The sequence below is a fragment of the Amblyomma mixtum genome, chromosome 6 (assembly GCF_055824585.1).
Source record: "Amblyomma mixtum isolate Tamu chromosome 6, ASM5582458v1, whole genome shotgun sequence".
NCBI lineage: Eukaryota > Metazoa > Arthropoda > Arachnida > Ixodida > Ixodidae > Amblyomma > Amblyomma mixtum.
The window spans coordinates 97,787,771-97,931,039 of record NC_143017.1 but is presented as its reverse complement, the minus strand read 5'-3'; the positions used below and the strand labels follow the sequence as shown (position 1 = coordinate 97,931,039).

Sequence of the window (143,269 nt, the reverse complement as noted above, 5' to 3'; positions counted from 1 at the left end):
GAGGCGCCAACTGCGGTGGCAAATAAAAGGCGTCGTCGTCCGTATGCATTAACTTTAGAAGCGCTGAAACGTATTGCTTGTTTTAGCTTTTAATTTGCCTCTTATATCATTGTGTCCGTGCATTTCTATTACTGCATCCCTGATTCCTTGATTTTGTTGCCAAACATTGGCGCTATTATCAACTATCAAGGAACTTACAATTTGTACGCAGTTAACTTCACTGTCAGGATACATCAACGACAGTCACCTAACCATCCATTTATGGCCCATTCAGAGCGCTACATTTCAATTCACGGTCCTTCTGGTACTAGCTTCCATGGTGCCGTCGTGCTGGCTTTCTGCTGGTACGTTCACCTGTCTGGATCCCTGTCCGTCCTGCAGACTGCTCTGCCCGGGCTCAACTGCTTAGACGCCAGAAGGGCCATTTGTTGCACGGACTGGACCCCACCGACCGAAATTGGTGCTCAGTAGCACCTTCGCCGGAAAACCACTGTTTTTATGTACGTCAACAATCACATGGCCATATCGAGCAGTATTTAACCTGCATAACAGTATCACGCATCGGGGCATCACACCGATTCCGGCTCGATGTTTTCCCCAGTATTGGCTTTCCATTACCAATACCGTACTTAGTCGGCTCTAATAAGCAATCGTCTATTCGCAGTGTCGTGCCCTTGTTACCTGAAATGCTGCGGTGCATTCCTTGAGTTACGTGAAGCACTACCCTTTGATAATACTATTGCCCTTGGAAGGTGCTCAGCTTAAACCCTATCCAGAATAAACCAAACTCTCTTCTATTCTAGACGCTCTCGAGCAGTTATTAAAAAAAAAGCGTATGTTAGACCCATGTTTAAAGCGGACGACCAGGCAAGCCCTACTGACTATCGTCTCATTTCTCTCTCTAGTATAGCGACTAAATTATCTAAGCGTAACATTTTTTGCGGTCTAAGGACTCACCTAGAATATATTACTTTCCTCTACCTAAATCAAAACGGCTTTCGGAAGCCGATACCATGTCAGAAACAGCTCGCTGATTTCGCTCACTACATTTCACAGTAATTGGATGACCCTGCGCAGATAGTCGCCATCATTCTTCACTTTCCAAAAGCATTCGACCGTATTTTCCATAATCTTCTGAACTCCAATCTCTAGGAATTCTTTCCTCTTGATCGCCGTGCTACGACGCCGCCTAGAAAATTTGCTCTCCTGGCTGGAACACTTCCTGAAAGGTCGCTAGAAGGTTACCTATGTCAATAACTGCCACTCTCCTCCTACCAACGTAACATCTGATGTTCCGCAAGGCGGATGCTTACATCCCTGCTATTTATCATCTACATATATAACGTAGCTGCTGACATCAAAATCTACGATACGATTATTTGCAGATGAGTGCATCATTTACAGCCCTATCCTGAGCTCCTCTGACTTCTCTACCCTCCAAGTGGACATAACCTATGTCGTATCGTGGTGAGCTAAATGGCACATGCCTATTAACCTGAACAAATGCAAACTCATTTCACTTTCTCGCAAACGCACAGTAATCGACAGCGCTTACCACATTACGTCAGTTGCCATTAAGTCAGTTGCCATGATATGCCTAAGATATGTACGAGTGCGAATTACGTCACCGTTATCATCGACTGCGCACATCCAAACCATCTGCTCCAAGGCATCACGCCCACTTGGTGACCTCCGGTGCGGTCTGAAATCTGCGTCACCTGAGGTAAAAAAGTTTGCACGTCCGTCCAAAACTGAAACATACGCGCCATCTTTCGGGTATCCTTCACAAGTATATCTCACCTTAGACCCTAGAGAGAGAGAATAAACATGTGTTCGTAAAAAGGAGACCTAGAAGCAGTTCGAAATTGAGGCGCCCGATTTGTGACATCGCAATACCCAAAGTATACTAGCACAACGATACTAAAACGGTCCCTCAACTTTGTACCACTACCAACCCGGCGCGTAATTTTACGCCCATATCTTTCTCGCTTTCATTCATCGCTCACCAAGAAGCTCATTGCTTAAACTACTCCGAAGAACGTAATCCCGCGTAAGCCAGTCCGACCATCACGCTCATTAATGCCCGCACCTCCACAATGAGAAGCTCTTTTTTTTCCCCGACGTCATAACAACTTGGAATAGCCTGCCCGATTGCGTAAAAACATGTTCGGACCGTCAAATGTTCCTCTCATCAGACTGGCTAATCGCTTTTTATAACCACAGAGACCTGTTCTTCGGCGCTGAGCTTCACTTGATGCCTGTGAAAACCGTCTATGACGTTGAAGGGTTAGTAGTGACTTGTTTTGGATTTTGAATGCCTGCTTTTGCATTGTTTTTACCATTTCTTTTAGGGTACGTGTTAATGTGTTGCATTTCTTCTCTATCTCTCTTCTTTTTGCTTTGCCACCACGCCATTCTATACGCCCCCATTCATTTATGTAATGTCTCCGGACCTTGAAGGGTAAGTAAATGAAATGTAATGGTGACAGGATTGTGACGCAAATGCGGAAGCATGTGTTTTCAACAGTGTTGTGCGCTTCGTGAATACCGTTGCCTACCGGGCTATCGCTGTTGTAATGAATTACAATTCGCTTTTCACGCCATGTTGTTCATTTTTGGGGAAGCTGCTTTCGGCATTGGTGAGAGCGGGATGACGCTTCTAATGGCAGCGGCACTCTCCCTCACTCGCTGTCTCTCTGGACAGCGCTTCCTTCTCTCTTTAGAACATTTTTTTTTTTCAACTTGGTGATGGGGGTTTCTTGATGGTGTATTGTTTTGCTAATCGAAAAACTTTCCATATTAAATGTATCCAACAATTTTGAACACAAAGCTATAGGTCGCTGCTTGATTACAAAAAAGCGGATGTAACTACTACCTGTCTACCTTTAAAAGAGGCCGCGAGAGCTGAGAGTCGGTAGTTTAAAATACTATTAACATCAGGGTTATACCTATACACCCAGGATTTAGGAACAACATGGTGTACTTATTCAGACATGATGGAACTTCCATCCGTGAAAGTGTTGGCATGCAGTCACCTTTCATCGCCAACAGCTTCCTGACCTTTCTCGCGTATATATCCTGTGCTTACAGTGGGCAGAATATATGTAGACCAAAATCGGAAGGATATTCGCCAGCAAAGCCTGAATCTATGCTTCGTAACAAGCATTCGATGACACAACTACACAAATGTGCACCCATGTAACAATGCCAAGCAAGTTGGATAGGACGCAAATTTATTTTGTACTAGCTGTATCTAGCCACGTGGAGAGTACGGCAGAACTTGTACAGCTTGTCTTGTCTTTTTTTTTAGCCGTCAGTGCTAGGCTGTAGAACAATATAAGCCCACAACGGACTTCATTATACGCTGTATATGCTGTGTGTACTGCATGTGTTTTTATGACACGCTTGCGATCGACCACTACGACCTTGTTGATGAAATTTCCACCTGTTTGCATAGTGATAAATTAAATGGGAAGCATATCTTTTAAAATCTCCCCAGTTTATAATATCGTGATGCTAATGATTTGGTTTCACAGAAACTGCCGCGAGAACCGGGGCATTTTACAGGATGCCGGCGCCGCTGACAAACACAAGAGTGTTTAAGAAGTGCGGAATGCTCTTTTTTGTAATATCAGTGAGAAACAAACCATTACTATTATCATTATTATTACTACTATTTCGCTCCCTGTTTATCGGAACAACAACTTCGCTCTTGAGTATCAAACTATACAAAACCGATAGGTTATTCCTTTGGAGCACTGCCGACATTTATTCTGCGTGGAAAGGTGGCTGCGTAGCGGAGAAAATTCCAAATTCAAGTCCCGAAAGCCTTCCAGATCCAAGCCACTTGTGAAAAATGAGAGCAGTTACCTCATTTCTACGACACATTTTCAATGAAGCTCTTCGACCAATCAGAGGCACCACTTTCAAAGACCGGAAATGCGGTCTGAAACCTGAGGAGTGCAGGCTACCCGAGACCCTGCATTATCGCTCAACCAATAATAGCTTCTTTTAGAAATAAATAATACGCTACGAAAGTGTGAATATGGTGTTGATTGGCTTGTTACACGAAGGTGAGTCACTCAACATGGTCAAGGATCACTTGCTAATGTTTAACGTATGTGTGTACCAAGAATTTTATGCGTGCGCCAGGGAAGCAGAAAAACAAAGCAGTAGTTGTTAAAGAAACACCGATTTCTTCTTTCTGACCTTGACAAGAAAGGCGAGGACAAGCATCAGCTCATACTTGCCTAGTTGTCACTATATACGATTGTGTTCCATGCGGGCTTCACAAGTCGAGAGGTACAGTGACGCCAACAAGAACTTGTTTTGTGCAGGCGCTGCGTTACATGATCCTGGTTGGTTTCTGCCTTCTGTGGTTTAACGTCCCAAAGTGACTCAGGCTATGAGGGACGCCGTAGTGAAGGGCTCCGCAAATTTCCACTAGCCGGAGTTCTTTAACGTGTGTTGACATCGCACAGTATACAGGCCTCTGGAATTATGCCTCCATAGAAATGCGACCGCCGTGGCCGGGCTAGAACCCATCTCTCTCGGGTCAGCAGAAGAGCGCACCACAGCAGCCTTACATGATGCCTTACATGATCACGGTATTTTCTTTGTCACAGTTCACGTTAAACTTGCTCGGTATTCAAGACGACTTGTTTCGAAGATTCGGAGTTCGCGCAACCTGGCTGCCAAATGGTTGCGCAAGTATTTCCTGACTGTAGGACCCGGATGATCAGAGGTTCACGAAAGTGTAGCGCAAACAACGGAGCAATACTTAATCAGTGGTTGCTGCAGATAATGCAAGGCGTTACAGCATACTAATACAATCCACTTAAAATCAACTCAGTCCTAAAAAGTGCTATTCTCACAGACAGTTTTAAGCGCCGCCGAGCGCGCTTTTTTATTTGTTCAGTACAGAAACACTTCCACAAGTGGCCGCGCGGTATCCGAGGCACACGTTTTGGCTTTAGTGTGGTATGCTCTGAAAGAGAACTAGAATTGTACTCCAGTCAATATTGCGATGTATAGGACGGCAAAAAAAAAATTGATGGACGATTTAGCGTGGTTGGGCCAAATGCGAATTAGGTGAGTTCACACTTCGGTTTTCGCTTGGGTTTCGGTTCGAGGCTCGGTTCACGAGGGTAATGCGATAGCGGTGCATCCTGGACCCAATGCGCACGGATTGAATTTGATGAAGACGGCGACATCCGAAGAGCGGTGCGAGACTTTTGGTCGGTGCCACTCCACCAGAGGCCAAAAACAACAACGACTGGCGGTCAAACACGCGAGATATTCGGCTGTGGCAGTGACGTAGTGGTCTAATGCAGTAGCCAGTGAGGCTGATCCGTTCACGCCACTGCGGGTTCGAAGCCCACTCGAGGAAGTAGTGTGTTTTGCATACTTCGCCATTTAGCCTGCTGTCCGGTTTCCCACAACCTGGTCGGAAAGTGGCATGTGGCATGGCATGCCTGCCAGAGTCTTCGGGCAAACAAATATCGGTGAAATCTGAGAGTGGTGGTTTTCGTAGTAGCGCACTAACATCTGCTGCAGTCGGTGACTATAAAAACTAGCCTTACGAGTGCTTCTTCATACGAGGCGTCAATTTTTGCCGCTATCACTGAGCAACGCAGGTTCGAAGGTTACATTGAATTATGAAGAATAAGCCAAGCTATGAGTAAAAATGACCGTATGCAAAACTTTTCAGGCATTCAGAATCAACAAAACTTCTGAGGCATTGGCGAATATGGCAAGAGATTAAAGTACTGGTGGGCTATAGCCGATATTTATTCTTTTGCATCATACGTGCAGTGTGCTAGCCTTTTCAAATCAAATCAAATCGTAAATAAATGTTTTCGCGCTATTCACAATATGCGGAGACGTTTTGCTCTTCATCATTCGCGCCAATGGTTTTCAACAAGTGAAGTTTTCGCCCATGTCTGCTGTAGATCAGGCCATCTCATCTACAAGCTCTAATGCATCAAGACTGCCAAAAGCAATAAATGTGTCATTGGCGCCGCCTGTTTTGATGTAAACCCGATCGCCGCATACTTCTCCACTGATAAAGACGCCTTGGCAAGCAAAGCCGCAAGAAAACGAAGGGGATGTCGACGGCAACGACCTCAGAGCCTCGTGAAATGGTCGGGAGGTGTTCAGGTCCGATAAGTGTTTTATGGCCGCAAAGCCTCCCTGGTCATTCGCTCGGATCCAGCCGTAGGCGGGCTGGCCTGAGCACCGCCATGCATTTGCGGAGAGGTCACAACTGCGCACAAATTCCTGCGAACAGAAGTGGCCTCGCGTTTCATGACAAGCCAACGGCAAGACCATGAAACTTAGCAAACATTTGCTTACTGACGGAGTAATCTTTTTTAAGGCAGAAGCATTACGTGGCTCATCGAGAACGAAACCCGGCAACGTTGTTGACCAGCTGCAGTGGTCCCAAAATTCTCAAACGACGTCACCGTAATACCAAATAAAAATAAAATTTCGTCCCAAGGTACGGGCGGGGTATCGAACTAGGGCTACCAGAATGCGAAGCAAACACGCAACCCAACGGTCCCAAAATCGTTTTTTTCGAACATGGTACTTATTATACGAGGTTATGCATGTACAGAAGGGGTTGTATACAGATTATTTACAAATAACTCAGCTAGTGACTGCACTGCACCAGCTTGAAAGAAGACAACACAACTAGCAGGGTGGGACTTCATAGCCTGCGGAAAACGCGTATGTTTTCTGCGACGCGGAGTTTGCGTGTGTCTGTGGCAAGTACACAGCAGCCTCCAAAATAGAAAGTCTGAGTGCCCATAAAGGTTGTACCACTGCGGATGTGGTACCAAATAATAACTATGTGTTCGCGTCTGCTTTAACATTCGGTAATTATCCGCCTGGAGGAGACCTGTCCGGTTATGCGCAAAACGACTTTCTGAAGCTGTAGTCTTGGGCCCATGTGTTCGCGCTTCATCAGTACCATAAATTAAACGGCAGCATTTCTGCGATATTCGGTGTCAACATACCTAAATAGCTGCTTTATACGCGCTTTGTACGCATCTTTCACACACTGGCATCTTCTTCCTTAAGATCTTTCTCCACGTGTCTCGAGTGTTGGCTAACCACCCTGCCTTTAGGTTCTTTTCTCTCCCAACCTCTCTTCCAGCCGACTTTCCAGGAACGAGCGTCGAGTGCACATCCGCACAATGACATCCCCCTTCAAGTAAACCATACTCAGAATTGCAATTCCGCCGGGTCGGCAGTCTACCGCGAGCGCACAAAGAACGCCAAGAAGAACCTGGGAAACGCCATACCTGCGGCGCACCGAAAACCCCGGGTTAAAAGCAAGCCACAGCGCCAGCTGGCACCCACGCTCGCGGCGAGGGGGGGCTCAGCAGAGAAGCGAATCGGCTTTTTCCGGGTGATTCGGCAGGACCGGCACGTCGTGTTTTCGTGCTGAGCACCGAGCGTACGCAAGCGATTCACGGTCGCTTCTCATCGATCACGCGCCGTTCTCGAGGGGCGTCGCGCTTTTCGAACGCCGCGGCTGCGTAGTGCGGCCAGTCACGTACGACACCGCGTTCAGGTTTCAATGTACCGTCGCGGCCGTCTCGATTTTCGTTCTCGACTGCCGCGCGCTTCCATTTTTCTGACCTTTATTGTGAGTGCCACCGGAATCGGAAGGCCCTACTGTTCTCTAAGAAAGTGTGAGTGCAGCCCAAGAGCTGACTGTTCGGAACGCGAGGCATTGCTTCTTGGATGCTTCACTTTTTCTCCCTTACGCCGAAGCATCTGCATTCCAATAAGTGCAGCGAGAAATATGATCCGCGGTTGTTTTGGCGGCATATCTCGCGCCGCATGAGTGTCACGGCTGCTGCTGCGTTGTTGCTCGCTTTTGAAGTTCGTCAGGCTGCCTTCACGCCACCAGTAATCGCATTTGAAAGTTTGCCTTTTGACACCTGTATATCCCTGAATTTCATTAGTGCAGCCATCATGAGACAACGAAGAATGTGGGATGCTGGCGCCAATATGCCAAGGAATGGTAAGAATTCACGGTCTTTTTGGCGCGTATTGACGAATGAGCGTTGTGGAAGGAAAAACAAAGAAAGTCGGGAGGTGGTGTCAATAGGGGTTCCGGATATATTTACGCGGCACTAACCACGTAGTTTTGAAGTAGAATTGTTATAGCGCAAACAAAGACACGGACAAGTGTTTCGTGTGTTTCGTCTCTCTTGTCCGTGTCTTTGTTTGCGCTATAAACCTTTCTACTTCAAGATGAACTACGAACTCGCCCAACAGAAAGTTTTAATAACCACGCAGTGAATGTTCTTTTTTGCTCGTACGCAAGATTTGCCCAGTTTCTGGACTGTAAAATTCCCATACATTCAGTCGACTTATGAACGGTCATCGTATTCAATAGGTTCATCGGTAGTAAAATTTTATTTCTTTAGTGCCTGATGTCCTCCGTTCTATTGGCAAAGTAATGGCGGACTGAAAGTGATGCGCCGGAAGAGCCTCTCTGCTTTCCCCTTTGCTATACATTTCTTCTTCCGAATCTTCCAATTCCGCCCACGTCTTCAGTGTCCGAATTGTTCAAAAGCTCTTCCCCGCCACGACAATTCATCATTGAGAGAGTTGTGTCGCGCAAAGGCACTCACCTATTGGAGCATGGAAAGCTGGGCGAGTTGGTTTTGAATTGCAATAATAAAAAACAGCGTCGTCTTTCGCGCTGTTTTTAAATATAGCATTCACCTACGATATACACTTGCGAACCGCAGCCGACTGTCAGCCGTCGTAAGCCTCTCGCTATAGTTCGATAGAGATGATAAACAAAGCGACAAATGCCCTTCAAAGGACGCCCTCCGGCCAATACCGTCAACCGATTTTTATGACGTCGTGGTCAATCCTCTTCGAACTGCTAGCGTGAAATCGCACGAGGTGGCAGATGAAAGGGGACTAACCAGGGACTAACCAGGGACTAACCAGATACTAACCAGGGAAACTGGGAGGAACTGCATTAAACGCTCCTTCATTAAAATCGGTCGACGCCATTGGCTGGAGGGCCTCCTTTGAGGAGGCAACTGCCGATTCATTTTTGAGTTGTGTCCAACTGTAGAAAGAATTATTATCCGACGGAAAGCAGCTGTACAGTACAATAGCTGGTAGCTCGAGTATACATATGATCCTAGCCATTTTTCCCTCCATTCGTTAAAACTCGAAAAATATTCTGTCAAAGGACAGGCATACATAAAGCCACCCAGAAAATTCAGAGAACTCAAGCTTCCCAAAGCTACAAGCGAGCATCTCCAGTCTACGCTCGTCCTGTTTGCTTCTCTTCTGTGTCTTGTCCCTTTCGCAGTTTTTGTTTCTCATATCTTGCATTCAGTTAATCCTCCGCCCAAGAGTCCTTTCATCGGCAAGTTCATCAGCTCAATTCTGAAGATAACAGCTTTGCAAGCAAAGGAACAAAAACTGTAAAAGAAGTGTCCGGCAGGGATGGACGCGAAGCGACGACTTTGTTGCGGTGAGATAAAGCAAAAGCGCGGCTGCTCACCAGCGACGTCAAGCTCTGCATGACGAAGCCGCTCGACGTTGGGCTCGAGGTGCACCTTGGGCGACGCATGCTAAAGCCTCCCACCACTCGCCTGGGGGGGAACCCGTTTCGGAGCGGCGACCCCTGGCGCCCTTGCCGGTTGCTCACCTGCGGCAGTGGCGGCGACAGAGAGCAGCTCCATCGGGGGGCGGTCGCGCGGCAGCAGTCAGTAGTGTGTCCGAGCGGCCCGGCGCCACCGAACAGGAGCCATGCTGGCCACCGCTGCGACTCTGCTGCTTGTCGCTGCCGGCCCCCTCGCCGCTGCCACGCATGGTAAGGAACCCCTGCCGCCGCCGCCGCAGCAGCAGCACCTCTGCGGCTATCTTTTTTATACTGCCGGGACGTGGTTGCATGCCGTCTTTATCGGCCACTGCAGCGGGAAACACACCGGTTACGGGGCATCCGCCGGCCTGTAGCTCCGTTGCGCGCAGTGGAGGACCTGGGGCGCTCAAGAGGGAACAATGCTGCCACGCAGAGTCACAAGGGGGCGAAGCCGGTTTCTATCAAAGATCATGAAGTCGGCGAAAAGATCAGCGCTGTGCACTGAGGAGTTGTGCAGAAATGTACAGCATGTCTATGTACAGTATGCGAGCAATGGATGCGGAGCAAACACCACCGAATTTTGCGTCATCTGCGGCATTTGAATCACGGTGCACATGAATATGCCACTTATGCGCCTACGTGGATGAGCTTTGGCCGCAAGCATTTTAGCCCAGTCAGAGCACCACCATATTTAAAGTAATTACATCAGGCTGTATTACTGGTCCAGTTCATCCACGCATAGATGACAGGGACACTGCATAGCTTTGCCCTGTTCGCTTATATAGCAGAAGGACAGCATCGGTATTAGTGTCGCGACATCGCTCGTGGTTATGACAGAAGCTACGTGATGTCACCTAAGGTGCAGCGAGTTTCCTGGTTCAAAAAAAAAAAAGTTGCGATTTAAGGCAGCATTACGCGGGTATCTGGGCGACTGCAGCAAGTCGATTGAAACTGCGTTTGCTAGGCAGCACGGCAGGGTCTTAAAATAGCGGTGCCTCATATGGCGAGGCGAAATTCTCCGGGGTCCTTTTTCGGCACCGAACCTTTTTCGTCATTGCTTAGAGTAAACGGAGAGAGCTAAGGACTCTTAGGAAACCGACACACAACTTAGGGGCCAGGCACGTGGCCTCAACGGCCGTTTGAGTAAAGGTGCAGGACAGAAGTGTGTGTGTACTTAACTATACGAGGTCTGTTAGAAAAGTATCCGACCTTTGGCCGTAGAAAAAAAACTTGCACAACTGGAGCGTTCCAAACCTAGTCACCTTCAAAGTAGTCTACTTGGGACTCCACACACTTCTTCCAGCGGTGCTGCCATTTTGGGAAGTATTCCGAAAAGGCCCCTTTCGGAATGGAGTTTAGCTCAGCTGTCGTTGCAGTCCTAATGTTCTTCCTTGTCTGAAATCACGCTCCTTTCAATGGCCTTTTGATTTTGGGAACCAGCCAGAAATCGCAGGGGCCATATCAGGAGAGTAAGGAGTCTGTTGAACTACAGGAGTCTGGTTTTTCGCCAAAAAAGACTGAATCAAGTGCGAGGCATGTGCAGGAGCATTGTCGTGATGGATGCGCCACTTTCCCGTTGACCTCAACTCCGTGTTCTTGCGCCGCACAGCATCACGTAGGCAACAAAGGACATCCCTGTAGCACTCTTTGGTCATTGTTTGACCCTGTGGAGTGCGCACTCGTGGTCTGCCACACAGAGTGTGTCAAAGAAAGCAGTCAGCATCACATTCACATTGCTGCGCACTTGGCGGGCCTTCTGAAGTCTTGGTGACGTGGAATGCTTCCACTGTGACGACTGGGATCTGGTTTCCGGGTCGTACCTGTACACCCAAGACTCGTCACCAGTGATTATGATGTTTATGAAGTCGGGGTCACTGTTTGCGGAATCCAGCATGTCCTGTGAGACTTCAACACGAAGCTGTTTTTGCTCCACCGTGAGCAGCTTCGGCACGAATTTCGCCGCAACCCTCTCCATGGCCAAATCTTCGGTGATAATGGAATGTGCGGAAACATTGCTCATGTCCACCTCTTCCTCAATTTCTCGGATAGTCACGCGATAGTCCCGCATCACCACAGCGTTCAGTTCGGCAATGACCTGGTCATTTCGGCATGTTTATGGCCGATTGGAGCGTGGCTCGCTCCCACCAATGTGCGGCCATCTTTAAATCAATTGTACCACTGCTTAATCTGTGTGCTGCTCATAGCATCGTCACCGAAAGCCGTCTGATTATTCCGAATGGTTTCCACTTGGCTGTCGCCCAGTTTATGGCAAAATTTGATGCAGTAGCGCTGCTCCTGTCACTCCGCCATTTTCCTTGCAATAAAAAACCGACGAGAGCACTGCGCACCGACTCACTCAAATGCTGCGTCCCAGCGACTGACGCTATCGGCAGGCGGGAAAAAATTCGTGCATGCGCACGAAGGTTCAAGGTCACGTGACGCAAGCGCGCTTGTTTCATATCCGTCAGGTGTTCGCAAAAAAAAATAAAGTCGGATACTTTTCTAACAGACCTCGTACGTAGGCGCGTCTGTCGGGAGACCTCACTATTGTTTCACATTGTTCGCTGTAAGAACCCCGCAAAGGTATGTTAGATCTCGAACCTTCGAGCTGCCTAATGCAAGTAAAACATTATATAAGTATGGCGGTACTTAATTCCTGTGCAGGCAAGTCGTAAAGAGTAGTGAACTTCCTTCAGCCGCCACTCTTCTATGCAGCGGTCCCGAAAACTCTTATGCTTAATATTAATTCATTGTTGTAAGTGAGAACTGGGCCACTCAGTTTCGTCAGAGCCTGCGTGTTGTCTAATTACTATGCCCTTATCAGGGTCTAGGTAAATGTTCCAGCAGGAGTCAGTAAGTGTCCTTTCAGTGACTTACAAAGCATCCCCAGAGACCAGTCATACATAAGAACGTTCTTGCTTCTTAGTCTGAGATGGTCGGGTTAATGCTGCACAAACACGCACGGCAACCAGAAAGAAACGGGCACCACACGGCTGTCGCACTGGGTGCTGAGGCTGCTAGCAACCTAGCCACAGCGATCCTGCGGGAGCATCTGTCAGGGCGTTGGCCTTGATACGGTGACAATATCGCTGTGCAGACTGCGGCATCAGAGAGAGGGAGTACGCCGCCTTCAACATCATCGGAGGAGCTCGAGCGCTTCCAGGCGAGTTCCCGTGGCAGGTGAGTTTGGTGTGCATGACGCTATAGCGTAGTGGGTTAATTCCCGTACATTGGTCATTCGCTACTTAACATAAAGATCCCCGGGAGTCCTCATATCACTGCTGGCGCAGTGGTGCAGCAGTTAAGCGATGCCGCATTGCCCTACGATAGCAGGTGCTGATACCGGTGTGGCTTGTGCGACCCAGGTTGTTCTTCCCGAGGAACCCACCTATGTTGCTTCTCTGGGAATTTTTCGTGGATTTTCCGCTCGAGATCATCGACGCCGACGCCGGCGCTGACGTCGTCTTTTCTACCACACGGGCTCCTTAACGCTATAGCATGAAAAAGAGCAGGTGCAGTGCCTTATACGGAACAGTAACGTAAGAAATAACGCTTGCTCAGCGGCACTATGTTTGCTGCTGTAGAGGACGGTATAAATACCTTCGTCCGGTAGCGGTGAAGCAAAACGACCACAGCCGACGGTCGGTAAGACCGTGACCGGGCCAAGGTTACTTGGCCAGACTATGAGACGATCGATACGGGTGAAATCGCTCCGGGCCAACTCTCGACGTTTGACTCGAGTGTTTACTGCCGGCCGTGTGATCGAAGTGACTGTTTTAATTCGTTTCGACGCACTTCCTACAAAGAAATAGAATTGCTGGCTAAATATGGAACAGTAATTTATCACTCGTTTTTCATCAGTCGCTCGTAAATGAAGCTTTCTGGCTTGGAACTAGTCTTGTACAGTTCCAATATAGTAAAACCGTGCTTCGCGCAAAGGAGATACGACAGTGCGCATAGTATGGGTAGACCCGTATATATATAGCAAGTCTTAAACCCTCTCGGTAATGACCCAGCATGTCTCAGCGCATAATTGAGACCGCACTGAAGATAACTGTCGCTTTTTGTTCGTTTCTTTAATAGCGATATCGGCAAAGAGATGATAATTAAGCCTGCCACTCTCTAGCTCACCCTGAAGCAATTTAGAACAGTATGGAAAGAATAAGCTGTCGTACGCAGCACTAACATGACATCACTCCGCTCTAGAAGTTCTAGAAGAGAGCACGGTGGGACCTCGAGCTTCCGCCTATTCGGCAAAGTATCCCTAAAGTTCAGCTCATCGAATGGCGAGGCTTTTGGCTGATCGGAACACACGGTCCCCCATACCATTTTTTGTTTTAGGGGGTAACAAATCCATGATGCATCTGCGTAGAACACGCGTGTGGGATGCATGCGTGGGCATGGGTATATTCCGCCTCTAAAATCGCGTGTGCAACTCAGAGTATTATTTCATCATCACCGCCCATTTTAACTTTGCATCTTTTACACTGAGTCCCTTATCCTTTCTTTCCCCAGGGAAGAGTAAGTATGCCAGAGTCAAGTTACCCTTCTATGAATGCTACATTATCAGTGAAACAAACCTTAGCTTTCCTTTCTCCTTTCTGCGCAAAAGAAACTGTCCGCGAAGCGTCTTAATATGCGCAACCTTTGGATGTGAAAGCCGAAGCATAAAGCCCATAACAGTCAAATGTTTCAGGGGAGACCCCCAAGGTGGAGTAGAATTTGTAATAAGGGAGTAGTTACTTATTGGCATACACCGAAGCTCAGCCATACGGCTCAAAGGAAAGTTACACAGCTGCCGCAGAAACATCGCAGTTTCCTGGTCCGGGTTCGAACGCCGGACCAAGGGCCAGGGCTGCGTTTGGGTGGATGAGAATGAGTAATTACTCCGCATTGTAAACCACATGTTTTTGAAAATTGCAAACAACGTACAGTAGGGCCATAATAATCCGAAGCATGCTTCGGCAATCATACTCCTCTCAGGCTTTAAGTAAAGAAAACGAAGAGTAACTTCTTAAGTATCATCATCGTTCACTGCTCGATTTCATTAGATCAGCGAACATTTTCTCAGTTATTTAGGCATCCCCATCTATCATTACATATCGTTTTATGCCCTGAGGCAATCAACATCACTTAAAAAAAAATCTTCTTCGGTATCTTACGTGTCGTTTTGAAGTGGATGGCGGTAAGCCTAGCCTCTGGGATCTGTACCTAAAAAAACTCCGTCGACGCACCACAGTTCACTTCCGAAATCGATCGGTGGTGGCGACACCTGGATTTCATTTTGACCTTCTCTATCTGATGAAAGTTCCATTTTCAGTAAAAGTAGCGACCTTTTTTTTTGTTACAATGCGGTAATCTATCAATACAGACCAACTCCAGAATGTCCTCAGCATGTCCTTTAATTAGTCGAATCAATGTTCTCTGTTTTAACATTTATAATTCTGTCCCAGGTTTCACTACGCAAGAAATCCCCCAAAGGGACCCGGCATCACTGTGGGGGCGCGCTGCTCACGGACCGATGGGTGCTGACGGCGGCTCACTGCGTCGTCGAGTAAGCTACCTCCGAGGGTGTGGGCAAAGGCCACGCCATCAGCGTATTTGGGGTGCGCAGCACTCCACGAACGAGAGGGCGGAGTTTTTTTTGTTTTTTTTTACGTTGAACGTTGATCGAAAGGCAGCCCTGGTCGTACAGCCAGTTCAGCACAAGGTTTGGCATTGCTTTAATGTGTACGCACTGTTTACGACGGTGAAGCCAAGACTTAGATTAACTAAGCAACGGCTCGAGGGAAGTTTCTCACTGAGTAAGGCAGTCTTTATGCTATGCTCAGCAGCTAAAAAAAAACAGAAGAAGAAAGACTGAATAGCGCATGAAAAGGCGCGAGCAAATGATGGCTCCACTGCGGGGTGTTGATTTAATTCGGTAGATAAACGGAGTGAATGAGCGCTGTATCCGCGACAACGACCTTCTCTGCTCCGCCCGTGCTGCGGTGCGCGCTGCTGCTACCCAGGCGGGACCGAGGTCACGTGACACGTGCACCACTGACTGACGTTTACTGGTGGGCTTGGCTTTGCGCCCTCCGAAGTTGGGCGGTTTCGAGGGGCGCACAAGTACACCAAACGTTGTTGAGCCGCACCATCGAAGGTAATCGTGTTTGAAATTCTAGAAACTGGTATGACTCTTACGAATGGCCAGTTAGAAATTCCGAATTTCAGCCAAGTGCTTACCGTAGGAGTTAAAAATTAACTATTAGAATTCAATTAGCCTTCTTATTAGTTAACCTCATTCACTTGCTTTCTGACGCTCGCCCCGCCAGCACTACTCTTATTATGCCCAAAAACCAGCTCTATACCTTTAAATGCTTATTTTCAAAAATTAGCTCTGGCCTTCTCTGAAAGGACGGGTATGTGGTGCGGCCGCTAGCGTGTATATCTTAACACCACACAGAAAGACGGTTATTGTCTTGCGATGAACAAGTATTGAGCGGAAGGTCTTTTTCTGTTGATATACTGCGAGGAAGAGGATAATAGAATCTTTCAAATTATTTCAGCGCAGACTTCCGCGCAGTGGACGCTAACGTATGAGCGGCCAAGTAGCAATGGGGTCTTTCCTGTCCTTGCAAGCAAGACGTGGTGAAAGTGGAAACAAATTAGGGAAGTGGCCCGTCACTGTGCAACGAACCTCCTTGGCCTCTGATATAAAGACCCTAAAACTTTCCCTCGGAGTATGTCGAGACAAGCTTGATCTTCAGAAGGTTAAGCTGCTGGTCTCAGATATCATCGTGCATAACAAGAATCGTCTCGGGTGCTTTTATCTTTCTGCTCATGATATATTTCCGAACAATATTACGAGGGCAGGACCACGCCGTAATCCCTGACAACTTATGTTTATTGTCATGGCACACATCTCACATATAGCAGGACACAATTTGCCGCTCAAAACAGCAGCTCGAAAATGGCATTTTTCATTATAATAATGGACATTGCTAACTCTTTTTTTTATTGTTTTAGGATGCGTGAGCCGACCTTGAGTAAACCTCGTAAGCAAACAAGCCTAGCTGGCACTCGTCAGCGCCAGGGCGGAACTGAGAAAATTAGCGTGCCTTCAAGCACGAAGTGACGCACCGCAGCCAAAGATGAACATCAAAGAGCGCTTGCACGCACGGGTTGCACAGGGCGAGAAGCTTAAGTGGCAGCTTACAAACTATCGAAGTTTATGTTTGTTGTTTGTATCCGCTTTCAAAACAAAAAAAGCTGGACGCTGTGCCACTTGGCCTTCGGTTAGAGCCCGGAGGCTCTGTTAATGAATGGAAGGGAGAGTCCTTTTCTTTTTTCTTTTTTAAAACCATGAACAACTCGCTTGGAGGCAGCCGTAGAAGGCTTTGGGAACGAAAGCTTTTCGTCGCTTACAGCGTCATGAAAGCACCAGAAGTCAGACAGCAGACGTGTTTCTGCTGACGCCTACACAGATGCTACACAGCAGACACCTACGCTCTTGATGGTGTCCCATCAATAAGCCCCATCATGTTACAGGGTCATACCGCAGAACGCCATTGAAAAGAAACTAACAACTTGGACCGATGTCCGCATTTAATCGCCGGCTTGAATATCCTTGCGCAAGTCCTGCCGCGCTCCAGAGTAAGCAACAGTGACCTGGTCCTCTGGATAAATATATGATCCTTTAACAGCGAATGGCGAGAATGTACTTTTCTCCGACACGTCTAAATATCAGACACTCAGGCGTGGCCATGTTAACTTTCTGTTCACGTTGGAGCTGCGCTAAGTTTACAGCTGTAGCTACATGAGTACGGTTGCTTGAGCATTTGTGCAGCTGAAAGCCAATTTTTCTGCATTTTACACCGAAGCCTCTAGTTGTGTTCCCTACCATAATTTCCCTCTCTCTGCCGGCACATAGAACGAACTTCCCAGACAAGGTAACAGGTAAAATACAAAGGTTTAATACATGATTGAAGGTGAGACAAGAAGGAAAGTAGGTAGACAAGGTTACAAGGTTGAAGAAAAAGCCTTGTTCCCATGCCGAACAGCGGCTTAAATAGGGTGTCCTGTCCCCAGGTCCCTAGTTGGGGAATTCGGTTAATCAAGAATGTGTCCAATCACTGTGAACTGGGTCACGTGTCCATTCGTAGTGGTCCGCCCACAAGGACGTCCCCCAGTTCACCCTCGCCACTTCTTCGAAGATGCTGTCCGGCCGATCCCTCGCAGCAACGATGACAAGCCATTGAGTTCGAGCCATTCGTCAGCCGAAACACGAGTCTGACACCTGCACTTCACAGCGAGCCGCGGGGACGGAGGGCCGGCGTCGCACTTGCGCCGAAAGGTTCCAGGAAGACCGGAAGCCGTTACCGAAGCGCGAGCTCGCCAGCACCCGCGCTGGCCACAAACAACACAGAGCAGCCGCCGACACACCATGCCGTTGCGTTTCGTTTGGGTTTGGCACCGCTAATGGGAGCTGTGCCGAAGACCGTTCCCGTGCAGCGGATGTCCCCCCATAAACCACCAGGGGGTCCCCTTGTTGACGCCGCTCCCTGCTTTCGGGGTGCCGGGGCCGCCACGCCGACGCCTCTCCGAAGTCCTGTCTATTGACAGTTTCCAGATGTCTGGAGATTCTTTGTAGACCGGCGTTACGCGTCTTTAACACATACGGCACCCAGGAGCCGTCCCGATGCTTCGGCGCTTTAGCGGAAGGAGTCGAGCGTAACACCTCCGCACCAACTGTGTTGCATGGTTTTCCTAGCGTGCAACACAACACACCAGAATAGCTCGACAAGCCCGAGCCCCGGCGGCTGGGAGTTCCCGATGGCCTCCCGCGCCGCGTGCAAAGTCAAAGCCTTCTCCCGCTTATCTCCCCATACCGCAGAAGAAAAGAGAGAGAGAAAGAAAAAAAAAGAACTACTTGACCCCTCCCCCGTACACACAGAGATCCCGCTGGAGATTAGCCGGCACCCACCAGCCTTGACATGGCGTCGGCGTTGGCATTTTGGACCCCTTTTTTGTGTTCTATTGTGAGGTTGTACTTTTGCAGAGCCAACGACCGTCGAGTGAGCTTAGCACTATGTGGACTGCAAAGGGTGAGGTAGTGAAGGGGGTTATGGTCGGTGATGCTCGCACCTTAGTGCCGAACACCCACTCCTCGAGTTTATCTAGTGCCCAAATGACGGCATAAGCCTCCTTTTCAATGGTGGCCCAACGGGCCTGGGCCGGACTCAGTTTCCTGCTCAGGAAGGCCACGGGGCACTCCCTACCCTCCTCGTCGAGTTGCGCTAGACACGCGCCGACGGCGAAGTCGGACGCGTCTGTGGCGAGAACATATTCTCGCGTGGGATCTGGCGCGCGTAGCGCTGTCGCGGACTTTAGCCTAGCCTTGACCTCGTCGAATGCCCTTTGGGCCTAGCTTTGCAAGGAGCTCCTGAGTCAACTTAGCTGTGAAATTTGTGCCCTGATCGCAGCAGATCGTCTCTGGGACACCTAGTCGCGCAAATACCTCAAGTAACCCGTCGCAAGTAGCCCTCGCAGTCAAGGCCCTCAAACATATTACCTCTGGCCACCTTAAATGGACGTCCACTACACACAAAGCATAACGGTGTCCTCTAGCGGAAGGCGGCTTTAACGGGCCTACGCAGTCCATGTTTACCACTTGGAATGCGACGCCCGGTCTAGCTAAAGGTGAGATCGGCACGCGGTCCTGTGTTAGCATAGGGGCTCTCATCTGACAATTATGGGCCATTTCTAGGACTTCCTTGCGGCGTTCTGATGGTAGAACGAGCTGGCAGCCCTCGTGCCCGGCGACGTGCTCTCGGTGATAAAGCAACTCGTCGCGCACGAGCATGCCGTGCGTGCCTTCCTTCGCCTGTGTCCATGCTTCTCTCAGCGCTTCGTCCATCCGTTGCGCCTCGCGGAATGTCTGCCGCGTCGTTTGCGCTGCCTCTTGCGAGGTGCTCTCGACGGTCACCTCGCCTGCGCGCACTACTTCCTCGCTCTTGTTCTCGCACGATTCCCGCCCTGGGTCTAAGTTCTCATCTTCGCCCTCAGGCTCGCCGATAGGTGGTGCTGCCACTCTGTCCTCCAAGAGCTGCTCGTAATCATTAGGGGTTATCAGCGCGTCTATGCCCTTTGCCAACTTGTCGGTGATTGCACATAGTATGCCCTTCTCCGAGGGGTAAAATGAGACACCTGGAGCGCCCTCCGTAGTCGACATCGGCACGTATGCCAGCTCGGCAACTACTTGCTCCCCAAACACGCCTGTCAGTTTGATAGTCGACCCTGCGCTGTCGTACCTTGGGCATAGTGATTTGCGAACGACGGTCACGTCCGCCCCAGAGTCTATTCGCGCGTCGAATGTTTGACCTGCACTCTTTATCGTAACTGTGCTGGCCCCACCGACTTCTGTTACTCGCACTGGCGCGTCCCCCGCTTCAAGTGGTGCGGCTACCCGAGCAACGACCTCTCTGTTCTCGCTACAATTTTTCTTTGTCGCCTCCCTCGCTGATAATGCACCCTGCGGGCATTCCCTTGCTACGTGCCCGTATCTGTGGCAATTAAAACATTGTTTCCTGCGCCGCGAATGGGGGCTAGTGTTTTCTGAAGGCCGCGATGTCGGTGTCCCTTCAGCTTTCTGCTTTTCGCTCGCACTTGATGTCCTTCCCGCTGTTACTCTGCACCTGACACTCTCCTCGAATGCCTGTGCTATCGTAGCAACATCTTCGGGCTTAAGGAATCCTCGCTTTTGGCTTTGATTTAGCACAATGTGTGCTCTCGCGTCTGCGCTGAGCCAATCCTTCAGACGGTCTGAGACTACCAGCTGTTTAATTTTCTCCAACGAGTTTGCTTCACTGCTTTCGACATAGTACTCCCAATAAGTCTCTAATCTGACCGCGAATTGCTCCCACGACTCTTCCGGTCTCCTGCTGGATGATTGGAAAAGGCGTTTGTACTCCGCAGCTGATAATCTGAGTCCTTGCAAAATTTTGCTTTTTAGAATGGCGTACTCTCGCCTTTCATCTGAAGACAGACGCGTAAGGAGTCCTCGTGCCCTCTCACTGAGTCGCGGCAACACAAGTCCGGCCCACCACTCCGTTGGTACATCGTAGGACTCCAAGGTTGCCTCGATGTCTTCGAACCAACCCGGCACTAGTGCTTCTTGAGTAGGCATTGTCGCGAGTACCCCCTTCAACAGGCTAGCAAATTTTAGTTTCCGGTCCTCCTCCGACCGCGTATCCGCACCTGAGCAGCTGCTCCCCTCGACGGACGCGACTCCACTTTGCGATTGCAAACGTACTGTTTCTAGGACCCTTTCAGCAATTTTTAATTGTAACTCCAGCAGCCTTTCTTGCTGCTCCGACGCCGTCTGTGGCGAGGCGTTACTACGGCCTTCTACCATTTCGCTTGTTAGTGCTGGCACCTCTCCCCCTTCCCCATCTACACCCGGGTTCTCCATTACCGTTTCTTTGGCGATGTCACTCCTCAAAACCCAAGGCTTTGACATTACACGCAAACACAAGAAACCAAACGGGTACTCGCCTAGCTACCGAAGCGTCGCTGTCGGTGCCCCGGCTGGGTCAGATGAGCCTGGAGGTCTGGTGGGTCTCCTTGGTAGCTCGGTCGCTCCCTCCGCCACTCTCGTCGTCGTTGTCGCTTGTCCCCGGTGAAGTTCTTCCGCTCAGCCTAAGCAGGTACTGTCGACTGCGCCAGTTGTGTTCCCTACCATAATTTCCCTCTCTCTGCCGGCACATAGAACGAACTTCCCAGGCAAGGTAACAGGTAAAATACAAAGGTTTAATACATGATTGAAGGTGAGACAAGAAGGAAAGTAGGTAGACAAGGTTACAAGGTTGAAGAAAAAGCCTTGTTCCCATGCCGAACAGCGGCTTAAATGGGGTGTCCTGTCCCCAGGTCCCTAGTTGGGGAATTCGGTTAATCAAGAATGTGTCCAATCACTGTGAACTGGGTCACGTGTCCATTCGTAGTGGTCCGCCCACAAGGACGTCCCCCAGTTCACCCTCGCCACTTCTTCGAAGATGCTGTCCGGCCGATCCCTCGCAGCAACGATGACAAGCCATTGAGTTCGAGCCATTCGTCAGCCGAAACACGGGTCTGACACCTGCACTTCACAGCGAGCCGCGGGGACGGAGGGCCGGCGTCGCACTTGCGCCGAAAGGTTCCAGGAAGACCGGAAGCCGTTACCGAAGCGCGAGCTCGCCAGCACCCGCGCTGGCCACAAACAACACAGAGCAGCCGCCGACACACCATGCCGTTGCGTTTCGTTTGGGTTTGGCGCCGCTAATGGGAGCTGTGCCGAAGACCGTTCCCGTGCAGCGGATGTCCCCCCCATAAACCACCAGGGGGTCCCCTTGTTGACGCCGCTCCCTGCTTTCGGGGTGCCGGGGCCGCCACGCCGACGCCTCTCCGAAGTCCTGTCTATTGACAGTTTCCAGATGTCTGGAGATTCTTTGTAGACCGGCGTTACGCGTCTTTAACACATACGGCACCCAGGAGCCGTCCCGATGCTTCGGCGCTTTAGCGGAAGGAGTCGAGCGTAACACCTCTTTTCCCGCTTTTTTTTTTTTTTTTTTCTAAAGAGAGGAGCATTCTAACACCCGATGCAGTACGGACGACAATGGTGTCGACATTACGAGCATTCTGGCTTTCGGGACTAAAAATGCAGGAAAGCCGTGTAGTTCGGCTCCTGGAACGAAAATCTCGGGCAGAAAGAGCACTGTCATCACATATTTCGGACTGCTGCTTGATATGCGCTTTCTATGACTGCACGCTGGATATGCGCCGCAGCATAGATGATTTCATCGGTCGATCATGAAACCTCATACAGCGAAGTAGGAGGAGAAGGGAACCATATGACGTGGCGAGTAGGTAGGCTTGTAGGCGAGCCCCCCGGGCGCTTTTATACTCCTCAGTTAAAGCAAGAGCGAAATTATGCTCTGTGCTGCGCAGGTATCCAAGAATAAATGAGTCACACACCTAGGTCGGTCCTCTCAACGTACGGATGCTGACGCTGACTTTGATATAGAGTTATAGATGCAAGAAGGGTGTTATAAAAACTAAACGACGTTACTGTTGGTGTGGTATGCCGTTAGCGGAAACTGTGCGTTCATATTCAGGCTAATGGCAACAATTGCCTATGTGGGTCTACGCCCTAAGGAACACCTCCACTTGAGTGAGCACATGCAACGTTAAAGTCTGGGTTGGTTAGTTGATTGTTCATGGTGTCCTGAGTGACTCTGCAAAGTACCAATGTAACGTATCAAGGTCACGGGACCCACGTACCCTTCTAATCGGAGCGCTTATGAAAGGGCTCTTTATATTGTTTCTGACTCCTGTGGGAAAGAAACAATGCTATTTTTTTTCCTTTGCATAATATTTATTTTAAAACATGTTTGACTGTTCACCTCTTCATTTGACTTAAGTTTTGCAGCCCTGCGATTTCTTGATCTAGTGGGTAAGAGAGAGATTAACTTACTTTACATAATTTTGAAGACCCATTCTAGATTTAAGTGTATGACGCTTTGAAGAGACCACATGTTCGTTGATTGGGAGTACCCGCGTCATCCGATAAAGTGACACCTACCATGGATGATATTGATTACTGTTGTCCCATTAGTAACGTTGTGCGACAGATAATCAAACTGTGCTTGCGTAGCTCGTCCTTTCGTTTCCCCTCAGCTTGCGTAGATGTCCTTGTCGGCAAACTTTTCAGCCGCAACAAGTAAAAAAAAAAGCCGATGCCTTTTCTGGACACATCACTCAGAACTTCATGGCGTTGTATGCTCTCATGAATTCCCGTTGTAGGTATCAACAACACCGCAGAAAACATGAAATTTAACTATATTTAAAAGCTCTAGTTTTCAAAATTTTGCCTAAGAATGTAACAGAAGCTCCAAAGTTAATGTTATCAACATTCTACTTTGAGGGGCTTTCATGAGCATCACATATTTAAAATTGTTTATTTCGGTTTGCGAAATATTACGCGAAAGCATCTCGCCGCTTGCACACCAATACATTGTACAAGGACGTTCCGCATAGCTTGCACTCTTATGCAGTAAGCCAACAACTTCCTGCACAAGACAAAGAAATGACTGCGACTAGCAATAGTTCTCAGACGCTTGCTAATTGTGCAGACCGCACTATACTGCACTGCGGGTAGCTCTCGAACATTGTGACTGCAGTATTGAAAGAAGTGCGCGTTTTCTTCTTCTCACTTGAAACGCAACGGACAGCTGGAGCTTTGTCTTATCAAGAAGGTACTCTACACACATCTAGAAGGAAAGTTCAGGTCCCACATTCAGAGTTCAGTCCCAAGCAGACGAGTTAATGTCCTTGTTCGAAGTATGAAATCAGAACATTTGCGTCGCACTAATGCCGCATGCAAATCGACCTGCGCACCGTCTCGATTCATTCATCGATTCACAGACGTGAGTGGAAACCGGCGCGAAGGATTAACGAACGCGGTGCACAAGGGTGCGAGAATGGAGCGGCACTGACGGAAAAGCCAAGTTTCAAAAGGACAAGAGTGAGTGAGCGACTGCGTGAGTGAGTGAGTGAGTGAGTGAGTGAGTGAGTGAGTGAGTGAGTGAGTGAGTGAGTGAGTGAGTGAGTGAGTGAGTGAGTGAGTGAGCGAGCGACTGCGTGAGTGAGTGAGTGAGTGAGTGAGAGAGTGTGAGAATGAGTGAGTGAGCGACTGCGTGAGTGAGTGAGTGAGTGAGTGAGTGAGCGACTGCGTGAGTGAGTGAGTGAGTGAGTGAGTGAGTGAGTGAGTGAGTGAGTGTGAGAATGAGTGAGTGAGAGTGAGTGAGTGAGCGACTGCGTGAATGAGTGAGTGAGAGTGAGTGAGTGAGTGAGCGACAGCGCGAGTGAGTGAATGAGTGACTGATGGTGAATTCCAATGGCAGATAGGGATCAAGTTTTTCTGCTCGGTTTGGATCAGTCGTATTCCAATGGTAAAATGGGAGCGCGAGTTGTATGTTCCAATGGCAGATCGGGATCAGGCGTAAATCCCGGATCGCTCCGTGGAGCAGCGATTCTTGATCTGCCGAAATCGGCGGATTTGACCGGAACCTCGCGTGACGTTTTCTTTTCCGCCGCGTCTGCTTCCGGTCGCGACCGGCAGCAGCCGCTTCGTTCCTGTCGTCGCTACGTGGTGAGCCGGGCGAGCCGGGACAGACGGGCACTTTCCAGTCAACAGTGGACGGCAATGATCTTGCTTCGAGCCGTGCGGCACTAATTTTGCTTCATGGAAGTGACAGTTCCGACTCGGGCACTGAAAGCTCAGAGTCCAGCAGTGAAGATTCGTCTGAAACGGACAGCGAGTGTGAAGCTGCCGGCCTGTATATGCCTGCCGCCGGCGTCAGAAAAATGCGCTAATATTCTTTGCTCGCGTTCATAACAAGCCCTGGAGTAGAGGAATGTAACAAATGAATCATTTTTGAGGATCGTTGGCCAATACCGAGTTGCTGGTAGAAGTGATAACTGCGATACAAGCAAATTTCTTCCTGATGCCCAGTGCGGCTGGCCTGCCGTCTGCTAGCTCCGCTGTTGGAGGCGTCGCAGAAATCGATCATGTCTTTATTTTATTATGAGACGAGGAGCACAGTAAAACGGTGACGCGAGTAGCACCTTTACTACAGCGCTGGCCAATTCCGAAGCGCCCTCAGCTGCGGCATCGATGAAAAACAGTTAGGCTTAGCGACGACTACGGCAGCCAGGGAGAAACGTTGGACGGGGGGCAGCGCAGTTAGTCGCTCGGCGTGTCCGCGGGCGGCGTCGTTGCCGAAAGCTCGACTGTCTCGCTGATTGGTTCAGCGGCTTGCGTCTCGCAGTCGCAAGGCTGGAAAATCGAGCAGCGAGCAAATTGCCTGCGCGTCGTCCGCCACTTCTTTCGTGAACGGTAGGGACAGGCTCACCGGCTCTCCGAAGACCGCGGCCGCATACTCGCGTGTTCACGGAGAGTGGACCATCCTGTATACATACGCTTTGGTTTTGGTTTTAAGCCTGGAAAGCATGTAAGCGAAAAAGAGAGCGACGCGACGAGCGGCGCGACGAAGGCGAACGTGGTTCGCTCTGTCGCGTACAGGGGCAGGACGCATGCACGCGACAGCGCGAAACCGACGGCAACGCGAAACGGCGACAGCGCTCAGTGTTCCTGGCATAGCACACCGCAAAGGTATTCGCAAATGCAACAACAGTAAAAAAAAATTGCAAGAATTTAATCCGGCCGAGGTTAAACCCGCCACAAGATAAAGCCTGTACCGTATTTCTGTGAAATGGTATAATTCTAGTTCTGCATGCAATGCTTTCCTTGTCAGGCAAATCTGCTACGCGGCAGCGCGCATTTTCTAGCGAATGATAACGATCGCTCGACGGCAGCCAAGACCACATGCATGAAATATAAATGAGCGCATTCACTTCGTAAATGTCCAGTCTGCCTACTGAAGCAGTTAGCAGTCAATGAAATTGTTTACGAAACTGGTGCGCCTGGTGCACCGACGGCTTCTGCAAATCGGCACCAAGCCGCATCAGAACGGCCGCGATGTTCATAGTACCTGTGCTGCAGGTCCCAAAAGACCTGCTCGCACTCGACGGCGTCAATAAGGGCGCTCACTGAAGTTTTGGTTGGCCGTCGTTTTGTAGGAAGCGCGAATACGCGGCGATCGCAATGCAACGCTTCAAAAAAAAAAAAAAAAAGCACGCGAAATGACCGGCAGTGACGTACGCTGAGCGTTTGCTATTGGCTGATCGCGCATGCACTTCCGGGCGAACAGGCGAAATTTTCTATTTCGGCAGATCCGAGCGACGAGCCAAGCGACACATACATTTCGTTCGCGCGAAGCTTCGCGCGGAGCTTCGCGCGACGCGTGCCGCCGTCGCGTTCGCGTGAGTTTTCGCGTGCATGCAGCTCAGCCTTTACCATAGAGTTTCTTACTACTACCTAGAGGGAAAGCTGGCGGCGCTGCACTTCAGCCAACATGGACGCTCAAAGCATCATGGGGCGGTGAGCTACTTGTTGCGGCACAGTCGTAGTTTTTCGGGAACACAGAGTGGCAGTACTAAGGCGTTTCATTCCGAAAACGTAGTTCGTGTGTGGGCAGACGACTTTCGCGCGAACGCAGTGTGCCAAAGCCATAGTAGTGAAGACGCGACGACACACGACGCCAATAAAAGGTTTTACTCTTCCGAAATGCCATTAAAAACCTTTTAAAGTATCTAAACAACAACATTTTTTCTGAAAACATATTTACTTTTAAAAGTGCGCCTGTTAATTACGAAATATTAGTTTTTTTAGTGTTCATCACTTGGCCAATAGGAAAGCTAGTCGTCTCTTATTTTGGGCAAACTTTTCACTTAAATGCTTTTCTGCTCGTTTGTTGCAATCATTAGACAAGATATTGAATGTTAGGACGTTTGTAGCTATCAAACAGCTTTATTTTTTTATTATTTTTTGGCCAAAAGTTGCAGTTCCGCAACAAGTAGCTCACCGCCCCATGATGCTTTGAGCGCCCATGGTGGCTGAGGTGGTCACGTGGGGTCTCCATGCAAACTCCCGTAGACGGCTTGCCAGCTTTCCCTCTAGGTAATAGTAAGAAACTCTATGGCCTTTACATTACGGCCTTCGTACTACCTCCTTTTTGTTTCGCCGAGACGGCGTCTGTCGACGCGGAGATCGCGCCTCGCGCAACTCCTGTCGCACTCGAACACGAAGCTAGCAGGGCGTCCGCTCCGGCGGCGCGCCTAGTTTCCGCGGTCGCCGCTGCGGCGCTGGCGTCGCGCTCCCGAGGGATCACTGGCATTCCAATCGCAAACTGGGAGGTGGCAAATCTACGCGCTCCGTACGCGATCCGACGGAGCGGTCTCGATCTGCCATTGGAATTCAGCATGAGTGACGGAGTGAGTGAGTGAGCGACTGCGTGAGTGAGTGAGTCAGTGAGTGAGTGAGTCGGTGAGTGAGTGAGTGAGTCAGTGACTGAGTGAGTGAGTGAGTGAGTGAGTGAGCGACTGCGTGAGTGAGTGAGTGAGAGAGTGTGAGAATGAGTGAGTGAGAGTGAGTGAGTGAGCGACTGCGTGAATGAGTGAGTGAGAGTGAGCGACTGCGTGAGTGAGTGAGTGAGTGAGTGAGTGAGTGACTGAGTGAGTGAGTGAGCGACTGCGTGAGTGAGTGAGTGAGAGAGTGTGAGAATGAGTGAGTGAGAGTGAGTGAGTGAGCGACTGCGTGAATGAGTGAGTGAGAGTGAGCGACTGCGTGAGTGAGTGAGTGAGTGAGTGAGTGAGTGAGTGAGTGAGTGAATGAGTGAGTGAGCGAGCGAGAGAGAGGCAGTGCACCAGTTAGTAGGTGGGTGATTATGCAAACGTATGCGCTATGAGCGGACAAAAAGACACACACACGACACAAGCGCATGCGCTTATAGCGCATACGTTTGCATAATGATCAACCAACTGCCCCCGGTGTTAGCTTTGCAAGATGGGTGAATTAGTGAGTGGGTGCGTGGATGGAAGAGTGAGAGAGAAGTTGGTGAAAGATGAGTGAGAGAGTGCGCGAGAGAATGAATGAGAGAGTGAGCGAGTGCGTGAGGTAGTAGGCGGTGAATCAGTAAGTGGCTGCGTAGATGGGAGAGAAGGTGGGAGGGTGAGCAATGAGTGAAGGAGCGAGTGAGTGTGGGAGAAATCTAAACCCACTGGAAGTTTCATGCTGCCGCATTTTCAGGTTCTGGTTGGATATAGGGACAACGTGCTTATCTGAGACATACATTTTCTGCAACTGACAATGACAGTTCCCCTAATAGTGCCCAAGGTCAGTTTTTCTAAACCTCTACAAAATTTATGAATTAGCCAAAATTTAGGTCTGTACGAAAATCAAGTCGTTTACAGCTCAAGTTCAGAGGCAAGCAGAAAGTTTTTGGGTTGAGCTGAGTAGGTTGATTTAAGTTTGTTGAAAGCTACTATTGAGATTAGCCTTGCGAATAATAATTCTGCCAGCAATTCCTCCACAGAAGTGAGACTTGGATGATAATTAAAATCGGGAATTCACGGCACAAACCTATGACCAGAGAGATCTACTTCTCCATGCACACTATCCTCCACGATAATCAGGGACTGCTGCTGTCACCATCTGGAGTCGAGAACACAATCTGGATTGAATTTTGCAAGACTTGAAGGCTACTTCCTATTTAAGTTGTTTTTGGCGCGGGTAAACAATCTTTTGAGGCAGAAGCCGGCTGCTTCCCTTCGCCCTCGGCGAAGATCGAGGTCCGCGCCTGGTAACTGGCTATGCGTTGAGGCTCCCACACGTAATAAGTCTCCTTCTGTCAGCGCATAACACATAGCAACACTGGGCTTCTAGATTGTCGAACGCTGTAAGTGCCTTTAGCCTTGATCGTAGTCGCTGCGACATTCGTGCTTGGTCGCAATGCGAGCGAGGTAGTCCGCGACACTGAACAGCATCCAAAGCGACTGCCTGAAAAACGCAGAATCAGAAGCCAATCTTACGGCGAATCCCGACAAGAGAGTCCCGGCCAAACAAGTCGCCTGCAAGTGCTGCGGATAGCGCCCGCAAGTGAAGGACTGCTCCATCCATTCACGCCATCCATCCGTCCTGTTCCATTCAGTTAACTTGTAGCGCCATGTTATTTCGCAATACTCTCAGTTGTATTCGATCAACTGTTCCTGATTTTGTAATAGGATGCAACAAATAAACCTTACCGCCTTCACTAGCTTAGCTCATTCCCAAAGGAACCGCCGAGGAGCCATTCCCGCAGTCCAAGGGTCCTTGCTGCGGACTCCAGCTGTCTGCCTGGTTAGGCACCCTATCTTTCGATTTACCAATTAGTTTTAGTTACGTACAAACACCCACAGAAACTTCTGAACGTGAAAATCACTAAAATGCTTAACTGCTTGGCAGTATAAGCATGCAGCTCTGGTCTGAAGGGCGTGCTGTGCACATCTCTGCGCGATGATAAAATGTTCAGGGGAATCTTCCAAGGTGGAGTAGATTTGTGGTTTTCCCTAGTCGGAACCTCGGGCCATAAATCTATTAGAAAGTTTTATGGAAGCTGTGTAGCTTTCCTTTGTAGCCGTATGGCTGCGGTTGGGTAGATGTCAAGAAGTAATTACTCCTTTATTACACCTCAGCGGGACATGCACAGCGTGCTCGTCAGTATAAGGCCACGCCGGAACGTAAACAGAAAGTTCAGCGTTTTGATGACTTGCTCGTTCCGAAAACTTCTGTAGGTACCATATCTGCAACCTTGGTCAAAAGACTTCAATCCGCCAGATTTAACTTAAGCCATAAAGAGCAGAACCTAACGCACCCTTGAAGACCAAATCTTTTGAGACGTGAGGGCAAGAATTCGAACGCTACCTACAATCACGGCTTTCAGGATGTGATAAACGCTGTAATATAATGCACAAAAATTTTGTAGCCCGAAGATTTCGCAGCAAAGTTGTCCATGGGACATGTTTTTGCTTTAATCAGGCAAACAACGTACCTTGTCGAAATTCCACACCTTCCATGCCTCAGTGTACTAACTCGCAGCCATTGTTGTATCATATTCGTCCAGAGCCGGAGACTGCCGCTTGCGGGCCCCTATGATGTTCAAACATAACGTGCCAACAGGTATATGTGACATCACGGCGCAAGCGTGTGACCGGTGACCTCTGATGTACCCCATGGTGTAGAGATAACGCGGGCCATCGACGCCATCAAAGCCGAAAAACCTCTCAGAGACAGGTGCTGCTTACAAATGAAGGATTTCAAACTGAGCTGGCGATGCCTTGCTTCCCGTACCCTCGTGGTACAGTACTGGTGTCTACCCAAAGTAGGCATTTGCCGCGCCTTTCATCATAACCTCCTCCTCCATTCTCTTTTTAATGTGAACACTTGGGTCGATATCCGCCGCGGTAGCTCAGTGGTTAGGTCCGTCGACTACCGAGCCGGAGAACCAGGGTTTAATCTCGGCGGCAGCGGCCACGTTTCCATGAAGGCGAATCGCAAACAAAGCCCTTCTGCTCTGCGATATCAGTGGACGTTAAGGATACCCAAGTGGTCTAATTTATACCGGAGACCGCCAAAACGCCACCTCTTCCATCTTTCATTCCCTGCTCCATCGTCGCTCACGGCGCGGTCGAGGTGTCCACTGAGAAGTGAGACGGCTTCTGTGCCCTTTCAGGTTCCTCTAACCTCCCCCTTTTTTTTTCATGTTCATCGCCGGTGGCGGCGGCAGCTCGCAGGGCCGCACTCTGTCCCCGACGGATCTGCTGGTGCGGGTGGGAGAGTACAACCAGCTGCTCTCCGAGGGCAACGAGGTGCAGGTGCGAGTGACGCACGTGCTGCCCCACCCGGGATACAACCGCCTGCAGCGGGACGTGGCGCTACTGCGGCTCGCCAAGCGGGTGCGGCGCTCGGGCCACGTGCGGCCCGCCTGCCTGGCTCCTTCGACGCTGCGGCCCCTGTCCAACCTGAGCTGCGCTGTGTCAGGGTGGGGCAACGAGCGCACGCAGGGCAACGTGGCCACCAGCCTCAACAAGCTGCGCGTACCCCTGAGGCCACTCAAGGAGTGCCGCTCCATCTACGACGTGCCCATCGGCAGCTGGCACCTGTGCGGCGGAAAACCCGGGCAGGGAGTGTGCTACGTGAGGGCGCTCTGCTTTCGCACATTTGTTTTCGCCCAGTGTGTTACATGAATGTATTTAGTAGCAGTATGGGAACACTGAACTGACACGTAGTGTCACATCAATGTGTGTAGTAGCAGTATGGGGACACTCAATTTACCCGTGATTTTTAGTGCGCTGAAAACTAGTGGGATGCGGTTTGCAGGCGTATCACGTAATAGGGCCCCCAGCTCTGAAGAGGGATGGGTTTTAACGTGGGGAAGGCTAATATGTGGGCCGGAAGAGCATGCGTCTGGTAAGCACAGGGAAAACGAAGGAAGGAATAACGATGAAAGGAGCATACTGGGGAATCCGCCAGTGAACGCACGCTTACCATTGCGAAATAGATTCACATTCAAATAAAGACGCCACTCCGAGACATTGATCGTTTCGTCAGGTATGCGGTTCGCCTTGTGATCAGCTGGTTAGCTAATCTGATAAAGCCACTGCTCCAGTGGTACAGTGCGAGGTTTGAGCCACAGTCGCTAAGTGCTGATTTTAGAAACGTCATAGGCTCCAGAAAGCTGAGTAGCCGTTAGCAACCGTACAAGTACGCTATGGCAGGTGAAGACGGCTAAAGGTCATAACATCGCTAGCGCAGTGAGAAATTCACGTGGAGTTAGGTATTTTACTACAGCTAACCAGACTATGTTCCTGTAGCAGTCTTTTTCACGCCCTGGAATGCATCGTAGCCGCACAAACTTAAAGGCAGTGTACCCGCCTTTTCTTAATGTGCAGTCATGAATGCGGGATGCGGATACACTGAAAGAAATTTATTTTGGGGAGGTCAAGCATAGCAGATCACGGAAATGCATAGGAACGTGAGGAGACATGCATGCTCCATTTGCTACAAAAATACAATCTGCCTGTCTGCTGAGGCAGCGAAGAAATAATGTTTTCCCGCAAATTCGCATCACGCTTACTTTTGTTCATGACTCTAAAATATATCAGCTCAGTGCCAGTTTCCAATATACTCTATGCTAAAGATGAAGTCCTGAGAATAAAACAAAAATCTGCTCATTTTTTTTATCATGTTCACACCGTAACTTTCTTGAGTATGGCCGAGTCGATAAAAATTCAATCTAAAATGACCCAGTATCTCGCGAGCGTACACATGGCGACAGAGTTGCGGTATATGGTCTAACGGCGATGTATCTTAGCACCATTTTTCCTTTCTCCTAATGCTTCCGAGAGCCCTCGTTCCTCCATGCCTTTGCTTCTGCTTCCTTCCGATTCCTGACCCACACCGGAAGCCACTACGAAGCCAATACCCAAGGTTGTCGGAAGCTATGAGCTTAACGAGTCTGCTTGTCGGCAAACAGCCTTTGTATACAGACTTCGCTTCCCTACTTGATGGGTTTAATAAAAACTGGTATGGCGCAAGAAACGGGGACACAAGTGTCCCCGTTTCTTGCGCCATACCAGTTTTTATTTCATCATGAACCAACTCGCCCAAACTAGAGTTTTACTTGATGGGTTTGCACGTCGCAACGGAACCGGAAGAATGCCGGCAAGCAGAGAAGGCACCCACAGCAGAACATCAGACTTCGCAGACGCCTCATTCACATGTTTTCAATCCACTTATCGCGCGGAAGGGTGGCTGAGCTCCTTCTTACAATGACACAAACGCCGTCCTAAAGAAAAAAGCCGGTAACTCTAACGGTAACTCACAGATCCTTTCAACGTCTGCCGCTCTAGAACTAGAAGAGCTCACCGAATAGCGGTGTCAGCAGCAGTGTGCCTCCTCATCAAAGCAGCACAGTGCGAAAAACTTACATTAGTATCATCCCGACATCAGTTATTCAGGCCTCTTTCTACGAAGCAGCCTGCATGGCAGAAATGAATTATACAGCGACTAAGTCCCGAGAACAAAGTTCCCTTCGCTTTGGTTGTTGGAGCATCATGGCTAAGTCTCTTTGGGACGTTAAAACTTATAAAACCAAACAATTATTTCATGGCGCCATTCCCCAGAGAGTGCCTTCTCAACAGCCTCCTGAAATTATGTATGAATATTTATATTATACTTTTATAACAGATGATTCTAAGAAGCTTTTAAAGAGTTTCTGACTAGCAGAAACAACTCACCGGCATTTTTCAAGAAACTCGTTCGCCGACTCTTAAGGATTAATTCTGGATGTATTCTTGTAAGATAACGCTCGACAGATACTGCTGTCTGAAAGCGCGTGAAGCACGAACATGCGCCGCCCACTCAACGTAGCTTTATGGGCAGAACCTCCGAGGCAACACACGAGCATGATTTGGCTGATGAAATTACTAATTCAAAATTGCCGTTGAAGTGAGAGTGTATCGTACGTCGATTTTTGCTGCACTTCGGCTACCACAGTTTCCGCAACTAGCACACAGTCCGACTGCTGGAAAAAACACACACACAGCTTAGAAAACTTCAACGTGGACGTGACTGGCTTATGACGCAGTATGTCATGCCGACGTATTCCGAGGATGAGCTTCGCTATTGTGGGTACGGCGTTATGTTATCTACGAGCTGTTTTCTCATCAAAGACGTTCTGCCACAAGGTGTTCAAAACTGTGCGGGTTGTCTTTCGTAACATGGTATGGCGCTCCGTTTTGGCACTGAACTGCCCGTCCAGGGCTCACACATCATGGTCGCCACGTGTCGGCCACGTGTCGGCCGCATGGTGGCGACACGTCGCATTACCCACCCACATACTCGCAGGGCGACTCCGGCGGGCCGCTGTCCTGCCAGCTCTCCGACGGCCGCTGGTACGTGATTGGGGTGGCATCTTTCGGCTCCGGCTGCGCTCGAGCCAGCTACCCGGACGTGTACACGCGCGTCCACCACTTCACCGGTTGGATACGGGACACCATCGCCGCCTATGCTCGGCCACGCAGGGGATGAATAAAGACAGTTCACAAGCTGCCCGGGGCCTTTCTGCTCCTTTCACGCCAGTCTTGGAAAACAATACAAGGATATGTAAAGCCACAGTGAGCAGAATTAACAAGGAATGTCTTCGCGGCACGAACGCACAGTGGCGGCTTTTATTAAGGGCTAAGCAAGAATTTTTCATTAAGGAGGACGCTTTCGAAGTTCGTGCAACTCATCACATATTCAGAAAGCCGGCAATCCCCCGCTTTCGCGTGTGGTTGTTTTGGCTGTGACATGTTTTCCTGCCTCCGCTACTCCACAGTACTCCGCTGATGCATTTGCCACAACTCTTAGCGTGATTAGCTGGTACTAGGCTACGGTTGTGCTAAAGGAACACAAGCGTCGTCGAGGCGGCTGAAACAAACGGGCATGCTATAGTACAGAATAAATTTAAGAGCACCGTGCACTAGCGTCAACATGTCTTGCAGTTAAAATGCCCATTTTTTTTTATTTTCGTCATAAAAATGTTCCTACGTAAGCTTCCTTGAACCGGGTACATTGCCTTCTATCACGACTCCCAAAACCTGCCCGGTGTCACATGCCTCCCACCCTGTCTCATGGGAATTGGTTCCGTCGCCTCGACAGCCGCTGTAAGAGTCTGTGCTGCTCTGGAGTAGTGACCGCTGTTGTGGCAATGCACTCCTGAAATCAGTACAGTTCAATCAAATCGTTTCGTGCTACTGCAGGCAACAACAAAGCCTGTGGGAAAACCTTTTCTTTGGCTGCTCAGGTCTTGTTACCTTAGAAAGATGCTCACAACCCCGAGCTCAGCAGTTACTGTGCGACGGGCTCCTTTCCTATCAGCATTGTTCTATTCTGGTAATAATAAACAATGCCACCAGTGCTAACTGGAAACGAGGCTAGTGGAAAATTAACTTGTCTGCGAAAACATGAGGTCTGCCTTTATTTGCGTCTTTCCGCACACTGTTCGGAAGGAACAGTTTGAGATTTAACGAGATAGGTTTAAGACTCTCTGCAGAAAATCCGGTGTCGTCAGCGGTGCCGGTGGAGTTGTGAGCGAAAAACCAGGTGGTCCACCTGCCACCTAGATCATGTGACCTTGTCGTTACAACCTGCCCATTTGATTGTAAGTGAACTGCCCACCGTGGCAGGTAGCAGTTAAATTAATTAATGGCCGCGAGAGACTGCTCGGGTAGAGAAACATGGATTTCACGGCTGTGTTTGAAACAGCCACCTACCGGGACAGCGGCGCATCGCTTAACCGCTGCAACACTGCGCCAGGACTTTATGAGCGCTACGATCTATGAATGTATAGTAATGAATGACCCGTCCCGCATACTGAGTGTTTCTCCTAAGATGTTTCGATAATTTTAAACATATGCTTTTTAAGTTGTACGACCACTTTTTTTCAGCGAAACCATATAGGTGGTGTTGCGCATCACAATGCAACTGGGACGTGCTAACTTGTGGGCTGGTTAAATAGTATTGAATAGTTGCCTTTTAAAACATTGCCGTTAGTCTTCGTATTTATTTAGAGGCGCGTAGCCAACCGTAAGTAATATCCATGACGCAGTTTCACTCGGCGCTATGGCCCAACCAGTTTTGGCTATTTCGGCGAGTTACGTGCACTGGTTGGGTTGCTTTGCCTGCAAGCTTCTCGAAAGCGAATGTAATTTGGCCCGACGCAGCCAGATCTTGTTGGGTCACAACGAGGAGGGTAGAAGCGCTTTCTAAATTCTAAAATCTGATATGTATATTATTTATTTATTTATTTATTTATTTATTTATTTATTTATTTATTTATTTATTTATTTATTTATTTATTTATTTATTTATTTATTTATTTATTTATTTATTTATTTATTTACTTACAGAATACCGCAGACTGAATCAGTCCAAGCAGGAGAGGGTACATACATTTGTTAGTAAGTACTATGCCTTAGGATCAGCGACAATGGTGACGTTACAAACTACAACAAGAAAATATAATAACAAAAATAAACAAGGTTACAGAGCAAATACACTACACGCCTCTCAATAACTAAATAGACTAGCCATATAGCAGAAATTTTATACAAGTCAATTTTTCAACAGAAAGTTGTTTAGGAAGCAATTTTTTTATATATTGTAAGATTACACCATAACAATAATTACTATCTCCGCAGATCTTCTTCGGCAGGCTTGCTTTTTTGCTATTATTGTTTTTATCTATCGTTAAAAACGTCATCCATGCGTTTTCGATGGCAGTCTTAGTCAATGCGAGCGCTGGAGAAACTCTGAATAAAAGACTTTGCTACGGATCGGAATAATGGACCATTACCTTCCGTATTTCCATAACAGTACCTTACAACATTCTACAGTTGCCTCACAATCAAACCTGATGTCCAAACCTATTTGTTTTATAAATTGCAGAATATTTTGAGTGACACACAAGGTATATAGGTATGCAGGCGGAACCTTGACGACAGTGAAAGCGTACTTGCACGGGAGAGATCTCTGATGTTATTGCATTGAACTGTTAGGATAAGTTAAGTGTTATGGGATGGCGAAAGAAAGAACAGTATCCGTGTGTGCGAAGTCACACGCAAAGAGCGCCTCACACCGCTGAAGGAGCCCATCAACACTATCATGTCATAGCCTTCAAGCATAGCGTTAGTGCGCCCTCAAGTTTAATTTCGCCATAGTTTTATCCATACCGTACTCGTAAGCAGTGACATTTTTGATACTGTGTGTTCATTAAAATTATTTCTCGCACGCAACAGCTGAGAAGCCACAAAGTTCCGCATGAATATAATTGCTTTTTTGCCGCTCCCATTGAGCATGAGTCAACCGTTGACCATACGCGTCGCCCGCTACTTCAAACCTACAAACACACTTTCTGACTTGTTACGCTATCATTTATGCAGTCTTAGATATCACCTTTCATTTTCGAAGTAATTAGTATCTTTCTAAAGATGCTGTGAATTTTAGTGCACGACTGAAGACCGCGGTGCGCAAATTTTCTTGGCGAGCATGCCAAAGACCCTTACAGAAAGTCCCTCTTGCCAGCAACCTCGATGTCCCAAGTAGCAGTGAGCCCCCCAGGATGATGTCATATAGTTTGTTCAGAAATCAGCCCAAAGCATCAACAGCTGTCCACCGGGAAGGATTACGTTTTGCCTGGTGGCAGTGTACTAATTTTGCGCCACTTAAGATACGTATTACCTAATAGGGGTGTTCGCAGTATTATGCCCGTTATTTGTCATGCATCGTCATTATGTGGTCTAGACTGATTTCTGCCATCTATACTGGCACAGGCGTTGTGCCCGAGAAAAAAGACATATAAAAAACAGGCCCTCTTTTCCCGGACTGGCATGAAGCTGTGCAGTGAAGCCAATGGCAGCGTGCAGTGAAGCAAAACAGATGACTAGATGAAGCGCTGTTCACTGACTGTTTTTCGCAATAAAGGAAATGTCAGTTAAGTGAACACGAATAAGTATATCTAGATGCTCTTCCCGAGAAAACAACATTGAGTAAAGTCAATTGCCCATCAACGAACATCGCAGGTGCAGAGGCCCGTCATTCGATGTCTTGCTCATTTACAAGAACTTCCTCGGACTCTTACGTAAGGCTGCATCTCTACTTGTGCAATGCCAACTTTTTTTCTACCTTTCTCCAGTTTAATGTCCACAAGGCATTTAACTTCTTTTTCGTGCATGCTCGATGTCTGAAGATGTCATTCAGCACTTTCAGCGCAGCAGCCTGCGAGCCTTGGTTAGTGAAGGTTTTCAACTCTAGTTCGACGCATAATGAAGTGAAGCTCTACAATTATTAGTAGTCTTTGGTCACTTTATTTCGAAACACTCAGCGCCATACATGTAGCACAAAGGCCACAAGGCGCAAATAACTGAAACACAGACCACTGGCTCTGCTTCACCGATATAGATTGGCACATTTTAGAGCGCAGCTCTTAGGCGCCCGTTCCTGTGTTCAGAGTCATAGTCGCTGGCTTGCAGGTGGCGTGACGCTGCTAGCCACCCTCCGGGATCTGTCACGGCAGGCACATGGCAGGTGTTGTATTACGCTGTAAGTCACCCTCCCCGATCTTCCCATGGCAGCCGCCTTCCGTTTCTTCGTTCATCCGCTCTCGCCAAGGCAGGTGGCGTTTCATTCTAGTCGCCGGCGTTGACGTTTTCAGCGCAACCCGTCACCTGACACGCCACGCGTCAGGTGGCGTGTTACGCCGACTTCAACGCCGGCGACTAGAATGAAACGCCACCTGCCTTGGCCAGAGCGGATGAATGGACGAACGGAAGGCGACTGCCACAGCAAGATCGGGAGGAGGGTGACTTACAGCGTAATAAAACACCTGCCACGTGCCTGCCGTGTCAGATCCCGGAGGGTGGCTAGCAGCGTCACGCCACCTGCCACGTGCTTGCGGTGGCAGGTGGCGTGTCAAGAGCTGCACTCCGGTTCTGCATTACCGACTGATAATATTTCATTATCATTTTATTCTCATGCCTTTCGATATTTTGCTGTCATCATCACAAGTTTTTTTATATTCTGCTATTCTTCTTTATTACTACAGTTCCACAGTAACTGCGCATTAATGTATTGAATCGCACATGACAATTTGGCATAGGTTTTACGAAAGAATTTCGTTCCTCCGAATGCATTTAGTGGAAAATTCTAGAAAGCACAAACACATCACAATTTGGCGTAGGTGATGTGTTTGCGCTTTCTAGCATTTCCCATTGAATGCATTCGCAGAAAAGAAATTATTTTGTAACTCCTCCTTGAATTATATTTTTGCTACGAGGTGGCGAACAACTTTTGTAGCTCTAAGTACTGCTAACTCAGAGTATTGAAACTTTCAGCTGCTTTATGCAATACAAAAAACAACTTTTTCTATATTCTGTTAACTTTGATATTTTGAAGCGCTACATTGTAAATATTTGTCACATTTTACATCAAAGTTTGATGAGGGAAACAATTTTACACATTACTTTTTTTATATTTCTATTTTAAATATCCATTGTAAAACAACAATTATTTAGCTGCACTTCGATGTGCTCATGTCACTTTACTAAAACAGAATTTTCAGCCGAAGATAATTTAATGAATCAACAAAAAGAATTATTTTTCGCAAAGTAATGAAAGAAGTAAACTGGTCTGATTACAGCTCTGCCTAGAAAAGTTGTAGATATGACTAGAAGGCAATGATAAGTAATGATATGTAGGTTCGAACCTCCCGAAACTACACGTGGTCTTTGAAGCATGCCGTAGTGGACGGCTCGAACTAATTAAGACTTACCGGAGTTCTTTAAATCCATTGACATCGCACAGTGAACCGGTATTTTTGTATCTTGCGTGCATTAAAATATGGCCGCAGTGGCCGGGAATCGAACCCGCGACCCTGGATTCAGCAGCGGAATGTCAAAGCCAATCAGTCATTCTGGCCAGTCGATGGGGCGACATCATTCAGTCTATTCTTTTCGTGTGCCCTCACTTTGCTCTCTGAAAAAAATAAACTGCATCTCTCACCTAACCACTTTAACGGCGGCCCTCTAAAGAAGCGCAAAGCACTTAAACGTGGCCCCAAGACTTACATGCCCTCAAAGCTTCTGAAACTTGGGTCCAGTTGGTGATGTCGACGTATTTATACAAAAATATACTCTGTCTGCACCACGCGCTTCCTGCTGTTGTCTTGCTTCCTTTCCTTACCTCTTTCTTTCTTTCCTTCCTTCTCTCTTCCTTTCTTTCTCTCTTTCTTTCTTTCCTTCCTTCTTTCTTTCTTTCTTCCTTTCCTTCATTCATTCATTCTTTCTTTCTTTCTTTCTTTTTCTCTTTATCACTTTCTTTCTCTATTCCTTTCTTTTCTCTTTCTTTCTCTCTTTCTTCTTTCTTCCTTTCTTTCTTTCTTTTTTCCTCTTTCCTTCTTTCTTTCTTTCGTTCTTTCTTTCTTACTTTCCCCATTTCTTTCTTTCTTTCTTTCCTTTTATTACTTTCGTTCTCTCTCTTTCATTATTTCTTTCCTTGTTTCTTTCGTTTTTTTATTTATTCATTTACTTCTTGCCTTCTTTCTATCTTTCTGCCTGCCTTCCTTCCTTTCTTTCTTTATTTCTTACTTTCTTTCCTTCTTTCTTTCTTTCTTCCTTTCCTTATTTCTTCCTTTCTTTCTTTGTTCCTTTCTGTCCTTCTTTCTTTCTTTCTTTCTTTCTCTCTTTATCCTCTATGCCCTCTGCAAGTTTACGCCAGCCAACAAGAACCTCTGTTTGCTCGCCGCTCAGCATTTTCATTCCCTATTTTGCTTCTCTCGCTTCAGCGGCCTGCAGGTCGCCCCGGGGAACAGCCTACGTTGCGGATTCGTAGCTGAGTCAGGAATGCGCATTTACTTGGCCCGACTAAAAACAGCGAGTACTTTTGGAACATTTACATGCCGAGTAGGCGTTAAACAACCGAGACAGCCGCTCTGGGTGTATGTGTACTTGGAAACGCAGCCCCCCCCAATCTGGTATCCTGATGTTTCCTTACAGTAAACAGCGAGGGCACGTGGAGTTTCACTTTTTAGCCTCCGGGAACTTTCCGTACTGCTCCGTTCCCGCATTCGCACGAGTCGCTTTAGCAAAATATCGCAATGTTGTTGATATGCAAAGCAAGAGTGCAGTCAACTGCAGCGAGTGCGTACAGCAGGGCGCGCTGAGATGGCTGCGCGGCTATGAAGATTTCCTCGTGAGCGCAAGTAGGAAGGTTTAGATCTCAACCATGGTGGTCGTATTGAGTTCTGTGTAGGGAGCGAGAAACTTAATCAACAACCCTTAACTACGACCGTATACATCTTCATGGTGCAGTTCTCGCTTTTAAACTCACATTCAGAGATAGCCCGGCATGTGAGATAAGATACACGTGAAGATTTTTGCACATTTGTGACCCATATGATAACCATGTAAATAGTTTTTGCTCTTCCTGGAGTGCTTAACTTCTTATACGATGCTCTGACCAAAAAACAGCAATAACACTGCAGCCCTTCGGTGTCCAGAAGCAGTGCAATAAGAGACAGAACGGGTTAGTTTTCTAAGCTGTGACGGGTAGGCGGCGGTGGTGGTGAAAAGCATTTATTAGCTGAAAAGGAGATCGAGAGCTCCTATGTCTTGGCGTCTTCTACAAAGCGACGAAAGCTGGTCAGAGATAATCTCACGGAGAAAAATCCTTCATTCTAGTCCCATATATGGGAACAAGTCTGCGGCGCCGTCTGCTGCACGAATACGCTGAGCAGTGACCGTTGGAGGCAAATATGTACGGACCACGCCCGACGCGCGACAAAGGCTGCAATGTGGGTCCACGAAGCTCGTGTCACTGCAGTCCGAGGAAAGACGGCGTCCAGGGACACTTGTGCAAGCATCGACCGAGACAGGCCGGCTGTGACGGCAGCCCTCGCAAGCCAGACAAGAAGACCATCCGTATACATAGTCAGCAGCAAAAAGGCGCATTCGCGCACAGTCCTAATGCAAAGCAGTAAACAAGCTCTTCCAAAGAATCGAGCCAGAAGTTCTTCTTGAGGGCAAGTGGGGTGACGCTGAGGGCCTTGAGCGTCACCAGCACCCCGGACGGCTGTAAAGATTAGATAACGTCTACCTGGGGCAGAGGGACGTTTCGAACCTGGCAGCCCTCTCAGCTGGCTGGTGGGTCGGGGCGGTCAAGCTCGTGCCGAAAGATCGCCCCGTCGGTGAGCGGCACGTCCGGGCGCGTCTTGCAATCGGAAGCAACCTTTCAACAAAGAGCCCACCGCTCGCACTGCCAAGACGGGGGCATCCCTTATCGGATGCCCGCCCGGGTCAACACTCGCGGGGGCAAAAAAACATGACCCGTGAGTGGCAGACTGGGCGAGGGTGACTCGATGCACCGGTTCTGAGCCGCGAAAAGGACGACGAACCTGCGGCTATAAATCGGCGTCCCCGCGCAGTCCGGGCGCTCCTCCAGACATGGCTTCCAGTGGGCTGACACCGCTGACGCTCCTGCTGCTGGCCGCGGCCCGGCTTCTCCTGCTGGCACGGGCGCAGTCGCCGCACAGTGAGCACGCCGCGGACTGATTTTCAACAGCATGCCGGGCCGACCCCACCCCTGTCTTCACCCCGTTCGCTCCCTAATGGAAGCTTAGGACGTGCATTCTGAGTAGATTATTTTCGGGGCTACGCTGCCATTATCGCGCGCGATGAATGCGTAGCATCCGGTGCCGCGCCCCACTCAGTCGGCGGAGAGTCGGCGTAATTCAGTTCATCAGGATGCGCGCCTGCACGGGTGTGTAGTTCCAGTGAACGCACCGAGCATTTATAACATGCCGTTCCGGGTGCTTGCGGCCAGATTTGCTGAACGTTGGTGCCGCCGTTGAAAGCGACGGCCGGCGATTTGCAGTCTGCTTGGCCAAGTCGTGGTGGCGATGGGCTCGCCGTGAAGATGGTACAAATTGGCACAGGCGCGTTGATGGCTCCCAACAACGTCGCTCTGTTACATTGTGGGAAGCAGACCTGTTATGCAGTTATGAACTTGGACTACTGTTAAAAGTATCGTGCAGTTGTACTAATCTGAATTATCATGGAAAGCTGGCGCGCGTTGAAGCGTTACAGAACCGTTCCTTTGTAAACGTCGCCATCTTGTCTAGGCCAAAAGATAGGACATTGGAGTGTTTGTTCATCGGAAAGCAATTTGATCCAGAATATTTGCGCTGTATGCGCGAATCTGTATGATGCTTCCCTAGGTGAGCAAGTCTCGCTCAGTTATTACTCAAGCATTTGGCTTCAACTTTTGTTCCCTCTTCGATCTGCAGGAAGACTATATGCTGCCAGCACTTCTCGTGAGTGAAAGCCGAAACAAATAGATACAGTCCCTCTCCTTCCATTCTTCATCTCAGTTTCGATACAATGTTATGTACAGTTGAAGACATTAACGACCAAAGTTACAGGCTCGCTATGGCCTGAGTGCTAGCAGTGGCGGAGTAACCATCTTAGTCTTTATATTTCCAACTAAAGAATGCACTACGCGTTATCAGTGGTAGATAAGATTAAACGAACTTATTTTTCAGCATGTTGTGAAATATTGATTTCGGTACAGAAGTGTATGGCGCTGGGGTCCTCGCTCTAGGGAAACCTCAAAATGGCGAGATGAGGCACCCCGGACCGACGCATAGAGAGCCCACAAAGTACAATTCCATGCGGTGCGGTGCAGAAATTTGTCTCCTTTGCCTTTCCATGCCCACATTTAAACACGGCGCCATGCAAAGCACGCATATCCAAGTGGTAAAGTAGGTACATTTTTATTTTACGCAGTTACATGCTTGTGATATCTGCTCAGCCGCAAACAGGTCGCATAAATTAGGTCTATTAGATTTCCAAGCTTCTTTGGGAAACGCAGTATGGCGGTTACACACTCCGTCCATTCGTGAAAGCGCACATTCCGAGTGTACAAAGCCTCGAAGTCGGCACGTAATTGTAGCGCGGTGACGGAGAAAAATTAGTTCGCGAGAATTATAAGCGCTGACTTCCCCGCATTACGGCTCGCTGTAATGGCATAATGAGACGCGAAATCGAGTTCTACTGCCGTCGTCCCCTTTTGCGCGTTCTTTCGCAATTAGTGGAGCTCGTTCCTCGCATTCCGCTTGCCTTGCAATGCGTTAATGCGTTCTGAAGTGCTTAAAATGCTTCGTCGACTTGGTGGAGACTGTGTGTTCCTGTTGAGAGCTGCTAGACTCGTAATGGGACAAGACAGCTCACTGCTTGCTCCCAAGGCCCTGCAATGTTACCACGCTCATAACGGGAATTTGTGCTGATCGAATTGGCCGGCCGCAAAGGCCAAGCTTGGATCTTTCACAAGGACTGATCCAAATAATCAGTGTAAAGTATCTCCAGATGTTCCCATTGCCTCACGTTCACGGCGGTCTCTGTAAGCTAGAAACGCTCCTGTGCGGTATCAGAATTATCTGGCCGCAAGTCTGGGCTTATATATCTTAAAACTATGCAAAGCGTTTTGCGTACTTTGCGAGCTTAAAATATATTTGTAACGTCTTGAAAAAATGCCCATAAAAAGTGTGCTATTTTCTCACAGGAAGAACACTGATGGTACACCAACCATGTAAAGAGCCGTAAAAATTTGTTACTTGCTCTAAAGAGCGAAAGACGGTGTAACGTCATCCGGTTTCATTATTTCACGCAGCCTGCGGGGTGAGCTTTCTGAATGAGAAGAACATCGAGCGCATAGTCGGCGGCCAGCCCGCGGATGCCGGGGAGTGGCCGTGGCAGGTAAGGCAGCGTCGATCCCGCTACCTCCTCATTGCTGATGATGAACCCATTAACACAGTGCGCAATGTGCAACGCGCCCTCTTGGTCAAAACTAAGGCACGGTCATATTAAAAGCAGTCTGAACATTTTCTGGAGTGCACTATGGAAATGCGTTGGAGCTCCTAGACACTGCAGCTCTTCATAGTCATGACGACTGTCCTTGTCGCTTACCACAGTCTTCATTGCGCGCACGGCTGGTATTTCGTGTGTGGAGTATAAGTTGTTCTATGGTTCTCACAAAGCCAAAAATGTCGGAACTTTTGACAGCGGATCAACATTGGAAAGTAAAAAGTGGTGTGCCAAGATCACGCTAAACTTTCACACGGTCGCGTCTAATCTTGCCTCTTAGGCAGCCGGCTAGCCGCACGAAATGCAATGAGCAAGAAAACCTGCCTTTCTTTGGATGCTTGCGAGCTACATGTTCGCTTAGACCATTGTCTATACGCAGCCACAACTATGTACGGAAGTTAGAACCTTGTTGCACGTGCGGAAGGTGTTCTCTGGCCCAAATAGTTCAGGACCAGCTAAGGCAAAGCGATTCCGAAGCCGTCAAGTTCAGCAGGAGGCTACGCCCGTACCCGAACAATATCAATAAGTGGCAGAGGTATTGTGTACGCGACAACCCCAGAACACTGCACCATGAGTGATTCATTAGAGGGAATCCTGGAGCCGTTAAACGCAGATGCTGCCTAAATACGACCTCGGAGTGGCGTACAACGAAACGAGAGATGTCGAGCCAAGGCAAGAGACAGGCCATTTGCATTCATTAGCTGCTGCTATCAGCGACACGCGCTTGTTCTTGTTTTTACGACCGGAGTCGCTAAACCTCTCACATCGGGTGTCTCTCTTCCTGGCCTTTCGGTCACGCCTTTGTGGCTCAAACGATTCCTGGAGGAACGAAAATATACGAGCCCTGTCGCACGACGTGCCTTGCCGAAATACAATTAGCGATCGCGAGCGCCTGCAAGCAGAAAAGGCGACAAAAATCTTGATGTGTCAGTCAGTAGTAGCGACCACGAGAATTAACGTACTATTTTGGTGCCCTATTTTTTTGACCTTCGCTAATCACCGCGGACTTTAGAGAATTAGCAGCTTAGCCACACTAACAAGCCGTAACGATACAAAAAACTGAACGCAAGTGCAAGCAGTGTCGCTATAAGGAAAAAAGGCAAGCAAATATTACAGAAGGTAAAGGAAAGCTGAAAATATTTTCTTAGTATTCGACGAGATCCAAGTATTATAGTGTATGATGCCAAGTAAATTTGCGCTAGCACTTAAAATTGTAACATAATCCCCGAATTAATCTTGAATTTTCCGCGACACTTTCGAAGAAACTCGCTAATGACGTCACGTATGCTGAGATTTCAGTTTTCCGTTGCCTTCGCCCACACTCAATTGAGTCGTCGGATACTCTAACAGCGCTACGCGATATTTGCTATTGGAGAAGTCAGTTGTATTACTTAATAGCTAGCGCTTTGGCCTTCAAAATGTACCGCCACCACAGATGACGTCACCATGTACCCCTTCTCCTTCCGCCAACACCCGGCACTGCGCGCTGTGAAGAAGCCTCCCAGCCACCATGTTTTTAATTGGCTATTACGTCACCATTTCAAATGCTACTACAAGAGAACTTCAGCCGCGGGTTCAGGCAGGCTATAAAGATCTTCGGTTAAAAAAGAAAGCTTATTGAAAGCCTCCATTTTAGCAGCAAGAAACTTTATGACTGGAGCTCAGGCTTATGATAGCATTATGGCACCTATGCAAAAGAACGATAACACTGAAATATCGCCAGAGTGGAGCACATAGTGCGCTTAGCGTTGTTACGTACTGCTTCGCAGGGTGTATTGTTCACATACAAGTGCAAAGGCCAGTCAGTGCCCGTCTTTGTTGTCGCCTTGCAAGCATGAAGTTCGCCGCGTAGTTCGTAATCAGGTTAATTCCCGCGTGCTTACTTTTTTTTTTACTTTTTCTTATGCTCCCAGATGCCCATGATACCTGCTCAAGCAGACTAATTTTTATTCGCACACCGCTCCATCTGGCCTAATGTCGTGGATACGTTGCGTAGTGGAAGCCCACAGGCGCACTTAATTTTGGCGTGAACTGTTCTTTTTTTTACTTCCTTATTCTCCACTACTCTCTTCTCTCTCTTTTTTTCTTCTAAGCGTTGCAATGGGTGGGTAGTTTGGTGCAAAGCATTTACCGGAGCTTAATGTGGGGAGTGCTCAAAGTGTAATTATTCAGATGCTGCCAGTTTGCGAAACCCTCGTTTGACTTGTCATTTGCTTTTTACAGCCTTTCTTTTCTGTTTAAGCGATCTAAATGATGGCCACTAGGTGAAAGCGGGCTTTTGTTAGCCCCATATAACTACCCGTTCGCTGCCATTCGAGCTGCCCCTGCTGATCTTTTGTGTGCTTTGCCGCACAGCTTTCTCGAATGACTGTGCAGCCTCACTATTACCATCGGGACATACTGGCGATGTCTGGAATTCAGAGAGTAAGACCGATGTGCCTTTTCATAGTCAGGTGAAACGCATTCAGAGTTGTCTCCTTTAGCGGTACATTCCAATGGTACTATTCTCCCCCCCCCCCCCCTCCCCCCCCCCCCCCCCCTTTTAATTTCGAAGTGGCTATATGCTGATTGCCGCGGAGTCCACCCTTCAGTTTATTTCCAATTAACGCTGCCATGTGGTCTTCAGTTAAAAGGGCTCAGGGAAATAATCTATATCTCTTGAAGCAACTACATATCTCCATTCGGTAAACTAGAGTTGGAAAAAAATTATTTTATGCATTGCGACAAATTAAAAAAAAACACCTATATGCTCCATTTTTGTAAAATTTGCCCTAATTACGAATGACTTCCAACGAAAGACGACCCTGGTTCTTAACGATTATAGAGCAAAAAAAAAAAATGCCTGATGTGGCACTGCGGCAAATGCGTATGGCGTTCCCCCTCCCTTTTGGCTCATAAAGTACCTCCGACAGCCATCCATAAAATAGATCATTCATACCTCTTCTCTCCTGCGCGAAAATCTCACAGCGCGGAGGCGTAGTTTTTTATGAGCCTCATGTTAAGTTATGTTGTGGTGGCAACTAGTGGCGTGAGCCATCTCATAAATTTTGTTTACGCGCTTCAAAGTTGTCAGAAGTCAAATTTTGAATTCCGCGCTCTTTTTAATGAATTAGTGGGAGCGAGCTGTTCGTCTAGACGCCCCGCGGGAGCACTGGTTTAACGCGAAGCTGACCTCAGACCTCCGCTGCAGGTGTCCCTCCGTAAGGCAGGCCGGGACGGCAGGACGCGTCACTTCTGCGGCGGCGGGCTCATCAGCGACCAGTGGGTGGCCACGGCGGCTCACTGTGTAGTCACGTGAGTACACGCTTCATTTGTATCCTGCCGCGGAAAATCATCGCACGCCCTTCTTTCCTCTTTTGACAACATGCAGCCTTCGTCAAAAGTAAAGAGTCCAAGGGGTTTGCTTCTAAACCACTAAGTGGAGCGCTTGTGACACCCGTGGAAGTTTCGGAGTTGTAAGGACGAGATTTCCTTGGCTTCCGAGATAGTGGAAAGCAGCGGCATAAAGAGGCACAAAGCAAAGCCCAGAAGAAAGCCATCGCGTGCTCTATACCTGCTCTTGTATACCAAACCTCTCGGGGAAACCTGACAGAAAGGTGTCTCTTGTAAAGCCTGCAGAGCTAATCGTGGTACCGTGTAGGCGACCAACACGTGGTGTCGAGCGTGATAACAAAAAGCAGAATTCAAGCTACCGACACCGCATGAAGAGACTCCGGGTGCACGTCATCTTGTGGCGTACGTGTCATGGCACCTTCCATGTCCAGCTTCCTCAGTCAAAAATTTTGAAAATTGGAAAATTTTAAGACACTGCTACGGAAATATTGAAGGCAATGGTCAATTATTGTAATATGAAGCGAAATCTTTCGTTTAAAGTGTTTACATCGACCGCCTCAAACAGTTAAGACTGCCATAAAAAACCAGAAAAACAAAGGGGAACGCTTTTGGCGATAGAAAAAACGTGAACAGCAAAAAATTGCCGACGATTACGTTACTTCCTAATGCGAAATTTGAGCGCAGCTCATCAACTGTTTCAGATTTTTGATAGATTGAGGCAAATAATTCGAGCAAGACATGCATGTACAATTAGAGACAACTTGTTATTTTTTATAAATTTTTCTTCGTCAAGAAACACTCCACTAACAGTTCTTTATTGTCATGAAGGAAGCTTTGTGGTCGGAGAAATGTATGGATACATGCTCGACTTGCTGCTTTATTTATTTATTTATTTATTTATTTATTTATTTATTTATTTATTAAGTCGAAAGCCTTTAATGCCTCATACTGTCGTTAGCAGACGCGTCGGCAGAAGTGTCGACAGACGCGTCGGCAGATTCGTCCGCCTTTCGGCGTCACTGCTTAAGAAGGCTCAAGGTTCCAGCATGAATAAAGGCGCATCTAGTGGATGCATGTGCTTCATAAATAAAATAGGAGTAATTAAAGTCAAGAAAAGGAAAATAAAAAATAAAAATATGAAAATAAACAAAAATATAAACAAAATAAGAATAAGATGGGAAAATAAAAAGCAATAAAATTAAGAAAAGGAGCAAAAATAAACAAAAAACAAAATATGAAAAAAGAAACAGTGGCCAGGAAATGCTTTCGCCTTGCAGCACTTTAGAGAGCCAAAGTGCCCCATGAATTTTTTATTTATTGATTGATTTATTGACTGAGTGACTGACTAACTGATTGATTGATTGATTGGTTGATTGATTGATTGAATTATTTATTTATTTACTGTCTGATCGACTAACTCATTGATTGATTGATTGATTGATTGATTGATTGATTGATTGATTGATTGATTGATTGATTGATTGATTGATTGATTGATTGATTGATTGAAACGGACTCTGTATCTCGGCGACTGTAATCCCATTTTCGAAATTAAAAATAAACTGACATGGCCAATAATGGCTGCAAGCTGCAGATATTTAATTTCACTCAGGCATCAGCAGTTATTGGTGAAATGTTAACTATTGGAAATGAATGCTCCAGCTCACTAGTTACGTCAATCACCTATACGCTTGCTTCCTTTATAGCTCAAAAACCATGTATTTAAAAATTAATGGCTACCTTCGGTGAAACACCCGGCAAAGTTTAATGAGATGCCTCTGAGAGCTTGTCGTTTCGGCACTCCATAGTTGTCAAGCTGCCACAATTAGCTTTAGGATAGGTCTGTACCTTGCGGCCGAATAAGAGAGCTGTACAGACTGACCGCGCTAGCACTGGCGAAACCTAGAGGTCGGAGGCAGCTTGTATAGCGGAATTTGCGGTTCCTTTGTTTCGCAGGCAGCAGGGCACCGTGATACAGCCGGCGAGCACCATCAAGGTTCGCGTCGGAGAGCACGACCAGAACGTGCTCGAGGGAGAGGAGATCCAAGTGAACGCGCGGCAGATCTTCAAGTACCACGGCTACCAAGGCTACAACAACGACATTGCGCTCATCAAGCTGGCCAAGCGGGTGCGGCTCAGCCGCCGAGTTCGACCCGTCTGCCTGCCGCACCGAGACGAGAACTTCGAGGGACAGAACTGCGTCTCCACGGGCTGGGGCGCTACCACGTCCGGGGGTGAGACTGCGACACTATTCGCACGATCATATGACCAATAACTGCAGAGTGACATCATAGAGCTGAGTCATGCGCAGTGACGACAAGGAGGCGACCCATTTTTGCCGACTTCTCACGCGGCTTCCTTGGAGAACACTGGCGGAATGACTTGCTCGACACGCATGCTGATAAATTAAAGGAACCAACAAGCGCAGAAATGAAGCAAAACAGAGCAAATTTTTCTCTTATACAGCAATCTTTCGCTTATTTAGACTAACCCATCGGTATAAAAATCAATCGATGAAAACCAGACGATCATAAATTTACGATATCGTATAAGTGCCAGCGCCAGCTAACGTCGTGCTCGCAATGATTACTTTATTGCTACTGGTGTTGTATGCGGGGCTCTCTCTGAATGAAAAAAATTACGGACGATTTAGCGTGGTCGGGCCAAATGCGAATTAGGTGCACTAGCCCTTCGGTTTTCACTTCGGTTTCGGAGCTCGAATCCGTTGCGCACGGATGGAAGTTTATGAAGACGACGACATACAAATGACAGCTAGAACTAGAGTGTGGCAGTTAAATATATGGGATGCTCGTCTGGGACATGCTCATGCTTCTGATTCGTGTAGTATGTTGTTTCTTTTCCGAAACAAAGGCAATAAATTCAAAAATGTGGTGAAGGCTTAGTGGTCTAATGTAGTGGCCACTGAAGCTTACATGTTCGCGCTGCGGGGGGGGGGGGGGGGGGGGCGTGCTCAGTGTTAGCGCACTAATATGTACCGACTTCATTTTGAGACAATGCTAAAAACTGTCGAGTTCACGTCCTCTCCAGCAAGGCAAGGAAATGGGCTATCTCCAAAATAGGGAGTCCTGTGGTCAAGAAATCTTGTTCGGCCTGGCTGAGGTGGGCCTTCAAGACGGTACTGTGAAGGGGTGTGGGAGACCGGGACAATGAAGTTCTGCGTGGATTACAAGAAAAACATGAAAGCGATATATTGAACGGGGCTACGCGTATAGTGCCTGCCGCTCCGCTTATTGAGTGACTTTGATATGCGCGCGTCCTTAAGCGTGCTGTTCCCTCCTTCACCCTTGTGCCCGTCATTCCGTTCCCAAGAATGCGGGCTTTTTCTTCACGGCCACTGTTGCCATAGTAACGTTTCGGTGAAGAACCGATCAGAGACGTCGGGTTCGTTGCGATATCACTTCTCTTCGATAGGTACAATAGTTTTATTTACTAGAACGAGGCATTTAAACAGAATCAACGCTTGCTGCCCATTCGAGCGAGGTGGATGGCGCGAAAAGGAACACCGAATGGCTAAATAGAGAGAAAAAGTGGTCAGTGCACGATCGCTGACTGATTACCTATTTACTAAGTGATGTGGGCTTACCAGACAACGCTGCGCTTTCCCTGCAGGTGGAGCTCCGTCGTCGGTGCTGCGCGAGGTCAGCGTGCCCGTGTACAACAACAACGTGTGCTACGCCCCCTACGCCCGCAGATTCCGCATAAACATCCGCAACTGGCACTTGTGCGCCGGCGCCCTGGAAGGCGGCCGCGGCTCCTGCTACGTGAGTGACCACCCCTCAGAGCACGCCTCGGATCTGCGACCTGGTCCTGGCCTAAGTGCCAGCGATACACATTAGCGTCAACAGCACAAAAAATCCCCACCAAACCTGCGATTCGCTGTTTGTCCAGGATTCAGAATTATAGACAGCTACGGTATTAGGAACCGTTCTGTTCGTCCCGGAGGGTTATGGGAGTAAACAGTGCACTTATAAGTCCTAAGAATGGTATAGCTTGTGGTTCGTGGCGTTTGACATCGCGAGGCTGCCAGTAAACTATCAGGAACTCCGCAGTGGAGGGCTCTGGATTAATTTACGACTATTTGGGCTCTCGCAGGGCGACTCCGGAGGCCCATTCCAGTGCAAGCGTGCCGACGGAACCTGGGTGCTTGCCGGTCTGGTGTCCTTCGGCTCAGGCTGCGCCCACCGCGACTACCCGGACGTGTACACCAGGGTCACCGAGTACCTCGACTGGATATCCCAGACCACGGGGGGAGTGGTCGGCAGATGATGACCACGACCGCCTTATTGGTTCAAGTGAGTCACACCTGCCCTATCATTCAGTCGCACTCGGTCCTGACTGTTATGGCCGTTTCCCCACGATTAACTTTGCTCAAGTAACAGATTTGCTCGCTCAAAGTCATAAAAAAGCGAGATTCTGAATACGCCTGCTGGCGTTCAACATGGTACGTGTTTTGCGTTCACGGAAATAATATTGGTGAATGCAAACACATCAACGTCAACTAGTGTCACGTCAACTAGTGTCACGTATACGTCGTGTTTCTGAAACGGCCTGTTCCTCGATGGCTGGAAAGTAGTATTTCGATAAAGCTGGCATAACATTTAGAAAAAGAACTATGTATATGTTACTGACCTCGACATGAAGCCTAAACGACACAAGAACTTAAAAACAAATAATGGAATGCTTCACTTGCAGAGGAAGTGCGCAACAGGTTACCATGAAATTAGTGGAAGCCGTATATTGGTCTTGCATCTTTACGTCCATGTTGTACTGTACTGCTTGTTTCGAAGTGACCCTGCCTCCCATTACCATCATTCAGAATTTTGTTCACTTTTCTACATAATCAAATCAACCGTGAAAACGAATCATGTTAGCGCCTAAAAGACTACTCTGAACGGGACGGTCGCACACCTCATTCGGGAGATGGGTAGTCTTGGAATCGACGGTTTCATTACCCGCACGACTAACCCTGCATCATTACCACTTGATGAACGCTGATGAGTCTTACTCAGAGGCAACTCACTGAGAGAACCGTGAATCAGTGCGAGGACTAGGGTTTCGTTAGCTTGAAGACGCCTAATAGCAAACGGGAATTTGATCGGTGGAACGTCGCTGCCCGTGATGTCCCGAGGCCCTAAACTCTAACGTCACTTGCCTGGCAATCATAATTTTATCACTTTGGCATGTCCTGCATGGAATTTCGAGTGCCTGCTAGAATGGCGTTTGAAGTGGTTGGCTCAGTGCAGCTACTACATGATTTCACTTCTTTGTACCGAGGGGTTAGAAAAATCTGGCCATCCTAATCGCTAAAATATGTCATAGCAGCCAAGGGATCTATGTATGGCATAGCAAGGTATAGAAATCATCGTGGGAATGGAACTCTCGCGGAGTCGTCATGGAAATGGATTTCAAGGAGGGGGAAGCCTGGAAATTCTCATCGTTGAAAGATGTCATGGCAATCCCGGGATCGATGTCGCTGGGATTAGAATTAAGGTGATGCAGCTTGGGCGCACGGCTACGACATTGATATAGCAGTTGATTTCTTCGCATCACCACATGCGACAATTTTGTTGTAGGCACAAAATAATCCTCTTTAGGCGGTTTCTTGTGTGCAATGCATTTTACTTCGGTTTATTTGGCAGAAAAAAAGGGGTCAATGGAATTATAATATAGAAAATTTCTCACATGGAAAGATCTGGAAGGTGGTCGCCCTCACCATTAAGTTTCATGCATGGATCAAAGGAATATAAAGCTGAAGGTATTCAGAGTAACTCACATAATTTCGCATCATGCGTGCAGTTTAAAAAAGTGCGATGATGCGGGCCCGTAATCCAACGCTCGCCGTCCCAGATGCTCGCATAAGCTAACAAGGGGCTCTTTGCCTGCAAAGCACCACTCGCCGTGTGCCTCAGTGGTAAGGATGTTTGGATGCCACTGCAAGGCAGGACGCACCCACACAAAGCACGGTTCAATTTCCTCAAAATTTCTCGTAGCACATCTCGTTCCCGGCTGTATTCCACTTTACCACACCCGCGTGCATCAGAGCCAGAGCTATACGGGCCGCGTAATCTAATCAGAGAGGCGAACGCGCATTTTCAGAGCGCTACCTTCGCGCCACGAGAATTCATACCCGCCTTCCTCGGCCACAAGGCACTGGAAGCTCCCGTGGCATCAAAACACCGCATGAGCTGCGAGGACGGGAGTGCTCTGTCTCGACGTCTGTATAGCGTGTTTCAGCGAATTTCACCAGTAATGTTTCAATTCAAGTTTTTTTAGATACACAAATGGAGTTCGTGGCACATTAGTCCTAGCGGTGAGGGGCCACAGGAAACAAGTCGGTCTGGTTAACGAAAATTTCATAGTTAACGTTCCAAATATTATTGTTAAGCGCCTGGCAGCAGTTCAAGATTTCTGTCTGGCCGTTAGTAACGTTCATATAAGTTTTTTAGCATTTAGAAAACGCAGCTGTGCTAGACGCTGCGGCGGCAAACTCAAACGTCTGCCGTTCAGCGTACGCAGCCACATATACAAGCAAATGCAGCTAGGCAGTGCAGGTACATCTTCCTGCTCTCTACCACGCGGGTCGCAAGACTGGAGCAGCAAGCCGGTCTCATGATACGTGACGCGGTATTCATGTGTCAGTCAGAATTCGTTGCGACGAAGCGATGAGCACAATCCGCGTTTTAGAAGATTATCAAAACTGATAAGGCTATTATTAACGGCCAGCTACAAGCCTCATATGACAGCTATGCTTCTAACTCTAACATTTAAAAGTTAACCAGTAGAATTTTGTTGACCGTCCGGCTCACTACGGTTAAAACTAATCACGCATTCAACCATCATCGTTTGTTTCTTTAATTCTTGCATACCTGTGTTGCCAGAAAGAAATATTTCCATAAGGAGGATACATGTATACTGATACAGGCCAGTAAAAGTGCAAATCAATAGAGAAGAAAGAAAAACAATGCACATCGTTAGCAAACACAAAAGAGGACAACTACACACACCTTTACACATCGGTAGCAGAAGAAAGAACATCGTTTCTGTCTGGTGGCCGACAGCTTGTTCAGGCGATCGATTCAAGTCGTTCATTTTGGGTGGAATGTATGCGCTTTTAAATGAGCTTGCCTTGCATTTCACTTTCCTAATTTCGCACCCCTGAGCGTTTCTACTTGTCTTGAAATGTGGGGGAACCAAATGAATTTATCTGTTTCTTTTCATCTTCCCAGTATAGTAAGTTTCATAAAGTTCTTCCTTCTGACCAAAATTGTTTTTGACGTGTACTTAACAGTCCTCAACTGTGCTCTATGTTATCAACATTCCTGCTGAAGTAATCCTGTAATCCTGGGTATCAAAAGCTAATCAAATTTTCTTTAGGGTTAGCGACGAACTTCTAAATTGCGTGAGACGAAATTTAACGTACTACAAGCTTTAGATGCAACCTAATCGAGCTGCCTGTTCCGGCGACACTGGAAGGAAAATAAACTTAACGGTATTTATAAGCGGATACTCCTGTCAGTCGGACGTAATAAAATCTATACTCGGATAGGAATAGATGGCGCTTAATTGAGTTAGAGAAAGGATTTCTTCAGACTCCACTACTCTGTGCTGCTGGAGTTATTTCCCGAAAAACCGCAGTCGGAATAATCTTTTACATACTGGTGCATGACACAGTCGGTAAATAGACGTATTTACACGCCACATCTTGTTCATTGTCATTGCCTACAGTAAAAACAGCAGAGGTCATAAAACAGAAGACCTATAAATAAATATGCATTGTTTTCTACCTTGTATTGCTAACATTCAAGTTACTTAAAAGATATCTAGAAAAGCCAAGAAACGACAGTTTAAGTAGTCACAGGGCATGAGATGCCAAACGAAGCACCTTTCTGAAAGTTTAGAACATATGGTCTGTTCTTACCACAAGGTCAGATGATGAAAAAAAAAAAAAAGCATGGCTATATCCGAAGAGCCGCACAGTATAAAAGAAATCTGATCTAATACCGTGCTGCGCTTGAGGACAGAACGGATTTTGTTCCAAATGCTTCATCACTGCGCCATAAACTGTTCTCGAGTTTTGAAACTACACCCGTCAATGAAACCGCCCTGTAATTTGTGACTGTTCTTTGGATCACATTTATGAATGGGCATTACACTGGAATTTTTTTTTTATTCCTCAGCAATCACTCCCAAATCCACAGATATTGTGCACAGAATAACCAAGTAATGAGCAATCAGTACAGAACAGACGCTAAGAGCATAAAAAGGGACGCCGTTGGGCCGAGCTGCTCAGGAAACACCGGCGTTGTTGAGCCGGTTTAACACCCCGCTGCATGTTATAGGCTAGCCAGCTGTCACATCGCCTCTCGCAAAGGGTCACCCGTGCCTGAAAGATCTGTATACCTCACAAAGGCTTTTCAAATATCTGTGGCGGTCCTCGCTTAAACACCAAATCGTGTACACAGTTATTCTTGCAATAGAGCTTCCTCAGTGATTCGCATCTGTTTATCTGTATCCTTATTATCACATCCGAAGTCTTTGCAGAAAGCAGGGATAGCAATGAATGCCAGTGTTTATTCGGCATGCGGCGACATGGAAATGGTTCCGGTGTCGCAGAGTCCGCCGTCAGATCGAGTCACATAAAAGATGGCTCTGGATGGCAGGATTTCAATTATTGGTGTAATGTACGACATGTACGGCGCCTGAAGAAGCAACCTGTTTGCAAGTGGATGGCTTCGGCGCTACCCCCCTTTCGATCCACACATTACTAACGAACGTCCATGAGGATTCAGTGCCTGTTGGCCACAAATTTCAAATCATGTATCTAACCAGAGAGCTTGAGTAGACCTACGCAAGTAAATGAACCGCCTAAATACACGAAACAGAACAAGCAAAACCGTTTTTAGGCCTTTTGCTGGCATTTCCTATTGCATTAAGCAATGTACAAGAATGCTTGATAACGGACAAACTTTTGCGTGTTTCTGCAGTATAACGCAGTTTAGTGCATTCGCTTATGCAGTAGTGCCCGTTAAACTCTTCGACAAGTGAGCTCTATCTCTATTGCATAAACGAGGTCAATGTACAAAATTATAACATATATGGGTTCCTCCATTGTGACGTTAAGGCAAAAACAATGAAACCACATTTTCATTTTGTTTCGTGGCCTTCTATTGGATTTAACAGATGCGCACCCTGCTGCACTTATGCCACCGCCAGGATTGGTTATTCTGCGGCGCCAATAAATAACATAGTTAAAAATAAACGAAAGCAAAAACATGATTCCCAAGCTTCATACTGCCAATCCCCGAATCTCTGACGTTCTCTTAAATTTTATAGTCACTTAGTCTCAACAGAAATCTCAAATAAACTCTACTTTTGCGCTGAGATACGACACTGAATCCTCGTATAATGACAGATTTCGTCTGCCGAAAATGTTTTAAGCAGCCCAAAGTTTGTACTCCACTTTGTGCACTGAAACGCGCCGGCATAAAGGTGATGTTGGAACCTAAATACGGAGACTGATTACTTTAATACCGTGCAAACTTTCCACGTAATTTTCAGTATCGCTGTGCGGCTCGCAACTGGTCCGAAGGACGCTGAAGCCCCTCTCATTGACTTGCGCCGCAATACGTCCGCGGACTTTCCAGCCCCCTTCCAACTACGGCAGCACCGGCATAGCTTTCCTGTGTCCCCTGAAGCGTTTCATTCCGTGCCTCGCTCACTTTCACACTTGCAGCACTACACCGAGTAAAAGCGACCGGTTCGCTCTCTGACGAGTGCGGATCCTCGGTGCGCAAGCAACCGTGTCGCGTCCGCGTCACGCGACGGTGCGTCAGCAGGCTGACGCGCTCGGCCCGAAAAGGCCGCTGATCCGATTATTGGTCTCCCTCGCGGATGGCTGCGTGAAAAGGGGCAACAAAGTTTTTTTGTGCATTTAAACCTCAACAGCCGGCTACTGTGACCACTCTGCGTGTTTCTCGAAGGAGTCTTGTCTTTTGGAACTTGTATTTTAGAAGCGCAAAGTACTTCGCAAGCGTCACTTATGCTCAACGCTCTGGTCGAGGATTGCGCTTGCTTTTAATGCTTAATGTCGGTGTCGGATTGGCCGCGCACTGCATGTAAAAGCGGCTTCGACTTCAGAAATTAAATCATGAACACCACCGTCATTGAGTTGTGGCAGGAAGGTTTCCGCTTCCTAATTCATGTCTTGCTTCGCAAAATCCTTAAGCGCAGCACCTGTACGTGGTGAGAGGCGGCACCTTGCACGTTGAAACAACTTTTTCATAGGTTGCGGGTTCAGGCAAGTATCTCATGGAGCTGTCGGATTGGGGTTCGGGATCGCAGTTGCAGCTGCTTGCAGCCGTCGAGTGAATTGAGTCGGGTGATGGAAGAAAGATTACGAGTGGGTCTATTTACATTTTTACAAGCGTAAAGAGCAAACGGGAGAGTCTCTTGGCCGCACTCAATGCCGAGTTGTATAGGCCTCTCATTCCCTAAAGTCCCTAGGTAGAGGACGGCTTCCCTCACGAGGGAGTGGCCTGAACGTTCACCCTCGCGCACAATCTCACACTTCCTCTCACTTGTGGACAGGACCCCTTACGTGTTTCAGCTTTAGAGTGAGGAGAATGCTCTTGAGGTCGCGTAGGCTGCGGAAGGTCATCACGACCAGCTTGTGGTCGACATGCGTTGTCGAAACCTCTGCTTCAAACACCAGACTCGTGGGGCAGGCACGCAGGAGGAGAAACACCGGAAACATGACTTTTGTCTTCAGACATAGTCATGATCGCTGAAGATAACGAATGTCGACTGACTGCGGCGGCTCTCGGCACGTGAGGCGACAAAGGAAATTGAGCGCTTTTGTGTGCAAACTTTATCCCGTCGTTCCTTTGAGTCGAAGGCGGAAGAACTCTGATGCAGCAACGCACGTTGACTGAAACCTGAGAACCGGACCCCCTCCTCGTGGTCCATTACGGTAGGCCTTGAAGCAATCGTCGTTGAGTAGAAAGCAGGTACTCGAAGCCACTCAGTAGAAACGTGAGTGCTGGTAGCCTCCAAGCGAGACCAGCAGACGCCGATCTCAACAACACAAACCATAGCCTATGCACGAACATAGGGCACAAACTCGCAATAGCACACAACACTCATAAGACGTTCCTATATTTCAGAATGCCAAAACGAAAGATTCTAAACTGCACTTTTTAAAGCATTAACAGCTTTTAAAAGAATATTTTTTTTTTCTGTTAAAGCAGAAAATTGAGAGTGTGTCTGTTATACACACACTCTTTGCATTAGACACGCAAAGTGGGTCTGTTGAACGCAAAAATTGTTTTAGACGCTTAGCTATATTTGGTGACATGGAGAAAAAGCCCGGTCTCACCCTGGAAAATTTCAGTGCTAGTTTACACCTATCTCCTTTTCTGGTCATATATTGCAGTTTACAGTAAGCTTATTTCATTATAGCACATTCCGATACAAAAGCAACGTTTCGCTGTGATTTTATTTTTTTGCATAAATTTATATTTCTGCTGTCGCAGTTACGTTTTGAGTCTAACACTAGCGAAGTGCTCTTAAAAACTTTCCTAGGTGATGACGCCTGCTTTTCCTAATGACTATAAACTCGATGCATCGGCCCATTACAAATGGGCTTTACCGTGCGAGGAAGATTTAAATGGTTCTGACGGCACTGAATCACTGAGCCGTCAACGCAACGGTTAGATACAATACCATTTCGCAAGCATTCCACGCCAAAAAAGCCGAATACTAGACCAGGGGTAAGTTTGTACCCATTGCTTAACCGCTGGGTACCCGGTGGCACTGGACATCGAACTGCGCACCTTCCGCTTGCTGGAAGATACTAACCCTTGAGACCATGAATACCTTAATTAATCTAGCTGCGCACATTAAACGACAATGTCCCCCGATGAAACTTCAATCGTCAGTGGAGGTGGAGGTCGCCCAGGTGTCAAAGCTTGCGGCTTCCACTAACATCCATACCGATTCGCCGATCACCAGCGTCAAGCACGCCCTGCTCGTTGTTCCTACCTTTCACGCAACCCGCGTTGGATGAACCTTGAGTGCCTTCAAAATACCAGAGTGAATACAGAACATGAGCCGCGGTAGCCTTGCTTGCTAGTCGGCAGTGATCGCCAATGCATGCACACGATATGACTTTAGAACCTATTCACTGCCACATGGGTTGCCGCGAAAGCGCAGATCTGACACGGAACGCATTCGCATTGAATCTATTTGCCTACATTCCTGTGTGCGAATGTGTCTGTTCGTATGTTTAGTTTGCTAGCGTGCGTGTGAGTATGCGTGATAGAGAGAGAAAATGGGCGTTTTTCTGAGCGCACGTGCGTATGCGTGCGTGAAATGTATGTGTGTGTGTGCCTATGGGTGTCTTTAACAAGCGGCGAGAAAGTCACAAATACCCTGCACGGGACCCGTTGTTCCGCTGTCTCTTTGAAACCGAAGTAATGCACAAACGAAGATTTCTCAGGGAATATCTAAAAAAACAACAAAAGAATTCCGGGGCACGCGCGTTAGGCCGCACTTCTACTATCGTGCTATAATGAGTCGTCGTCTTGAGCACATCAGGACGGTTTTATGGGGAGCGCCCGTACACTATAGCGTGACTGGGTGAGAATGACCCTGCAACCCTGACCTCATCTCACTTATCCTCAAACCGCAGATTTCTGCGAAATCGCCCCCTGGTGCTGCTCTCTCCGGGGAGAATGAAATAACAAAGCGGAAAAAAAAAAACCAGAAGCTTCGTCGTTGAGCTAAGACGTCGCCTGTCGTTGAAGGTCACGCTGCTCCGTCAGGTTGTAGTAGTAGCGACGCGGAGGCTTCTTTTTACGAAAGTGAAAGGCTGGGCACGCGTCCGCCACTCGCCGCGATTTCATGCGGTCTGACTTGTTTTCCGCCGTTCATTGTCGCGACGTGATGGGGCAATCGGCGGGGACGCTCGGTACGCCACCGGCACCTGGCACTTTCCTCGCACGTCCGGCCGACGCCGGTGCCTAAGAAATCGCTGTAGTGCGCTAAAGAATCAGAGTGGGAAGGTTTGGTTTCGTTTATTGGGGTTTAACGTCCCAAAGCAACTGAGGCTTTGATGGACGCCGTAGTGAAGGGCTCCGGAAATTTCGACCACCTGGGGTTCTTTAACGTGCACTGATATCGCACAGTACACGGACTTCTAGAATTTCGCCTTCATCGAAATTCGGCCGCCGCGGCCGGGATCGAACCCGCGTCTTTCGAGTCAGCAGCCGAGCGCCGTAACCACTGAGCCACCGCGGCGTGTCAGAGTGGAAAGGTTCGCTGCAGATGCGCAAGATTACAATACGAGAAAGATACCTAGAGATTTCATCGTACCATAGCTCTTTCTGCAGATACAGTTGAGCATCGTTATAAGAAAACAGTTTGCTACGAAATACTGGATGTAAGGAAGAAATGACGATTCCCCTTGAAAGCTCGGTCAACACGGGCTATAATGGAGCTATGGCTATAACGAAGTAATCGCCGGGCCACCTTCAACTTCGTTATAACGAGATTCAGCATATAGATATGAGTGTGCAGTCCGGCACTGCGTCGTACTGACGAAAACGCACTCATCGTACCGATCAATGCGAAGAAAACCTGCAGGAAATTAGCCGAAATGAAACCGTAATTGCAGCGACTGGAAGTTTCAAAATGGAGCAGAATATTGAAACCTCTACTGTGTACGATAATTTCGCTGTTAGAAAGTTTATAGCAATGTGATGCCGCTCTACCTCTAGCGTTACAGTATCCCTGCATGGTGCTAACTGATCCACTGGCGCACAATAGTGGCAGGGCATTCCAAAGCAAGCCGCTTACTGCGCATGGCTGTTGTAACGTGTGTAGTGTACGCGGAATTGTGGGCAAGGTTGGCAGCGGTTGAGAGATAGCGGTTCTATATAGAATGTTCTGATATTGTAAACTTTAGAATCTAGTCGTGCTCAGCCAAAGAAATGAAAAAAAAAAAAAAGTTTGCTGCGAAATACGCTGGTCGTAAATGCCTACCAAGACAGAAACCGTCAGAGAAAGTTGGGCAGAGCTGGGAATAGTTGCAGCCTCAGGAAAGTTACAATACCAGCAATTCCAGCTAAATGTGACCGAATTTATTAAAGATACAGGGTGCCCTATTTCACCGAAGTAAACCAATCATTAAAGAGTAATTAGCTAGCTGTTTTAATATTGGTGTGAGGAATGAAGTGTCAAAGCGGGGGTAGCAGATCACCTTCAAAAACAGCGCGACAAAACATTTCCATCGAGATGCCATTTACGCAAATTTATTTACCGCCCTCAAAAGTGCACACGAGAAGCCCTCCTGGGGAGAGCCCTGTGGATGAAAGCAGCTGGTGTTCTCTCAGACGCACCTTGGTACATTGAAACAACACTGCTGTCACATGGAAGCTTTTTGTATTTTGCGAGCGTCCACCTAAGGTCGGTAAAAAAACTGCTTTTGTAACTGGCACCATGGTACAAAGCCATCGGCCGACTGTTCTTCAAGCGGAAACAACTACCGCATTAACACATTATTTCGCACAAAAATATTTTTAGTTAGCTAATTAGGCTTTAATATTTATAATTAAGCTGAAAAAAAGAAAAAAATAATACTGCTGACTAGGTCATGGGACTCTCAACAGCACTCACATGCTTTCAATCGCCTAGGACTCCTTGCAATTTTTTTAAAACCTTGGTCACGTTAAGCTGGGACACCCGGTATATCATTACATATTTGATGAAAAGCAGCTCCTGGACATGTTAAAAGAAAAGATCGTATAGAGGGATGATATAAAGTATGAATGCAACAGTTGATGTTTACTCTGCATCTCATAAAGGGAAACATGTTGATGATGATGATAGTTTTAGGGTGCTTGACGTCTTGCGGATGCATTGTTGCCCAATCACGTTGCTCGAGGACACTTCCGGATAGGTTAACTCTTTATGAAGAATTAATCAAACAGAAAGAAAGATACAGGCAAGGAGAAAACTTATTAACATTTGGTTGGCTCGTAGTGTGACCTGACGACACAGCCCTTGGCACGACCAAAACATCTTGTTTTAAATGCTGTGTCACCGCCCTCGGTGGAGGCAATTACCAGTTAGGTAGATTCACAAACAATCACCCAATCAAAGATTGGGGGAAGGAAAACACAGCCAATCAAGGATTGGAGAAAGCAGATAAGTAATCCCGATCAACACGGTTCAAATATGTACACTTTTCACTATCGAGATGTCAGAGGAGACCCCTTTCCTCCGGCGAGCGTAGCGAACACTCTCGCTTTCCCACGCGTGCGGCTGATTTCAGCCCCACATAGTTAATCTGGTAAACACAGTTTCGAGGAAATGCCATCTGCGAGGCCCATTTATTAAGGTGCTGTCACTCGCAGAATGTCTTCGTGCACAGAAGACGGATGGACACGTACTCTCGTACAAAACATTTCTATCGCGAGCCCATTCCTTGCGCATGTCAGTTGAGATTGACTCGTGCTAACGAGCGGTCGTTTTTCATATCTGCAGTTAGTCGAGTACTATCTTGTTGACCACGTTTTAGGTCGTCAAAGAGTGTCGCCCGAGAAACCCTACGCTTTCAGCAGCGGGGCCGCAGAAACTTCGCTGCAACCGAGCACGGCACACAATTCCTCAGCCAAACTACAGCAGCCACCAGCGGTTTCTAGTAAACTGAACTAGGCGTATGCTGTCCGAAACTTAGTTTATTTGGAGGAGATTTAGGGTCATCCTGTTTAGTAGTTTTACTTTTTTTTTTTTTTTGCCTGAAGGTCCGTCTGCTTCCTATCGTTCGACGGTTCTTTTTTTTTATGTTCGGCATGTCTGGCTATTGATACTGACGGATCATCGCACTACGGCAGCACTAAAGAGACTAGCAAACTGGCCTTTGAAAAGCTTGCCGCGACATCTCAGCCATCAAAGACTACAGCAGCACTGTGACAAAATCAAGGGTATGATCCCTGGCTGAAAGAGCTGAAAATACTCCAGTTCCGTAGCGAATGAAAGGCGGCAAAGTTGAAACGCCGAGGTTCTGAATGGTGTCAACCTAACGAACCCCTTGCGGTCCTCTAAAACTCTATAAGCTGTGCTCTTTACTTCTGTAGCGTTGCAGCGCCGAACTGGACAAATGTCGACGTACAGTCGTGAGCAGTATGACAAGGAACAAACTTTTTGCAGGCAATCGCGAATTTTTTTATTATTTCTCCACTAAAATTGAGGATGGCTTTTGGATGCGACACGCCAAGAGGAAAACTATCTAGAAATGAGAAAAATTGTGCTTTTCGTGCGAAAAAAAATTAATTAATCAATAAATTACTGGTAGAACTTTCTTCCCTCTCATACTGCTCACCACTGTATGTCATCCGGTGGGTGCTCACATGCGGATCCCTCGCACTTGCGGTACCGGAGTGCTACATAGTGCGAGTATGCTGAAAAGGAAAACCTCGCTTCTAATGTAGATGACTAGGTCACCAAACTTTAGCACACAATCAATCGAAAAGACTCCAGATTGAAGGGGCACTTTGGAAGAAAGCCTTCAGGTCAAATGGACTGCATTGGAGCCGTGTACTTAATTTTGAGCTAAGCACAATTGACCATACCAACGTCACGCAAGAGGAAAGTAAATAATAGCTGTACCTGACCGACACTGACCTAGCGCGGAGAAATATGGAGGCTAACGAAAAGGGTTGAATTTAAATTAGCAGCACAATGAACTATTGAAAGGAATAGATGTAACAGAAAGAGAGAACAAACTTTACTGTAAGAGAAAGGAAAAGAGCAAAATTGGAGAGGGAACAAATGCAGATTAATGACATCCTTGTCGAAATCGAGAAGTAGAAATTAGCTTGGGAAGGGCATGTAATGCGAAGGCAGCATAACCGATGCTCATTAAGGGTAACGGACTGAATTATACGACAAAGCAAGTGTAGCAAGACGCAGCCGAAAGTTAGCTGCGCGGATGAGATTAAGAAGTTTGCGGGGACAAGGTGAACGCGTCTGGCGGAAGACAGGATTAATTGGAGAGATATGGGAGAGGTCTTCGTCCTGCAGTGGGCGTAGTCAGGTTGTCGATTATTATGATGTCTCTGCGTAAGACCGTAAGGCCCGAGATATCTTTCGCAGAGGATTGTCTTCAACGTACATACAGTGATTTATATCTTCTCGGGTTTCCCCAATTCTCCACAAGATGGCTGTAAGTAAAACAACAATATGGCCTGGAGACATTTGATCAAGTCTGTTCGTCGCCAGCAGCAGTTTTCGTCACCGTAGCTTAGTTTTTAGAGGCAGTCACTACATGTTGAGGGGAGGATTTCTGCTGCCCCCGTCTACGCTGACCTAAGTGATCAAGCGGGGACAACTCAACCGAGACATATTACAACTTGGACAGTTTTAAGCGAGTATTACTAACGTTAAAATGTGGCTTCTTTTTCACCGCGTGCAGTGGATGTCACGGTCATGCCGCGACCAGCAACAGGACTGTTCCATGAGCGCGCCCGCCATGACATCGAGACGAGCTTGCAAGAAAAAGAACCCAACCTGCCCCGCCGTGTTCCGGACGCAAATAAAGATCAGCCTTTTGTTTGTCCACCAAACACATCGTGCCACGCAATTCGTCCGGCCTAATAGACTCCGGCAGCCGGAAGGTGGTTGCTGATGAACCGACCACTACGGCGATTGCCGTTTGCCGAAGGAGGCTACGACTACGCATAGGGTGCACGACATTCAGTGCGCGTTTCTTGCTGACCATATATATATATATATATATATATATATATATACATATATGCACATTTCAAATACATATACACATGCCATATAAATATATAGAGTTAGGAAAGTAGATTCCGCAGCACTTGTTGTTGGGCTAGTTGGTAATACATACTTCTGAAGGAACCAGCGCACAAAACACAACGGACAAGAAAAAGTCCTGTCCGTCGTGTACCACCTTTTTCTTGTCCGTTGTGTTTTGTGCGCTGGTTCCTTCAGAAGATTCCGCAGGCTTCCGCAAGGAAAAGGTTGGGAAAGTTGGCGCGGGGTCCGGTCTTCAGGACTACAGTGGTGTCACGTCAGATTGAGGCTTTAAAGCTTGTGAGCAGCAGAGATAGGCGAAAATGAATACGCGAACAGCAGCAAGAATTGAAAAAAGGACGGAGGATGCAGACAGGGACAACATCGGCAGGGAGAAATAAAACGAGAGGAAGGGAGCGCAAGGCGGTGCGAGGGGTATGGATATGGCGGCAACGACAAAAGTATGAAAAGAAAGAAACAAGCAAAATAGAAAGGTGGGCGCCACCGTCAATGAGGGATCAAGGAGGCACAGATCGAACCGAAAGGTCTATAAGTGAAGCTGACACCACAAAGGAGTAGCCTGGATCAAGAGTTGACAAAATGAAGTGGAATGCCAAATTAAAGTCAGCTTCTAACAATTGCTCAAAATCACAACTGGGCACTTTGAGAAGGCGTCGGTGTTACTGAGAACACAGGAGCGTCGGGCTCGAAATAATATTCCTGATTCCGCGCTAGAGGCCGACGTAGTAAAGCTTTTTGAAAATTAAGATCATCACAAATAGGCAAAGTTAAAAAATTGGAAAATTTCCACGTGACAAAGTTCCCCATAACGATGGCTGCAGGATGTTGGGACTGCGACTCTATCAGATTCTGCCCACCCCCATATCATTTAACCAAAGCTCAAACAAGAGCAAAATCTCGAAAAAAAATCCATCACAATGTAGACATCACTAACCTATCTACAACACCACTCCCAAAAGATCAGCGAGCCGTCCTATGTAGCGGGTTTACATCTCTCTTCCCCCCCCCCCCCCCCCCCAAGCCAAATATTACGAATTCCAACTCATAAAAGATCTCGAAGACTTCGCAAAAACTCGGACTTCCGGTTGACAAACGTAAATTAGACTCCTACACCGGACGGCCGGGATAAACATTTAGATATTCATATTAAGGCACCAAAGAATGACAATGAATTTTTTGAAAACCACCAGATAGGACCGGACAATATTCTTAAACAAGAACGCACTGCACTTGAGGCACTGAGCAACCGCACCGACATTGTCGTAAATCCAGCTGACAAGGGTGCAGGCATCGTTGTCTTGAACAGGGATGACTACATAGTACAAAGCACCCGACAGCTTTCTCACAGTAAATTTTGTAACCAGCTGCATGGCGGACCCACAGACAAGGAATCAACAGCTATATGCGATATCCTCCTACACCTCACAACGCACAATGAAATCTCACCAAAACTCAGCAAAGCACTCGAAGCTACGCATTCTTCGCCTGGGCGCTTTTACATGCTTACTAAAATACGTAAAGCCGGTAACCCTGGGCGATCAATATCTTCAGGAATAGGCACCATAACACAACCGATTTAAAAGTACTTGGACACCCTAATTAATCACATTCCTGCCGCCATATGTTCATCCTACATCAAAGATACAAATCACTTCCTCCGCGAAATAGCCAATATAACACTACCTGGCGGGGTCTTTCTTGATACCATTTGACGTCACATCCTTGCTCACAAACCCTTCCCTATGCCGATGGCACAGCAGCCCTTTTATAACCATATGATAAACAGGGACGTCAGGGATCTCCAAGCCCAAAAGTTTTAGAAAGATTGGACAAAATTGTTTTCGAATTTAATAGCTTCGAGTTCGACCTTTCAAATTATCTACAAGTGGCACCTCTATGGGTACAAGATAGGCCTGAAATTACCCCAATATCTTCATGCACAACATAAATACAAAATTTCTCTTCCTGTCGAATTCAGTCGTGTTTTTACAAGCGCTATTCGGATGATATTTTTATAATATGGACAAACACAGAACACCGACTACTTCATTTTATTCAGAGTTCCAACTCACACCCAAGCATCAAGTTCACTCACACCTGATCAACCAGTAAAATCAATATTCTTGATTTTCCCATTCTGAGGACAAGGGGCCAGTTTGTGCAACATTTTATAAAAAAAAACAGTTTGTGCAACATTTTATAAAGAATCAACCGACGCGCAAAAATATCTACAATTCCAAAGATCCCATCACCGTAACTGCAAACCCAGCATTCCTTATTTGCAGACCCATCATTTAGAAGAGTCCGCTCTAAAGCCGCCCAAGACTTTCGCGACAACTCCGAACACATACACAACGTTCTCTTAACACAGCACTACCGACGTTCCCTCACTGATGACGCCATATGCAGAGCTTCAAATCCTAAGCCTAATCAAATACTTCAGGGGCACAGGAAAGACAAACAAGATGATTACACAACAAATCTTAATCTTTCATTTAAACGCAACCCACCTAAAATTAACGAAATTCTTGTTAACCAATTTCACATCCTCCAAAAGCCAACGACTGTCTAGTAGGTTTATAGGCGCGCCAAAAACAATCACAACTACCAAGTCCACACCAACGAGCACAAGACCCGAAATATGGATATCGCCCCTGTGGTAAAGGTCGTTGCAAAGTTTGCAGATACATGCAGACCATGTCTTTCGCAACGAGTACGAGATCAGAGTTCCAACATTCAATCAATGGCAAATTCGACTGCCACTCATCAAACATTATTCATCTTCTTAAATGCGCTCTGTGTAACCAGCAATACATAGCACAGACAGACAATCCCTTCGTGATTCGGTTTAAAATCACCGCGCTTACAACAAGCCTCCTCCAAATATTGCCTTATCCAAACACGTAAACTAAGAACACTCATTTGACGCACTAAAAGCAATAATTATACACCGCTTGGACACAGGGACCACATCGTCATTAACTCCTAGATTTAATTAGATCAGCGAACCTTTTCTCATTTAATTAAGCATCCTCGTCATCCGTCATTATATACCGTTTTATGCCCTGAGGCAATCAACATCGCTTAAAAAAAAGTAATAATTATTCAAGGGGGCTTCAAGAACACGCGATAACGTCATAAATGTAGATCTTATTTTATCCACAAGTTTAATACCATTCAAGAATGTCTTTAAAAAAAAACATTGGTCTCCTTTTATCCACGCCCTCCAAACCGAATAATCGTACACCTTTCAGTAAATGGCTACACCGTATGCGACGTATTCAACGACCCAGATATTCTTTTCCCCTCCTTGCTGTCACTATCCTGCCTAGTGCAGCATTGATAAAAAAGTTTGTGAAGATTTTTCTGAAACCTTGACCGTCCTTACTGGCTGGCTTATTTCTCTTTATTTCTATTTTTTTTTTCCTAGTAAGGGCTTGAAAGCCTCCCGCAGAGCCTTGTGCAGCCGTCACTAGAAAGAGATACTCTCAGATTAGGACGTAGCCCGTTTCGTCCCTTGCTACATTTCCATCTGTTCGCTCACATGAAATTAGTGATAACCCCCCCCCCCCAAAAAAAAAAAAAAAACGCCCGCTTCAGTATATTCTCCGCCCCTTGTGTCATTTGCTCAGCAGCACCTCCTTGGACCCGCATAGACGGTGGCGGCCACCTTTCTGTTTTGTTTGTTCGCTTAGTTTTATGCATTTGTCGTTGCCGCCCTGCTCATGTCCCCCTCCCCACCTCTCTCCCTCTTTTTCTCACTTCTTTGTCTCTACCCCGTCTCGTCTCTGCCACGCCCGGACTCGAGCGGCAGCGGAGCTCGCCTCTCTAGTCCTGCCCTTGTCTACTCCCCTTCTCCCTTTTTACAACTGTTGCTGCTGTTTGCATGCTTGCTTTCTTTCCACCCTTCTCTAGAAGCCTTTCAAACGTCAATCGGGCTCGATACCATTTTACTCTTGAAGAAGACACGTACCCCAGTCGAAACGTCGACGATAAATACGTCTTTGAAAAGTGCCTACTTTATCCAAACTATATATGTGTAGGCTTATATATACCTTTCCCTCGAGAACCGTCGCAACCGCATATATTGACCTCAAACAACCGCTTACCGGTCCGGAACGACTACTTATGGGGCCAGCTGCTAATCGATTACGCGAAGCTGTAGCGGGTAGCGAGCGTGGTCGCCAGCTCATTGAAGCTTCGACGCACGTTTGAGGACCTTACAGCGGACAGCGTGAAATAACTTCGCACTCCTCGCTAAGCAAGACTCATCTTGCGTAATTGCGGCCACAGTTACAGGATCTTAGAGCTCGGGCAGACCTCGTCTTTTCCTTTCTTCCTTTCTTTCTTTCTTTCTTTCTTTCTTTCTTTCTTTCTTTCTTTCTTTCTTTCTTTCTTTCTTTCTTTCTTTCTCTCTCTCTCTCTCTTTCTTTCTTTCTCTCTTTCTTTCTTTCTTTCTTTTTCTCTTTCTTTCTTCCTTTCTTCCTTTCTTTCTTTCTTTCTTTCTTTCTTTCCTTCTTTCTTTCTTTCTTTCTTTCTGTCTTTCTTTCTTCCTTTCTTTCTTTCTTTCTTTCTCTCTTTCTTTATTTCCTACTTTCTTTCTTTTTTTCCTTCTTTCGTTCTTTCTTTCTTCCTTTCTTCCTTCCTTTCTTTCTTTCTTTCTTTCTTTCTTTCTTTCTTTTATCCTTTATTTATTTTAGTTCCTCTTTTCCTCTTTCGCCTTTTCTTGTCCTTCCTTTCGAGCGCGTTAACTTGGAATCCCGCTTGTTTGTAAAGCGCCCTTGCTCAAGCGCTTTCGTCACGACTTGGGAAAGCTGTTCTTAACATAGCCGATAAGTTTATAGGAGCCAGCCAAAATGGGATGAAAGCATAGCTTTCGATTTGTTTGTGCATGACAAACAACAGGGAATGTATGCGGCTCTCCAGAGGAGCAGAGAAGAGGAAATTATAAAAAAAGAAAGAGTTGGAAGGCTCTTGCCCCAGAGAAACCACCGCGTCCCCGGATGAGAAAGACGTATATCGTAAAATGAACACAGCATAACTTTGTTCAACCGAAACGTCAAAAGAACGGCACACACGACTGGACCCCCTGTAAAGATTGTCCAGTGGTGGTGGTCGGTACTTTAGTGCGCTGGTTTGATGAAGAGTAGGCCGGACACGATTCAGGGTGGAGTCTCAATACTTTTGTACAGCTATCTACAAGGCGTAAATACAGGTGTCGACCAAATGCGACAATCAACGGCCGGCGTAGCCTACAGCTTCATGTTGAGGCAAGGTGACGCAAGGGGCAACAAGCCCCAACTACGAAGTCTGGCGAACCATGCGACAGCCGTCAGCAACAGAGCACCCCCTCTCCCCTCCGCCTGTGCGGGTTTGCGACTGTGAAAAAAGGGGCGGAGCGAGAAAGAGACGCTGTTGAAGGTGCCCGGAGACCCGCCACTCTCTCGGTAAAAGAAAATAAAAAAAGTAACCCTTTGCCTCCTCTGACCCCCCTGACCCCGCTTCCTGCTTTTTAGGACCCGGATGGGGGAAAATAAGGGGAGGGAAGGTGAGTGCGAGGTATCTATCCCAATGCGCTGCATGGCCTGCAAGGGGCTCTTCACTCGCGTTTGTGAACGTGCAGACGAATCGATTGCACCATGAGAGGACAGCAACACGCTCAGACATATGTCTTGCTGTTGCTGCACACCCGCCATCTTTATTGTAATCCTCCCGACCTTCCCCCCCCCCCCCCCTCCGTCGCAAAATAAATGGGTAAACCATCATTCCTACATGAAAAGAAAGCCCACGGAAAAGAAACGCGCGCTTCAGTCGCTGTCTGGTGATCTTGAGGACAGGCCTCCGGAGTGCACCCACAGCGTGAACCTTCGGCTTGACCACGAGTTGTGACAGGGCCAGTAACAGCAGTGCAACCGATCGTTGACCCTCCGGCGGCGAGTCCCGTTGGCTGGCACAGTGCGCGCGTCCGGCTCACCTGGTGTCTTCCCTCCACGCGTCGCCGTCTTGGCCTTATCGGCCTTCCGCCGCCGCGCCGGCGCCGAGGTCTCCGCAAGGCGGCGCCGGTGCCAGCTGTTCCTGCGGGGCAAGGGCGGTGGATGCGGGTGCGTGCGCGCTGGCGGTGGGGGGCTTCCCGCACGTGCCGTCCGACGACACCCCAGCGCCAGCAGCAGCAGCAGTCGACTGCGGCGGGCGCGGCGGCGCAGGTGAGTGCTTCCCGGATGGCTTCATCACCTCCTGTCACTCACGCGGGATGGCCGGCCGGCCGGCCGGCAATGGCTGTGTCGCTCGGACACTGCCCATGGTGTGCTGTGCTTCGTTAAGCGTCTTCTTCATTCTGCGGACAACTACTATTGTTTGATCATTGCAAAGTTGTCTGATAGATTTTGGAGTGCTCGGAGAGAGTTACAGGTATTACGGTACTAAAAGTTCCGTTTTGTGTAAGAAAGGGGACGCAATCCTCGGCGCAGCATTTATCGAGTTAGAGACAAATTTTAGTTTCTGCCGCGAAGTTTATCCAGACTGCTATGTCTTCTTCATTTTTCGGCGGTTCGCGAAGTTTCCCCTTCATTCTGCCGGCAGCTGCTGCTGCTTGATCGTTGCGAAAATGTAGGAGATTTCGGCTTGGCTGGTTGTGCTTTGTCCTGGACATTTACTTCTCAGCCAGAAAAGAGACACGAGAAGTGATGCACGTAGCTAGCTGGCACCAATTGTTAGCTTCTTCCATGAAACTCAGTATGTTCTTTATTAATCTGCATTCGCTCAGTTTCCTTTTAATTCTACACTAACACTACCTACTGTTGTGTGACCATTTCGAAAATGTCTTATAGATGTTGGATATTGGTAGTACTTGTCCTGGACATTAGGTTTCTGGCATGAAGGGCTTGACCCGAGATGTGGAGCAGCATGTCACGCGCCTTGCAGTATCTGTTGACTTGTCCCGCGAAGTTATTTCTGTTCTTTGGGGTAGTAAGTTCTTCATTCCATTGGTAGCTACAGCGGCGTGACCGTTTTGAAGATGTCTTAACTATTTTTACGTCACCGGTTTCCTGTCTAAAGAGCAACGCGGAATACGGTGCAGGATGCGCAGCGCTGTCAGCAACCGTTAGTTTCATGACACGGTATTGTTCATCAGACGTAACACTAGTGTGGCATGTTTCTAAATAAATTTTACTACTCAACTTGGTGCAGAACTGTCTTGTTCGAGGATGCCTTTACTTACCAGTTATATGTACAAAGATCGATATGGGTCACCGCATTATTCATATTTTTTCTATTGGAACTTATAGGCGTTCAGTTCCATTCCAGTGCGCGTCGCCGTATTGTTCCTCCCTGTGTGTTTATTTTTTCACGGTAAAATATTTAGAATTTTAGCCAGTTTCAGTGAAAGAACATCCCGATTTCCGCGGGAGTTTCTAAGAAGGTTTGGACCTTTCGTTTTTTCTGCCGAAGCTAGCCTGTTGACAAACTTCTTGTCGTTAACGACGACTCCGGTAACGCGTCGGGAAGAGCGCTTAGCCGTTGCCCTGAAGCGTCGCCTTAAAATTGGCCGTTTCCGCGCCTCGTAATTTGTGGACGGCGCTCGTGTCGCCCTTGAGGCAGAAAATGGCCCAGAGAGGAAAACGCGAGGAGCGGCGCTTTAACGCGAAAATACGGGCGCCGCATTACGGCGTGTTGCAAGACCGCGCAACGCGAAGGCTCGCAAAGACGTGTCTTGCGCGCGTACAGCCTGCGAGCGTCAGCTTGCCACTCAGGAGCCCGCTTTGCGCAGGGTAATGAAATATCTACAGGTATAAAAGCTTTGCAATAACCTCCAAGCAGGGACGTCATTTGTACGTGCTCAGGTTATCTGTTAATAGAGGAGCCCCGCACAGGTCAAACAGTTACCACGGAGACTTCGTACTGAGCCCTTAACAGAAAAGTAAACTTGAAAACACGAGCCTGGAAGAGAAGCGAAAGTATCGTTCCGCAGAAATGAAATTTCAAATGCACAGCGCGATATCATTTTACAGTAGTGAGTTCCAGCGTTGGAAATGTTGATTTTACAGAGTTGATGGAAGTGGAAAGCATGTCATTATGACTGATTTGTACTGACGACTAAACGTAACACATGATATGAAACAAGGCTCCGAAGACGTTGTCATAACGCCGAACAATACTTATGAGCTTTCTCCAGGGACAGCTGGTACTTTCCACTTACTCACCTTTAATTCTTGCGATAAAAGCTGGCTGCTGTGACCGAACGAGTTGACCCCCCCCCCCCCCCCTCCTTTCCATTATCCATGCGGTAGTCGTTCTCAGTCTAGAACTTCAGGGGCCTGCACACTAGCTTGCCGCCCCCGTCTCGTCTCTAACGTTCTATATGAGAGGAAGAAACAAGAGCAGGAATATTGTTACAGCTGCACAAATTCCTACTCGAGGCCCTAAAACAAAATTACAGTCATGTGCCGAATCATAGTCATCACTGTGTATTTGCTTGTGTTTAATGCGAAGTTTTTAGAGAAAAGAAATAAGTGTGGGGCTTAGCTGAATACTGGCTCAGCGTTAAGAATATTCGAGGCGATGACTTAATTCAGCCGGATAACTTTACTGAACGAATTCTCCTCCCGAAAGTATGAACAGGACGAATAAAAGCGGTCAACTAGAAGATAAATCGCAAAATGGCTACCCCTGAAAAAACGTACTGCGGACAATACTCTTCGTTTTCATGATAAAGGATTAATTTAAAAAAAAGCAGGTTTCCTTACAAGCGTCGTATCTCTTTCTGAAGGTCGCGAAGCTTACGCTCGCATCTGTTTCGACGTCTACGTTTTTCTGTGACCTGCACTCTGATTGCTGTGACGTACGGCAATCCTCCTGCTATGCATTGTCGCCGGCAGACGCAACTTCTAAGAACCAGGAGGTTTTAGGAGCGACACAGCTTCAAGCCTACCTTACAAAAACGCACGCAGCATTTCGAAATAGGAGGTAAAAACCACCCGGTTTGGAAAGTTGGAGGCTTATAGTGCGCAAATACGTCACTGTTTCCGGCGGCCACGTGATTAAAAAATCAAAGCTTTTCTACATTTGCATAGGTGCAGTTGAGCTGGTTATTACGTCAGAGCGAGCGCGGCGTTAAATTTCTCAACAGTCAATTTTTTTTCGTGAAAGTAATTGGGAAGCGATTGCTAACCGTCATTAAAATGTATTGTAAATAAATGAGCTCCTATCGGCAATTATAGGCGTGAACCCAAATCATTCAGTTCTCACTGATTGTTTTACCGTACACAGTTTCATTGCTCGCTTTAAACAGAAATTGGCATACTTCCTGTTTCGGTTGCCCCAACCTATTCTTTGTTTCAGATTATTGTATCTCCACTCTTTACATAGAACAGAAGCTGCCTTCACTTGTGATGGGAAAGTACAGCATTGCTGTCTGGCTAGGACGGCTGAAAACAGAGGATGCTTTTCTAGAAAAACAAACGAGCCTACTTATAAAAAAAAAAAAAATATCTGCCTTTCTGTGCGACTGTGGGTTTTGCTGCAGCGATAGTGAGAAAGGCCCTTCAACCCGCAGCTAGCCTTCGGTCTTTAAAGTGGCGGCCTGCATAGATAAGCTTGCCCTCCAGCTAACAGGCGCGAATATCACGGGGAAATGCCTCTTTCGTTCTTATCTTTTTAGTTGTAGACGTTCAACACAGGGCTTAAAAGTGTGAAGTTGTGCCTAAATCGTCGAGTACAGAGACTTTACGGCCAAATTTTTTTTTCTGTTCATGTCGATGATTTAGCGTTTGTTCGTTTTTTTTTTTTTTTAACGAAGCACTGGACTGTTGTCAACACGAACATACTTTGGAAAACAGATACGGCGTAGTTCGAGCCGTAGCAGTGTAGTGTTTCTGTTAGCACGGCCGTTTCGCCTAGTCCCTAGAGCCGTTGAAACCGCGCTGTACTCGGGTTTTCACCGTCAAAACGGAGATGGGCGTATACTGTGTTACAGGGAGCTGCCGCTCCTTCTCGGAACTCCTTTTCCGCTCTCGTAGCGTCTCAGAGTAGCTTTTGTGCGACAAACGCTGTTGTGGGCTTGTTTGCGACCGCTAGCGCCTTATCTGCGGTCCATTTATCGCTTTTTGTCGACATTTTTTTTTCTGTTGCCGGGCTGTCGTCGCTCTTTGAGGCAAAAAAAGGCCACGTGAAAAAGTATTATCCTACGTAGTGTTCCAAAATCCGGAAGCCGAAGGCGCCCACAACACCTAGATATCGCAGGAAGCACGGCGCCGGTGTCGCAGTAAGTACGGTGCGTCTAGCTCTCAGAATACGCTCCAGTCTGTTCGTTCGGCGCATTTAGTGAACAAGCATTCAGAGTGCCTTGTAGCGGCCTGAGGCTGGCTCAGAAAAAGAGGGAATGTCTCTGGCACGAGCATTACTACTATTATTGTAGCGCAGTTATAGCTTAAGGTCAGGTAAGACTTTTTTTAAATTATTTTTTAGACTTTTTGACCTTCTCATACAATATTTCTTTAGATTTCAAACAATGCGTATATCAAAAGGTATCCGTGATTCAAAAAATCCTTTTTTCAAACGTGGGAGTTTTTAGAGACTTTAGTCAGTGCATTTTTCTCAAAACAGCTTTTCGGGAGTTTTATGTGTCTTTTCTTTTCAGAAACTATGAGTCGTAAGCAAATAAAATCTTCCGAATATTTCAATCAATAAGTTTTACATGACTGCAGCTAGAATCAACAGCCTCAGTCAAATAGTATCTTTAGACTAATTAACTCAATCACGGATGGCGATTTTATTGCAGCGAGGAATAAAAGAAAACATAACAAATCTAACTTTTACTCTGTGCGCATAATGCAGTCCCAGTTGATGAGAATAAGCGTGTATGATTGCATAAAAAATTTCAGGAATCTACTTTCAGTAGATGTTAAGGAAAAGTTACAGTACTGGAAACAAACTATGAAACAGATACAATAATAGAAAGATTTTAATCTGGTTATGACCTGTAACCCAAGCTACATCCATTTAGAAGATTGCTAGCAAATATCATAGCTTTTATTACTATTCCACAGCGAATTACTGAATGCCATTTTTTTTTGCCGGCGCAAAGGGGCAGTTTGTTCTCAGTATCCTCAAGTATGACGGGAAGAACAAAATGAGTGGAATGAAATGGAATGGGCGAAATTCGCTTGAAATTTTCGTTTTGTATGAACGTGAAGCGGCTATTCGCCAACATTTTTCTTTAAAGTACGCTCCTTCTTCTTTCGTCATCAATCCACTCTTTTTTTGAGGGAAAGAGGAGGCACACGTGCTGAGTCTGTCACCTTGAAAACGGTTTTACACTTTTCGTGCTTTTTTTTTGCTTTTATAATAGTAAGAACACGCAAAGGTAGTCGCCGTACTGAAAAGCGGTTCGCAAGGACATTCTTTTCTACTGTTCAGTCAGGTCTCGCGGAATTTATATACGAGTGCACTAACTCTTGAGATTTCTAGGCTTGTCATTTCTAAAGTTTAAACAGAACAAGAGCCCAAGAAAGATGTCAAACCGACTAGCTCCAACTGAACGCCTTCACAGAACATGCACAAAATGGACGGACGTTGATTAGAACCGACACTGTGCAAATGTTTATTTCCAAATTATGGCGGTGTTTTTACCGCATGCACATCGCCGATACATTATGAAAAAGAGATACGGAGAAAATAATACTAAAGGAAAGGGGTTAAACAGCTTCGATGTAGCCGATGGTCCAGCGAAACTTCATAAACTTTCGATAATCACTCTTCAGCTAAGAATCATAGAGGAAGAGCGCTGAAGCGCCCCACAGTAGGAAGAAATCGATACAAGCGCTGAATTGTCCTTTAAGCACCACACTTCGTTTTCGGCGTTGTTCTAACTCATCTCACCCAAAAGAGTTCGAAAGTCTTTATATATGCATGCGACATCTCAGAGCAGATTAAAGAAACTGCTATCTTTTTCTCGTAATCAGAAGATACGTTGCGCAATCCCCATAAATTACGCTCCTTGTTTCCAATCCTATCGCTACAGAGACGAAGATTTCGAGCGGCGAACGAACTAAACGCAACTGCCGAAGGTCAGCATAAGGTGGCTAGAAGACTCACTTTAAATTGTTGCTAAACCTGCTGATACTTCCTGTTCACCATTTGCTGCGCGTCTTTAAATCTCGCTATACTCTTCGCGGTTTTTTTACATTGTCAAGGCGAGGGTTGCGAACTGAACCAAGATGTCACTAGTTATCGGCTCGTATTTTATTTTTATTTTTTTTTTGCCGTGTGGGTGTGTGAGGGAGAGGAAGCCAGAAGGGTAAATCGCATTCACACGCGTGTTAGCGAAAAGCAAAAAAAGCCCCTGTGCGTTGACATTCTCGCTATGTGAGCGCCTCGTGTTCTCCGTACGTGCTGCACTGACATGTCCCGCCTCCCCTACGTTATTCTCTTCACTGGATAAGAAAAAGAGCACACCACCCTCTCCACTTAAGAAGGCAGAAGGCTCCCTCAAGGTGAGTTAGGATTCTGCGCTTGCGGAAAGCTGAGCGAATACCTCTACTTCAGGCAACGCCAAGGTTCACGGTTCGCGTCAAGGCTACTACTGCGCGCTATATGATTACCTGGTAATATATTTAGCCCTGTCGAACTGGTTTATTATGCAGTGTTTGCCTAAGGATACCCACGGACGTTCTTCCCTCGTCTTATATAACGGCCACAAGTGGTCGATTTTGAAATTTTTCTTTTTTTCGTACGCAGAAGCACACATAAAGACCTAGGTTCGATCTATATTTCCAATTATAAGTTGCTGCGCTTCACCTGACGCATCGACCTGATTTCTAGTCCATAACATCAGGTCGCCTCTCGACCTGTTAAGGGCCGGCCTCGAATGCCCTTATAGTCGGACATGCGGTGAAAGTCGGACATGCCCTTATAGTCGGACATGCGCTTTGGATTCCGCGCCTGGGGTGCTGCGCTTTGAATCCCCATAAAGCTGAGCATAAAATTGCAGAAAGAACCGAATGTCTTTCCAAGATTCCTGAACGGGTTAATCTAATTGCAGTGTTGAAGATAATCCGGTATTCTCGTGTCAAGGTTACAGTACCTTACGAAGGAAATCGAAGACAGCTGCAATTCCACCGATGGGAATAAACATTGGTCAGTAAGGAAATGGCACTGACATGGTAAAGCACATGCAAAGAAGTGGGAGTGGCATTCGTTCTGTAGTAGTACACATGCTATCTTTGTCGTCGATGATGCTGATGTTGATGATTGTGCGAACGATGACGACGTCAGCTGATAATGCGGTTAGACAGAGGTTTATTGATGCGATAGCGTTAAAGGCCCCGCTACGTGGAAAATTCAGGGCCGGCGTTGTTGGTGTTGTCAGCCATAAATAAGGTGGCGTAGGAAGGGCTAGACAGCCACCGCGAGAAAAGCAACCTAGGCGGGCAACCTATGTCACATGACCTTTTCGGGTCGTCACCACCTACCCACTTGATTGTGAACAAACTAACCACCCTGGCAGGTGGCAGTTAAATTAATGGTTGATCGCGAGAGGTTGCTCGGGAAGAGCAACTTGGGTCGCACAAGGCCCTCTGGTGGCCGCACCTATCATCGCGGAGTAGTGGCGCTTTCCTTAACCGCTGCACCATTGCCCAAGGAGTGGTATGAAGATTCCCAGGGATCTATGAATGTAATGATCAGAACTACCAATTCCGCATATATGGGCATTAATTAATTAACGCTATGGCGTCATATCCTTGAGGCGGAGCTTAAGTATTCCCTCCAATTTTTTCTGTAGTGGCACAAGGCTTGGTCGATCCTCCTTGTGTGTACCCGCCAGTGATTTCTGGGCGAGAAGGACGACATCAACAACAAAAGAAGAAAGAAACACGGGTCCTACACAAACCATCAGGGCAAGAAAAATAGAAAAAGAACAAACGCACAGCGCGTCTCTCTCCTTTCTTCATGGAAAACAGTGCTGTACTGACAACCGCTGTGTGTGGCCGCTTTCTGGAGTTTTGCCATTAGCTGTTAGGTTCAAGGTATTTCACAGAATGCTAAATACAAGCCGCTTCGGAGCTAGACAAAGCAAACATCAGACAGTGACGGCAAACGTTAACCAGCAGCTGGAGCTAGGTCTGCGGATTGCACAATATACACAGAAAATGTTTCGAAAGAAACAAGAAGGTACAAAGAACGAATGCTAACCAAAGTGGTTCTGAACTAAGAGGCTTTTAAGAACAGGAGGCAGAAGTATTGGGCTGAGGAAGGAGATATGGCAGTGCCAGACCCAACTTTCTTAGGTTCTCTAGCACTCAATTACTTCGCAGTTTTAATTACGTGCCGAAAAAGTTTACATGGAGAAATTTTACATTTTACATTAACTCTCGTTAAGGAAAGTGGTACCGAAATTGCACAACCGACGACGGCGCGTTTGTGAAATCGGCGGATTTTACGACTGTTGTGTCTCATAAGTTCAAGAAATCAGAGCGCACAGTTTGGCAGTGCTGACCACTGTGCACAGTTGGTCGGGGACGGTGGCCACCTAATCAAATCGGCTCATAATCATCGTCGTCTCACAAGCCAAGCTACATTCATTACAGGACAAAAACGTCTCCTATTGACCACTGAATAATCCTGTCCTGCGCCATTCGCAGCCATCTTATTCCCACAAACTTCCTATCCTGACCTGCCCACACGACTCCCTGAGGCCCCCTTGTGCGTTTACCTTCGCTTTAACTTCTCTTCGTTACCCAAAGACATTGTCGGTTATCTCGTTTATGCAATACATGCCTTGAGCATGTCTGTAATTTCTCCTCCATGATTTCAGCGGCGGTATCATTAGCTAACGTTGCTTCCCTAGGCCCATTTGCTATCTTCCTGCCACTTAACGTCCCCCATAGCTCGCTGCGTTGTCCCCAGTTTACGTTCAAGTCTTTTCACTAGCCCCCGGTTATTCTGTAGTAAATATAAAGATCAAAGCTTCAGACTCTCTGTGTCGGTGGCACTAATGGAAACATTCGAGACTTTCATTATGCCATGTTGTGATATCGTGCGCGGCTGCGCGCGAAAGGATTATGACGCTATGTTCGATCCCTTCCGCAACAAAATAGCATTAACGGCGAAAAACTGAGACTGTCCGCCATACGCAATTCTTTCCACCTGCGAATTTCATTTGATATGATGGCTGTTGCATAAAGCTCAGTGCACGGCTCCTGCTGCAGTATACGTAGGTAGCTAACATGATACTCCTTCAGATAAAAAACGGCTCTCGTAGACAACTTCAGTACGAAGACTGAGTGCAGCTTACAAGCTGCCCCGAAACTGAGTAGAGCGGCGCCATAAATGACAGCTAATGCAGCGGTCGATGTGTCATCGTGTGTTCGTGAGCCAGCATAATTTCGCTAAAGGTTGGCAATAGTCTAGACTCTAGATAGTTGACCCTGAGCTTGACAATGGAGCCGGACGTGGAATGTAAAGGGCTATAACAACAACCATCAGTGCTGGAAGCATAGTTCATTGATCCTGAGAGTCCGGCAAGTTGCTTGGCTGACCTTCAAGGCCACGCACAACGAAGAACTCTGTACTGCCTCCATTCCTAGCTCTGTGAAGACAAAAACAGATATTCCTCTCAGCGCATGGGTGTCAAAGAGGCGGCATTTCTACGGAAACAACACCCGCGACGACCTGACTTCCACAACGCGTACAACTCAAGCGATGAGAGAGATGATCCTTGGAACTCCAAAAAGTCATGCAGAGGATGAGAATGACGCACCCCGGCGGCGCGGCGCCGGATCAAGTGTGACACACCCGACGCAGATGGAGGTCGGAGACTTAGTGTCGTCAGAAGCAACATCTCAAACAACGTCGGAAAGAAAATGGCCTCACGAAAAATGCCGCCTCTTTACCTGTCAGCTTAGCTGTTCCATGTCAGTCACATCCATTGCACAACGGCTAACGATGTCGACCTTGCAACTGTCGAGGAAGCTTAATGTGCCTTGAGTAGAGTGAAGAAAGAAGCCCCTTTCACAAAGCCGCCCACAAACGGGTGTGACGGGCAAAAATTCGTCCTTGGCCATGAGTAGAGGTCTCCCAGGCTGGAAAACCATCTGTAGAGCCCAAAACCCCAGCGCGTCCAGATAGTAATTGACTACTGGCTGTCATCATAAAGCTGACCTCACTCACAAACATTGCAGGCAAGCTGCAGTCCCCTTTTGGCCAAAGGAGATGAAACATTCAGCGGCGTCGTACAGTGAACAGGGCGAGCTACTCAAGCGGATGAGAGTCCATTTGAAATGGCAGCGAGGTTGATACCCAGACTGAGTCGTGGGGAAATCCGAGACATTTCAGTGCTTGTGCTGCCGTCTTTGCAGTAGTGGGAACAAATTAGACTGCCCCTTGGCACTTGAAGTTCACCGTCATCTGACCACAAGACATCATTAATACAATAACATCTATTCAAAATACGCCCACAGGATACCTAGAAAATTTGCGCTTCTCACGAGTCCAGCTGGTACAGCTTCGTATAGATCACCGCTTTGAAGCTGAAGTCAAATCTTGCCCCAATAAAATAGCTTCATTGTCACAGTAATGAAACAATCTTCCTTCAGCTGTTCAGCGATGAACGTGATATAGGGGAACTATTCCAAAACATTGAGTAATCAGCACTTATTTCAGCTTACTACTAGTACTCGTCGAAAAACGTCGTCGGTTGCTTTGTGGCATCATAATGAGTCGCGTGTACAATGTTATCCGTCCCGCGGGCACTGAATAAATTAAACAAAAATGGAAGGGGACACATAAGCTCCACCTTAAGGATATGAATCGATAGCGTTAATGAGTTAATGCCCATATATGCGGAATCGGTCTGTCTCACCTTTACATACACGTGTATGTCCCTGGGAGTCCTCATACCACTACTGGCGCAGTGGTCCAGCCATTAAGAGATGCGTCACTGCCCTGCAATGATGGCAGGTGCTGCCATCGGTGGGGCTTGTGCGAGCCAAGTTGCTCTTCCCGAGCAACCCCTTGAACTGCCATCTACCAATGTGGTTAATTTTCTCACAATCAGGTGCGTAGGTTGTGATGACTTCACAAGGTCACGTGACCTAAGTTGCTTCTCCGGGGGTGGCTGCCTGAACCACCCTACGCCACCCTATTTATCCCTCACAATGCCGACATCACCGACGACTGGTTTTCTGCATAACGAGGCCTTTAACGCCATCGAGATAAAATGCAGCTTCCTTCAAATTCCGGATATCATCGACCTTGTCCCGCATGTGGCATAAGCATCGTGCCGACACACGCGTGTCATTGCTTCCTTACGCCCCTACACAGGCGACACGCGCTTGTCGCAATAGTAGCGCCTGCATTTCACGCTCTCTCCCTCGAGAGGTAAACCTTGCACGGGCGGAGTGGTGTTGCCAGTAGCTTGGGAAAATTCGCAGAAACCTGTCTGATTCCTTCACAAGTACAGGCCCTCTTTTTCCCCGGTTTACGATTAAGAACGTGGGGTTCGGTGACGGAAAATGGGGCGTTGTAATGATGACGGTTCCTAGCAAAACACCGCTGCATAGCTCGATATCAAGGTTCGGGAAATACCGCAGGTCAAGGGTGGCATATGCATCCGCCTTCGCGTAGAGGACTCGCTGACGCTTTCGAACGCAACTTGATGGATGGAGGAGGGATTTCGTCTTGCGCAGCGATGAAATTTTAGTGGCGGGAAATGTGCCAGTGACAGGCATAGCGAAAGTCTTGAAGGCTGCCAACTTGACAATGAGAAGAAACCAGCAAGGCGAAACACGGGCAAATTATATAGATACACGCAGCAGTTTCTTCTCACTGTTATGCGTTATAATAGCTTGAAACAGCTACATTTCTGCACACAGCCCCAACACTATTCTCTGCTGATCCATAAGTGTCGTAACTTGGGCTGCAACTTCTCCCTTAATGAAAGTCTCCAGTATTCTCTTTCAAAGAGCCCATTGGTTTTGGTAGAAGAAGGCTCCCTCTTGACATTGGTAATATTTTTTCCGGACTCCCAGCGCATACAAATGACATCTACATTGGTTTCGGAAAACATCCAGAAGTCCGGTGGCATGAAGTCTTGGCTGAAAGTTTAGAAATTCGATCACTGCTCACTGGTTTAACTGTGGTTTCATGTACTGGGACATTTTCCAGGCTGCTATGTAGAAGACACTAGCGCCTCTTGGAAATAAAGCAGCTCCTCACTAAAGAAATCACGAGCTTTGACTCACTGACCACTACCCGTACTTTGTCTTCGATAAGATTGAAACTGGTTCTCTTTTTTTTTTTTTCGAAGTGTTTGCCACTTCCATCGCTGTCTTCTAACACGTCTAACGCGACACTTGTTACTATAGCAACGGTACACTTGACCTTTGGCCTCCAAAACATTCCCCTGAGCCTCTTTCAGTCGATGCTACGCCTGCGCGGATGAACCGATGCGGACAGCATTGAGGGCTGTCCAGGGTAACACGTGCGGACTGCCGCATGCAAGCCAGCACGCTATCACATTTCCTGCAGCGACGTAAGCGACAAGAAACGCGGGGGCTCCGCTTCCAAGCTAAATAAGTGACCAGTACAAGGCGTCAAAGCCGGCGGGACGATACAGCGTTGAGTGCCGTCCAGGGTAACAAGTAAAGGCTGCGCGTCCGAGAAAGAAAACACTATCGCATATCTTACTACGAGTTGGGTTACAAGAACCGAGGGGACCGGTTTCTAAGACAGATAACTGGGTCTGTTCAGGGAAGGAGTAAGGTATCATATCTAGGGAAGATCAGAGTGGGTAGCCAACCGTGCCATGAACGGCACTAGGCCGGATGTTAAGGGATTATTGGCGTAAGGCGCGACCAGCAGGATAGCCAGCCGTTCAGACCTCAGCAAGCTTTAACGTAGCAAACGCTCTTTTTTACTTATGAAAAAACCAGCCAAAAAGACGGGGACAAAGGAGACAAGAGGCACACACAACGACTGGACTAACAACTGTGCTAGTTGCTAATCCAGTCGTTGTGTGCGCCTCTTCTCTTTTTTGTCCCCGTCTTTTTGGCTGGTTTTTTCATAAGCATGTACCAACTAACCAAGATTTCAACTCTCCTGCAATGCTCTTTTTTAGTAGGCCTTAGTGCTGGACCTGAATAAAATTTTTCCTCCTCCTCCTCCCCCTCTAAGCCAATAGTCGCAAACTTTTACACGTACTTTTTGTGCCTGGTGTATCGTGCCACGAAGCGAAACGGTGGCTCAAGGAGAGGCGAAGCAGTGATAGAAGAAATATGCGGCCGCATACACCGCCATCATTTTGCCACACCAACTGTTTAAAATATATTCTTAGTGGTATGCTGGCATCCAAGACGACGTCTGATGCTGTGGTCAAAATACCAGGAGCGCTAGGACATGTTTCAATGTTTAATAAACGTTAAGCATTAGGCATGGAACATAACGGTTACTCTAGTATAAACCCTTGCAGAAACCATTACGGGTTCACTACATGCGAAATAATGGTTCACTGATTGCCCTGCTCTAAATAACCAAGCCCGAATAAAAAAAAAAGCGAAAAGAGAAGTGCGTAACTAACAACATAAACGTGCGGGAACGATGTCCTAAACAAGCCGAAGTAAAACGGCTGCTAAACGCCATTACCGCCTCGTCGCGTGCGTGCCGAATTTATCTTTAACTGCAAATAAACGCTTTTTTTTTTTGTAAATCGGCAGATAACATTTTAACAGAGATGCTGGAGCGGTCAAAGGCATTGGGAAATCATAAACGAAGTAAAAAAAAGTGCAAAGATTGATAGGCTCACATTACAGGCTTTAGTAGGAGACGGAATTGTCAAGATGTTACTTATCGCGCTTCCCGAAATGGGTACACCACATCACAAAGCAAAACGAGTCTTTTTGAGTAACGGCAGCTCGGGGCAGACAAAGTTTTGCGCAACAAACGCAGCGCAGGACGCATAGCTCCGCTTTCAAAGCGGCGCCTTTTCATCGAGGCATAACGAGGACAATGGCGTTCGCTCGATATCGTCGCGACGCGCCACCACCACGGCCACAGTGCAGTGGCACTGCGCCCGGACAGACGCTGCAGCATCGCTCTTCTCGGCCCGTAGTGGCGAGGTGTAGCCGTTGCTGCTACGGCGCCCCTAAAACTGAGCACTTGCACCACGCACTGCGCGCTGCCATCCCTTGAACCGGCTGCGACGAGGGCCCGCAGAAGCCAGTGGCTTGGCGACGCGCCAACGGCGCACTCGACGACCGGAAAACCGGTCCTGTCCGCCAGCTGACGCTGTGCTCGACCGTGTACTCGAAGCGGGGAGGGTGTTTTTCCTTCTGACGTCATCACGCGCCTCCGCGCTCCCGACGACGGCTGAGGCCGGCTTGACGCTATGCAAGCCTGTTTACTCTCGCCTTACCCCAACACGCCGCCGTCGCACCATCCGTGAACCCCTTTCTCAAGCGCGCCGAGCGCATTTGTTGATGGAGGCGCGCGAACACGCGCCGTGCCCCGGTCCCTGCAGGTCTGGAGGCCGAGGTCGTGCCGCGCTGTAGTTCGATCCCAAGTTTAGACCTCGGTCGGTTCCATTCTTCACCGGCGAGCCGAGTATACGCGCTGCGTCGGGCATTCGGTCGTTTGTTTTCGCACGCGCTGTGCGAACGAGCACCGGTGTTTGCGTTTTTTTTTTTTTTCGGAAGCGGTCCTGGGGTAAGTCCGTGCGAGGGTTCCGCAAAGTTGCTGAAGTGCATCCCACTCGTTAGTCAACAGCCACTTTAACACGAAAAAGGCAAAATTACAAATATTCTATTAGAACAGAATAAATTTAGGACGTCTTTCGCTTAAGAATGTTTCCAACTGCTGCATGGGCACCACTGAAACTAGGTAACCCGGGAAGTTCTCCATTTCTGGTTAAATTGGTCAATGAAAGGCAACTGATCGTTGCAGAAGTGCCCAAAAATTGAACAAATAATAAGAACTTTTTTCATACCCGTACGCTGCGGGTATGATGGACAAGCCAGCCTGATGTGACAGACCGGCGACCAAGGTATTGGTGGTGACTGTGACACCACGAGAACATGAACCATCTCCATGATAAACGTTGTAATACCAAAACTATACAATATTTGTCGATTACCCCGGCCTCCCAATGGCTGCACGTTTCATAAGACTGACACTCTGGCTTCTTAAGCAAACGCAGCACTGACGTTTATCTCGTGTATATGCAAATCTGTAGGCACTCTTCCAGCAGAATGTCACGAGAGTCTTGCGGAGCTGTGGCGTATGACGGTAACGACCTCTATGGAAATACACTCAATCTCTCGCCACTTCATCTGTGCGAAAAAGTTATTTGCCATGAGATGTAAATGAAGCTCTGAACAGCTGTACTACAAAAGGGCGGGTCATGCAGTACTATGAGGTTAGCCTAAAAAGTGTCTTTGTAGTCACCGAATGGGGTGAGAGGTCATTCACCACGAAAAATTCTAGAGGATTAACTCTCTTTTCGTCACTTTGTTCTAACTCTCCACCCATAAAAAAGGAGTGACGCTATTTTGTGCATGTTAGCCAAAGGCATCTTCATTGCTGAGATAGCTCTCATCATCATCATCATCATCATCATCATCATCATCAGCCTGACTACACCCACTGCAGGGCAAAGGCCTCTCCCATGTCTCTCCAATTAACCCTGTCCTTTGCTAGTTGCCGCCACTGTATCCCCGCAAACTTCTTAATCTCATCCGCCCACCTAACTTTCTGCCGTCCCCTGCTACGTTTGCTTTCTCTTGGAATCCACTCCGTTACCCTTAAGGACTAGCGGTTATCTTGCCTTCGCAATACATGCCCTGCCCAAGCCCACTTCTTCCTCTTGATTTCAACTAGGATGTCATTAACTCGCGTTTGTTCCCTAACCCACTCCGCCCTCTTCCGATCTCTGAACGTTACACCTATCATTTTCCTTTCCATAGCTCGCTGCGTTGTTCTTAACTTAAGCTGAACCCTCTTTGTTAGCCTCCACGTTTCTGCCCCATAGGTGAGTACCGGTAGGATACAGCTGTTATATACTTTTCTCTTCAGGGATATTGGTAAGCTACCATTCATGACCTGAGAGAACCTGCCATACGCGCTCCACCCCATTCTTATTCTTCTAGTTATTTCCCTCTCATGATCCGGATCTGCGGTCACTACCTGCCCTAAGTAGACATATTCTCTTACTACTTCCAGCACCTCGCTACCAATTGCGAACTGCTGTTCCCTTGCAAGGCTATTGAACATTACTTTGGTTTTCTGCATGTTAATTCTCTCAACAGCAGTACAAGCACTGACCGTTGGTAGTGCTTTATGCACAGTGACATTTGAAATAATCGTCTAAGAAAATAAAATCTTCATGAATTGGTAAAACACATTCACCTCAATGCACTTGATATCGCCAACTTTGCCACAGTAAACAGATTTTCAGATGGCCGGACAATGTTTTGATTAAACACGAATTTAAAACTAATGGCAATAGACAGTTACAGTGTCGTTCTGGCAACCACATCCTTTTTTCTGGTCTATGCAAGCAACTTCCGCAACTTCCGCTGTCAACAGACTGACATAATGCATAGAGCAATTATCATTCTTGTAATCTTCGCGGTCTCAAGGGAGCATCCTGGAAATCGATATCAATGACGGTGCACCCGTTAAAGTTAACGGATGCCCAAAGTAGGCCATGTTGTGCCCACCGATGTATTAAATCATTCTACCGCCTGTCACTTTCGTCGGAATTTCGAACAGACCATCATGAACCTCTTGGGTACTTCTCGATAATGCACGCAGCACTCCCAGAATTAAAGTAATTAAGGAAAAAAAAAGTGCGACGCATGGTTCTCGATTTCCCGTGACACCCATGGACGTCGTGTATTCTGTTGTAAAGCAACCTGCGGGAAATCTTCTATTGAAAGTTACTGAATGCCATAAAACATCAATAGCCTGAAGCGCAAGGAAATCAAACCACCAGAAACGGAGTCAAAGTACGCAGAGTAGCCCCGGGCTCAAACCTCTTTCGCAGCAGCAGTATGAAAACAGACCCTTAGCTCATTTCCCTTCGTAGTAAAGCGTCGCTCCTTACTCTCTCATTCTCCACTTTCGTTCTACAAACGAAATATATCTTCCTTACTCTGCCAACAAAGTGAATTTGCGCGCGATGCATTAACAGGCACGGGAAGAAAAATTACAGCCCATTTATGGGGGATGTAAAAACTATGTAATTGCATAAAATGGACTCCGAAGTGCTTTTATGGCGACAAATGAGTTTTCCTATTATTTTGGTCGTCCTTTTGTGAACATTTTAGGCATGCTACACCTGCGCACTCAGCAAAAAGCGCATAACCTCGCTAAAGAAAGTAGCCTTTCTTTCTTAACAGCCGCTTGAGGTACCCGCCATCAATCGAGCGAGACGTCTTCGGGCTGAGAGGTATTGTTCGCGTACTTTTTTTTCACGCATTAATGAAAAAGCTCGCCAAGAATAGGATTCGCAGGGAGGGGAGGAGAGTCGTCGAGAAGAGTAACAGCTAAGAAAAAGGCAAAGAAAATTTAAAAAAGATAGCAAACAACAGATCCAAACCCATGGAAAGAAAAGAAAGCTATCTAAGTGCTGGAAATCGCGTGCTAGGCCAGAAAGTAAAAAAAAGAAGAAGAAAGTGCGACAATGTGGGTCAGGCAGAGCAACGAGTGTTCAGGACAAAGCATCGCGTGCGTCGGCGAATAGTCTCAGCTCGTATTGTGCCGGAAATTACGAGAAGAGAGGTGTAATTTTGAATGTGGTGATGCGCGGATTTTGGCTATTCGCAACTCGACTAGAACAAAATACTCCTGAAAAAAAAAAAATCATCTCGCGAAAGGAGTGGGGAAATCTATATGAAGCGGGTGTCTTTTATTGCCCAAGACATTTTGGAACTCCGTTAAAAAGCCCTGTAAGGTGTGTTCAGCAGATGTACTGAATTTCGCTGATTTGCTCTTGATCACCTATTTTTTTTATACATCGTTGTGATTCTCTCTACGAAGCCGTTTTACTGGCGTCCCCTTTTGACCATAGTCACTGGAAATTCAACGCGCGCTCAGCACACGCGCGGACGGCCGCGTGAACTCGTCGTACCGAAAGGCGACTCAAGCTGTTTTGGTCTAAAACGGTGAAAAACAAAAAAAAAACTTTTTAAGCACGAGTACGATCTCTAGGCTTAAAAGAAAGAGCGTTGGCCCTGTGGTCTGGATAGCAAAGGCTACATTCTTGTTAGGCGAGCGTCCGGTGGTGATCGGCTCTTTTCTATAACTCACGGCGGGCGAAGAAACCATTTTTTTTATGCATTGCCTGTAGGAGATTTCATTATGTAAAGCTCACGCTACTTGTATTGATTTCGTGCTTCCGAAGAAAATGCCTTTCAAAGAGACTATGGAACACCTGGCACTGATACGAGCTATCACACCTTGTTTTCATTAGAGAGAACTGCATTAGAAAAGCGTTTATGCATAGAGGTTTGTATTGCCTCAGAATAAAGATTTTGTGTTGCAAATAACTTCTCAACAAACAGGAACTATGTTTTGTTTAGAACCTGCCTTTTTCTTGAGCAACAAAAAAATGGTTGACGGTGTGAGGTGCCTCTTTTGGAAACTCCGTACAAAATCTCTTCCTGTCGCTGTATCGGTTTTTCGTGTTCACTAAGCTCACTAGGATTTAATCGATATGGTTACATAGGAGGTCAGAGAACCGGTGCGCTCAGGGTAACGGACTGGATGTCAAGAAAAGGAAAGCGTCGCAAGGAGCGGTAGAAACTCAGTTTGGTAGATGAGGTTCAGAAGCTTGCGAGTATAGGGTGGCCGCAGCTTGTCTAGCGCAGGTTTAATCGGCAATCATATGGAGATGCCTTCACTCTGCAGTGGTATAAGTGGTTGATGGTGATGATGATGATGCTGATGAAGAAAATACTGGGTGGGTAAAGCAAGGAAAACACAGGAGTGTAAGAAAGACGACGGACAAGCGCTTCTTCCAACTGTACGTTGTCTGTCGTCTTTTACACCCCTGTGTTTTCCGCGCTTTACGTTTACCGCGGATTACGAACTAGCCCGCACCCACACTTTACTACTGCGTAGGCAGACCACAAAAGTACCGCCAAAGGCAACAGGAGCTCTTACCATCAAGGATACGTATTATGACCAGACACCGGCAGACTACCGGTTACAGATTTTGCCACGCTAGTCAGCTCAACGTCATTAGTGACGTAACTTTCAACCGCATAGTACACGATTCACGAGCATGACTAATCCTTCTTCTTCGTAAAATATGGGTGCGCGATATCTCCGATGGAAACGCCGCAGGGAATTCTTTGAGGAAAACGGAAACAGGTGAGACTATAAGAGCAAGTACTCGCCAGGAGAGGTCGTTTCTTCGCCCTCTTTCGACCACGTCTGAAAGACGATGCAATGGGCTGAGCGGCGCGTTAGGCAAGTGATAAATGGAGAGAAGAGTCCGGCTTACCTGAAGAAGGCTGCGCGCGTAGCTATAGAGAAGACAGCGGAGGTGTGCGACGAGTTTCGTCGTGAAAAGAAGCAACTATAGCGGACGGTCTGCTCAGCCCCGCCAGACGGCCGAAGAAAAACGTCGCCGATCGATTAAGAGGCAAGCCCGAAAGGAAAATCTCGAAGGAGCGACTCGGACTCCCCGATATCATCGCCGGACAAGTGAGGCCCTTCAACTCTACGTTAACTCCTAAAGGGGAGAGAGGCTGGCTGTGTTCGCAAACTGCGCCGGAAGGAGTTCAAATATGGGTGACCGACCGCGACCGCGGCAGAGAAGCGCTTGTCTCCGCAAATGCGTCCATTGTTTATTCCAACAAGGAGCAAAGTTTTTAGTTGGAAAGTTGTGTACGCTTACAGGTATGATCTGTAGTGTTCAGTTTAAACAATTTTTGCATATGCGCCACTTTTAAGCCATCTACTTAAGCGCCTTTTCTCGACCCCCCTTTGGAACTCTTATGAAATCCTTAATCAACACGCCTGCGGGTACCGCCAAATATGGTACTAGTCAGGTCTCCAATGTTATCATGGTCTTGCAGAGCCCTCAATAGTGCTAAGAAAGTGCTGCATGCTCCTGCTTTCGTCTGCATTAAATGAGAAACAAGAATTAGTTACGAATTTTTATGGTCTGTCTTGTTATTTTGGCTAAAACTTGCATATGCATTAGTCCTTGCCAACTACGAGTTGTCACAATCATTAGTCCCTTAAACGACCGGCCATCGAACCCCCAAACATCACTTGCAAGGCGATCATCCACACAGTTAGTATTCGCACAGACTGAAGATCAATTCGTGTGGCACTTAGCTCCTTGCCACCCGACTATGCTACCTCTGCCCACTAACTGCTATCTCTGTTGTCAAAACATTGGTTCCGCACTGGACTCGATTTTTGCGGCAACGCCTGCTTCGGGCTCACCAAAAGCCGAGCTCGGTGCCATATCGCCAGGCAGGCGTGCTGGACCTCGATCTCTCGTGGAATATGTTGGCGCTGCAGAGCTACGGATAACTCTGCTTGTTTTGGTGCTAATATCTGAAGCCTCTTTCAAAAACTGGGGCATGACTGCAACTTGATATTCCTTTGCTATCTGATTGAAAAGCAGCGTTGCATAGAAAAGAAAGCAATAGCGCGGATAAATAGCATCCTACAAACTGACTCCTACTTCAGGAAATGACCTTCAAGCACTCTGTACGAGGCGTAATTGAGTGCGCCGATTTTTATTAGTTTCCGGCAACAACTTCGTTGCGCTAGTTCGTATTATTCTTTTCTTTTTTTCTGGGGTATAATTTACGCATCGGCTAGCGCGAAAGGCAACCGCATTTGTATTTGTGTTTCGAAGTCACTCTCGAGAGGCATAAAAGTTGTACCGGTCGGAGGAGAATTTTCGCGAACCCGTCTTATCTCTGCCCGAACGCCAGGTGCGCACACCGTGGCGTCAGTTTTAATAAAGTGCGTCATCTGTCTTCGCCGAGACAGCTGCGTTCCCGGAGCAGACACTATAGGGTGCTCTCGCACCAAGATGAACTACACTATAAGCTTAATATTAGAAATCGAAAAAAGTGGCTCGCGCGTTTCCACTGCAGCATAATGTGCAGCACAGGCTCTCAACACACACACGTCCATGCTACGCAGAAGTTAACCAGTATTAATTACGTCAGTGAAATTTCATAACGAAATGAATTGCTTCATGGTCTTGTGAAAATTTAAGGTATGAGCGGATTCATGGCCACCTCTCGGGACGGGTGGTGCTATTAAAATATGCGCTTCTTGAACTTTTTCTTTCTCAAAAAATTGCGATGAAGAATCGTCTTCCTGTTTAAGGTTCCTTGCACTATGGTTGAGCCGGAGGCTTTTCCCGCCTCCGGATAATATACTGGTCGAGGAGCAAGAATTTGTTTGGAGATGGCTCCGGACGACATCTTTCCTAAGTCCCGATATACTCAGTAAACTATGTCCGCAAGAGGTGAAGCCCGAGTGTAAATGGTGTAGAGACCCGGTGGAGTGTAAACGGTGTAGGGACACGGCGACATATGATCATATCCTGTGGGAATGCAAGAAAGAGCCGTCCCCTGCGGATCTTCCTTCTCTTGAGCCCTGGAATGCCGTGTTGGCCAGCTCAGATCCGGCCGCCCAGGTACGGGCTGTGGAGTGGGCCGCCCAGGTTGCCGTCAGTCGAGGACTGATAGCCATCTAGCACGGAACCATCTACGCGTGTTTTTGACGAAATAAAGTTTTTCCTCCTCCTTGCACAGCGGGAAGGTGGGGGGGGGGGGGGGGGGGGAATAACGTCCCACACTCCCCTTCAATTCCTGCCCTTAGAGGCAACAACAGCGAATGAAAAGGGATTGTGTTTTTCTGCAGGTGTAGCCAGAAATTTTGTCAAGGCAACCTCAATAGACCTTGTATTTTATAATTAAATATGCCATACTTTAAATGACTCACTTGTTCCTGTAGTGACAAAAATTTTCGTGATTCTCGCTTCTGCATTTTCAATATAAAATTAATTGGTGACGTACACATTTTCACTGGCCGTCCTGTTACCACCTATATGATTTTAGCAAGGCAAAAATAAAAAAATTGGCTGTGGCTTAGCTTGGTTAAGCCTGGTAATTGCGAAGCAACACGTGGTTCTGCTGCATCTTGAGCTCGTCGCTTGGAAAGCCGTTCTTCTCGTTCTTCTGTCTCCGTAGCTCGCTGATGCTTTCTCTTTGCAACCTGCCGAAGCGTATAGGCTGGAGGCGGCATCTCATGGGCTTGACGAGAAGAGCGCAGTCAGGCCGCGGCCGTGGCTATGCGCCGCGCAAGGCAACGACGTAAGATGGGCCCCCTTTTTAAGCAGATGGTATGACGTCACATAGCGCGCAGCGCCCCTGGTGAGAGGAGCGGGAGTCAGGCCACAGCCGTGGCTATGCGCCGCTCAAGGCGACGGTGTGAGATGGGGCCCCGCTTTTACACAGATGGTATGACGTCACATAGCGCGCAGCGCCCCTGGTGAGAGGAGCGGGAGTCAGGCCGTGGCTATGCGCCGCGCAAGGCGACGGTGTGAGATGGGGCCCCGTTTTTACACAGATGGTATGATGTCACATAGCGCGCAGCGCCCCTGGTGAGAGGAGCGGGAGTCAGGCCGAGGCAATCCGCCTCGCAAGGCGATGGCGTGACATGGGGCCTCGTTTTTACACAGATGGCATGACGTCACGCAGCGAGGTCACGCGAAAGGTCAAGCATGGCTATGCGGCCGCGGCACGGCACGGCACGGACTGAGGTGGTAGCGAAAGTAGTATTGTTTCGCAATAAAACTCCATTCATGCGTGGAGCAATGATAAAATGGTTGCGACACTTCTTGCGTGGTTCAGGACGTCAACGACGTGCTTAATAAAAATGAGGAGGTGTCGTTGAACCGCTGGGATGTGATTGGTCGATAGCTATATCTTTTCCAGCTCCGCTTATACAGATTTAAATTGTGTTTCTTAAACCTTTCAAGACAAAATCCTGGGATGAAGCCCATGTCTATAGTTCAAGCGTGTTGTCTGGATACTGTTGGAAACCAGTGCTAACGGTGAAACCAAGAAGTTTTTCTTTTGGTGTTGGTATAGCGATTTGTCGATAAGGGCACATCTAATGATATAGCGGCGTCTTCTCTGTCGATTGCACACGCAGAGTCAGCGAAGGAGTGAAACCACCCCCGGCCCATCAAGTGTCCGCGCCATCAGGCCTAACCACATCAAGGAACACTAAACGCACAGTCGGCGCCCACACCATGGGTTCAGCGGGAGTCCTGCTGGCGCTGTTCACTCTGGCGGCGGCCAGCATCCAGGGCCTGGTTCAGGCGCAGGGCACGTTCTCGTTCGAGTTCCCCGAGGAGGACGGCTGCCGCACGCCGTTCAACGAGCCAGGCAGCTGTCTCGAGTTGGCCCGATGCCCGGCGTTGCAGTCCGTCCGAGATTTCAATTTCCTGCGACGCTACATCTGCGGCTTTTCGCGTAACGTGCCGTTGCTCTGCTGCCCTGGAGGCGGGCAGCAGAGACCGCCCACTCGCCAACCGCCCACCCGGCAGCCACCCGTCCGACAGCCGCCCACCCGGCAGCCACCAACACGGCAGCCACCCATCAGGCAGCCCCCAACTCGGCAGCCACCCATCAGACAGCCACCTACCCAGGGCCCGCCCACCCGAGACAACTCTGACCTGTTCGAAGGACCCAGAATCGCAAACTACCCACGCTTCCTGCCATCTGGTAAGTAGGCAGAATAAGGGATACCTTAATGTTGTCTGCATCTCTCCAGGTCATACCTTGACCATTCCTTAGGTTTGCGTTTATGTTCAAGAAACGTATGATTCATGCCTGCATTAAGTCAATGACAGTCCTGTGTTGCCCTTGACGCAAACCATCGACGATTTTAGCTGAAGAATACAACTTCAGCCAAAGAACAAACCTGAGTTCTCTATGGTGGTTGTCCAACTTTAATGGACACGTCATAGAGCCAAACACTGGCCCGCCCGCACACTTAACTGCTAACTTTTGGCGAACACTCCAACGCCGCTTCTATTCACATAATGAAAGCTATACACTCTCAACAAGAAATTGTGACAAATACCTTAACTAACAGAGGAGGCAAAATAGTTTCGCGCCCTCTTCTCGTCAGAGCTAAACAGGTCAGTGTCACATGAATACAATGTCCTGGCGTGTGGCTTTCATACAACATGACCTTAGATACCTTTCTCTCGCTAGCAAGCCGGAAAAGAAATATTTCTAGTCATAATGCAGTAATGCATGAGTAGTGCATCGGAGCTTCGGAGAGAGCATGTCTATGACTTGACTTACCAGTTGTTGTTTTTTTTCCCTTTTCCGTGCCGTGCAGCGTGCGGCCTTACCAACGTCAGCGTCAGCCGCATCGTGGGAGGTCGCGAGTCGGAGCCCGGCGCATGGCCGTGGATGGTAGGTGCACTGCCTCGCCGTTATGTTTACACCACGGCCTGGAGGGGATGTCACACAGTTTGCTTAAGCGCTCAAACATTCAGGTGGGTCATACGGATAACCAGTGCGTGAAACATAGCCACAGGTAACATAGAGCAGCAATGAATTTCAGGAAGCTCGAGACAGAAGTGAACTCTTTTCATGTCGTGTAGCCTGCACCAGATTCTCGTAAGCGCTATCAGAAATCAACTTCCCGCTCTCAGTTCTCAAAGTGCCAGAGAAGAACAACGTTGAAGAGAGGGCAGGAAGATGAGATCCTTGACGACACAAGACAAAGTGAACAAGGGGGACAAGTGAACCCCTCAACCCTTGTTGCCTTCATTTTATGCTGAAAAGAGCATAGTTTCGGTCAGTGTTTCGAAGCATCCCTGCATGGCTTTTCTTGGTTCGATGGTGCCACACGTCAACGCCAATAAATACCCGAAGCAGCATTCGTAACTTGCCCAATATTTCAAATAGATGGTTTAATCCTTTGCAAGACTCGCCTTTGCCAATGCATTTAAACTAAGGGGCCGACTACCTGTGCTGCTTGTTACTCAGACGTAATTAAGTGTATCCCCTCAGGGTTAAGTTCTGTTCAACAAAACGGTACAGTTGCCATTGACTGCACTCGTGGACTTACATGACTTGATGGAGTACAGCTGATTTAAGTGGCGATTATTTCCTTGTTATAAAAAGGCTGTTGCAATCTCTTTTCACCTGCAGGCGGCCATTTACATCAACAGTGGCGGTGTCAACAGCGCCGCCTGTGGTGGCGCTCTGGTTACTGACCGGCACGTGGTGACTGCCGCCCACTGCGTCGTCGTTGGGCATCGAGCGACCAAGTATGTTCACAGTTAAGCGTGTCTCTGATGACCTCAGTGGCAGCGGGCGATAATCCATTGCTTTCGCTCTATTGCAAGCGGTCCCACTGCACACCGATGTGCACCACCGCATTGTCGGTTGCCTACACATATTTGCCCTGGGTGCGGCATACCAGACAGAGGTACCACCTGGTTCCCGATATTTTGGCAGCCCTTTAATTTCTCTGACTGCTGACCTAACGCCACTCCCTAGAAGCGAGACATGTGTCAGCTGCACATCATTCAGATAATGCGAGCTCAGGAGCCATAAAGTGAACTTTTCGCTAACGTACCCATGGTCGTCACTGGAAAGAACCGCCGCCAGCATCCCAGATTTTTTTGTTGTTGTTGTCTCTCTGAGGGTTATAAGTTTATAAGAATAAGTTTATAAGAATAGTTTGCCGAGATTAAGGCACAAGTAGGTGCGTTGAAATAATCGTAGCGAAAGTATGCCGAGACTTTGTTTCATTACGCACCGAGGCGAGTCACAAATCCCGGATTCTATCTTGCGAAGGGAAACAATATGCAAATGTTGGAGTAGAGCGAGATGCCTAACAACCAAGGCAGGAGGCGGCTTACCTGTTTTGCAGTTAGAAACAAAGTCAAAATAGCCTCTTAGGTATGAACGCCTTACGCTCTCTGGGAAATGATGGAGAGTTTATAAACGAAGCTCAACGCAAGGAAAGCACATGGATGAAGGCAAATACTGCCCCCCCCCCCCCCCACTACCCTAATCCCACCTTCCTTAACCTTACCTTACCAGAAGTACACGAATGAGACATTGGGCTACTTTGGCGGTGCTTATCTGTCAGCCCAGCTTACCCTTAACACAATTATTGCTGCGAAAGAACACAACATCCCTACAACATTGCAGGCTTCTCACTGTTGGTTGGTTTTTGAGGAAACGAAATGGCGAAGCATCCGTCGCACATAATTCGGCGGACATCATAACCACGCCGTAAGGGAAGGCAGGAAGGTGGGAGTGAAAGAAGAAAGAGAGAAAGAGGTGCCGTAGTGAAGGTCTCCGGAATAATTTCGACCACCTGGGGATCTTTAACGTCAATACGACGTACGGCAGACAGACATATGACTTTATGGATGTATGTCTAGAAGAAAAAGTTCGTTAGGGGAGACTCACGCAAAAAGGTTGAGTCGCGTATAAAACAATGTCACCTATGCGATGTAAATATATGCCATAATTCTTGCTGAAATAACTTTTTTTGCGTTGCTAGAAAGCGAGAGTTTACGTGAAATATTTCTCCATTCCTGTAAACTTCGACTTAGAAAAGTTTGTACTGTATAAGCGGCCAGCAATTATAAGTATATTTTAGGGACGCCGGTGAGCTTGAGGAGCAATTTAGATGACTTACTCTTACGATGGTTGAGAGTTGCCGCACAGAAACACCACTGCCACCACAATGGGCTAACTGACCCAACGAATCCCTGCCAGTGGCATCCGACCTTGCTTATAAAATTAAAAGAGTGGATATATGTTGAGGTTCATTGGCCAAAAACCAGTGGAGGCAACAAAAGCCGGACTTTTCGCCTGCCACGGGGCCGAAGAAGTAACAGTAACATCCATGGCCCACATCGTCCAATTAATCACGTAATCACCTATCGCGTAAAGCTTATGGGCCAGGCCCACTTGGATCCGTATTTGCAACGACTCTTTTCGTGATTCAGTCATTCGCTTCCTTGCCATTGGCCACTCGCGTCTTCGATGTACCGGAACCGGCGAATAACGTTGCTGGCATAGCTGTGAGTCATGAAGTCACAACCTGCAGCTACAAACAGTAACAATGAAAAAATTAATTGCGAACAGAATTGTTAAAAAATACGGTCCTTAGATTGCCGCGCGCTGGCCGCCCACCTTAGCGGGCACGTGGGCCAATCACGTGGTACATCACATGGTGTGCCACGTGACGCCGCACTTCCGGAGATTCAAATTTCGCGCACTCCCGGCCCGACCACGCCCACCATTGGTCACATGTTTGGCTCTAATTAATTAACTAACAATCCGATCAGCACCAAAAACATTTTCATTGGGGCACTAGGCGGACGCGAGGATTTAGGTCACAAAGATTACGACCTTTGAAATAGTTGTGTTCTTTCGCAATAACAATTGTGTTAAGGGTCAGCTGGGATGGTGGATTAGCACAGCCAAGGTCGCGAAATGTCCCATTCGTGTAGTTCTGGTAAGGGGAGGTAAGGGTAAGGGAGGTGGGGTTGAAAAGAGGGGGGGGGGCAGGATTTGCTTTTGTCCGTGTCCTTTCCTTGCGTCGAGCTTCGTTTATAAACTAAAGAATTCAGCCAATGTAATGCTAAGAAAGCTTTGCTGAACTGCGTCCTGACGAGACCCGGTGATTGTCGTGCAGCCTGCCGGCATCGTCGTTCACTGTGCGCCTGGGAGACCACAACCTGGTGCGTAGCGACGACAACGTCATGCCCGTCGACGTGCCCGTCGTCAAGGTGGAAAGGCACGCGGATTTCGTGGCGCGCACCTTCAAGAACGATGTGGCCGTGCTCACCATGGAGCGCCCAGTGACGTTCAACAAGTTCGTGCGGCCCGTGTGCCTGCCGTACGGCGACGACTTCAAGACGCGGGACCTCAACGGCTACCACGCCTTTGTCACCGGCTGGGGAACCACGGCGTTCAGTAAGACTTATTCTCGCCTTAACAAGTGCAAAAGCGAGCCTTTTATCTTTTTTATGGGCCTCTGTATTTACATAAAGAAATGGTATGCAGGGGAAGTTTAGGCATAGTCAAACCCGACTAAGGTATGTCCTGCATTACAAAATAAAAAATACCGTTGGCTGGTGATGCTTGCTGAAAGTGACTGCTCCGAAATCATTGAAAAAGTCTTGTTAGAAAGCAATACCGGAACGAAACCGCACAACGCACATGAATGAAAAATTGATAGGGGCTTAACGTAGTTAAGCCGAGTATACCTGCGAAAGCAGGTGTTCATTCTTCAATTGGAGGGGGCACTTAAACTCCGCCGTAGGGGCGTGGCATGATATCTTTAGTGGGTATGTATGCTCATGTAAGCTGAATTGGTAATTCCTAGTTAAGATTCATAGATGGCGGCGAGTCCTCATATACCACTACCAGCGCAGTGGCGCAGTAGCGCAGCGGTTAAGCGCCGCGCCACTGCACTGGCAGGTGGCTGTTTGTATCCCAGCCACCCGTCGGGATTTTGCTACCCATGTTACTCTTCCCGAGCAACCTCCCGTGCAGATGGCACGACGCTCGTCCGAACTTACCCGAGCTTACCCGAGTTGCTACCCGAGCTTACCCAAGTAACGTGTGTAAGCTCGGGTAGTAACTCGGGTTGCTACAACGGCCATCTATTGGAGCGCAGCTAAAGCGGTTGCTAGGCAACGGCGATTCAAGGTCGTTTGGTAGCCGCACCGCCCCGAGCATACGCGACGAGCCGAGCTGGGCTCCAGTAGTGTTGCTTTCGCAACAATAACTGAATTGGAAGTTCTTAAGCACTTCAAAGGCTTAAAACCGGTGTTGGTTAATGCTGCTGCGCAGTTGTCGGGCACTTAAAGATGTGCATTTGTCAATGTACAAGTGTAAATTTTATCTGACATTGGGTATATTTCTTTTAAGGAAGTAAAATGTCTAGTAGTCTGCTGGACACACTTGGTATTTCCTGGGCTAGCTTCATTAATACGAAATTGTTCGGGCACTATGAGCTCGATAGTAAAGCTGAGCCTGCATCCATGTTAAACAGTCATTTTCGTCGGTTCTGCTGCGTCGTTATCTTGTACTGTCCCTAATCATGACGGTGCTTTAGGTAAGGACATATAGGAAAAGAATATGAATGTAATATCATACGAATAGAAGCGACATTTTTCGTCATACGGGTCTTTGCTAATACATTATTATATTATTATCAGGTGGCAGTAAACTAATTAATACTCGCGAGAGGTTGCTCGGGGAGAGCAACCTCGGTCCCAAAAGACCCCACGGCGGCTGTGTTTGAAACAGCCACCTGCCTGGGCAGGGGCGCACCGCTTAACCGCTGCACCACTGCGCCAGTAATGCTAAGAGGAATGTCCGCATCTGTGAAAGTAAGAGAGAGAATGACCAGTTTCGCATATATTCGCACGTATTCAGAACCTAGTCGACAGGGAAGGGGTACTTGCGTGGGAGGGATCACTAATGGTTTCGCATTGTACTCTTAAGGGTAGGTTAAGCGTCATCTGGTGGTGAAATAATGAACAGCATCCGTGCCTGCGAAGTGATACGACAAGGGACCCATTTACATTAGAGCGTCATACCGATCAGGCGGAGTTTAAGCGTCCCCTGAAGTTTTCGTGCCGGGAAGCCCATCCATATTATGGATAATATGAGCCTGGAGTTATGGTTCAATAAAAAGTGAGCATGTGGAACCGCACCTTTAACAGGTTTGCAAGAAGGGGCATTTCTTCTGGCACTGACTGCTCATCTTCCTTTCTTTATTTTTTGGTCGTTAACGAGTTCGTATTGTTGCACGCGCAGACGGTGAGTCTAGTGACGTGCTCAAGGAGGCACAGATCAAGATCTGGGACGAGGACACCTGCAAGAAGGCGTTTGTGAAGGAGGTACCCATCTCCAGCGTCTACCTGTGCGCAGGCGACGGCAACGGACGCCAGGACTCATGTCAGGTAAGCCTCAACTGAAAAAAAAAGAAAAAAGTTTTTTTTTGTGGTCATTTTGAAAGTGCACATACAGCGCATATATTTTTCTGTTCGGTCAGTGTTGGTTCTGTCTTTCCTGTCTTTCACTAAGTCCTAAGTGTAACCTGCCCGCGCACAGCTTGTTCGTGGCAGTGCATAGTAATCGATACTGATGCCCTCGCACATTGCAGCAACTAATACATAGTGGCACAGCTTTAAATGTGTATAGGATCAAAACGTTGTGCTCTTCGCTTTTTACTAACACAAATTTGTCAGCCGAGGCCCCTGCTGCCTCAGAGAACTGATTTTATGATAACGCTAGCTCGCAGGAGATAAAAGTATGAAGTTTGGTTTGGTTTGGTTTTTTTTTTCGGGTTTAACTTTCCAAAGTGACTCATACTATGAGGCACTCCATAGTGGAGAGCTCCGGATGATTTCGATCACCTGGGTTTTTCAAACGTGCACTTACGTCGCCCAGTACACAGACCTCTAACATTTCTACTCCATCGCAATGGGATCACCGCGGCCGGTATCGAACCCGCGTCTCTCGGGTCAGCAGGAAAACAATATAACCACAAAGCCACCGCGGCGGTTTTAAATAGTAAGTGGCTGTAGGAAGGATGAGGAGAAACGTGTGGAGAATAACCATCACTTGGCATCAACCGGTCCTATATCACTACCGCGAGCATTTAGTAGAGGGAGAGTACTAAAGATAAGAGGTAGAAGGATGAAATGATCGAAGCATGCCACCGTGTGTGCATGACAGAGCGACGGTGCTGACTTCGAACCTCCAAAGGTCCAAGCCCGTCTGAAGCGTGCGACTTTCGAATTGCAGTGCATTGTCAGAGACCTGGTCAACTCTGTAGTAGTCGCAAACCTTTTGGAACAGTCTAGTGTGATCTGACACCGAAAAAAGTAATTTTGCAGTTGTTCTCAGTGTCCCTATTGCTCCTTTTCTTTTTCTTTTTGCTCGCCAACCACATTGAAGGTGTCATGCATTTTCAGGAAAGTTCCAGGGGGTCCACTCTGGCCACTTGTGCCACGCTCACGCTTGAGAACGTAACTGAGCCATGCTTCGTGATCCCTGCAGGCTGCAGACGTTATGATGACCGTCACCGCCACACCTGTAGATGCGTCCACATTGCTATAGAGACTTCCACTTTTCTCTGCCAACTAATTAGTCTGACGTCGGTGTATGAACAAAAGTAATTAACGCACTGATTTATCGGGTTAAGATAACATTATTCTGAAACTTCGTTAAAACATTAAGTAGGGCTGGTTGGTAATCGCTTGCTGCAATCATTTTTTACAGGTTTAAAAACAAAGACAGTACATCTAGACAACACACCAGAGACACGAGCGGATGTCCCTTGTGTGTTATCTATATGTACTGTCTGCGTTTTTTAAACTGTCGAGATAATGATTCCAGCAAGAGTATGCCAGTGATGTTTCCAACGCTGAGAGCGCACGCTACACCATATACACAGAGTTTTGCAGTGAATACACTGTTCTGACAGTGTTATAGGCCGATTGCGTCGGAGTATTTAACGCAATGTGACATGTGGCGGGTACTGGAGTTGGATGCATAGCACAAAAATCCTTAAAGAGATGCGAATATTAACTCCAATCAATAATTGTTCTGGGTGAAATATGATTCTCAGGCTGTAGCTGGTTATGCCGACGCTTCTCTGATAGCAGATACGTATGTAACGCTGAGAAAATTGGATTTCAGAATCCCCCCGGCAGTCAATTCAAACTCGTGGCGTCGTTACCGAAAAGAGCGGATTGCCACCCTCTTGAACTGAATAGAAGTGTAGCGTAGCCTCTTGGATCCGAGCATAAAAAACTTCGTCACGAAAGCATTTCACTGCGAAACTGTCCACTGATGGCGACATCGGCATTTCGCTTTCTGGTCTTTTGTAGCTTATAAGATTAGGCTCCTTTACCGGAGAGAGCGGCCTCTCACCATACCACCCTATCGATACAGGCTAAACTTTTCCTGCGCGTCTTTTAAACAGGAATAAATGACGAACGATTTAGCGTCATTAGGTGAAATGCGAATTAGATGCGCCAGCAGCGGTTTTATTTCGGTTTCAGTTTCGGTTCGAATCTTCTTTTCAAGGTTCTCTACTTTGCGTTGATAGAGAGCTGGGGGTCTTCACAGCACTGCTGTCGCCGTGGTGGAGAGGTTGAGCGATACGCCACTGCCGTGCGATGGCAGGTGCTGCGACCGCATGGCCTTGTGAGACAGAGGTTGCTATTCCTGGCTGGCCTCTAACAACCAATCAATAATTGGACTGCCACCTGCCGTAGTGAGCAGTTTTCTCACAATCCGGCGGGCAGATTGTGATGACGTCACAAGGTCACGTTACATATGTGGCTCACGCGCCACCTAGGCCGGCCACCTAGGGCAGGTTGCCCACAGTCCAGTAGGCACACAGGCGGCCCACATAGATAATTACTAGACGGCTGAGTGGAAGATCTGGTACTACCGCACTAAAATGAAGTACCAAATGACCCTTGTAGAATGACTGCAAAACCAGATGCGCTGGGTTGTAAAGATACCGGTATACGGTGTCCATCTAGGTTTCCTTTTTGTATATTAAGAGCGACTCATTTTAAATTTGCAATAGCGAGCAAGCGCTTTATCTTTCGGAAGCAGTAGCGAAAATGAAGGGACTACCACCGCCGCAGAATCTGTGAAATCGTTGCAACCGTGCCCTTGTAAACGTCCAGGCAAGAACATGTAGGCGTCCTGAAATCAGGCTTCATCGTTTGCACGTAGGTTTCATCGTTTTCCTCCAGAACTGCAATATACTCATTGCGGGAAGTTACGCCTCTGTCGCAATAAGGCAATACTGAAAATAAAGTCTCCGCGAGCTATATAAAAGGCGTACCCGAATATTTAGCGAGTGTTAAGAGTCTCTGCTGATAATCAGCGAAGAAATGCCGGCCGCACTGCGCTGCGCGCAAACTGAGGTGCATCGGATGCGTATAGTCTGATACAACCTAAGAACGCAGCGGCTTTTTGCCGTCAAGAGACCCCCTTTCAAACAATGGCGTCGGCTGATTCTTATGACCCTGGTAGCGTGACAATGCAGGGAGCGGAGCCACAATTGAGAAAGTGGTCTATCCGCGACCACGGAGGGAGGGGACTATGCCTTTTCATCCACCACACCCTGCTTTGTCACACTAGCAGGGTCACGAGAATCGGCTGATGCAATTGTCTGGAAGGGTATCCTTTGAAGGGAAAAAACCACTGCTCTTTTAAGTTGTATCAGACTATAAAGTGCTGGACATTTGCAACACAATCTTGGACAAAGAAGATAAGGTTCTGTCCACTGACCAAGATTCCACAAAATAAATTGTTTTCATCCTGGGGACAAGTATTCTGGTCGGAACTTTGGTGGTGAGCCGACTGAGGTTTCCACCCTGCCCTTTTGCAAATTTGTGCGTCGAGAGAATCTTTTTTTCCCGTACCCTGCTTGACATTTGTGCACTACAACCGATGTCTTTCTGCGGCTTGCAGGGTGATTCGGGAGGTCCGCTGGTGCTTCCAGACGAAGGCCGCTTCTTCCTCATCGGTGTCGTATCATTCGGAAAGCGCTGCGCTACGCCGGGCTACCCCGGAGTCTACACGCGGCTCACCGAGTTTCTGCCGTGGCTCAGCGAGAGACTTCAGTAGGACACGTCTGTTCACAGAGGACGAGGATCCACCACGTTTCGGGATCGCTTTCTTGGCAGAGCAAGAAGGCTATACGTGTCTGCTTGTGTGAGCTCTTCTGTGGTACACGCGAGAGGACGAACTCTACGCGAGATCACGTCGACTATGTCCCCTCCACTGTGCCTACGGGCTTCCATTCGGAAGAGTCGAGAGACCTGTGATTATGCCCAAGTTCCCACTTATCAGGGGCTACGACGTTCGAGAGCCAAGCTTCAAAAACCGCGGAAACGAAAGTGTTATTGTTCCTTTAAATTTTAGCAGGGACAAAGCTCACAGCCTGATTGCTATTGTTCTCTTCTGCTTAAGCAGCAGTGCCGGGTATATGAATGGTGTGTTCCCTATGCAGAGACGCTGTAGCAGGCAGCCTTGCTCAGTGTTAGCCGACTCGCTGACTTCATAATTTTCCGGCAAGCTCTCATCAAAATTCTACAGACGTGCCTGCGTGTTGGCTAGTCGATTACGTGGTAGTAAGCATCGTTTACCGTCACTTTAAGTGAACTGCTCTTAATGGGGAGGCAAAGCGAAGGTAGAATGCATCATTTATCGCGACACTATTCCTGGCACACTCAAACCCGGGAACTGGAGAGACGTGTCAGTAAACGGCACAGTTTTTGTCCTGCGCAAATACTCGAACGCTTATGGGCCCCCATTAGTACAGGGCTATGTTTTCAATCAACGAATAAGGCAAGTTAGTCCGTATTTTTCTTCACTCATATTTATCTGCTGTTTCGGTAAGATGACACAAAGTAGACAGCTTGACCACAGGGCATCGGTCTGCGAAAATGTGAACCACTCAGAAAGAATGTCACAAGCGGCCAGAGAATTCATCACAGCTGTCGTGTTAGTGGCAAGAATTATGGAAATGCAGTAATTCACTCTCATTTCGGCATCCTTGCGCTGATTTACTTAAGCCTGGTAAATGTGCAACAGTTCAATGAGAAGATTCTGTTGTCCGCGTGTGCTGCTTGATCACGCTTCCATTGTGGACCGTAGTGATATGACAAGAGTCCGTTGCTTAGTAATACTTCTCATTTAGTTCTCGTTGTTGCTGATGGTGTTGCGTAAAAATATATACAGGAAAAAAAAACAAGCAATGTACAAACAGGTGACAAACAAAATATTCCACATTAAAACAAAAAATATTTATATTCTATGCTACGTCACATTTTCATTGTTGTGCTGATTTGTTACTAATCGCATAAGCTTATTGCAACAAGCTGGACATATGTATGAACATTTGCAGTTTTTCGCTTTAGTGTTTTGCCCATATGTATTGAAACCAACGGAGGAATCGCGGAACGTTCGGCATTCCCCCGTGTTTCCGACGTGCCATAACGTAGTCGCGTATTAGCAAACAGGCATCGAACCACAAGCAGGCATTGCCTACGCGCACAAAATTATGGCGACCAGCATGATGAGCAAGCGCGATGGAAAGAATTTCTAGCCTACTACAATGGTTTGTCATTGAATATAGCTGTGCACTGCCTTGGCACTTCAGCTGCACTGGCAGCTATGTTGTACCAGCAACATTAGCAGAGTGCTTTAAGGCTTGGCAGTGCACGTGCGTCAAACTGAACATTGGGCATTTGCTTAGACCTGCACATATCAAGCGCTGAAAATGCTAGAAAATTTTGATGAAGCGCGCTGATAGATGCCGCTTTGGAGGAGGGCACAGGTCTTGGAAAAGAAGTAAAATAATAATGAAAGACAAGTGCGCCAGAACAGCGGACGTAAGGAGCCAGCACAGCTAATGATTCGCCCAGGCGCCTTGGCATTGTATGGACTTCATTTCGAGAGTAAAAAGGTGGAAATTCGATGCTGACAGACGCCACGTAAACTTCCCACAGGGAGGACCTTCTTACCAGAACATCGTAAAAACATCGTTTCAGCAACAATTCTTAATATACTAAGAGGTCACAGCGAGACTAAAGGGCGTGGCAAAGAAAAACCACTATAAAAATGTTCAACTCTGCCAAAACCGGTTGTGAATACAATTGTTTCAATGTTGTCTTCGTCAACCTATTAGCATTATTTTTTTTTTTGAGCGCTGCTGAATACATGACTGTCAGAAAAAATTAATAAAGTGTAATGCCACCTGGTCTGCTATGTTGTGTTTCATTTAGTGTAAGAGCTGCAATACATAATAATGATGAGTACACTCGTGAGCGTACTCAGGATGTCTCATACCTCTGCTCTATAGAGTCCTTCTCTCAAAATGCTTGGAATGGCTGACTAAGGGCGTCTTAATAGGAGTATAGTTTCGATATATGCGCCCTGTGACAGCCAAGAAAGGAATACATAATACAGAAATCTCTAGCATGCAATCAAACCAGTGAGGCCCGGGACACCTCGTTCGGGAAGATGTGAATTTAAAAGGGAAGCGGAGGGTGCAGTTGCTCTTCGGTCGAAGCGAGAAATTTTTCAAAGGAAAATTATGCTGAACACACTTTTCAAGAAAAGCATCACTGAAATTGGACAGCGCTCCCAACCAGCCCTCTCACGACTGTTTCATTAATTTGTCCCCGTTTTCGGACTTCCTCTGAGCCACCACACAAGAATAATTCAACACAACTATGTTCGCAGAGGCTGCCGGTTAAGCCAGTAGGTGCCAATAGGTGCAATACGGTTCATCGGGTTGCTAGCGAATTGACCATTAATATACTGAGTTTATAAGCACGATTTTAAACAGTCATTGGGGCATGTCCGAAGTACGTTCGTTCTCGGAACCCAAAATGTTGGCACAGCTGGTGAAGCAAAAATTTAACATGCGTTGTCCTAAAATGTTTCCATGATGAACGTTGATGACGGCTCCATTTGTGGGCGATGGTTGGCTGGTTATGAAACCTAGATGGAAAACCAAGAGCAAGAACGACTGCGTGGCATGGAAAGAAGACAATGTCTGTGCGTCAGAGATGCCTCTGTAGGAAAGAGGATGGCAAGAATTTTTCAGAAATTCGCCGGGAAAACGGCCTTGCCATTGCCGTCGTAGTGATATGTAAATGAAAGCCCCTGCTTTCATTTTTCAGAAGGATGGGCTCTAGAATGGAGAAAGGTAACAAGCGCTTTCTCTTCTTAGGTCATGAGGGGGGCCTTAATTTCGGACTTTTACCATCTCTATTTCAATGTACCCAGACACCGCAGGACGACGGAATCGTTCAAGGTGATGATACCACGAGCATTGAGAACGGCACTCTTACGCTAGTTTCATGACTTGTGCATCGCTGGGCACGCCTGGGGCCTCAAGACCTGTAAGCATAGAGCAGCTTCGCTACCTGACCAGGCATGAGAAGGGACACAATACGCTACTCCCGTTCGTACAACGTGTGCCAAAGCATGAAACCCCGATGCGGACTATCACCGGGACTCGTCTAGCCGGTCGATAGCCCAGCCCCCTGGAGAATCGAGGTGGGTGACATCATGGGACCGTACTCCATGACAGCAAGCGGGAGCAGACTCCTCTATGGGATCACGGATCATCCCTGCAAGAGGTTGGAGGTGTTCTTTCTCAGACATCTGAGTGTACGGGTAATCACTGAAAAGCTGGAGAACATCCGCGAAGTTCGATTTCCCAGTTCAGCTGAGAACGGACAACGCGTAATTCTTCACAGTGAAGGTGCTTGTTGAAAATTGCGGTGCACTTGACATCAAACAGAAGAAAACAGCCAGCTTCAATGCTGTGTCGAACACATAGGGAGTCAAGCACAACACCAAGCGCATACGTGTCGCATTCTGTGACATGGAGAGATTGCGATACCTATCTTCCAGAGATCCCGCTCGCGTTGCGTTCCACGGACAACCGCAGGACTGGTTACGCGTCATGATCTCTAAATCTATAAAGAGAGCTGCCAAACACAATGCATCCTATCCTCACGGGCAGCAGCACGGCGCCTGTCGCTTCCGCAGCACGCGTTGAGCAGGGGTGCCGGAACAGGGGGTGCAAGGTGAGCGACTGCTCCCCTCCCAACATTTACAGGCAAGGTAGCAAGGCTCCCCCCGCCGAAAGGCACCTGTAGGAATTTCCTGAACCCTAGACCGTGCCAGTAAAGTATGGTTTATTCGCAGAGAGCAAAAGGCTGAAGGGTCAGACTGTATTCGCTTGCAGTCCTGGTGCCGCGGGCCACTAATTAAACGGTATTCGCAGCTTTTTTTTATCCCGCGACCTAGAAAGAAAGCTATAATAACGTGCCCTGCCTTCAAAACACACAATGCTGAAAAATGGCCTTCTGAGGAAGAATTTGTCGAGCTGGTCTCCCGTAACAAATACGTGGCCCTGCCGCGCAGGTATGATGTATTGGATATGCCCTTTGTATTGGACTCGTATCAGCCCGATACTAGCCATCGGAGATGGCCAGTCGAACTGACTCCTATCAGCAATAAGATTATTTAAGCTAACCAGCATATCACTTCGGCTAGGTTCTGCCTACATGCCCATATATGCGGCATTGGTAATTCTTTACACTCATAGATCACGGGACTCCTCATATCACTCCTGGCAGAGCAGTGTGGAATACAGCGCACCCCACTTCCTCCGCCAGCAAGCGCAAGCGCGTGGTGGCTGCAAAGAAAACCCCGCGCGCCCCCTGGGAACAGAGGAGGGCACACATGCTTCTCCTCCCGTTTCTGGATGCCACCACGACGCCGGCGGGGGCGCACTGGCCGCTCACATAAGAGGAAAGGGGGGCAAACACTGTTCAGAAGAGGGCAAAACGATTGCCGCTGATAGCAGAAACCGGAAGCGATAAAATGCACCGATTTTGCGGAAAGTGCCTCTCTCTCCTTCTCTCCCCGGACCACCAAGGAACACGTTTCGCCTACCCCTGGTCATCTCCCCTGTCCGTGTCTCGTCGGACGACCGCCGGGCACGGTAAGCCTCCTACCTTTATTTCTTCTGGATTAGCGATCTTCCGGTGCATAGCGCCTTGTATTTTATGCTTGTGACGTGTGTTTTCTAACAAACTCTCCCAACGATTATCTCGCCCGTACTTCCGAAGTAGTGCAACTTGCTACTACACGATTTGAGGGACAAGGGTTGGGCATAGTTAATGCCTGTGTGTGTCGGTTCGTAGACCCGCTTTCCCCGCCCACTGTGCTCAGTGTGCCCCTATAATGCTTGTCTTGTCGCGTCGCAGTCCTCCTTCTTCTCGATGTACTGCGCAATACATGAAAATTCCACGATTGAAAGACCATCAGTCGCGGTCAGCCATTTACCTACAAACCTTGAAAGGAGGATACGCATGTCGCGACAGACTGGTGCGCTGCAATCTGGTCATCGGGCAGCGAGGCGCCCGGTCAAGATGACTGGCGGTCGCCGGGCCCTGCCCACCCGCACTCTCACCTTTCGCGTCGAAGCCCCCCACACAGCGTCTCTCCTGGCCACTGTGTGCCTCAAGCGCTGCGCCGCAGTCCGCGGGGTTCACCTACAGTGATGGTCCGAAAGAAGGGACTCGCTGGGCAAAGCCTATGGAGGTTGCGTCCGACACACACTGTCGACCACACACAGTAAGCGTACGCGTTGGGGCCGGCGGGACTCGTTTGACCCCGTGAGCGCGTGTCAACGGGCAAGCGGGCAGCGGAGACAACGCGCAAAGAAGCGACTAAATATATGCAATGAAATTGGAAAAGAACGTTGCGCAGTGTGTGCCACTTTAGACTAGAGGAGGTCACTTTCACTGTGCTGCTCGGGTAGGTTATTAAAGGGTTAGCGGACAGAGCGGGCCAGGACGCGAAATGTGTGCAAAGTATGGACACCCCGCGTTGGGCGCGTCCACAATTGACTCGCTAAGTGCAGTCACTCAGTGGGGTGGTAGGCGCAACGCGGTACAGACGAAACGCGTGGACATCTTCGATGAAGTGAACCAATTGTCGAAGAGCGTGGCGTGGTTTGAGGGCAGAGGTCCCGCGGCAATATGAGCTGCTCGGTGGAAGTACGAAGGACGCCAAGCTCCCTGTAACCGTGGCACAGTGTGTTAAGTTCACGCACGAAAGCCGGGCACTCACGCAAGAGGGGATTGGTTGTCTCTGTGCTGCCACGTTCAATACAACGCGCATCGTCCTCGCCTCGGGGTGGTGGCGGCAATCAACAGGCACCTGCACACGCAACAGCGGTCGAAGTCTTGAAACACAATCGGCCGATGTGGTCTTCCCAGCGCGACTTCGCTCTGGGTGGTGGAGTGCAGTGTTCCGGCGGATGATTGCTGTTGCCGCGTCGAAAGCAGCCAGTGCTTCCGTTCGCTTCTCTGCAAAGTTGTGCGCCTCTCTGGCGAGACGGTCAGCGGTTTCGTTTGCAGCGACATGAAAGTGCGAGGGCACCCATTGAAGCACAACATCACATCAATGTTCAGGGAGATGTTCACGGAGCGCGTGCAGCTTCCAAGACGCCCCGTGGAGAGGTAAAGCGGCGCCCTCTTCCCTTCGGCTGACGAAGGGGGGCCGACATTACGCGGATCCGGTTCTCTTGCATCGCCTTCCCGTCTGTGACGAGAAAGGGGTGCCTCTGGCCCATCCATCTCACTTCGCCTCCGTCGGCTTCGCGCAGGATCGCGACTTTCGCTACACCCGGAAAATGCCGATGCCTTGCGGGGAGTCTCTTTTGTATTTAAGCTTCCCTCCTCTCTCTTCCTGTACAAAACAAGGCTGCTGTTCAGGACGGGGTGCTCGTGTTACGGAAGTGTCGAGGATGTGTTGTGAGTCCGCAGCGGTTCTTGTCGCAAAGGGTTAATTCATTCATTCATTCTTATCGCAAAGGGTTCGACTGGCTGTGGCCTCCGGGAGAGAGTGTAATGGTGCAATGGCGTCGCAGGAGGGAGACACTTTTCGGAGCATCAGCATGATCGGCGTGATCGGCTTTAAGAAAGGAAGAAGCTTCCCTGTTCTCACTGACATCTTCGCTTCTGAAAGAGTTCAACGTACTCACAGCTTATGAATGACTGCGTAAACAGGCAGGGATATCCAGCGTGAACTGACGGGAAGCATTGGATGTCCCTTCCTGTTTGCAGCAAGCAGTAGCAAGTTGCAGCAACTGACGGCAATGGGATGTCGTCAGTTGCAGCGAGCGAGATTCTAGCTCGGGAAGGCGCACTTCCCGCTCACCCTCGCGAGACGAGTGTTGATGTATGGCAGGGTTGAGACAGCTGCACGAATTGCACCATTTTGATACAAACGCGATTTCCCGGTCATAATTGGCGAAAAGCATTAAATTGGCCGAAATTACTCCAAGCTGCGCCAAAGGCCAGGTGTAGCCAACACGAATTCTTTCCTTTCGTAGGGGTGAGAGAAATTACAATATTTAGAATAGTTAGCGAACTGTGCATGCTCACTATTGGATTCGGTTCACGTCGGACTTTCGTTGTTCGAAGTATTGTATCCTTCTGAGCATTCGTAAATAACGTAATTTCCTGTTTTTATGAACCCGCGGCCAACTAGTGCGGCGTTTCCAAACGGCCCCCACTGTAGTTACAGCATACCGCAGTGGTGGCCTAATGGTTTGAGCACCCGCCTCTCATGCGGGAGGTGTGGGGTTCAATTCCCATTGCCGCCGGGTACCCACTGGTGATGCAATGGGTACAAGTTTCCCCCTGCTCTGGTGCTCGGCTTCTTCAGGATGTAATGCTTGGGAAATGGGTCTTTCATCTCCGCCCTCTGATGACGAGGACACCTTGTGCCATGGCGTCCTTCGGCCCCAAATGCCCTTCCGCCATAAAAAAATCACAGCCACCTCGCACATGCCCCATCAGTTATCGTCCCTTGTAGAATCGACTATACAAGCACGCGGGAAACCCGCACGCGTAGTAATAATATTAGGCCTCGTTTAAATCCAAAACGTCGGCTGTTGTCGAGGACTCGTGCGGCTGCTCGGGCCGCTGCGCACCCGCTGGTCAAGAAGCTAGAGGTGCAGCATCGCGCTGTACAGTCTTAGCTTAGGTCCATGACGCACTCGACGAGTGGCAGTGAACGCAGTGACGGACGGACGGACGGATACCGCTCTCTGTTTCCCAAGCCGCTCCATGAGCTTCTCTGATTTTCATTCTCTCCTCTCTCGTGCCCAGTAGGCCATACGGACGTAACTTATGACATTTTGCACAGCACTCTTGTTTCTTTCTTCGCTGCGTTTTATGAAAAGCACGGAATCATTCGAAAATATCCGAATCAGTTCGCAACCAAAAACTTGACATTAGTACACTCCAACGTTCTCGCACTGAAAAAACGCATCTGAGTCATGGATCGAAGTCACTCAGTCCAATCTTGTCTTCCCTCTCGGTGCGCACAGCCGTCAATGCCCTTGGAAACCATCTTTGTCCTCGCATACCTTCATAGCTGGAAGTGCATGCGGCATGTGTCAACCAGAATCACTTTAAGTACAGCGGTGGTACTGAGCAATGCCGAGAGGCATGCTTTGCGGCACTTGAGCGCTGAAGTTGATTCCTGAGATGGCATATGGCTTCATCTGCAGGCCCCACCAGCAAACACAACTATTGGAGTTTTGAGACATGCAAATATGTTTTTATAATCCTTGACTAGGTTCATGCTCTTAAGTTTCTCCAAAATACAGCACTACTCCGAACAGATATTTTTCTGCTCCATGGATGCTCAAGAACTGCTCCAGAACCCGCCTTTTTCACGATGCGACTGCGCATGCGCCCATCCCCTGGCGGCGGTGTCGCGAAACATACTGGAAGTGTAAACAAACCGGCTTCCTACGCGGCGGGGTGCTTTGCTGCAGCCTTCGGGCGCTCAGCACGACGCATTTGGCGATGCCTACGACATGTGTTGCATACGGCTGCAATGTCCAATATGTAAAGGGAAGCAAAGCCGAATTTTTTCGCTCTCCGAACGCTTCCCGGGACCGCCTTCGACGCGAAGCGTGGATAAAAGCAGTTCACCAGCTCGACGATCGTGGCCGCCCTTGGGCACCGTCAAGAACGTCAAAATTGAGCGGGAATCACTTTGTGACAGGTACGGACAAGTTACCGCGGTTAAATGCGTGTGCAGTCTATCACGAAATCTTTTATTCGTGGGCAGGAAGGCCTCGGCACCGCGGCACCCAGACTTCCGGTCACTGATCTCAAGATCGCGGTTTCGATGCAGACCACGACAGCCGCATTTCAGTGGAGGCGAATTACAATAGCACTAGTGTGCTGTGTATGTCAATGCGCGTGAAATAAGTCCAAGTCGCATATATTAATACGGAGCCCTCCACTGAAGCGTTCCACGCAGCCCATGTTTCAGACGTTCAAATCCATGTATAATACCACGGCGTGCGCTCATCGCAGACAACTGTTTTTCAAAGAACAAGAAAAGGTGCACTGCGGCGGTAACCTCACACGCTTCCAGTTCGTCACCAAAAATGGCTTTAGGTTTGTATCCCGGTAGGGCAAAAAGTGAATCGGGTATATTTAAGTTATCTCCAAAAGTTTTGCAGCACGCACATCTGTACGGATCCCTACGGACGGGCGGATGGTGGAACGGAAGAAAAAATAGAGGACACTTGAGGCAAAAATGTGGCCATTTCATCTGTTCCTGCATTAAAACACTGCAAACTGGAATCGCACACCAGCAAGCACATACGAGTTTGCACATTCAATATCGCGACTGTATGCAGATCGGCCTCCATGCAGCTAAGCTGCGGCACGTTTTGATAAAGCTAAACAGCACTACCACCAATGAATGGGAAATGATGGGGGATATTTCATTGAACATTATGTTCCGAATGTAGCCTTCATCTTTTGGTGCGGCGGCCCTTGCTTAGGTGGCGATCGTATCGCATGCCGGATGATCGGAGATACTGAATAAATTGCTCTTCGGTGGGCACAGCAGCCTGCCTCGGACTTCGCACCCCGCCATCAGTCAGCCGTAGAAATTCTCCAGATACCAGGTGCTGCCCAGGACACGCCATCGTCGAGAGATTCCAACAAAACGTGCTCCGCAGCGGCACTCAGTCCGGCCGGGTTGGGCGCACAGTACCCTACCAATGAGCTTCCAGCGTTGTACGCGAGGTGGCAGCACAGGAAAATGAAAAAGGCCGACTGCTCCCGAACTCAGATTTTCCTGCTCCAAAACCTTTCTAGCCTGTCCCACCCCTGATGAAGAAGTGGTGTGATTACCCGTCGTTCTAGGATGCGCGGCTCGGCGCTTGCAAATCGACTGCCCAGAGCACCTCCCACAGTTCATCAGTCATCTTTCGGCGATTAGAGACAGCTTGTTCACTCCGAGTTCTGTGTTTCCTGGTTTCCCGGATACAAGTGATACATGAGTGACTTCCCTGACAGCCCTTCCTTCCTAATACTCGACACAATGCGAGCGGTAAGTGGGAAGCGTGTTTCTTTGAGCCCATTGTGTTTTGTTTCTGCAAGAAGACCGGTTATTCTTAGGATGAATCCCTGCAAAGTTCTAGTCAGAAGGCTTTGACATTAAGGTGACTTGCGTCTGGTCAAGAGAAAATCGTGTGTTTTAAATTGCAGCCTCATCGCAATTACTTCTGTCGCTTGTGACTGCAGACTGACCATCAGTGAATGCACTACGGTGATTCTCAAAGACACGGCCAAGAATAAAAGAAAAAGCGATACGCGGGTGTCTTTCGCGCTTCCGACTGTTATCAGCTTTGTTTTTTTTTTAATTGCTTGTGTGCATGTGCAGTAAGACTCGACTTATAAGCGTAAGGGGGCGCTCTCTCGCAGATGCTGCTCTGGCTGCTGGTGGTGGCGCTTGTCGCGGTCGGGAACGCAGCCAACTCTGGCGGTGAGCATGGACTGACGTGGCTGCCGGCAACGCCCCCGCTTCCCGTATAGGTCATTGCCCGAGCAGTAGGAAGCAGCGGCCTCGATGGCGCCGTCGCTTCGTAGCATATTGAGCTTTCTCGCGCTGACAGGACCAATCATATCTCGTCTGAATCAGCAAGTGCATTTAGAGCACTGACTACGAACAGAAGTTGGCCTGTATCGATAGATTACCGCGTCCTAATGACTGATAGACTACATGAACTGAAAGTTAAGCTTATATAATCACAGCAATATTTTTTGGAAATTATCTACAGGAGACGTCACCACTGGCATTTATAGAAGTGAACTGCGTCGACGCCAAGGCTGAATTTCGAAGGGAATCTCCAAGGCTAGGCTACACCAGAATTCACTTCTATATGGTGATCCTCCTCCGTCTTGACGTCAGGCAAAGAAAAAAATCACTTTAAAAGCCCATATTTGCAGCCACAAATATGCGTCTTTTCCAGCTGAACAAGGATCAATGCAGCCACAGAGACAAAAAAAAAATCGTTTTTTTTTTTTTCAAGAATATAGTTAACCTCTGTGTCCCCGGCCGCGGCGGTCGAATTTCGATGGAGGCGAAATTCTAGAGGCACGTCTACTGTGCGATGTCAGTGCACGTTAGAGAGCACCAGGTGGTCTAAATTATCCGGAGCGCTCTACTACGCCGTTCTTTATAGCTCTAGTCGCTTTGGGACGTTAAACCCCACAAATCATAAACAAGTGCGCATAAGATATCGTTAATCTGAGTTCCTCACACGCAAGCAGCGCCCTCGAAACCGATATAGAAGAAAAAATTTCGCCTTGTTCGGTTCCTGTTGTTGCTCTGAAGTGGAGTAGCTAAAATAAAATACAGTGAAAAAAACTATTACAGAAGCTTAGGCCGCTTCGCTAAAAAAGTAAATCGAGCCCCACTTCGAAGTCTGTACGCCAAATGAAAGTTGCAGAAACTTTTAACGCTTTACGTGGCAGTGTCCGCTGGTGCACTTGCTCGCGTGGAAAGAGAGGTCTTTGCTACTATAGAAGCGCCTTATTCCCGATTGCTCGAGAAGGCTTAAGTTTATCGCTGGAAGTCCCCTTTGAAGGTGAACGTACAGGTTTCAGCATGCCAGTGTGAGCGCGGGCAGGCTAATGCAGGAAGCTACTTTCGACGATTTCATAATTTACGTCTTTCCTGCCTGTGTCGGCGCCAGTGTAATGGCTTCCTATCGTGGACAGATGCTGTTTATTACCTAGTCGGCGAGGAAATTGTAAGGTTTTTAAATGTGATAGAGTTTGCCGCGAATTCAGAACTCTCCGCTATTTTCCTTGTGTCTCACACGGAACGTAGCGCTGTAGGAAGTACAGCGAGCGTCAACAGTCCGTGTTAGTTCTTGTCGTCCAGCGAAGTAAACATATACCTTTTTGCGAAAGTCGAACCGCATTGAAGACGTGGGAAAATTTATCCTAGCAAGACATTTAATACAGAACTGAAGCAGAAACGAAACAACGGCATAAAAAGAAGACGTTGACGAGGAGAATGCTGCACTGAGAACTGAAATTTTATTGGAAAAGCCCGTTGCTTCATATCAAAGAAATGTTGGCATCATCTTCATTTTCTTTATCTGCTTAAACTGAAATTCACCGGCGAGATTCCAGACCACGGTGCATTAAGCTTCTAAGACTTAAGCCTTGAATTCTCACCGTGGCACGCTGTAAGACCTGTCAGCCGCGAGCAAACAAGTAGTTCCTACATTTCAGGTCCAACCGTTTTAAGACAGTTAAAGGGGGAATCGCAAGGCCAAGGTTGCAGTCCGCTCTAAAGGAGTCATGTAATCATCAGATGGAGCGAAGTTTTCAGTCGCAGTTGACTAAGCTTGTGTTAGCAGGGCTGAGTCTGGCGGTGCTTTGCAACCCAGCAGGGAGCCCCGTACCAAAGATTATTCCTAGCAGATAAAAGGAAATCATACCTAAACAAGCAAGAGAAATTAAGAATTTTTCGATGGTTCCTTACCCCCATGGATTAATCCACGGCGTTGTGAAGATCGACAATTGACACGGCATCCGGATCATATTCGCGGAGCCCAGTAAGGCGAAAAGCATGAGCACATGAGTCAGTGGGCAAGAGAACCAATCAAAATGCCAAATCGCGCACCAAACAAGGTACTCCGAATGCGTTCAAGGAATTCCTTATCGCATTTCCCTTTCTTGCCGAAAGCATTGCGCAGGACAGAGAGGATGGTACGTGAATGGTCGGACAAAAAGCACGCATCAGCAGCAACAGCAGCGTCAGGCACGAATACTGAGGTGCACTGAAAGAAATGCGAAGAAAGCAAAAATGCACAAGTCCAGTAGGCCTTTGTGATATGAAATGCCGAAAAAGAATGCGCACAGGCTGTCTAGCGAGAATGTAGAAGCCTTCCAAGAATCCGATGATGAATGTGCCGAGACCACATCTGTCACCCTATCATAGAAGGAGGTTTTCTTTTTTGCACGACACTGCAGGGAGCTAAGGAAAAGGAAAGAGAGTAAAGGTTATGCCTGTATTTTTTTATATATATAAAGCAACGGGTGTTTGCGATAAAATTTTAGTTGGTAGTGCAGCGTCGTCCTCGTCTGTGTGCTCCTATATCGCTGTTTTCTCTATGCTGCAGTTTTATAATAATGTACCAACCAGCCCAGACATCCGCAGTATTGACGATCACAGTTGAATTCTCATAGATTCCACACACTCATGCGCAGAATCGGATATACCGCACAGGAACATTTGTATTTGCGTGAGGAACCATATTTCACGGGTTCTGAGGTTGTCAGCACGGAGTGGTAAAAACTCATTATAAAAAGAAAGTCACACATGAGACCGATTTTTTTCTTCTGAAGAATTCAAACAGAGTAGAGAAGGTACTACACCTTCGTACGGAACAAACTTCCCAGCATGCGGTATTTTTAGCGCGCTTTATGTTGCTTCAACACGAGGCTGCTAACTGCTATCTGAACTACTGATGGGAAAGTAGCTTTTGGGCTGTCTCGGGCAGTAGTCCCACATGAAGCGGCACACATAGCGTGCGGACTTCCATAAACGCGTAATGGCCACATTGCGAAAGGTAATAACAAACGTGCATACGTGGAGTTCTACAGTCCAACTTAGGGGGCCGTTCACTTTAGTGAATTGCGCTTACACCGAACAAGCGTTCACTTTGCTGTGGGACTGGTAAGTAGGGCAAAGGGTAACACATAGCCCTGCTGTACCAGTTTGCAGAGACAACCGAGCAAGTTGTCCCGCTCTTCTGAGGTCTACACCGCAGGTCAAGGTACTGGTAGAATGAAAAGCTCGAATTCCTTTATCGTGACCATCGTGATCGTGACAGAACGCGCTCCCTACTATATCCGTGCGTCCATCAGTTTCTGCTGCCTTTTTAATTAATTTAAGAGGCTACTGTTTCCTGAGCATCTTTGTCAGGTTATACTGAGGCGCCTCGTTGCTTGCTACTCGCTTTAAGGTCAAGGCATTCATCGTTCGCTTCGTGACGAGACATCACTTTGGGAAACATAGACTGCAGTTGGGTATGTATGGAAACGAAGTTTCCAAATTTTTTATGTAGTAATTGCTAGAAGCCGGGCAGCAGTCTATTGCGGCGTGTTATCGAGCAAGGCCAAAAAATGCTGCCACCTGCAGTAATAATGCGCGAAAGTTCGCTCGGCACAAAAGTGGCGTCGTTCACCACACATGGAACAGATACCATGCTGTTGTGTGCCGAAGTCCCTAGATATTCTTTTTTTTTTTCTGGCCCCAGTCCAGGTACGCCACAGCGCCTAATCCATATCTTTAGTAGTGCGCTGCGGTGCGAGTGTGGTGCTATTACAGTGTCCCCGTCTTTCTTGCGCATGAAGCCGGAAGATTAGCGGAGAGCAACTGCCGCACCCCCGATGGCCGGGAGGGCCACTGTATCCTGTCGTCGCAGTGCACGTCGCTGTCCAACCTCTCGAAAACAGAGCAGTTCCGCTTCGTGTGCGGCTACCGGGGTCGGCAGGCTAGGCTCTGCTGCGCTCCCGAGCCGGAGGCAGCGGCCAACTCGACGGATGCCACACCCCGCCAGATCACCGCGGATGGAGCACCGAGCACACCCGTTCCCACTGAGGCCCCCCTCCCCGTCGACTCCCACTCCGCGTTGCCATCAAGTGAGGCCCCGCGGTGGTGTGGGAACACCTGCTACACCCTCTACCACGTCCCGTTCGATTTTCTTGAAGGAATAGCTTCAATGAAATTTCTACAGCCTTCAACAAATAATATGCATGAACATCTAAAATTTAGATTTGAAGTGACGAAGATGAAAGCCGTTAAGTTCAAGTGAAAAACGTTTGAAATGTTCTCTTCCAGCTGCATTTCACATAGCGATATGGCCCCCACTGAGTGCTTTTGCGACACAGCTACTGGCGAAGTAGTCACTACATGGTGTCAGCCTAGACTGAACGAAGGTAGCTGTTCCGCCTCTGCCATACTAAAGGCCAGAGCTCACGCATTCACAAATTCGGCTGTTTCAAAAATAACTCTTTGCGGTGCTACGTAGATAAATGCGTACATTGTTGTGAACTCGCAGCTTTTTCTCCGAAACTGCGACACCAAGCAACGCAATCTTTGCTTCTACCAAAGTTAACGTCATTCATGTCACAAATATCTTTCATGCCATCTTGTGAACGCAGTAAATAATATTTACCAAACATTGAGCATTGCAGCACGTGCTCTATGATAACGATGCAAGCACATTTTTTTCACCAGTTGCGTAATCATTCTTATCTTTTGAATTTCTAGCGTCACACACATCTTCAAAGCAAAAAGTGATTACAAGATCTCTCGGGTGTTTGAACACATGGCGGTCAAATATACGAGACCAAACTCTTCAAAACCGCCATTCCTTCCCCTCTTTTCACCCGTGTTACTTTTTTCTTTAGCGGAGTATGGCCACTGCCTACCCTCGTGCACACGCTTACGACTGCTTCCGAAGGCATAGTATCAGAGCATATGGCCCTGGCATCACATCTCCTTCGTCCTGATTGCCTATGTGCCATGAAACCCAACACAACACAACACAACCTTCGTCCTGTACCATAGCGCACTTTCCTGTCCCGAGATACAACTATCAGCCGGCATATTTTCTCAAGTCCCGTCGTTGGTCGCAGGATCGAAGGGGCAAAGCCTGACTCTTTAGGGAAGAAAAGCGCAGGAGAGAGCGAGACAGCTTACTCATGCGATACCAAAGCTTCAGCCCCAAGCTGTTGGGCTCCTCGGTCTTTATTTCTGGGACACTTTGTTTTGTAAGCATATAAGTGTCTTGTGTACAATGTTGAGTCAGATGTGAGGGGCTAAACGCAGCCATTGACAACTTCAAGGACTGTAGACGCAACGATAGAGCATACTGTGGCACTGTACCTGTGTAGATCCTGTCTATATGCCCTAACATCTGCTCGGCAAGCCCAGTGGCATTGTTTCTTTTTCGTATGATTTTTCAAAAGGACACTGGATACATCCGCTGTCAAGTTGTTGGCGCTTGATAGCGAGTGACTGAACACATATTGCGTGGAACTTCTGGTGTGCAGACTGCGGCAGAGCCGACGTCATCGAGTCTCGTGTGGTTGGAGGACGGGTAGCTGACGTCGGCGCGTGGCCATGGATGGTACGTGGTCTACGGGCGCATTTGTTTCTACATTAGCTCTACGAAATCCCGCAGCAATTGTATTCTGCACACAATAGTAACCGCGGCCGTGGGCAACATGCAGCGAGATACTTCATCGGCGCCATTTGAATAATGGCGCCAATTATCAAATAACACTGACTGGTTTCTCTTAAAGAGTAATGGCGACCCTTTTTATAGTTTTTTTCTTCTGCGGAATTAACCGCTTATCTTTCGCCTTCTTTTCAAGCAAGCAAGAAAAAGTAGCACATTATATTTTGTTGTAAAGACCGAAATAAAAGTGCTGATTTTTGTCGAGTCCACTTATAACGATCCTGAGGAAGGCGGGGGGGTGAAGGTTGCCTTTTGTGTTTTCGAGGTTCGTAGCAAGTGGACTTACCATTTTACCGGAAAAAATACAAAAACGGGCACTGTAAGTATTATGCGCGGCTGCTTATTCAAACTGTGCCCTTTACGGTGCTTTCCAAGCTGTCCAGCGCAGTCACATTCACAGCTTACTCGAGTATCCTCCCATTGGCTGCAGCTCGCACTGCGCTGCTCCGAACTTACCTGAGCTTACACGAGTTACTCTGTGGACAGAAGGTGTGGACACTTTCTGCGCACGCCACGCGTGAGGCAAGTAGTGCTTTGCGCCTTAAAAATAGTCGCGCATCATTCAGTCCTTTGTGCCGTGTATACAGCGTACGAGACATAGCTTCCAAAGAATTACGCCTTGCGATCCTTCCGTATGACAAGAGGCGACCGGCGGGCGCAGCCGTTCGTGCTCATGTTCGTGCTCACAAAGACGGGAACAGAAGGTTACACTCGGGGACACCTTTCTGTGGCTATGCAGTGGAAGCTACGAGGGCGAGTAGCAAGTCTTTCGCAAGTGCGCTCTTATCACGCTCTCACGAAGGAGAGAGATAGGCGTCTAAACTGGAGGCGCGCGCGCGTAGCTTCTCGCGCATAGCCACGGAAAACTGTCCTCGAGTATAGTGCACTTTCCACCAGCGCTAGGCATCGATTTTCAAGGCATGAGTTTTCTGAAGTCGTGGTGGAAAACATTTATGTATACATACATTTAAGGAGGTTACGTAAGAGCTGATCCAGAGGGAGCCAGCCCTTACAAGTACTAGGTGGAGGTCCCTAGTTCGGGACCTCAGTGGCGTCGGCCGCCGCCCGGGCTCGCGCGACCAAGGCCCGTTGGGCCTGCAGGTCAGAGCAGCCGAGCAGGGTCGCCTCCCAGTCCTCCCGGGTTGGGTTGGGGTGAGGGGGGATAGCAGGGTTGGAGGGGCAGGCCCACACCATGTGGTAAATGTCCGAAGACCTCTCCGCACAGCGCGGCCAGCTGCCCGAGAAAGAAAAGGTCGAAGTGTTTGAGGGCTGCCGGGCACAGCAATGTATTAGTGTACAGGCGAAGCAGAAGCCGCTCCTCCACCTTTGAGAGACCTTTACACGGGCGAGGATAAAGACCGTGGCCAGATTGATAAAAAGTAAAACAATGTCTTTGAAGGAGTAAGCGGGAGTGAATTCGAGCCCCTGATCGTCGGGGTCGGAGGGGAATGTCCTGTGAGAGAGCGCGCGGGCGGCGGCGTCAACTGCCTCATTTCCTACAAGGCCCATGTGAGCAGGAGCCCGAACGATACGCCGGTGAGCGGGGTCCCCGCTCACCGGCGCTGTTTGGAGGATGTGGTAGGCTAGATACGGTACCCAGCCCTGCTCGACGTTCCGACATGCCCCTCGCGAGTCGGAATTAATTGTTTTTGAAGTGGGATCAGATGCAGCCAACGCAATGGCGACCTCCTCCGCGTGTGTTATATCACAGGCTCAGAAAGTAAGGCCGTTCACTGTTTTGGATTGGTTAACGACTGCGGCCGTGTACCATCCCCCATGATGGGGGCCGGAGGCATCCACGTAGAATACGCCGGGTTTCGATTCATACTGAAGGCTGCATCTGGTAAAAATGTGTTGTCGGAATTCTATTAGTTCTGTATTTCTTGTTTTAGAATTATTTCTTTACTGCTTTTTCCGTCACCGCATTACTTCCATAGGAGGGGAGTTGTGGTGACACGTTGGCGAGGAGACGCTCGTCGCTCGTCGCTCCTGCAACAAGCGATGGTTTTAAACAGTGGGGCCGAGTTTACAGCTCCTCCTCTTTCGCTGTAACCGAGTTATGCAGTCGCGGGTGTTCGTTGCAGCTGGGATCCAATGCCATTGCTGTAATATATACTTTGACGGTAGCACCACCCTCGTTCCTATAAGGGAGCGTTCGTTTAACTGCGGCCGTCATAAGAGGGTTCGACTGTATTCCTTCATGCGCTAGCAGTGACAGCATGAATCGCATAGCCATTGAAAATGTCGTGAGTGAAGAGGAAAGTTAGATTTCAACAAGTAATTTGCGACGTTATGTTGCTTCCCACCAAAGCATTTTATTTACCTTTTGTTTTCGGTTTCTCGACTCGGTTGCGAGAAAACGTACACGATCTACAGCAGCCGCGATCGTCTGCACCTTCTCTTGCAGGCCGCCATCTACGAGAAGGCTGAGGGGGCGGAGCGAACAGTGATCTGCGGTGGCGCGCTCATCACGGATCGTCACGTGCTCACCGCGGCCACCTGCCTCAGCCGCGATGCAGGAGGGAGACAGTGAGTACGCCTCCTCTATTTCATGGCGAAAGCCTTTTATTGCCTCATCGTTGTCGACAGAATGCTGTCAGCAGAGGCTTGTCAGGAGAGGTGTCACGCTTTTGAGGTGTGTCCACCGACATGTGTGAGACCGTTGCTGCGTAATTTCCTTTCCTCAAATACAATTTTCATTTTCTTCATTACGGCCCCTCTTTCTCTTTCTTCTTTCACTCCCACTTCCTTTCTTCCTGTAGGTGTGGTTTAGGTGTCCACCGAGATGACAGAGAATTACTGCGCCATTTCCTTTCCTCAAAAAGCGTTGCGTTCAAAGGGCAAGGCATCGCGCCGAATGGGTAGTGGCGTTCCGTGGACTACCTGGCAGCGCTACAACACGCTGTCGCGTTCCACTCCTAAAGGCGAAGCTTAAGCGTCATTAATTAGCAGCTAATTAGTATTTACTCATTAATCAGTAGCTATCTATTAATTAGTATTTTGACATTACTTAGTAATTAGTGATTAATTATGTGTGACACCATCCAGTGGGGACGTCACCAGTGCCAGAGAGGCAGTCAAAGTGGTGCGGAAAACGCTTTCACCTCTACGCACTTTCGACAGTCAAAGTGCCCCTAAATTTTTTATTTCGCTGCGCAAGAGTCTTTAGAAAGTTTAAGCGCAGCGCCCACACCTACCCCATACCACGAGTGCCAGCCGCCAGTCGTGCGCAGATGATTCCGAGGGCCTAAATGCGCCCTCAGCCGGCCTGCACCTAGTACGTAAGGGCCGTTTGCACACCAGCACTGGCAGCTGATGGTCGCCGAATACGTTAGCAGTACACGGCAAACTATACCGTTATCTCGGTGTAAAAGAAGTCAGTGTATTAAGCTAGCACCGAAAACTCCTTCGTTCAGGTGGTGGTAAATGAGAACGGTATCGATGTTCGACGCAGTGATGATGATGTTGACTTCTTTAGGGCGCAAGTGCGGCTTGCCAAAGAAGGCCATGGCATAAGAAATTTCGGTATATTCAAAGTAGGGTTAAATACCCATTTTCCCAAGCATTTGACCCAAAAGAAGGCGAGGATAAGACAGATGGAAAGCTTGCACACATTGGAGAATCAATGAGTACCCGGCTACACTGTGGATCGAACTCTGGACCTCCGGCCTACGAGGAGAATGCTCAAGCGAAACGGGAAAATGTGCTGCACGAGAGAGGAGAGAGTAGGGACGAAGGGGCACACAAGCGCCATTGCTACCACTTCTTTCAGCGGAATTGGGCGAGACCTCTGAGAGCTTTTCGCCGCAATATCGTTGCAAGCATACTTCCCCCCGTATTCCTTTTCTCTGCCCGACAGAACTCAATCAGGTGACAGAAATAAATAAGGCAAACCTCCGCACACGGGCTTTTGATATACACAGAAAAGTGGGAAAAGTTTAACGCAGTTAAACCGAGTAGACGGGCTAAATCAAGTGTTCATTCTTCATTTGCAGGGGACAGATGAGCTCCGCCTTAAGGGTATGACGCGATAGCTTTAGTGGGACAATGCACATATATTCGGAATTTGTCATTCTTTAGTTAACATTCGCGTATCGTGGCGAGTCCTCATATACCACTACCAGAGCAGTGCGCTGCCGTTAACCGATGCGCCACTGCACTGCCAGGTGGTTGTTTCTATACCACGGCCAGCGGTAGGGATTGTGCGACCCCTGTTGGTCTTAAACGCAACCCTCGGCCATAAGGCACACGCTGTACCTTCTCCGGCTAGCAAGGTGAAAAGGCGCTGAGATCTAAGCTTTGAGAGCACATAATGGCCTTCCCGTGGGGCTTCATATTGGTCATTCAGGTGCTTGCGCTTTAGAATTGCAATAGATGGCGCCATGCGCGCCTATCAAAATATCCAGTTTGAAATAAATTTGGGCAGATGCAGCAGTACCAGGCAACGTTGGTGCCCAGTGACAGGCAGTGTTTCACACGTAGCGTTGGCTAGCGGAGTAAGGCTGCCCTTCCAACCCTTGCTCATTTCAATGCGACATTAAATTTGACGTCATGAGCAAAACCCGTCGTCCGGTTTCAAGAAAACAGAAGTCACATGACCTTGCAACATCATCACAACCTGTATGATTGGGTGCGAGACGTCACGTGATTTTGTGATGTCATGACAACCTGCTCACCGTTGCTGGCAACCTGCCACCGGGTTTTCACCAACCGACCATGCTGGGTAGGTAAAGTAAGGTTTAGAATGAGCGATTTCACAGGCATGGGCGTGTAGGTAGAAAATAGACGACAGAGAAGGTGTACAGTCGCGGGAGGGATCTCTACTGCAATCGCATGGTACTCTTAAGGGTATGTTAAGCGTCGTCCAAATTTTGTTTTGTTTAGGGCAGTTAAACAAAAACAAGGTAAACTGTGGCTCACGTAAAGTTTATCGCATAAGTGGTGAGGTAACCGCACCCACGTTTACTGAAAAATCAACCTAAAGGAAAGCGCCATCATAAATGTTACATTCACAGTCCGATACAAAAGTCAGCATCTTTGCTTGTTAACGACACAGGTTTGTTTGTTTGTTTTTCGTCTTTGTCATTGCAGACAGATAAGACTCCAGCTCTTCTGGAATGTTTGCCACGAAGAAACTCCTAAGGAACTACAGAATATAACACAATCTCGAGCTAAAGCTACTTTTTTCTATTCTCGTTCCTCGTTCCCCTGTGAAACTGTCTAAGCCTGAGGCTTAATGGATCTATTCCTCTGCCCGTCTGATGTCCACTTTGGGCCACGTTTCAGTCCACTGTCTTGTACAGTACTTCAACGTCGGCGCCATTTGCAATGCGGCTCATTCGCACTCTGCATAAAAAGCAAGCGCCCGAAGACACACCCCATCCAGCTAAGGCTTTTTCAAGGCTCGGAAAAAGAGCGCGCAGTGCTTCTCACCTCCACGTCATAAGCGCGTGACAGTGAGCAGCCAAGGCCTCCCACAGAAGCTGTGGAGAAAAAAGAACAATATATTGCTTAAGTAGTGCCGGAACTACTTCCGCTACTGGAAGCAAGTACCCGCGATGCGAACGTCACGACAGCATAGCAGCGATGCGTGCGGTCCTTTCAAAATCTACAGCGCGTATCAAAAGGACAAGAAACTACGTTCAGCAGACGAGGGAATGGAAGGAGGTGCTCGTTGTGGCATATATGAGGGAAGCCAACAGTCACAGAAAACAAAGAGCACAGGGGATATTATTGCGAAAGCAATACTACTTGCACTTTCACGCCGTTGCGTGCCGCGGCCGGTGACCACCGTCGTGCGGCGGCCGGTGGCCACCATAGCGCCGATGCGGTGACCACCATTGACCTTCATTTGACCTTGATTGCATTACATTGGATTAGATTGAATGAGATTGGATTGCATTGGACTGGATTGGATTGGATTAGATTAGATTACATTACATTAGATTAGATTACATTGGTTTGGATTGGATAGGAGTGGATTGGATTGGAGTGGATTGGAGTGGATTGAAGTGGAGTGGAGTGGATTGGATTGCATTGGATTGGATTGGAGTGGATTGAATTGCATTGGATTGGAATGGATTCCATTGGATTGGATTAGATTGGTTTGGATTGCATTGGATTGGATTGCATTGGATTGGATTGCATTGGATTGAATTGCATTGGGTTGTATAACCGATGCATCACCACAAGTCTAACCACAAGCACCACCACCAGCTACACTACCAGCTGTACCATGGCGTACGTATGGATATTGCTTTCGCAATTACCGGGCTTAACCAAGCTAAGCCACAGATTATCTTTTCCTTTTTGAATTTGTGGTTTTCATCAATGGAAGATTAACGAAAGCAGAATAAAAAAAACACATGCCGCCAGTGGGATCCGAACCCACGACCTCTTAAGCTACGCTGCCCGTCCTGTAAGCGCAAACATTGGTTCAGAACGCCGAAGTGCGTGGAGCCTGTACAGAATACTGTTACGTTGCCCGAAAGGCTAGTCACAAGCAAGGGCGACCGGAGCGCAGAGCGAACAACACAGGAGGCACCGAACAAAAGCGCGCGCACACCAGTCAGGCACTTCCTTCTCATTGTCTTCTGTGAATATCCGTTGCATGGCCCCCCGTCCGGAAAAACACCGTCACGGTGTACGGGATGACGTCGAACGGCAGGGCGAGAGGTAGGGTTTCAGGCGAGAGACGTGGACGATATCACGTTGAAGGTGGCGGGAGGAAGCGGGCTGGAAGGCTGGAGCGATCTCGTAAGTGACAGCAGTTACCTGGCGCAGGACACGGTACGGGCCAACATAACGGGACAGAAGTTTTTCGGAGAGGCCGACGCGGCGAGATGGGGACCAAAGCAAGACGAGGGAGCCAGGAGAGAAAGAGACTGTGCGGTGACGGCGGTTGTAGAACTCCTGCTGGGAGGCCTGCGAGGCGAGAAGTCGGGAGCGTGCAAGTTAACTTGCGTAGTCAGCACGGGCAATGGCGTCTTGGGCGTATTCAGAGGACGGAGCAGCAGGAGTAGGCAGCAGCGTGTCCAAAGGCAATTGGGGCTCGCGGCCGTATAAAAGGTAAAAAGGGGAGTAACCGGCTGTATCATGGCGGGAGGAGTTGTATGCGAAGGTAACATACGGGAGAGCGAGGTCCCAGTCGCGGTGGTCGGGGGAAACGTACATAGCGAGCCGCCCATCCGAGACGTCTGAGGCCGCCGATCAACCTCCACGACAGTCCTCCCGTTCGCCTTCGCCGCTGGCCCGCCGCTCACGCTCACCGCAGTCGCCTCGTGCTTCGACTGCTACGTCCTACCGCCCCTCTCATCGGGAAAACTAAGTGATGCAGCTCCCGGAGGTGACGCTGCATCAACGACCCGGACCTCAAACCCTCTACTGACGACTCGACCCAATCTGCTAGACGTTACAGTTGACGGTGTTCCTGTGCAAGCCCTTATTGACACCGGTGCCCATATTTCCGTGATGAGTGCTGCCCTCCGCCGTCGCCTACGCAAAGTCCTTACGCCTGCAACGTCCTGTGTGCGCGTCGCGGATGGTGCTATGCCTGCTGTCGAGGGACTGTGCACCGCTCGCCTGACAATCGGTGACCACAGTACGCCGGTTCAGTTCACCGTCCTTACCACATGCGCCCATGACCTCATTCTCGGTTTAGACTTTTTGTCGGATCATTCTGCGCTCATTGACTGCTCGCAGGGTGTCCTTCACCTTGAGCTTCCCCAACTCAATCCTGACCCCATCGACTCGTCGCTCCGGTTGACCTGCCCCGACTATGCCCACCTGCCCCCTCAAGCCTTATCTTTCGTTTCCCTCACACCTTCTCGCCCTGTTCCCGATGGTGACTACATCGTTGCGCCAGTCCTTGACCTCGCACTGACCCGCAGTGTTGTCCTGCCCCATACTATCGCCACCGTCACAGCCAACAACCTGTCTCTACCTTTCTTGAACTTCGGCTTCTCCTCACAGCTGCTTCCAGCCGGCATGTGCGTCGCTACGTTGTCCCCACTCGCCCAGTGCCATGTGGCTCCATTAGATGCCTCTCCTAATCGCGACCCACCAGACCCACCGCGGTCCACTCCGCTGTCCTCGGACGCATTCACGACCATGATGCCCACCGATCTCCGCCCCGCCCAAACTTCTCAGCTTCGTGACCTTCTCCAGTCGTTCTCCGACATTTTTGACGTCTACAACACCTCACTGGGCCAAACTCTCGCTGTGACGCACCGCATTGACACCGGCGATGCCCCTCCCATTCGCCGCAGGCCCTACCGTGTCTCCCACGCCGAGCGCAAGGTCATAAACAACGAGGTCTCAAAAATGCTTTCCAAGAACATAATCGAACCATCCCACAGTCCCTGGGCCTCTCCAGTGGTACTAGTGAAGAAAAAGGACGGCTCATGGCGGTTTCGCATAGATTATCGACATCTCAATAAGATCACTAAAAAAGACGTCTACCCCCTGCCGCGTATTGACGACGCCCTTGCTTGTGACTAGCCTTTCGGGCAACGTAACAATACATTCATGACACGACTGTGCACACTTAATGCTAATACTTTTAACCCGCCTAATAAGCGATCTAATTTTCATCCGTTATTTCTTAAACATAGTCCTGTACCTTTGGATTAATTACCCCGAGAGCCCTATTTCTCACATTTAGGTGGCTGTTGGTTGCTAGTGTTCCATTTTTTCAATGCGGGATGTAGTAAATTTCAATTGCCGATCCTTTGCTGACTCTTCACTCTGTGAAAACTTTATTCTGGCCGTATTTCATTCATGAAGTTATTAGTGCTAGACATGTATTTACTGAGGGCCTGCAAAATCTCATCGCAGCAGGGACGCTTCACATCATTGCCCGACAAGCTTTTTAGGGTGCCCATCTGACATGCGCAGAAACTTTATTAAAGCCGAAGCGTGCATTGGAGTGAAACAAAACCATGTAAATGTCGCTAAGCGCTGATATTAACTGGCCAGGGTTTTCTCCCTTTGAAGGCAGTCAAACCAACAACCGCCTGGAGTGCCGCCAAGAAGAAAGGATTTTAAAGCACATTTGATTAATATATTTCAGTCATAACCAATTCTACTGGGCGTGCTCAATACACTTGGCGGCATTATCTAACACTGTCGATGTTGTCTTTAGGGAAAAAAATTATTCAGCTTCACCCAAAGTCGTGCTGTCGTCTAGCTCCCAGCTAGAAACATTACAGCGTTTAGCACAGCCGGAGACCCACTAGCGTAGAGAGATATCAGTATCGCCGGGGAGTGCAACCAATTTAGAGTGGCGTTTGAGCTCCCACGTCTGGTCCTTGAGCATGTGCAGCATAGAGCCGTGTGGTCCGGTGCAGGTATGCAACTACGTTAGTAAAACCGCGTTAGTGTATGCGCGCTCGCCCTGTCTGGGCCACCTGGCCAAATGGAAGTGAAGGACGGTGATAGCGGTGTGCGGTAACACTATGCCAAAGTGTTCTATTGACTGGCGCCAAACGCGCAGGCTGTCCGCCCAAATGCTGACCGTGCGGCTGGGCGACCACGACCTGAACTCGACCAATGACCACACGGCACCCGTGGACGTCCAGGTCTCCGACGTGGTGCGCCACCCGAGCTACGCTCTGCGCAACTACGTCAACGACATCGCTCTGCTAGTGTTGAGCAAACCAGTCACCTGGAGCCGCTTCGTGCAGCCCGTCTGCCTGCCCTTCGGTCCGCTGGCCTCCGACACCCTGGAGGGAAAGAACGCCTTCATCCTTGGCTGGGGCGCCACCAAATTCGGTGAGCGCATGGTGCAAGGCCATTCTGCCAGGCCTAGCTTCTCGGCGGGCCAAGAAAGGAGGACTAGTGGATCTAGTGGACCTAGAACTAGTCGACCTTTTACTTGTCGCTCAGTATATACTGCTAGGTTCGCCTCGATTTCGAAAACTTTCTACCCCGGGAGCACGCAGAACGCAACATCCCTCCACCCCCCTTCTTCATGTTATCAGCATGATTTCAAAGGATGAAACAGGCTCTAACACAGGGATCCGTGCGCGTGCAGGTCACGATGGAAGCAACGAGCTGCGGCAGGCGCGGATCCCCATCTGGGCCGAGGCCGACTGCAAGAAGGCGTACGAACGGTACATACTCATCACCAAAGAGCAGCTGTGCGCAGGGGACATTCCTGGCGAGATCGACGCCTGCCAGGTGATACAGCACACCATTCATTTCCATCACCTCTTAAGGCAACGGTGACAGAGGGGTTGTATGGCCATGAGCTTGATGGCCTGCCCGTATAGGCGCGGGGAGGCGAGGCTCTGAAGATCCTCTTCGCTTAGCGTTCAATTAAAGATATCTTAAGAATACGCACCACCATGGTGGCTCAATGGCTAAGACCTTCGGCTCCTTAGCAACGTTGGTGGGTTCTGCAAGCATTATCAAAATTGTGTAAGCTGAATTAAGGCTCTGTCGGTTGCTAAAGTTTGCGAGATTTGCGATTCGTGGCGGAGCGAGCAATACTGCATTTCTGCGCCATCTGCAGTCACAGAGCGTCGAGGCTAACGGCACACCTGGCGAGGAAGTGCGGCATAGAGTTAATATAACCAGAAGTGCCGTGATCCTTGAGGTCACGCTCTGCGACTACAGATGGCGCAGCAATGCTGTTTTGTTCCCACCGCCACAAATTGCAGATCCCGCAAACTTTTTTGGCCGACGGGACGTCTGCCTGAATACTACACGCTTTTCGATAACCGCCCCCGCAGGTTTTCTTATTCAGAAAGGTATTGGCTCGAGAAGCCGTTCTCTTCTATAGAGCGGTTTACTTTGGCCAGTTGAAATCTGTAGCGGGATAAGAAATGCGCTCACATCCTAAAGCATTGCAGTCGCCGGGCTACATAAACTCACCGTTTATTTTAACATTTGAGCACCTAAGACATTTGGTGGGCACTGTCTTTCGGATGGTATGACTTATACCACTGTTGATGGAATCTGCACATCGTGTAAATCACTGCGCTACCACTTCACTGCGTATAGAACTCACTGTCAAACAATTTTTTTTAATGTTCTCTTGGGCGGCCATCTGTACTGTTACTAAACAACAATCACATACCAGGAACAATTTTGTCATAAGCAGCTTCGAATCAACATTAACACTGCTGTGATATACAACACTACATAAAAAAAACTCGAGCTGTTAGGAACAGCTGAGATACGTAGACACATATGTTAGCCTGAGATTTTCTTTTTTTCTCTCTTTGTCTCTCTAACATGTTCCTGTTTTTCCAAGCAGTGCAGTGTTTGAAATCTTTGAAATGACATTCCAACGAGCCCAATCCCAAACACTTCTCAGCCTGAGATTCACTGACATCCGCTTTGCTTTTTCCGCCCCCTGCGATTCACCTTTATCGGCAGCCAGTCTAGGCTAGTCAGTCCTGTAGCGGCACTACACGCGGCGAACACCAGCCCTATCAGCTCAATGACTACGAGTCACAGGCATAGAAAAAGTAAGCGATACGAACACCCTTCAGTGCTTATCTCCGAGTGGCCACAAAAATGGAGAAATTTTTAGCAGACAATACTCCGATGTTCCTCTATCGATATATCTTTACAGAACTGCAAACGCGCGGAATTCACGTTCAAGATAAATTGTGTTCATAATTTATTGCGAATGTTTTAAGTCAACAGACGAAACCCATACCTCGTCGTAAAATATGGTTTCTTTCTATAATTCTGTTGTTTTCCGTTGAGGACACTGGGTGAGCTTCAGCGCTTCTCTGTGAAGTAGCACGCCACTGATGGACGTATCTCACTTTGTCCCCATGAACGCATAGCTTGTATGTGAGGTCCATTTCACTGACCTCTAAGTTCCTAACTTTAATAAATCTGTGAAGCTAACTTTCGATAGCCCTGTATAATGCATCGCATCATGCGCAGGCTCTGCTGGATTTGTATCGCGCAAATGGAGGTCGCCGCGGTCACCTTTCTTTCGCTCGCAGTGCATTTTGCAGATATGCAGTAGAGTAAGGGTTTCAAGACGAAAGATTTGAAAACACCAAAAAAGAAAAGGTTTAGCGTTTGTCAAAAAAATGGTAGGGTTTTAGCGTAGGTAAACCAAGTAGATTATTGGTTTATCGGGGTTTAACGTCCCAAAGCGACTCAGGATATGAGGGACGCCGTAGTGGAAGGCTCCGGAAATTTCACCACCTGAGGTTCTTTAACGTCCCCTGACATCGCACAGTACACGGGCCTCTAGAATTTCGCCTCCATAGAAATTTTGCCGCCGCAGCCGGGTGTAAACCGAGTAGACGTGCGAAAGCATGTGCTGAGCATTACTGGCTTGTGGTACTGCTTTGCTGGGTCATCGGCAGGTTTGGCCACGTTATTAGACTCAGGTTAAGCTCTGATCGAGGTTAGGCTCATCTGGTCTGTCCGCGCCGCAGATGGAAGTTATGAAGAGGACAACGTGCAATGCACAGCGCTAGGGTGTTTTTGCACTTTAACACGAGTCATGCGACGATAGCATAGTGCTCTTGTGCACTGGCCAGCGAAGGTGACCTGTTCACGCCGCTACGGATTAGATCGCAGTAGTGAATATATTTATTTTATTCATTTATTCAAGGTCAAGGCTTCAGCGATGGCCCAGCTTTTGCATCTGTGGTCGTGAAGCAGAGCTTTCGCTCCAGAACGCGTCCTGCTTTCGCTCTCCTGTGTCCTGTGTGTTTCGCGGGGGCGCACCAAGGAGGATATCGGGTGGACGTTTCCCTCCCCGTCCTTTTCCTCCTCCCCCCCCCCCCCCCCCCCCCCCCCCCCGCACTGATTGTTCTCTCTGTGGCGGCGATACAGGGAGACTCCGGAGGTCCACTGCTCCTGCCGTACGAGGGCCGCTACTACGTGGTGGGCATCGTCACGTGGGGAAAGGGCTGCGCCATTCCGGGCTTCCCGGGCGTCTACACCCGCGTCTCCTCCTACCTCGATTGGCTACGCAACGAGCTGGGCGCGGCTCAGTAATAAAACGAGAGAAGGCCAGCTTGGTTTACCTGAGAAATTGGCCTGCCTCTCTCTCTCTCTTCTTCGGGCATATGCGGGTGCTCTCAGCTTTCTGTGTGACAATTTCATTGGTTGATGGAACCCTTTCGGTTTGGTTTATTGGGGTTTAACGTCCCAAAGCGACTGAGGCTATGAGAGAAGCGGTAGTGAAGGGCTCCGGAAATTTCGACCACCTGGGGTTCTTTAACGTGCACTGACATCGCACAGCACACGGGCCTCTAGAATTTCGCCTTCATCGAAATTCAGCCGCCGCGGTCGGGATCGAACCCGCGTCTTTCAGGTCAGTAGCCGAGCGCCGTAACCATTGAGCCACCGCGACGGGGCGGGACCCTTTCAGAATTGAAAAAGTAGGCTTGTTGACAAAATAATGCTCGCGTCTGCTAACTGCATTCCAGCAAAATGGATATTCAAAAAATGTTGTTTCTTTCTCGCGTTATACGATACACACTTGTCTATTTATGCGTAAAACTCACCGACAAGCATGAGAGTGCGGAGGTGCACAGAGCTTTGAGACTTTTATAAAACTTATTTATGCATCTATTTTTCGTTATACATTCTGACCAATAATTTTTTCTGCTCTAGTTTTTTATAGCGACTGTATCTTGTGTGACGTTCAATGCCCCATTTGCTTCAGCGTGCTCTGACAGCGTCTCGGCTGCGCACCTGAGCTCTTAGGAAAGCTTCTTTATTTCCTACTTGTATTTAAAAGCAGCTGCTAGTGTCTGAAGCTCGCGCTTCCTGCTGTCTTTAACGTAACTGAACCACTTGAGACAAAGCGGCCAGCATACAGCTTCGTTGTCATATAAAAAAAAGGAAAGCAAAGAAATCAAAACAATGCCTCCTTTTCGGAGCATTTTTGCATTTTCCTTTCAGCTTTAACTCTTTCTACACGCACAGTAGATCGAAAAGACATCCGGCGCTCAAAGAATGATTTATGACTTGATTTATGATTTATGGGGGTTTAACGTTCCAATGCTGCTAAGGCTAAGAAAGACGCCGTAGTGAAGGGCTCCTGAAATTTTGACCACCTGGGGTTCGTTACCGTTCACTGACATCGCACAATACACGGGTCTCTAGAATTTCACCTCCATCTAAATTCTACCGCTGCGACCGAGGTCGAACCCGCGTCTTTAGGTTCAGCAGCCACGTGCCATAACCACTAAGCCACCGCGGCGGCTTCTGAAAGAATGAGTCAGAAATGAGAACTAGGTAAACCCGTACAACGATATGTCTTTTACTCCATTCGTGCTTCACAACATGCGCCATACCAAGCCCTCATTCTGGTGAACAACAATTAGAGAACAAGTCAGTGCGGCAGCATTTTGATTTTGTCAGAGACAAGCTGCCAACGCACATGATCAGTGCTCAGCAACCCAGTTTTCTGTGCTGGTGACATCCGCTTGCACTGAAAGCAACCATGAAATTCTGACATACAGCAGGTAGGCGACTGCACGGTTAGCAACGAACACAGAGTAGCCTTTAGCAGAAGCCCCCAGGGAGTACAAGACGAAACATACTCAGTGCACCTGTGTCATCCTGCTGCCACAATATGAACGACTTTTGTATTATCCCGAGAACTTGCATTGAATCGGCTCGACTTCATCTCTGCAGTCTCCATCCCACAAGTCGCTAGCATCAAGATCGCCATCAACAATATCTTGTTGTAATTTTTTTTTATTTTTCCTCCCTGCGCTGCCATGTAATATCACACAATTGATTTCTGTAACGCCCTTGTTCCTTGAAAGTGTAAATAAATAAAAAAGAGCATGGGTCGTGTCTTCTGTGGCGTGACTCTAGGTAGCGATGATATATACCGGCACAGCAGCGACCTTGCATGCGGGGTGCACCGGGCTCAGAATCATGTGGCATGACTGGCAACCCGCCGGTTTTTCCTGGTGGAAAATTGCTCCTGGCCTGTCTCATGGCTTTCCCTCCAGTTAAAAACATCTCGAATGGTTGGAAACACATTGCTGCAGTCATACGATCCCATTTGTTGCTGCGGTGAGTTCGTGGCTCTACTGGAAAAAAAAAATCCCTTTTCGTTGGCGTCAAGCAGCCCAATCCCTAAAATTCGACATGCGTGCTTCTGGGCCAGCATGATCTACAGCTAACTTTTTTTGCGTCTCTTGATGACAGCAGCAGGGATGGGAGCTTGTCAGTTCAGTTCAATCGTCCGTGTCTTTCTGCGCGCTTTACGTCAAACATAGTTTTTCAACTACCACTCACATGTCCCTTATCGAGCGACCTACTGCCTCAGCCGACGACTGTCGAGTGAGGTGGTAAACCAGTCTCGTGGCAACTGGAGCAAACGGTTCCGCGGAAGCGACGAAGGTGGCCTTTTCTTGCGAAAGCAACACTACGCGAGTCGCCGAGCCATTTCGCGGAGCTGACGAAAGGCCATGCTGCGCATGCGCGAGGAGCAGCGACGTCACACGGCGCATAGCTCGCGCCGCCGCTGCACGGGTGACTCAGAGGTGCCGCTGCCGCGCTTGGCAATTGCTCATGCGCAGTAGCGGCGCATTGCTAGCGTGCCGGGGCCGCCGCCGGTGCCGCGCGCTCTCCATCGCCTCTCTCTCTCACCTCGCTGCTTTCGCAATCCTCACAGTATCTTACTGGGCGTGGTATACAGGCCGCCCGGATCTAGCCTCTGTCTATTTCTAGAGGAAATGGATGGTAGCCTAAAGTCGATACATAGTAAACATAGAGGCCCTGTTTTATTGACAGAAGACTTTAACATTGATACTTCTACAGTAATGACAGCTGAGTATTTACTTCTTCTGCAGTCTTACAGAATACTAAATTTATATCTGAGCCAACTCGACTCACGCCTACATCCAGCACAATTTTAGATCATGTTTTTTACAACATTGCCGATATAGCTGCGGTAGTGAACGATGTGCCTCTATCTGACCACTCACCAGTATTTGCATTCCTTCACTTTGGAGCCAGTGGTGACAACCGTGAAAGGTCTCCACGAAAACCCAGAATCATCTACCACTTATTACGTAATGAACTTCTACGCATGAAATACAGCTGTGGCTTTAGCGATGGCGTTATCGCTGTATTTGCGAAGTTTGTTACGAATCTATTACAAATCTTTATAACAAATTTAAGAACTCAGTGTAGTACGTATTCTAACGACAGATATAGCGAGCCAATATGCCCCTGGATGACTGTAGTTATCCTTAATGCTATTAAAGAAAAAGCCACATGGTACCCAGTGGCGTAGCCAGAAATTTTGTTCGGGGGAGGGCTCATGTTGCACCGCGGTCTCCCCATAGAATTTGTGGAGGGATTAAACGCAAAAATAATAACTTCATTGCCATATTGGCAATGCCATTGTGTATTAGATAACGCTATGCACTGTATAGACAAGTGAAATATGTATTTTTTAAATAAAAGAAGGTATTCGTTTGTCTTAAAAACCGTGGCAGACATAACTGATGCCAATACTTCCATGCTTTTGAGTATTTAATAAGTAAAGAAAATATCACACGAATTCTAGAACTATATCCATCCGAAACCAGCAAAGCAGTGCATGCCGCTGATATGAAAAACGTACAGGCCATGAAATTAGCAATTATAGAGGACAAATATTTTAATGAATGTTTTTCGTTCAAGAACCTTTACATTTTTGTACATATGCAACGGCCACGAAAAAATCTCAACGACGCTGTACTTCGTTCCAGTGTACTGCGCAGCAGCAGCTGTCATCGGTCATGTATTGCGAGTAATTGCACCGAAATATTAGTCGCAACAGTGAGCACATGTATAAAAGAAGAGTTCTGCAAAAAATGCGTTAGAAGTGCGAACGTAAAGTGGAGTATTAGAAATGCGAAGATACAACTTGATAAAAGACAAAAAAGTGTCAATGGAAACAAAGTCACTGTATGTATACACAGAACCTCGCAAGAAGATGTTTAAATACACGTATGTCTCCATTAAAGCTAGGTATCAAAGCAAAAGTCACTCTATATAATGCGTCAAAGGCGGCAAATAAACATATTGCGCAATCACAGATAGTAAACTTTGCATATGGAAGGACAGACGATCCAGGCAAGACACTAACTAGGATAGCAGAAGTCGTGGTATGTACTTGGGCCATGCTGTAGTCGCGACAGCACCATATGGTTAGAATAATAGAGGAACAACGCAGAAATCAATACGAAAGTGCGTATTTTTTAACTGCCTGCACGGCGACAATTATTCTGCACCCATAATTACAGAAGGGTATTCCTTTCGTTCAAAGAACAAATAAAAGCAGTTAGATAAAAAGGAAAGAGAAGGACAAACGAAAGCCACGAATGATGCCGCAAGTAGAAATAACCAATATCCGAGTGTGTATGTTGGGAAACGCCGCGTGGGCAGGGCTTTCAATAAGCAAGGTCAATCAAGATCGGTTGGATGGATGGAAACAACTTTATTACACACACACACAAAAAAAAAATCTTCCAGGGTGGTCCCCTACTGGTCCAGGAGTCCACGGGCTAGTGCTTCACGTAAAGCCCGATCCACTAGCCATTTCTGGCCGGCGGGCTGAGCGGTCCGTAAAGCAGCCTCCCAGGAAGAATGAGTGGGATTGGGGATTGGGTTATTGATTTCCTCAAAATTTTCGTATTCGCATGGTAATTTTCAGCATGATGCTTGCATTACGTGACTCCAGGTGCATGGGCGTTGCCACGAAATCCGACCTGAGCTGGCAATGTTCGCGCGAAAATGTCTTTTCTAGTCTGAAAAAGACATTGTAGGTGACAAAATCCAGACTGACTTCCGGCGCCGGTGGCTGTTTTGGTCAGCGGTGCGTGACAGTTCAAAAAATTTCGGGGGGGGGGGGGGGGGGGGGGGGCTCAAGCCCCATAAGCACCATCCCCCCCCCCCCCTGGCTACGCCCCTGGTGGCACCAAAAATAGAAGGTACAAAAAAAATTACTGACTATTACGTTACTTCCTAATGCAAAATTTGAGCGCAGCTCATGAGCTGTTTCAGCTTTTCGATAGATTGAGGCAAAGAATTCGAGCAAGACATGTATGTACAATTACAGGCAACTTATTTTTCGCACATATTCCTTCTTCAAGAAACACTCACTAACCGTTCTTGATTGTCATGAAGGAAGCTTTGTTGTAGGAGAAATAGATGGATATATGCTCGACTTGCTGCACCAATACGTGGTTCTCAAAGACGAGGTCTATGCAAGTATTTCTCGAGACAGCCGTGAGAGGTGCTACGAGCGAGAGGAACTGGATGTTCTCCCACATGAGTGGTAAGGAATTCCTGTTTGTTTGTGTCTATTTCTACATCGAAGTCCCCTCCCTCCCTGCCACTCTGGCAGGTGTCAGTTAATGGTTGATAGCGAGAGTTTGTTCACCGTTGTCAGCACTAACTCATGCAGCCCACATCTCTCTCATCACCACACGTACCTATAAGCGTGATTCAGGCGTCCACTGGTCCAGGGAGCCAGTTATGCTCGCTACCGTTCCTTAAAATGGCACAACGCTGTCAATGCCGACGCACGCAGCGCACATCTGTCACTACCGCCACGTAGCTTAAAGCACGATTGAGGTGTCCACTGCTCCAAGAGGGCAGTTATGCGCCTTGCCTTTGCTTTCCAAGCTCCCGCTCCATTGGTTTCCCAGATTAAAGCGCGGCCAAGCGCGACTGCGTTTCACTAGACAAAGTCGACGGTGACGGCGGCGCCGCGAAACGCAGAAACGGGCGCCAGAAAGCTGCGCTCTAAAACAGCTCCTGATCCGGGAGGTACCAGTTCAGTAGAGAATTTTAACAGCTACTTTGTGAATATCGCAACTCAACTAGCTAGCCCTCTGGTCTTAGATAGGGGCGTCCCATTTACTGGTACAATAGCATACAATTTTCAGCTTGATGCCACAGATTCTTTGGAGATCACCTCAGTAATCTCTAGCTTTGCCAATCGTAAAGCTCCAGGATCTGATGGCATAAGCGTAAAGGCTCTGAAAGACAGTGTTGAAGTTTTGCCTGGATGTGGCGCTGCGGTCGCCGTCGAGGGGACGCGCTTTTCATCGGCCCCTGCTATTATGCCAATTAACGCAGTGTTAATTTACAGTTACCGCGATATATTTGGTATCAAAGTGTGCGCGAAGGTGCGGGGCATCGACCGGTACCAGTTTTGACCAAGCGGTACGTGATTCTCCCGATTTACGAGGACTTTTCTCTGGTGCGGTGCTAGGCCTGGCGTCGGCCTACCACAAGTACGGCCACCGGTGGCGACGGGCCCGGCCGCTAGGCCTAACCCGACGACGAGTACGACCAAGATGGCGTCCGACATGGAAGTGGCCACGTCGATGGGAGACAACATAACGTCAGCGCCGAGCATCGGCAGTCTCGACGGGCGTACGTCCATTGAAGTTCCCGGAGAGGACATTACACCGGAAGAAGCCGAAGGCTGGTCGGCCTCCGGCAAGCGCATCAAGCAGATCATGGCCGGCAAGGAAAACGGTGAGTCCGCCGCCACTACTCGCCAGTCTAGACCCAAGACTAGGGCCAGTTTTGCTAAGAGAGTTGCAGCCTCGGTAACGAAAGCGGCGATGATGCCGATAGACATGCCGAAGGAAGACACCAAGATAGTCATGAGACCACGGGGAGGTCTCAACGTAGCGAGAACTGAGGTTTCAATAATTATGTCGGCCGTCATGACGGCGGTTCGAATAACGAAGGAAGAAGCCAAAGCAGACACCATCTGCACGAACGCGCAGCAAAACATCATCGTGGTCAGCACCCCGGACGAGAGGCGTGCCACGCTGTACTCTAAGGTCAAAACCCTAAACGTAGGAGACAAGGCATACGAAGTCAGCGCCTACCGAACGGCGCCGGACGGCACGGTCAAGGGAGTCATCCGAGGCATAGCCGTACACGACACCCCGGAAGAGATAACCGAAAACATCGTGAACCCATGCAACCCCCTAGCGGTGGAGGCGCACAGAATCGGCAATACAACCACAGTGATAGTACTCTTCGCTGGACAAAAAGTACCGAACTACGTCAAGTATGGCTCGATATTAGTCAGGTGCGGGCTTTACCGCAAGCACTTTGACGTGTGCAGGCAATGCGGCAGGATCGGCCATAGAAGAGACGTATGCCCGACTCCCAATGCCAAAGTATGTTTCGGCTGCGGAATCGTGAACCCCAGCGAGGATCACAAACGCGAATGCAAGCCCAAGTGCAAGCTCTGTGGGGGACAGCATCCAACGGGCGAGAGGGAGAGAGAGAGAGAAAAGGACGGAAAGGCAGGGAGGTTAACCAGGCGATGCCCAGTTGGCTACCCTACACTTGGGGAGGGGAAAAAAGGGGAAAAAAGGAAAAAGAGCGGCAAAGAAATGAGTCTGTCAAGTGTCCATCGACCACTATGTCACAGGGACAGAGGGCGCGCACAGAAAACTTAGATTATAGGCGGGAATGCAACCCCGAGTCCCTTAGGAAATTCAGGAGCGCTTTCACCGCTTTCCGTTGTCTGGAAGGTTGCGTCCAAGGCCCCAGAACGTTAGACTCTGTTAAAGGACGCGAGTCCAAGCGGAGCAGAGAAGCAACTAGGCAACCGCGCTCTCGCTCAAAACGAGGGCAGTCACAGAGGAGGTGGCTGATCGTCTCGTCACAACCACACTGGCCACACGCAGGAGAGTCAGCCATTGAGATGAGATGGGAATAGGCGTTTGTGAACGCCACTCCCAGCCACAGGCGGCACAACAGCGTAGTATCACTGCGGGGGAGGCCGAATGGTATATGATGTTGGAGCAAGAGGTTGAAGTGATGCGAGCGGGGTGTCCAACCTCCAGGGGCAGACCACGATGTTACAGTCAGGTTTCGGGCGAGCAGTTGAAGGTGCCTTGCTGCGTCAGCTCTTGTCAGTGGTATGCGGACAGTGTTGGTTGTCTCGTGAGCCGATCGAGCAGCATCGTCAGCTAAGGCGTTACCAACAATGCCGCTATGGCCTGGTACCCACTGGAAGATGATTTCATGGTCTTTTTCGATTGCCTGGTGATGCAGATATCGTATCTCAGCTATAAGTTGCTCATGGTCGCTATGTCTCAAGGCAGATTGAAGACATTGTAGGGCAGCTTTTGAATCACAGAAAACAGCCCATTTTTGAGGTGATTGTTGTGAGATATACTGTACCGCCGCAAGAAGTGCGGCCAACTCTGCTCCAGTAGAGGTAGTCCGATGCGAAATTTGTTGGTGAATTTGAGTCTGTCGCGCAGGAACGACCACAGCGCAAGCAGAACTAGTAGA

At 48.1% G+C, this 143,269-nt stretch overlaps 5 protein-coding genes across 6 annotated transcripts in view; 4 read left to right on the top strand and 1 right to left on the bottom strand.

The window, feature by feature from the left end:
* LOC149339802 (chymotrypsin-like elastase family member 2A) overlaps window positions 1–9,880 on the bottom strand; it is a 34,104-nt gene extending 24,224 nt beyond the window's left edge. The window contains exon 1 of the mRNA XM_089548469.1: window positions 9,695–9,880. Coding sequence (XP_089404595.1) covers window positions 9,695–9,728 — 34 coding nt within the window. The 5' untranslated portion in view covers window positions 9,729–9,880. The remainder of the gene's footprint in view (window positions 1–9,694) is intronic.
* On the top strand, window positions 9,476–34,175 carry LOC149339801 (chymotrypsin-like elastase family member 2A). Its single transcript, XM_089548470.1, has 5 exons — window positions 9,476–9,859; window positions 12,726–12,808; window positions 15,082–15,182; window positions 30,871–31,279; window positions 33,993–34,175. The coding sequence occupies exons 1-5, from the start codon at window positions 9,796–9,798 to the stop codon at window positions 34,173–34,175; spliced, it is 840 nt and encodes a 279-aa protein (XP_089404596.1). The 5' UTR covers window positions 9,476–9,795.
* Window positions 34,176–41,898: 7,723 nt separating this feature from the next.
* On the top strand, window positions 41,899–52,162 carry LOC149339800 (trypsin-like). Its single transcript, XM_089551000.1, has 6 exons — window positions 41,899–42,212; window positions 44,349–44,434; window positions 47,733–47,836; window positions 49,832–50,109; window positions 51,506–51,657; window positions 51,989–52,162. Exons 1-6 carry the CDS (start codon window positions 42,125–42,127, stop codon window positions 52,160–52,162), a joined length of 882 nt encoding a protein of 293 aa, XP_089407126.1. The 5' UTR covers window positions 41,899–42,124.
* A 19,621-nt stretch (window positions 52,163–71,783) lies between these two features.
* On the top strand, window positions 71,784–107,576 carry LOC149339799 (proclotting enzyme-like). 2 transcript variants are annotated; one of them, XM_089548465.1, is made up of 7 exons: window positions 71,784–71,940; window positions 94,928–95,502; window positions 96,128–96,204; window positions 96,949–97,067; window positions 99,461–99,741; window positions 101,596–101,741; window positions 105,283–107,576. In XM_089548465.1, exons 2-7 carry the CDS (start codon window positions 95,028–95,030, stop codon window positions 105,436–105,438), a joined length of 1,254 nt encoding a protein of 417 aa, XP_089404591.1. In that variant the 5' UTR covers window positions 71,784–71,940; window positions 94,928–95,027; the 3' UTR covers window positions 105,439–107,576. The 2 variants fall into 2 exon arrangements, with proteins under 2 accessions (XP_089404591.1, XP_089404592.1); XM_089548466.1 differs by lacking the exon at window positions 71,784–71,940 and adding an exon at window positions 91,415–91,438.
* Window positions 107,577–116,150: 8,574 nt separating this feature from the next.
* LOC149339798 (proclotting enzyme-like) lies at window positions 116,151–135,008 on the top strand. Its single transcript, XM_089548468.1, has 7 exons — window positions 116,151–116,211; window positions 120,102–120,389; window positions 121,806–121,882; window positions 124,401–124,522; window positions 131,487–131,764; window positions 132,027–132,172; window positions 134,807–135,008. Exons 1-7 carry the CDS (start codon window positions 116,151–116,153, stop codon window positions 134,969–134,971), a joined length of 1,137 nt encoding a protein of 378 aa, XP_089404594.1. The 3' UTR covers window positions 134,972–135,008.
* The last annotated feature ends 8,261 nt before the right edge of the window (window positions 135,009–143,269 follow it).

Excerpts from the sequence above, each read along its gene's own strand:
- LOC149339801 (XM_089548470.1), top strand. The coding sequence starts at position 9,796 with ATGCTGGCCACCGCTGCGACTCTGCTGCTTGTCGCTGCCGGCCCCCTC. Across the intron at positions 15,183-30,870 it reads GCGGCTCACTGCGTCGTCGA|CTCGCAGGGCCGCACTCTGT; the intron begins GTAAGCTACCTC and ends TGGCGGCGGCAG. Across the intron at positions 31,280-33,992 it reads CCGGGCAGGGAGTGTGCTAC|GGCGACTCCGGCGGGCCGCT; the intron begins GTGAGGGCGCTC and ends ACATACTCGCAG.
- LOC149339800 (XM_089551000.1), top strand. The coding sequence starts at position 42,125 with ATGGCTTCCAGTGGGCTGACACCGCTGACGCTCCTGCTGCTGGCCGCG. Across the intron at positions 50,110-51,505 it reads GGGCGCTACCACGTCCGGGG|GTGGAGCTCCGTCGTCGGTG; the intron begins GTGAGACTGCGA and ends CTTTCCCTGCAG. Across the intron at positions 51,658-51,988 it reads GCGGCCGCGGCTCCTGCTAC|GGCGACTCCGGAGGCCCATT; the intron begins GTGAGTGACCAC and ends GGGCTCTCGCAG.
- LOC149339799 (XM_089548465.1), top strand. The coding sequence starts at position 95,028 with ATGGGTTCAGCGGGAGTCCTGCTGGCGCTGTTCACTCTGGCGGCGGCC. Across the intron at positions 95,503-96,127 it reads CCCACGCTTCCTGCCATCTG|CGTGCGGCCTTACCAACGTC; the intron begins GTAAGTAGGCAG and ends CGTGCCGTGCAG. Across the intron at positions 96,205-96,948 it reads CCGGCGCATGGCCGTGGATG|GCGGCCATTTACATCAACAG; the intron begins GTAGGTGCACTG and ends TTTCACCTGCAG.
- LOC149339798 (XM_089548468.1), top strand. The coding sequence starts at position 116,151 with ATGCTGCTCTGGCTGCTGGTGGTGGCGCTTGTCGCGGTCGGGAACGCA. Across the intron at positions 120,390-121,805 it reads CCACTCCGCGTTGCCATCAA|ACTGCGGCAGAGCCGACGTC; the intron begins GTGAGGCCCCGC and ends TCTGGTGTGCAG. Across the intron at positions 131,765-132,026 it reads CTGGGGCGCCACCAAATTCG|GTCACGATGGAAGCAACGAG; the intron begins GTGAGCGCATGG and ends GTGCGCGTGCAG.